The sequence below is a fragment of the Somniosus microcephalus genome, unplaced genomic scaffold (genome assembly GCF_052327205.1).
Source record: "Somniosus microcephalus isolate GS21.2 unplaced genomic scaffold, FLI_Smic_1.0 scaffold509, whole genome shotgun sequence".
Lineage (NCBI taxonomy): Eukaryota > Metazoa > Chordata > Chondrichthyes > Squaliformes > Somniosidae > Somniosus > Somniosus microcephalus.
Window position 1 is genome coordinate 65,924 of NW_028225696.1, and position 142,288 is coordinate 208,211.

General features: G+C 48.3%; 2 protein-coding genes across 2 annotated transcripts; one reads left to right on the forward strand and one right to left on the reverse strand.

Annotated features, from left to right (window-relative positions):
• The first annotated feature begins 55,378 nt into the window (after positions 1-55,378).
• On the forward strand, positions 55,379-56,492 carry LOC147081629 (G protein-coupled receptor 68-like). The gene has a single exon (XM_085980766.1). The coding sequence runs from the start codon at positions 55,482-55,484 to the stop codon at positions 56,445-56,447; it is 966 nt and encodes a 321-aa protein (XP_085836892.1). The 5' UTR covers positions 55,379-55,481; the 3' UTR covers positions 56,448-56,492.
• Positions 56,493-58,778: 2,286 nt separating this feature from the next.
• On the reverse strand, positions 58,779-119,809 carry LOC147081630 (D-glutamate cyclase, mitochondrial-like). The gene is made up of 12 exons (XM_085980767.1): positions 119,625-119,809; positions 114,926-115,039; positions 106,028-106,226; positions 95,594-95,744; positions 89,617-89,739; positions 89,003-89,209; positions 87,398-87,658; positions 85,654-85,753; positions 83,740-83,888; positions 79,398-79,517; positions 70,080-70,231; positions 58,779-59,185 (listed from the first exon to the last, which is right to left on the reverse strand). The coding sequence occupies exons 2-12, from the start codon at positions 115,033-115,035 to the stop codon at positions 59,027-59,029; spliced, it is 1,731 nt and encodes a 576-aa protein (XP_085836893.1). The 5' UTR covers positions 115,036-115,039; positions 119,625-119,809; the 3' UTR covers positions 58,779-59,026.
• Positions 119,810-142,288: the final 22,479 nt, after the last annotated feature.

Sequence of the window (142,288 nt, forward strand, 5' to 3'; positions counted from 1 at the left end):
GGCAAGCCGGGTAATTGGTCCCGTCGCCACTGGAGACGCCGACCCCATTCTGGACAGCGGTGGTAAGGTCATCACCTTTTTGACCTCTCTCCTTCCACTTGTTCCTCACAACACCAGCCTTTGACACTTTCAATCCAAATCACTAAATCGCTGCACTCATGCCTCCCTTGCTGCCACCCTGTCCTCACGCTAAAGCCATTCTTGTACCTCCCTGCTTTCAGATGGTGATTCACCGGGTAAGGAGACGGGCTCTCAAGCTGCCAGTGGTGGTGAAGCTGAAGGCGAGGAGGAAGAGGAAGCCGGAGCATCAGCGCCACCCTCTCCCGAGGAAGCCCATGCCCACACTGGGAACACGCCTTCCCTGGAGGGGAGCAGGGGGGAATGGTTTGATGAGGGTGAAGCTCCAGGACCCAGCGGGCTGCAGCAACGCGATGGGGGTAGGGAAGCTCGGGGGCCTTCTCCCCGGAGGGAGAGTATGCCATCGAGTCCTGCTGCACTGGACTGGATGCAGAGGAGGAGCGAGTCCTCGCTGAAATGAGCACCCAGGCAGAGCACAGGCACACTGAGCTCATGGCTGCAGTGGCAAGGATGCCCGAATCCATTGAATCACTGGCAAGGAGTGTGGAGCACTTCGCACAGGCGGCTACCACGCAAATGCTTAGTGCTGCAATGCAGTCACTGGCTGCTCTCATGCAGACGCAGATTGAGGCCACGCGAGCACTGACTGCTGCCATCCTCGCTGGTTCAGACACATTTCCCCGAGGCTCTCACCGCGCCGCAGCAGGCCAGCAATCTGTGCTCCAGCAGATTGCTCCGGATGCTGAAGTGCTGCCCCGTGGGAGTGTCAGTGTGTCGGTCGAGCAGGGAGGTACTGTCCTCTCTCAAGATGACAGCATTCCTGCTGCCACCACTGTCACTTCTCCACTGCATTTGCCACCGCCTGTAGGACAGACTGCTGCTGCCCATGCAGAGTTGGTGCAGTCTGCAGCCGGGTCCTCCAGGCCCAGAGCTGGTCGAGGCCATCCTTCAAGGGCATCTGCAGTCTCAGGTTGTGACAATCAGCAGCCTTCCACCAGCCTTGCTCCAGCCACTAGGATCCCATTACGGAGGAGCTGCAGGGTGGGAAGGGGGGAATTTCACAAGGGAAGCAGATCACCCTCGAAGGGCAAAAAGTAGGAGGTGTGACAAAATGTTGTTCATTGTTTTATTAAAGGCCGAGGTTCGTGGTCAATTTTTTAAAACTGTTTTGGACATTGTCTCCAGGTTGTGAGAGCCAGTTATGTTAATGACTGTTTCTTTTGGTGTTTCTTTCTATTAGTTTGTCATGCGGAAATGAGACACACGGAGTTTGTAAAATAAATAAGTTTCTGTATTCGAAATGTACATGTTTGGTCTTTGCAATCATTGTTGCCTTGACCGGCTTAGGGGTTGCGGGATGGTTTCATTCAGGTTGTTTGAATGGCAGAAGTCATTTCCTCAGAAGGGGCGTAGAAGCAAGTTGCTATGAGCCTTTGACGGACGGCCCTTCCACTTTGTACATTGTGTGCCTCCCTCCCGCCTTGGTGCTGCTGATGATCATCCTCCTCATCTTCCTCCTCCTCTTCCTCCTCCTCCTCTGGTGGTGCTCCAATGCCTGGTGGCATTGGCTGGGTCCTGAGGATTGCAAGGTTATGCAGCATGCAGCACACAACAACGAAGTGGGAGACTCGCTCAGGCGAGTACTGAAGGGCTCCACCAGAATGGTCCAGACAGCGGAACCATTGCTTGAGCACGCCGATTGTGTGCTCAACGATGTTCCTGGTAGCTTGATGGCTCTCGTTGTATTGCAGCTCAGCAGGGGTGTTGGGCGTACGGAGCGGTGTCATCAGCCAGGTGCACAGAGGATATCCCTTGTCCCCGAGAAGCCAAACACCTGGGTGATGCGGTGCCTGGAAAAGGTCTGCCACAGAAGTCTGGCGCAGGATGAAGGCCACAGATCAACTGAACGTTTAAGGAATGGAAGCCCTTTCGGTTGCGGAAACCCTCGGCATTCTCTTGCGGCGCGCGCAAAGCCACATGCGTGCAGTCAATGGTGCCCTGCACCATGGGGAAGCCCGCTATCATCGCAAAGCCCATTGCACATTCATGCTGCTTGTCCGGGGTCATGGGGAAAGAGATGTACTCTCTTCTCCTTTTAAAGAGGGCATTTGTGACCTGACGGATGCAGCAATGCACCGCGAACTGGGAGATATTGGCGATGTCCCCAGTAGCTGATTGAAATGAGCCGGTGGCATAAAAGTTGAGAGCCACTGTTATCTTCACTGCCACCGACAGAGACGCCCTGCTCCTCAGTTGAGGCTGCAGATCTGGCTGCAGCAGATGGCAGAGCTCAGTGACCACCTCCTTGCTGAAGCGCAGCCTTCGCAAACACTGCTCCTCAGACATGTTAATGTAGGAGAACTGCTGGCAAAAAACCCTGGGAGGGTAACGTCTCCTGTACAGAGGCCTGTTGGCCCTCCTCCATCTGGCCATGATTGCCACACTCTCTCTGCGCCTCTGTGCCCTCCGAATGTGATGGAGAAGGACGACACCTCCATCCATTGCAGCCCCCATAGTATCTAGGCAATCAAAGTTATGAAGGTCAAAAACCAAAGTACCTGCAAAGTTATGGTCAGAAGCCAAAACTACCTCAGACAGCGTTGACTCAATGTAGAAGTCTCTCTTTCTCACTTTGTCTCTCTCAAAATCTCTTTCTCTCTCTCAGAGTGAGTGGTGCAAAAATGGCTACCACACAAAAGCCAGGAAGAGGCCCCCTTTAAATAGCGCCCCCCCCCCCAGCCCCACAGCGACTGGGAAGCATTCCAGTCAACCTGTCCTTGGTAGCGCCAGGCAGAAAGGAGGGGGGCGCCACTGAATTTCCGGTCCGGGGCGCCCCAAGGGCGTTGCACTCTCAAATTATGTCAAGATCTGCGTGTGCAGGAGATCGGGCGGTATTGTTTAGCGCCGCCGCAAAATGTCCGGTCAATTTCGCGAGAGGCGCAGATATCGCCGCGCCCGGGCGCTAGTTGCTTTGCGCACCATTAGCGCCCTCTTAAGGCGCTAATGGGAGGCGAAAACCAGCTGAATTTTTCCCCCAAGGCCTTCAGGCTTGTTTTTTTAACACTCTTACACCTTTTAGAATTATTATTATTAGAATTGAAGGAACAGTCTGTGCTAGGGTAGGAGGCAGGAGAGATTGAATGTTGCAAATGGGGATGGTAGATGTAAAGTCCGCGCCTCAATAATACACGGACTTCGGGAGAACAATTAAACAGGTATTTTACTGAACAGAGGGTACTCTTTTATTTGGACCCCCAAAAAAAAACCCAATTCAACTGTAAATAAACAAAAGTTCAACTAAAGCTTAACAAATCAAATTAAAATTTGGTTTTCTGTGTTGATGATGCATTCCAGTCCCCGCGGCGCCCATCGGTCGCGGAAATACTCAAGCGCACCGGCGGACACTGTGTGCTCCATCTCCAGGGCCACCCGGGCGCGAACATGGCCGCGGAAGAGATGCAGGCAATCCGGCTGGACGACCCCTTCGACCGCCCGCTGCCTGGACCAATTGATGGCTCTTTTAGCCAGGCCCAGGAGCAGGCCCACAAGGAGGTCCTCCAACCTGTCCGCTCCCCTCCGCACCGGGTGACCGTAGATCAAGAGCGTGGGACTGAAGTGCAACCAAAAATCGAGGAGCAGCCCCTTCAAGTAGTGAAAGAGGGGCTGCAACCTCTCACAATCCATATAAACATGAAACACGGACTCCTCCAGGCCGCAAAAAATGCAGGCGGCCTGGGAGTCCGTGAACCTACTTAAAACCTTATTGCACGGGACCGCTCCATGCAACACCCTCCAGGCCAAGTCCCCGATGGAACAAGGGAGGACTCCCGCATAGAGAGCCCTCCATTGGGGACCTCCGCTACCGCCGGTCGGCAAAACGCCACGCCAAGGCGTGTCCGGACGGTAGACGAAGATGGCAAAGTGGAGAGTGTGCAGGAGCAGCCCGTACAGGAAACCCCTCCGCGCGGAATGAAAAGGCACGGAGGGTATTTCCTCGAGACGGCTCAAGTTGTGAGGCGCCGGTTCCCGAGGGGAGTTTCGGGGCCGGGCGCCGATGAGGAATTCCGTCCGAACGGGGGTAAGCTCGGACGGGATCGCCCCACGTGCTTGAGCCGCCTCGATACACCTAGTGGAGTCGGGGCCCAGTGCCGCTTTTACCGATTCGATGGTTTCGACCGCGAGCCGGACGTTGGCCCAGGACAGGCGCCGCGCCAGCTCCTCCGGCGCCATCCAGCCCGCTCCTCCGCCATCGAGCAGGTCCCCAACTCTGGTCACCTTGCCAGCCACAGCCCTACCCTCCGCCAGCCGCCCGAACCCGTGTTCGTGGAGGTGCGGATTCCTGAGCAGCGGCTCCCGAAGGAGAGCCGCCGCTCCTGACGGGGGAGAGCTCCGCCTGGAAGCGACGTAGTTCCAAACCCATAGTAGTTCCTGGTAGAAGACAGGCAGCTCCCGCAGGCCGGCACGCCTGCTGCCCACTTTCGCAAACAGGAGCTGCGTGTCGTAATTGAGGCCATGCAGCTGGCGGAAGAAAAACGTCGCCAGCGCACACCATCTCGGAGGATTCTCGACGCACAGGTATCTCTGCAGCGTCTGAAGGCGGAAAGTCGCAGCCTGGGTGCGAAGGCACACCAGCGCCTGACCGCCCTCCCTAAGCGGGAGACACAGAACCGCGGCAGAGACCCAGTGCTTCCTTTTGTCCCAGAAGAAGTCGATGAGCTTCTTCTGAATCTTGGCGACAAACGCAGGGGGAGGGATCAAAGTGACCAACCGGTACCACAACATGGCGGCCACCAGCTGGTTTATGACCAGCGCTCAACCCCTGTAGGACAACATTCGGAGCAGTCCTGCCCAGCGTCCTAGGCGAGCGGTGACTTTGGCCTCCAGCTCTTGCCAGTTCGCCGGCCAAGCGTCCTCGGCAGGGCTAAGGTAGACTCCCAAATAGAGGAGGTGCGTGGTGCTCCAGGCGAAAGGCCTGAACTCCTCCGGCAGGGAGTCCACCCGCCACTGACCCACCAGGAGTCCGGAACATTTCTCCCAGTTGATCTTGGCGGAGGATGCGTCCGAGTAAATCTGCTGGCATTCCCGCATCCTCCGCAAGTCAGCGGGATCCGTGACCGTGAGGAGCACGTCATCGGCGTAAGCCGAGAGGACCACCTCCACGCCCGGCCCTTGCAGAGCCAGTCCCGTCAACCTCTTCCGCAAGAGGCGCAGGAAAGGCTCCACGCAAATGGCATATAACTGACCGGACATGGGGCATCCCTGACGCACCCCCCTCCCGAAGCGAAGGGGCGCCGTCAAGGACCCGTTAACTTTAATCAGACACTCCGCGGCGGCGTACAGAAGTCGGATCCGGGCGACAAAATGCGTCCCGAACCCGAATGCGCGCAGAGTCCCGAAGAGATACTCGTGATCCACCCTGTCGAACGCCTTCTCCTGATCCAGGGAAAGGAAGGCGACCGACAGACCAGCCCTCTGGGAGTGGTGGACCAGGTCCCGGACCAGATGGATGTTATCGTGGATGGTCCGGCCCGGGACCGTGTAGGACTGGTCGGGGTGGATCATGTGGGCCAGCACGGTGCCAAGGCGAGCAGACATGGCCCTGGCAAAGATTTTATAGTCCGTGCTGAGGAGGGAGACCGGGCGCCAGTTCTTAAGGAGGCGGAGATTGCCCTTCTTAGGCAGCAGGACAATGACCGCCCTGCGCCAAGAGAGGGGCATCTCCCCGGTCGCCAAACTTTCCCCCAGGACCCGCGCGTAGTCGCCCCCCAAGATGTCCCAGAACGCCCTGTGGAACTCCACGGTCAGCCCGTCCAGCCCCGGGGACTTTCCCCTAGAGAGCTGGCGGAGGGCGCCGGTCAGCTCCGCCAGACTTAGCGGAGCGTTCAATTTTTCGGCGCCCTCCGGGCCAACCTTCGTCAGGTCCTCCCACAAAACTCTGCGCGCATCCTCGCTGGACGGATCCGGAGAGAACAGAGCCCTGTAATAGGCGCGGGTCTCCGCGCTGATTCCCTCCGGATCCGAGACCAGAGATCCGTCGTCGGCCAGCAGCCCCAAGAGCTGCTTACGGACCCCCCGTCTTTTTTCCAGCGAGTAGAAGAAGGGGGAGCCGCGGTCCAGGTCCCGCAGGAGCTGGATCCGTGACCTCACGTACACGCCTCGGGACCCGATGAGCTGCAGGTCCTTCAGCGCGCCCTTCTTCTCTTCGTACACCTTCCGTAGGGCCGGGTCCTCGACGACCTGACCGAGACGGGACTCCAGGTCGAGCACCTCCTTCTCCAACCGCCCGACCCGGGCCTCCCGCCTCTTGGTCGACCCCTTCGCGTACTCCTGACAGAAGAGACGGATGTGAGCCTTGCCCACATCCCACCATAGCCTCAAGGAGGGGAAGCCCCCCTGCTTCCTTCTCCAGTCGGCCCAGAATCGACGAAACGAATCCCGGAACCGTGCGTCCTCCAGCAGCAGGTTGTTAAAATGCCAGTACACGGACCCCCCCCGCGCGTGCAGCGGAGCGAGCTCCGCCCACACCAGGTGGTGGTCCGTGCACGGCACCGGCCGCATGGAAGCTGCCGGAACGCAGGAGACGTACGCCCGGGAAATGTAGAGGCGGTCGATTCTGGACCTTCCTCCCCCAGACCTCACGCTAGTGAAGGCGCTGGAGTCGGGGTGGAGATTTCGCCAGACGTCCACCAAGTCAAAGGACCCAACCAGGTCCCTCAACTTCTCCATCGCCGCCGGGCTTCGCGGGGGACCCGAACGGTCCCTCGCCTCGAGGGTGCAGTTAAAATCCCCCCCGGGGATGACGCACTCGCCCACGTCGATGGAGCCCAAGAGAGCGGACACTTCTTCGAAGAAGCGCACTTGCTGCGCACTGGTCTGAGGGGCGTACACGTTCACTAGATGGAGCAGCACGCCCCCCAGGCGAACAGTGACCTGGAGCAAGCGGCCCGGCACGTGCTCCTTGACCCCCAAGATCTCCGGCTGAAAATGCGGGGCCAGCAAGATAGCCACCCCGCTGGAATTGTTGGAGAGGTGACTCATGCTGACCCCTCCTTGCCACTCCAGGAGCCACGTGGCTTCGTCTCCCGGAACGGTGTGGGTTTCTTGCAGGAAGCACACCGCATACTTCCCGTCCCGAAGGACCGAGAAGTTATTGAATCTGCGGCGCGCCTCCCTGCTGCCGTTGATGTTGAGGCTGGCTATGGTTATCTTCATGTCAGAAGCATAGTGCAACCTCTACCTACACCTAACGGGGGGAGGAAGCGCAGCCGCTGGTCAGCCGCCACTTCCTCAGCAGCCCAGTGAGAAACGTTGTGAGCCGACGCAGCTCGAGCGGGTTCACACCCTCGTCCGCGCCCATGATCTTAACGGCGGCGCGGACGGAATCGATGAGCAGCGCCAGCTCCGACCACCTGTCGAGGGCCAGCCGGACCTTATTGCGCTGACCCAGGCACGTGGCCATAAAATCCCGGAGTTCCCTTACGGAAATGAGGGGAGGCTCGGCAAGGGGCACGAGGTCATCCATCGCCACGTCGGCGCTGGAGTCCGAATCGTCCTCCGTGCCCATCACCGAGTCCCCATCCTCCTCCAGGAGGTCGTCACCAGCGGCCGACCCGTCCGCCGCGCAGTGCGAAGCGAACGACTCGGCCGCGCCAGCCAGCCCCGCCTCCGCCCGGATCCCACCCCCAGGATCGGCGGCAGAGGATTTCTCCCTGGGCTCCTCTAGGGGTGCCGGGCCAGAAGACGGCGGCGGTTCAGAGCTCCCCTCCGCCTCAGACGCCGGAACGACTGGAGAAACCGGGGAGAGAACAATTTTCAGCTACTCCAGTACGTCCGGCACCAGAGACGCAGCCAGGGGGCCATCCTCCTCCCCGCCACCAACCTCCGACCCAGCGGACGGGGGGTTTTGAATTAAAAGCTCTACCAGGACGAGCATCCCCTGGGAGACGTCCGGGTCACATTGGGCGAGCTCATTATCCTCGAGCTCGCCCGACCCAGCCCCCAGGCTGCCCGACCCGGCGACGGGTAACGGCACCGATAAAAGGTCAATTTCAATTACTGCCGCGGGTTGTTCCGCAACCCCCCCCACGGGCAGGGTCTCATCCCCATCCCCGGGAGGCACGTGCTGGACAGACACATCTGCCTCAGCCTCCCGAGGGACAGGCGACCCCTGCCGATCGCTGGTGATGACGACAGCGCTGGGGGGGGGGGCGCAGTACCCGCGGCGGGCGACAACTCCCCCTGCTCGGAGGGACCTTCCTCCTCCTGGTCCTCCTCCTCATCCAGGGGGTCGCGCCTTCTTTTTAGCACGGAGGGAGCGAGGGAGACCTCCATGTCTGCAAAGGCCTCCTCCTCGACTCCCTCCGGCGGAGCAGGTTTGTCGGGTTCCTCGGGCCCGAGCCCGGCCGCAGGTATTGGCATTACCGCTGCGGCGGTTGCGGCCACAGGCTCGGGCACGAGGCCCCTCCCGCTCACATCTGCCCTGATCAACTCCGCGAGGAGCGCGGGTGTAAGGGGCTCAAGGGGCAAGGGCTCGCCATCCACGGGGGGACCCGCCCTAAGGTGCTTCTTTTTTCCCCGCGCCTTCTTTCCGGCCGGACATGCTCCCTCCCCCCCGCCGGAGGCCTTGGTGGCATCGGCCCCCGACGTCAACCGCGCATCAGACATACTTGACGCGCGGGCAGATCCGGGGGGAAGGGCGGCGGCGGCGGCGCCAGCCTCGGCCGCACGAGATGATCCGGCGGCCTTGGAGGCAGGGCAGTTCCTCCTGATGTGCCCCACCTCCTTGCAGGCATGGCACCTCACACCGTCCGACGTCCAAAAGGCGCGGTAGGCGGTCCCCTCGTGGAGGACGACGAACGCCCCGTCAGTGTCCTCCTCCCGCACCAGCTGGATAAACAGCTGGCGCCGGAAGGAGAAGACGTGGCGAAGGCTGGCCTCCCGGAAGCCGAGCGGGATGGGTGTGATCCCCGACCTCACCTCCCCAAGTTGTCGCAAATGGGGAAGGAGGAGCTCACCAGGAACATAGGGCGGGACGTTGGAAATAATGATCCTCTGCACGGTGGTTTCGAGAGGATCCACCGGCAGGAAGGTCCCGCCCACGGTAAGCCCCTTGGCGACAGCCAGGGACACCGCCCGCTCCGACCCCAGGAAGAACACAGCCTTCCCATACATTTTCGAGGCCGCGACGATGGCTGAGGGGCCGACAACCCCAGCCATGGCCTTGACGCAGGCCTCGATGGTCATAGTGGGGTGAGTGTAGCTCTTCACCCCAAGCTTTTTTGTTATTAATCGAAAAGGTGACGGGGCAGCAGGAACAGCAGCTGTGGCTGTGGCTACCACACTCGCATAGGTCCCGGCTGGCCCCGCCACCGGCGAAGACGCAGTCGCCATTCTGGGGTGCTTTTTTTAAGGGCTACACTCACCCCAAGTCACAGGCCTGAAGGTGTTAATGGCCTCGGTGTATATATATATTTTTTTGTCCTCTATTGAGCAGAGGGAGCTGATTAAAATGAGGACACACCTCTCTCCTTATTGATTTAAATTGGGAGAGGGGCCCTCTCCCCTCTGCTCAATTGGCAATTAATAAAATAGATGAAACTAAGGTGCCTTAGAAAGACAGGCAGAGAGAGACAAAGAGAGAGAGAGAGAGGTGGGGGGGTGGGAAGGAGGGAGGCCGCAAAGGGCAGTGTTGCCACTCAGGATGGTGGGTGGGTGTTGGCAGGGTTGCACTCTCCGATGGAAAAAGTCTTTGGTGGTGGTGGTCTTCTGGCAGGGGGAGAAGACGTCTTCACCTGGAAAAGCTGGAGAAGCCCAGGCTCAGTCCTGCAACAGGTCTTAACATAAGAACATAAGAACATAAGAAATAGGAGCAGGAGTAGGCCAATCGGCCCCTCGAACCTGCTCCACCATTCAATAAGATCATGGCTGATCTGATCCTAACCTCAAATCTTCTATCACTCTGCATCCACCCGAACCCATGTGATCTCCCGGGAGAGGCGAAAAACCAGATAAAGACCCAATGGCCAATTTGGGAGAAAAAAATCTGGGAAATTCCTCTCCGACCCATCTAGGCGATCGAAATTCTTCCAGGAGATCACTCTGTCCCTATATTTTCTACAGTACTTACCTTCTGTAAAGGCGATCTCCACCCCAGCCAGGAACAGGAATAAAACCATCTCCTGAAATCTAACACAGAATTAGAACACAGTAGGAGCAGAACAAGGCTACACGGCCCCTGGGCCCACTCCACTACCCACAGGGCCATGACCATTCCGAACCTAGACTCATGTCCAATTTCCTGCCCGCTCCCCGTAACCCTTAATTCCCTTTACTTCTAGGAAACTATCTATTTCTGTTTTAAATTTATTTAATGATGTAGCTTCCACAGCTTTCTGGGGCAGCAAATTCCACAAACCTACCACCCTCTGAGTGAAGAAGTTTCTCCTCATCTCAGTTTTGAATGATGTAATTAAATTAAATTAAGGACTTCACCTTGGGCAGCTCCAAGCTCTCCCAGGGCAGGCAATAGAAGGGATGCTAATTAGTGGTGTGTGTGGCCTAGCTTTTAACAAGAGCCACACACACACACACTACACCCCTTGATGATCCGGCCTTGCTTCTTCTTTTCTCCCCCCACCTAAAATACAAAGTCTTGGGAGAGTGCCCCAAATAACACCCACCTGTAGATGTTCCGGATGAAGTTTTCTTCCCTCCTTTCAAGCAGTTGGTTTCTCTCCCCTCTCTCCCTCTCCTGAAGTGGAGGCCAATTTGGGGAGGCAGTGATAGAAAAGGCCTCTCCCCTGGTTGATGTTGATGTAGGCCTCCTTTCTCCTTCTCCTCCTCTGTCCTCTCTCTCCAGGCACCTCAGTTGATGTAATGATGGTGGAGTTGGTGGTGGTGGTGGTCCAACGTTCTCCTCCTCTTCCTGGTCAGGGGACCACCACTTTAATCCACTCTCCAAAGTCTGGCTGCTCCCTCTGCTCGTGCTTGCAGCTGAACAGAGGGTAACGTCAGACTGGAGTACAAAAGCCTGCTAGGGCCTTTTATACAGAGGTGGTCACTGCTGGTACTGCAGTATAAAATCAGTTCTTCTCTTAAAGGTACATACACAACAATTCCTCCCCTTTTAGATAAACAGTACATAACATTCATTTAAGAACTAAATAATAACTAATTACAATTTTCTCTGTACTATATACGTCAACTGAAATAATCATTTATAAGTTCAGTCTTTGAGGATGTAGGGGGTTTCTCTTGCTTGCTCTGGTCTCCTGCCAGGCTTCTTGCAATAATTACCCTTGAGTGGTATGACCCACTCTTCCCTACGGTTCTAGACCTTGGACTTAGGTGCAGGGAACTGTAGTGCAGAGAAAACTCAATCGACCAGGTTGAATAGCATGAAATGGATGCTTTTATTAAATAGTTTGCAGCATTATAAAATACATGTCATAAGCACAGATTAAAGCTACTACAAGCATGCACACATCTATGAACTTAACTCTATGGAAATGGGGAACACACGGCACATCGTAAAAGGGGTAACACATTACAACTACCCTTAACCCCCTCCCCTAGACCTAACTAAGTTTCGACTTGAGGAACTCGGGATCATGCTCACCACTTTCAGAATTGCGAAAAGGGGTTCGCAGCCTTTTTGGCACAGCTTTCCGTCGTCACGTGGATTTGGAAACTTCTGGCGCAGCTTGTTTTCCTCTTGGTTCTCCTGCGATGAGGCTGCCGATACAGCCTTGGTGAGCGCTCGCCACGGATGGATCCATTACCGGCGTGGTGTTGAAGCACTGAATGCACCTGTGTTACCGTTACTGAAGGGCTGTTGAGGCACTGGAGTGCTGGGCCTGGAGTGTCCTTTTTCTCCGGCCTGGATCGTCGTTTTCCCCGAGGGTGTCTTCTCCTTCAGCCTGGGTCATCGATGATCTCCCGACAAAAGTACCCGGGCCACCCTCGTCGTCTTCCCGTCGTGGCCGAGCCTTGCCTGGCCGAACACCGACCACGTTCCGAAAACCGAAGTGCTGCCTTAACCGAAGAGTCGTAGAAGTTCCGAAACTTCCCAAGCGTTGAGCGTACTTCCCCGAAGCGTACCGATGGACCTTTCAATCCACAGTTATACCTTTTTGGAATATTCTTATCTCCCGCCAGATCATAGTCCTGTCTTTGTAGTATTTTGGCGGGCAGAATTCTCTGCAGGGGTGTTTTGTCTTCATAACGGGAGTCGGTGATAGCTGAACTGGCCTTCCTGGGCCGATAATGTCTTTTCTTTGTCACCGTAACTCGGTTTGTATATTGATCGGTCTGGAGATTGCCCTTGATGGCTGTTAAACAGCTTTTCTTTGTACAGTAAATGGGTTTAAGTGTCCGTTCAATTGTCCGCCCATTTCTTGATGGGCCTCATCCTGCTACCCAAAACTGTCCTGTACTTATAAACTGTGGTAAACCACTTTTATCGTTCACTATCGTTACACTATAGTTATCACTGTTATATTGTTATCACTGTTCTCACTGTTGTATCACTATACGAGGTCGCCTCTTGTCATGCTGTTATACCTGGGCTGACCACCACTGACTCCGCCCATGGCTCCACCTACCTGCCCAGGTATAAAGGTAGTCGACTGGCTGGTATTCCTCCTTGTTGGATCCGATCACCCATGAGGGTGGGCTCTGTTATTTAGTCAATAAAAACCTATAGTTACTTTCCTAACTCGTCGCTTTTCATTGGACGAATTGATAGGTATATCATAAACTAATTAATATGTATGCTCAGTTCCCTGAGTTTCGGTTTCCCGAAACTGGTTTTCGCGGGCTTAATGTCCTCAATCCACAAGCCTGTCTGACTTGCAGTAACAGAAATTCAAATGGTCCCAGAAACTGGTCACGAGGTCCGGCGGCCATTTTGTGTGCCCTTTTATCAAAGGTTTCTCTGTACAAGCATCTTTTGGTCAATAAAACTGTCTTATTAACCCTAATTTACTGCGTGGTTATTAATGAAAATTTCGAATCTTACAGTCCCTCCTGTGATACTGATAGCTTGCTTAAAGTATCAATTGACCCTTGGTGAGCAAATTTTCCCTGATTCCCCACATCCAAACATTCCTGGTAATTAGCTATCTATAACCCCACGACACATGCAGTTCCCATTTCAGAAAATTACACTGTGTACAGTTGGACAATCATAGGCAGTATTACCTTAAACTTATAACGCATTCATCTTTCAGATGTGAAGGGGCCGATACCCCTTTCACCACCTATATACATATTTTATTAATCAAAAAAACGAAAACCTTCGGAACGGCTACACCGCAACAGTATTCACACACTTAAATCATACAGTAACTAAAACCAAGAGTGGAGGGACGCTTTATCCTTTAATACTTAGCAGCTTAAACTGGGGTGTCCTCTTCACCCACTCGTACATAGCGTTCTCTCCATTCTCCTGTGTTCTCGTGCCTCTGGAGGCGTTTGCCTCTCTTGCAATGCACGACCAGTAAAAATACTACAATCAAAACCTGACACACTACTAGGATGTGGGACGCTATTCTAATCCAGGGTGGGATCTCTATATTAGTGAACAGGTCCCACCATGGTGGGGTGACTATGTCTAATATGTCGTTCCCTATCTCCAAAGTCTTCTGCTCTAATGTGTAAAAATGCTTCTGTGAGACTATTACGGCTTTTAAAATCTTGGTGAGGTATTCGGGGAGAGGGGGAATGACATAACCAAAATGCGCAACGAATCGCTACAAATCCGTGAAATTCTCTTTCACAGTGAGGTGAACGGTGGAAGGTACAGGAATGGGGACAATTCGCTGTTGTGCCACTTGAACTTCAGCCCTGGGTTTGAAACAGAAACTGCTGTCACTGACCGGACACCACCCGTGCTGTCCGTGTTGGTAGTGAGGCGCTGCAGTGGTGACACAGTATGTCCCACCTCCGATATATGCCGCCTGCGGGGGCACATGGTCCTTTGCCATTGCCTCCATGGTGCAATTTATCGGCTTCACGCTAGCGGCTCTGAACCCGCACTGTGGTTTCAAAAAGGCATTCAAGTGCTGGGGACACAGGATGTTGTGTGCTCCCCGGCTACGACACCCCAAGAGGTCAGTGCCTGTCATCGTACGCTCCCATCTGATGATGTAAGGCGGGACCACTGCGTAACGAATGTGCGCACCCCCCTGTATGACTCCAATGTTCTCCACCCTGTATACTGGGGCGGGTTTTGCTGTGGGACCCAACACCGGCATCCTTACCACTATTCCCATGATAGTGTGATTCGAGCGTCCGCAGTCCACTGGGACTGGGTACGCCTCTGCAGCTAGTCTGAGCTGGCACGGACTTAATGCATTCTCAAAGGGGTGGAGCGCTTGCAAGTGCTTGTTGCTGATCCAGGAGGGGACCAAACCTTGTTGTAAATCCTCCAGATTACTGCGGCCCTCGCCCAGTAACCACGCCCCGTATAGCACACAAGCCTCGTTCTGTGCTGCCTGATCGGATGCATTCCGATCCTCCCGAATGAGTGCATTTACCGTTCTAGCGTGTTTCTCCAGCTCAGCGATTATTTCTTTTAAGTGTAGTGTCATGGCCTGATCCTCATGTAGTTCAGAGCCCACTACCTTATTTTCGTTTGTCAGTATGTTCTTTAACTGGGCCTTTAGACCATTAACCTGTGTTTGCAGCTCCATGTTATCTAGAGCGTTGACAACAGATGTCCCGGTACTAAAAGCAGTGAAAATGTCATTTACAGTACCCCTTCTTTGCCTCCCTACCCGATCCAAAACTTCCTGTGGTGTGGTGTACAATTTGGCCTTGTCGATGTCGGCAAAGTCAAATTCATAAAATTGTCTGAACATTCTGGTTAACAGGACCTGGTACAATTGTTCCGTTTCCTTGGGACACCACTCCGGCAATCGTACCTCAGTGAGGTTTAAAATCACTGAGGCCACCGCGTAGTGTACTCCTTGGTACAGCACCTGACCGGTGGGTACCAATACTAAACCGTTCCCGGGCCCCTTTGTGGTGGTGGGGCACCCTTCCTTCTGGGCTAGTGCTACTGGAATCGTGGGCAGGGGCTTGCGTGGGCGGGTGATGAGTTCAGTGGCGTTTACCAGAATCGGGGAGAATGGGGCTCCGCACGCCCGGGTGCTGACGTCCCACCTCATCCCTTTTCCTTCATCCTGCCACTGCCTCTGGAAAAAGATGGATATGCCCTTGGGGCAAACGCGCCTCAAACCCCACATGCAGACATATATCCCTTCATCTGGTTCCCACCATTTGTCCCAACACACACGTAACTGTCCGTGAGTCCCCGTAATTGTCCGATGGGTATTGTTACCCAGTCGCTCCCACTCGATTGTAGAGTTCTTCATATTCTTTCCCAGCTTTCGCAGCCACCACCATCTACTTAGCGGTACGTTCCCATTACACACCAAACAGATCCTCTTTCCCACGGTAACGCTGACTCTGGGTGCAATGATCCTCACCCGAGGGCACCGTAATGAAGTCTCTTGGTAGGCAAACCCGGATTTGCTGGAGTATTCTGTGGAATTCGACCCCAGCCATCCTGGCCATCTCCCTTCGTGGAAGTAGGTGGCGGTTTCCTCAACCTCTCGCTTCCTCGTCCCATCCGTCGCGATGGGGGCTGTGTCCCCGGAGCATCCGAACACGATGACGTCCTTGGTGCGGCCTCGGTAGGCCAACCCGCACCCGATCGCCGCGAGCACCACGAGAATCCTCTCCATTGTATTCCTGGTTTCTGTAACCGATAAGATGATGTAGCCAGGCTCCCAATAGGTGCTGGCTTAATTAAACGGACGCTGGGGTCCCCTGACCCCGCTTCCAAACAAACACACATACTGGGCAGACTTCGAAACTACCTTTTAAAACATCCCCATCATCTTAAACTTTACATACCTTAAACTAACATTAAAATTACTTAAACTTAACATTATTACCTAAACTTATGTACAGTGCCGCCCTCCTTCGGGCGGCCTACCTAATTCCTGTGAGGGCTGCGGCGTGCCGCTCCCTGTGGCGGGGCTGCACTGACCTTCGGCTTTGATCCCCCGCAGCCTGTCGCTGCTGAATGGGAACCGTGCCTTCCTGGGGCTACCCTGGACCGAGGTTGGGGAAAATACGGAGAATCTGGCCAAGTCTTTCTGGGCTGAGGCGTCCGAAGCGACCTACGAGGGGGTGCCTTGGGCGAGGCTCCCAGGGCTGACGGACCGGGGACCGGGACCTTTACCGTCACAGCCTGTGGTCCCACTACAGCTGCCGGCTCCGGCTCCCTTTCCTCAGGCTCCGCCCCCCCGGGGCCGGGATCTGTGGCATCCGACTCCACCTCACCTGTCCCTACAGGTGAGTCTCCGCCCCCAATCCCTACCTCCCCTAAGCTTGAGTCGAGGGCGGGATCTTCGTCCTCCGACTCTTCCTCCTCCGTGATCGGGTCAAGGGCGGGGTCAAGCTGTTCGGGCTCTTCCTCGTCCAAATCCCAAACTAGAGGGGAGACCTCCCACTCTGATGGGATGACTCCTCCCTTCACGCAGGCTACAGTTCCAGCCTGTGTGGTCTGTGACTCTGTCGCAGGCTGAGGATTTTTGTCCTCAGACCTGGCCCCTGTTGTTGGCCCTTGTGCACCCGGCTTAAACAGTTTACACTGGTTAATGTGAAACCATTTAGTACGTCGGGGTACCTTCACTGCATAAACCATGGGGCTGGCCTTGTCTACAATGCTGTAAGGCCCCATCTACAGTGGTTCAAGACTCCCTACTCGGGCATAGTTCCTAACCATGACCTGGTCTCCGACTTCCCGCTCTTGCTGCTTACGAGGTTCCAGCAACAGTCGATTGCCCTGATGCTGTCTCCCCATGTTCCCAGCCGCTTGCTCATAAATCCGTTTCAGGCGCTCCAAGAGGGTTTGGACGAACTTGTCCCGATTCACCTCTTGGAGCTGGCCCTCGGTGAGCACCGGGGCTAGTACATGGGTGGGTGTTCGCATGATCCTTCCAGTCATTAACTCGTGCGGGGAGTGCCCCGTACTTTTGGACTGGCTGGCCCGGATCCCCATGAGGATTAGAGGCAGGATCTCCGCCCATTTCTGGGGCGAGCCCATCACCTCTTTCCTCAGCTTTTCCTTGAGGGTCCGGTTCATACGTTCAACGATCCCGGATGACTGGGGATTGTACGCTACGTGCCACTTCCCTTCGATGCCCAAGAGCATGAAGGTGTTCTGCATCACTTGACCGGTGAACTGACTCCCTCGGTCGGACTCCACAAAACGGGGGAGCCCCCACCGTGAGAACACTTCCCGGACCAAGATCTTAGCAGTACCCAGCGCCGTAGCTGTTCTACATGGGAAGGCTTCTACCCACTTGGTAAACACATCCACCAGGACAAGGCAGTACTTATAGCCTCCCTGTGCGGTGGGCAGGGGCCCTATGTAGTCAACCTGTATCGACTGCCATGGTCCCGCTACCCTCCTGATGTGCCCCATAGACACCTTCCTTTTCTGGGGGTCTGGGTTGTTCGCGGCGCACACAAGACAACTTGCACAGAACTCGCGGACATCGTCTCGAAGTCCCAGCCACCATCCCGCCTGCTCTACCCGTTGCCAGGTAACCTCAGGCCCGGGGTGTCCTGCCCCTGGACCCTCATGGGCCAGTTGAAGGAATTCCCTCCGGTGCTGCTGCGGCACAACCCACTGTTCCTCTCGGAACAACATGCCTTCCTTGACTGAGAGGGCTGCCGTACTGTACGGACCCTCTACTTGCTTGCCCTCAGTAATGGCCTTGAGGACTGTTTTTAGGGCGGGATCTAGGGTTTGGACGGTCTTTAGGTCTAGGGGCGGTGTCACCCCTGTGTTCCCTGGAGTCCCCTCCCTTCCTTGGATCGCTGCCACGGGTCCGGGTCCGTAGGGGTCCCAGAAAATGCCGTTGCGGGCACCCTCCCTGGCTAGCGCATCTGCCTGCTGGTTGACCTGACTGCAGGGTTCTGTGGTGGAATGAGCCTTCACCTTGTGGATGAACACCTCCCCTTCCTCCCCCACTGCTGCCAGGATCTTTTCCAGCAAGGGCTTAACTGTTAAAGGTCGTCCGTCCGCGGAGGTATATCCGCGGCGGGACCAGATGGCGAGGTACTCTGTGCACGAATTGCATGTGAACATGCTGTCCGAGCAAATCGTGTATGGGGTTGGGAAGATCTCGGGGTGGGTAACCACGTACGCCACCACGGACAGTTCAGCCTGCTGTGCACTCATAGTGCTGGGGAGCCTAATCGCCAGTCTGCCGTAGGGTCATAAACTCCACACCCTGTGAGTCGTTCGCCAGCAGATACCGTGCTGGAACCGTCTACGTAGATCTCGCCGCCTGTGGGGTGTATCCCAGCCCGCAAACCTATGTTGACCTCCCATACCCCTTCTACGGAACACCGATGGGCTGTCCCGGGATATACCAGGTTCGCCGCGAGCTTCGGCTCGCAAAGACCTTTAACTTTGAGATCCATCTGGGAAAGGAGGAGGGTCCAGCGAGCAATCCGAGCGCTGCTTACGGTCCCGTCCTTAATCCTTCCATCCAGAAGCATCTTTGTGGGGGTGTGATGGGTGAGGAGAGTGATGGGAGAGGTTCCTGTGAAGATCACTGATCTGTTCACAGCCCAATGCGTGGCCAGGAGATGCCGTTCGCAATTGGAAAAACTCCTCTCCACATCCGTGAGCACCCTGGAGGAATAGACCACCGGTCTCAGCTTGCCGTGTCGCTCCTGGAGCAGCACGGCGCTCAGGCTGTCCCCACTAGCGGCTACTTCCAGGAAAAACTCCTCCCCCCCATCTATGACCCCTAGGGCTGGTGCGGTCTGCAGATCCCTTTTCAACTTCTCGAATGCTGCCTGACAACCCTCGTCCCAAGACCACTCGACCCCCTTGTGTAAGAGTCGGAGTAGCGGGGCTCCTGTGGCTGCATAGTCCTCGATGAAATCTCTGCAGTACCCGGTCAATCCCAAAAAGGACCTCACACCCGTTACTGTGTTCGGAATCGGCAAGTCCTGCACCGATTCCCGCCTAGCCTTATCTATGGCTCTTTCCCCAGCTCGGATGGCCAGACCCAGGAATTTCACCTCTTGCTGGCCGATCCGTGCTTTCTTTGGGTTTACTTTGAAACCCTTCCTTTCCAATAGCCCCAATAATTCGGCTAATAGTGGGCCGTGCTCCTCTCTTGAGTCCGTGAACAGGAGCAAGTCGTCCACATACTGCACTATCTGATTGGGCTGGCTAAATTCTTTTAAACTTCCTGCCATGCACTGATGGAAAATGCTGGGGCTGTTGTGAAAACCCTGTGGCAGGCAGTTCCAAGTGTACTGTTGCCCTTTAAAAGTAAAAGCAAACTTGTACTGATCCTCCCGCCGCAGCGGAATGGACCAAAAACCGTTCGAGATACCCAGCACCGTGAACGTGGTCGCCGACGCTGGAATACTCCCTATTAGGTCGGCAACTGCTGCTACCGTGGGCGCGCAGGCTGGGATGTTACTGTTGAGGACTCTATAGTCCACCGTAGCCCTCCACGAATTGTCCGGTTTCTTTACCGGCCATAATGGGGAGTTCACGTGAGTGGCTATTGGCCTCAACATGCCCTGCTGCACCAATGAAGATATTGCTATCTCCATGTCGGGTTCTGCCTCCTTGGGGAAGTTATACTGCTTTTGGGGTCGGATCATGGGGTCCCCGTCTACTCTGACCTCAAACCCGGTGACTCTCCCGCAGTCGTGCTTGTGGGTGGCAAACGCGGTCAGGTTTTCCGACACACACGCTTGCAAGTCCGTTGGGATGTCCGCGACCAGAAGCTCGAGGTCATAACCCCCTGACGGCTTCATGGTGCACAGGGTCCCCTTTTCTCCCTTCCCTGGGATCACGACTACCTTACCTAACCCATTCTCGGCTCCCCAGAGACAGTGATTTCTGAGGTCCACGAGGATCCCTTGTTCCACCAAGAAATCAGACCCGAGGATGCCTTTACCACCCTCCTCATTCCACTTCAACAGGATACACGTCCATGTGGTGTGGAGTGCTCCTAAATGAATGGAGAGCGGGATGGAGAACGCGCCAGACTGTTCTTTGCCTGTGAAACCCGCTACTGAGAATGGAGCCTGGGTAGACAGAGGTGAGGCAAAAGGCTTAGCTGTGTGGATCACGGTACATGATGCTCCCGTATCCAACAGGTAACTACCCTTTTCCTTCTCCACCTCCATCTCCACAACGGGTCTTCTCCACGCGTCATAGCGGAGCGGACACAGGTAGACGGGCTGCGCGGGCTTCTGTCATTTGGGCTCTGCGGTTTGGGTTGGGGGAGCAACAGGGCTGTTGACGACTGCCACTTTCCCCTGCGAGGTCATTAGAGACCGCATTGCCTCTAAGACCGACTCGATCGTATCGGGATGGATCGACACATCGGCTCCCTTCTCCCGGACGGGCGTTTGGGCTGGGGCTGAGGGAGTTTTCCCCTTTAAATCCTTCCAGGGATTTTTACAGTCCCGGCGCCAATGACCCTCCTTCCCACACCCGTACCAACTGCTCTTGGCTTGGGGAGGGCAATTCCCCTCCTGATACCATTCCTTTTTAGCAGGAGCTGCAGGCCTCGCCTCATGTACCTTTCCCTTTGAGGAAGGCACACCCCTACTCTTGCTGTTCCTGTAACCTATCGTGAGCTGATCAAGTACTAACTCTTCCGTGGAGCGGGGGTTAGTGGGGTCAAACCATGTTTTGGCCTGCTCCCTCACCTGTGGCAAGCAATTGGCGACCAGGCACCGGAGCCAATGAGCCTTTTGGTCATTGTCCAGCCCGTTCCGGGCCGGCCCGCCCGGGCAGCTGCGCCGATACACTGGCCACAACCTTCCGGCGAAAACCCGTGGGGGTTCTCCCTCTAGCTGTACCGTCCTTTCCAATTGGAGGAACGGACTTCTGTCACTCTCCACTATAATCTCCAGGATCTCGTCCCGTAACTCCTCATACTCCTTGTGCCCTCTCTTGCTCTCGTCAGGGAGACACTGGAGGAGCGAGCTGTCCAGGGAGAACAGCAGCATTTTGGACTGTTCAACCCCGTCGCAGTCATTTACTGCTGCGGTCTGCTCCACGTCCCTAAAATGGACGGAGGGATCTCCTGACTCGGAGAGTTTTGGGATGTGACTTATCATTGCCCTCAGCTGTTGTGCACTGTGGGGCATTATGATCTGATTCACGAGGGGCCCATCCTCGCCATCCACTGCGCCCGGACCGAGCCTCCGGTGTCTGGTTGGACACATCGGCGCCGGCCCCGACTCTGCTACCTGGGATTGCTCTACCTCATGAACCTCTTTCTCTAACTTCACCGTTTCCTTCCCCGGAGTCCAAGACTCAGTATAGGCGGGAGGTGCCGAGGGCTCGGGGGTTGGTACCCCAACTGCCTCTTGCGGAATCGGTCTTTTGGATTCCTTGGCTAACAGTAGCTGGCCCGCTGGTGGGTTTATGAGACACACCAAGCCGTTTGCCTTTGCTAGGGCCGTTCTCAGGTCCTCTAGCTCCCTGTGGCAAGCGCTATGGTCGGTGTTCTCAGACCTATCCTCCAGGGCCATCTTGTATGCTGCCCTAGCTCCCAGAATACTTTCCTCCTGTGTCTCTACCTGCTTAGCTAGGCGGAAACACCTGTCTCTCATCCTACCTTCACTGGCCTTGGCCTCAATGACCTGACACTCCAAGTAATCTATCCTGGTCTCATGGCGGTGAGTTACGGATTGGCGTTCCTGATTCAGCGCGTTAAGCGATTCAATCAGTTTCTGACCTCCCGCAACCTTTTCCTCTACTTCTGCCAGTAACCCTTTTATCTGGGCTGTCTGTGCTACAACGACCTGGTCCAAAAGCTGGACTTGCTTCTTGTAGCACATCAGCCAGACCGCCTTTTCTACCGATCTTTTGTGCTCTTTGCTTTCTGTCCACTTGATGGCTGCGTCTAGCGGGCGCCTATCTCTTAATAGGTCAGATATCCACTGTTTGGTAAGGTTTACCTTCCCAAAAACATAGTCCGCTATTCTCTCATCCATCACATTTCGTTTATTCAGGCCTTGATCTAAAACACTACATTTCTGCTGCCAAGGTCCTGCCGCGGTCGCCATCTCTGTACGGGGTTTCTCTTGCTTGCTCTGGTCTCCTGCCAGGCTTCTTGCAATAATTACCCTTGAGTGGTTCAACCCACTCTTCCCTACGGTTCTAGACCTTGGACTTAGGTGCAGGGAACTGTAGTGCAGAGAAAACTCAATAGACCAGGTTGAATAGCACGAAATGGATGCTTTTATTAAACAGTTTGCAGCATTATAAAATACATGTCATAAGCACAGATTAAAGCTACTACAAGCATGCACACATCTATGAACTTAACTCTATGGAAATGGGGAACACACGGCACATCGTAAAAGGGGTAACACATTACAACTACCCTTAACCCCCTCCCCTAGACCTAACTAAGTTTCGACTTGAGGAACTCGGGATCATGCTCACCACTTTCAGAATTGCGAAAAGGGGTTCGCAGCCTTTTTGGCACAGCTTTCCGTCGTCATGTGGATTTGGAAACTTCTGGCGCAGCTTGTTTTCCTCTTGGTTCTCCTGCGATGAGGCTGCCGATACAGCCTTGGTGAGCGCTCGCCACGGATGGATCCGTTACCGGCGTGGTGTTGAAGCACTGAATGCACCTGTGTTACCGTTACTGAAGGGCTGTTGAGGCACTGAAGTGCTGGGCCCGGAGTGTCCTTTTTCTCCGGCCTGGATCGTCGTTTTCCCCGAGGGTGTCTTCTCCTTCGGCCTGGGTCATCGATGATCTCCCGACAAAAGTACCCGGGCCACCCTCGTCGTCTTCCCGTCGTGGCCGAGCCTTACCTGGCCGAACACCGACCACGTTCCGAAAACCGAAGTGCTGCCTTAACCGAAGAGTCATAGAAGTGCCGAAACTTCCCAAGCGTTGAGCGTACATCCCCGAAGCGTACCGATGGACCTTTCAATCCACAGTTATACCTTTTTGGAATATTCTTATCTCCCGCCAGATCATAGTCCTGTCTTTGTAATATTTTGGCGGGCAGAATTCTCTGCAGGGATGTTTTGTCTTCATAACGGGAGTCGGTGATAGCTGAACTGGCCTTCCTGGGCCGATAATGTCTTTTCTTTGTCACCGTAACTCGGTTTGTATATTGATCGGTCTGGAGATTGCCCTTGATGGCTGTTAAACAGCTTTTCTTTGTACAGTAAATGGGTTTAAGTGTCCGTTCAATTGTCCGCCCACTTCTTGATGGGCCTCATCCTGCTACCTAAAACTGTCCTGTACTTATAAACTAATTAATATGTATGCTCAGTTCCCTGAGTTTCGGTTTCCCGAAACTGGTTTTCGCGGGCTTAATGTCCTCAATCCACAAGCCTGTCTGACTTGCAGTAACAGAAATTCAAATGGTCCCAGAAACTGGTCACGAGGTCCGGCGGCCATTTTGTGTGCCCTTTTATCAAAGGTTTCTCTGTACAAGCATCTTTTGGTCAATAAAACTGTCTTATTAACCCTAATTTACTGCGTGGTTATTAATGAAAATTTCGAATCTTACAAGGAGGCTTCCTAATCCTGACTGGATAGTGCCTTTCTTGAGTATCCTGTTCTTGCGGTGGAGTCGATTCTGGCTCATTGTCATTGGTTGGTTCGTCAGCTTCCAATACCACTGCTTCTGAGGTAGACGCAATCTGTACTTCGGGCTCATTACCAGGTGCACATGCTCGTGGTATAGGTTTGGCTTGTTCCTGTGACTCTAGAATCTGGTCAGCATGGCGTCTCACGATGCTCTCTCCAACGTCCACTGTGTACATTAGTGGTCCCTGCTGTGTGCATATCGTTCCTGGCTGCCATTTTTCTGTTCGGTAGTCACGGGCCAAGACTGGTTGTCCTATCTTGAAGCTCCTGGTTGGCTTCTCGTTGATGTGCTGGAATTGCTTATCCTCAACATCTCGTCTTATGTTTGGTTTGAGCAAATCCAGGCGACATCTTAGCCTTCGGTTGAAGAACATTATGGCTGGAGCTTGGTTGGTGACTGCATGTGTTGCATTCCGGTAAGCAAACAAGAAATTATGGCCTAGAAATTCAGTTGCTTGCACCAGCCGGTAGCGCCTTAGGAGGAGGAGATGTTGGGCGCTAGGTGGCTAGCGGCCGGGCGCAGCGCGATCTGCGCCTCTCCCCAACTTCACTAGAGATTTAGCGTCGGCGCAAAGTCTTTGCGCGCGCTCAGCTGCGCGCGCAGATCCTGACGTCATTTCATCGTGCAACACCCTTTGTGCGCCCCAAACCAGAACTTCAGTGGCGCCGCCCTTCTTTGTGCCTGGCGCCCCCAGCGACTGGTAGAGGGGAACGGTTCCCAGTCGCTGCGGGGTGCGGGGGCCGCTATTTAAAGGGGACTCCTCCTGCATTATAAGAGACAACCATTTTGTGCCAATCCTTCTGTGTGAGAGACAAAGGCAGAGAGCTTTCTGCTTTGACTCAGCGCTCGCACAGGTACTTCTGGCTTCAGGCCAGAGCTTTGCACTTAGATTTCACTTTCAGTGCCATAGCCTTGAGTCGCCACATATACTGTAATGGGGGCTACAATGGGTGGAAACGTTGGCTTTCTGCATTGCATTCAAAGGGATCAGAGACGCCGTGAGAGAGTGCCAGTCATGGCCAGACGGAGAAGGGCCAACAGGTGTCGGCACAGGAGGCCTTACCCACCCAGGGTATACCGCCAGCAGTTCTCATACCTGAACATGTCTGAGGAGCAGTGTATTCGGAGGCTGCGATTCAGAAGGGAGGTGGTCACTGAGATCTGCCACCTGCTTCGCAGAGATCTGCAGCCACAGCTGAGGAGCAGGACGTCTCTGTCGGTGGCAGTGAAGGTGACGGTGGCTCTCAACTTCTATGCCACCGGTTCCTTCCAATCCGCTACTGGGGACATTGCCAACATCTCCCAGTTCGCGGTACATTGCTGCATCCGACAGGTGAACAATGCTCTTTTCAGAAGGAGTCGTCAGTACATCTCCTTCCCCATGACCCTGGACAAGCAGCAAGAGTGTACAATGGGATTTGGAAGAATAGCGGCCTTCCCCATGGTCCAGGGCGTAGAACTGATGAACCAGCATTGGTCAGGCCTTGCTTCAGGGCTGCAGTGCGCAGGGCATGGCAGCCAGACAAGTCCACCCTCCCCCTTTAAGAGCTGACCGGTGCCAGAGTGTCTGCCGTCAATCAGCAACTCGCCGCACATGCGCTGCGCCCGCCCTCGGGGGTATCGCCCCGGACCGCCGGCTTAGCGCCTAATGATAGTCGTGCATCGCCTGTTTTAGCGCAGCAGCAACCTCTTGGGGTGATGCGACTGAATATCGGCGAAGGTGGCGCGAACTTGCGCCAGGCGCAAACTTTAGCGGCCGCCCGACTGTAGCGCCCCGAACGTGGCTATACTGAATTTCTAGGCCTATCTACCTTGTGTTGTAGTGGTATGTCGTCGTTATACATCACCTTTATTGCCTTTTTAAAGGTCTGAAAAACCTTTCAGCCAATCCATTTGTGGCTGGATGATATGGGGCAGATGTGTAATGTTTCACCCCATTATTCCTCAGAAACCTCCGGAAATCCTCGGACACAAACTGTGGCCCATTGTCGGAGCAAATCTGTTCTGGCAAACCATTCCTGGCGAAGATGGTCCGTAGGACTGCAATAGTTTTCTCCGTGGTGGTGGAGGACATTTTGATGACCTCTGGCCATTTCGAATGGGCGTCCACGGCGATTAGAAACATTGGCCTAGAAATTAGGTTTGCCTCCGCCAGGGCTTTTGCGCCCGAAATTTTGCACCCGTGATAATTGCCGCTGCGCCCGCCAAAAATTCAGCTGCCCCGCGCCCAGACGGCTGCGGGCGCTAATGGAGGGTTTCAGCGCCTCGCTATGGGCGCTGAATGCAGGTTTGCGGTGCTAATCCCCCGCTGCGGCACCCGATGCGGTGCGGCAGGCTGGGGTACTGCAGGCCTCCTCCTTCTGTTAAGGAGGAGCTGCCTGCAGCCGACCGCTGACCGGTCGATTCGCCCGACAAATGAGCCCGGCACCTCGGAGAAGTGCCGGGCTCGCGGGCCACACACATCAGTGCCGCGGGGGGGTGGTGGAGGAGTCCGGGTAGGGAGGTGCGGGCAGGCGGCCGCCGGGAAAGCGGCCGGCCGCCGCTCCACCTTAATGCGCCGGCGCTACGTGCTGCAACATCCCGTTGAACAATCGTTGGTTGCGGCTGCCACGGGCGAGGCGGCCGCAACTGAATTTGGGCGTCCGGCCGCATTACCACGGCAACCGGGACGCTGCGCACACCGATGACATCATCAGTGCCGGCGCAGCGCTACCGGCTAACGCCGATGGTAGGGCCCAACGCAATTTCGATCGCGGCTATAATTCCGGCGCAAGGCCCTCTAACGCCTCTAATTGGGCGCTAACCCCACTGAATTTCTAGGCCATTGAGTCCATAAATGGACCAGCAAAATCAATGTGTACCCGTTGCCATGGAGATGAGGGCCACTCCCATGGGTGTAGAGGGGCCTGTGGTGGTGCATTTTGGACTTTCTGGCATCCTGAGCAGCTCTTGGTCATCAGCCTGAAAAATGGGGGCAGGGGTTATAGTCTGAAATTGTTGAACTCGATGTTGAGTCCGGCAGGCTGTAAAGTGCCTAATCGAAAGATGAGGTGCTGTTCCTCGAGCTTATGTTGAGCTTCATTGGAACAATGTAATAGGCCGAGGACAGAAAGGTCAGAGTGGGAGTGGAGCGGAGAATTAAAGTGACAGGCCACCGGAAGCTCGGGGTCACCCTTACGGACTGAACGGAGGTGTTCCTCAAAGCGGTCGCCCAAACTGCGTTTGGTCTCCCCAATGTAGAGGAGACCGCATCGTGAGCAGCGAGTACAGTATATTAAATTGCAAGAAGCACAAGTAAATCGCTGTTTTACCTGGAAGGGGTGTTTGGGGCCCTGGACAGTGGGAAGGGGGGAGGTAAAAGGGCAGCTGTTGCATTTCCTGCGCTTGCACGGGAAGGTGCCGGGCGAAGGGGAAGGGCTGTTGGGGGTGATTGAGGAGTGGACCAGGGTGTCGCGGAGAGAAACAGCAATGTGATAATGACCAGATAATCCATTTTTTGTTGATGATGATTGAGGGATAAATATTGGCCCAGGACACCAGGGAGAACGGCTCTGTTCTTCTTCGAAATAGCGCCATGGGATCTTCTACGTCCACCTGAGAAACCAGACGGGACCTCAGTTTAACGTCTCATCTGAAAGACACCACCTCCGGCAGTGCAGCACTATCTCAGTACTGCACTGGGAGCGTCAACCTAGATTTCTGTGCTCAAGTCTCCTGGAGTGGGACTTAAACCCATGACCTTCTGACTCAGAGGTGAGAGAGTGCGACCCACTGAGCCACAGCACTTAAATTAAGGCACGGCTTAACTAGGTTAGCCAAACTGACACAAGAAAATTTAATACATGCACGCAGACTGGCTGAGAAAGCTTGTCCCGATCATAATGCTCAGCACTGAGATTAACACATGGGCCTGAGCATGTTGGTGCTATTGCCAGTGTGAAGTGCAAGGAGTGACGGACTCACTGAACAGGTCCGAATACGATAGTAGATCAGTTAACAAGAGACATCCAATCTACTCCAATCAATGTACTACAGGGGAGTACTCCCCGGTGTCCTGGCCAATATTTATCCCTCAATTAATATCACTCAAAACAGGTGATCTGGTCATTATCAAACTGGCTGCCGCGTTTCCTACATTACAACAGTGACTCCACTTCAAAAAGTACTTCATTGGCTGTAAAGCGTTTGGGACGTCCAGTGGTCGTGAATGGCGCTATAGAAATGCAAGAATTTCTTTTTTTTACATGAGCATGTCAAGGCCCTTCTCTCTGTGGTTAGCCATGTCCCTGTGGCGGTCCTACTGGTTGTCCTTTACATTGAGATACATAATTCCCTTTAACTTAACTTACTTATGTATGTATAACTTACCTAACTGTATGTACTTAACTTACTTATTTGTATAATAACTTACCAGTTGGGGCTGTTGCCCCTTTAACTTACCTGTTGGGCCGATGCCCCTTTAAGAGGCGACCTAACGCGCTGACGTCACGCATCACGTGACGTATGCGCGCCGGCCGCCGGCCCGACTCGGGTTTCCTAGACGGCCGTTGGCACAGCCCGGCCTACCGCGATTTTGGCCGCATCGGCCAGCAGGCGGGAGCGAAGCGATCTTCTACTCCCGCGGCAAGTACCGGCACAGCCCGGCCTCGCAACCTCGGCCTCAAAGGCCAGCCTCCGTACCGGGGAGATGTACCGATGCAACGGCGCAGGTCACGTGACCACCTAAGCGTACGCGAACGTGCTGACGTTACGACGCGGTCACGTGACGCCCAAAGCGCGGGAATATAGAGCAGAGCGTGATGAGGTCCTGACGCTCCCCACGGGACTGGGAACTCAGTCCTTGTGGAGTCCCCGCTGGGACAAGACCTACAACATGGTGCTCCTGCAGTCAGCCATCTTACCTGCTACTTTACCTGCTGTAATTATCCTGTTCTGGTAAATAAACAACTTATTTATAGTTCGTCGAAGTTAAACTCTTTCATTTAGTGGCGATTTACATGAACCACTACATTGGTACTAACACCGATTCCACCAAAAGCGACCCCGTTTTTGCGAACGTCTTCGCAACGGAAGCGCAGCTTGGAAGTGAGCCCAATTTTCATGAACAATTTCATAGAAGTAGAGCACGACCAACGGCAACCGTCGTCCACCAGCGCTACAATTGGTGGGTTTGTGAACGTTTTTCACAAACGAAGCATGCTATGGAAGCATCAGCCGTTCTGCTGTCGCTACCACAATCCAGGGAGCCATGGACTCCCTCGTGCTTTTTGAAGGAAGAAGCCCTGTTCGCCGAGAACATCGATGCGGCATAGACCGCGGTCTCCGTATTCGATTCTTCTACTGCCACACGGATCGTCCGCCTCTACGTCCAAAGCAACAGCAAGTATACATCTCTCCAAGCGTGGGGTACTGCATGTTCGGGCCCACAAGATTGGAGCGCACCCCGCGGGGATACCACGAGGACTCATCCCCGCAAAATACGAGGACGCACTCCTCGCCCACGAGAACCCCTCCCTCATGAACACCGATGACTCTTTCCCCGCTGATGACGCACCAGCTTTTCAGCTTGCTGGTTGTGTTACTTACTACACGATTCGGCGTGAACAAAAGTGTGCCGCCCTACCGGCTGTTTTTTCCTAAATTTACTACTGTTACAAGTGTTGCCGTCCTCCAGGTAGAGTTAATCTCTCCTGAAAGCAACAACAACCTGGACCGTTGCCGCCCTTTCTCCAGTTTTCCCTTTAAAAAAAACGCAAATGCCTATTGAAGCTGCACACATCGAGGACAGGTCCAACGGGCATCCTGCGGCCGCGATCAGCCACGTGAAAGTTGCTGGCCTCACCGATCACAGATCAACGCAGCAACTCTTCACCCTCCGTTCCGTTCATGTCGTAGCATTATGGCACGCACTGTACTGTGCGTTCCAGCCTCTTGAAGGTTTCGCTCACCAGCCAACGGAGACATCGCCCGCGTCCGCCCAATTTGCCCGTCACTCTGACAAGGCCTGCTGCTTCGCACGTTTCTATGGTCCTTCGCCTGACGGATACGTTTTATTCGCCATGACGCGCGTAAGGATCCGCTTACGAGTAGTATTTTTATACCTCGTCTACCAAGTCGAGACAGCATGACCGCTGTGACTATCAGCTTGTCAGACCATCTCATCCTTGGACTTTCGTTAAAGCGAATTCTGGGGGGGCTTGTGTGGCGGTCCTACTGGTTGTCCTTTACATTGAGATACATAATTCCCTTTAACTTAACTTACTTATGTATGTATAATTTACCTAACTGTATGTACTTAACTTACTTATTTGTATAACTTACCAGTTGGGGCTGTTGCCCCTTTAACTTACCTGTTGGGCCGTTGCCCCTTTAAGAGGCGACCTAACGCGCTGACGTCACGCATCACGTGACGTATGCGCGCCGGCCGCCGGCCTGACTCGGGTTTCCGAGATGGCCGTTGGCACAGCCCGGCCTACCACGATTTCGGCCGCATCGGCCAGCAGGCGGGAGCGAAGCGATCTTCTACTCCCGCGGCAAGTACCGGCACAGCCCGGCCTCGCAACCTCGGCCTCAAAGGCCAGCCTCCGTACCGGGGAGATGTACCGATGCAACGGCGCAGGTCACGTGACCGCCTAAGCGTATGCGAACGTGCTGACGTTACGACGCGGTCACGTGACGCCCAAAGCGCGGGAATATAGAGCAGAGCGTGATGAGGTCCTGACGCTCCCCACGGGACTGGGAACTCAGTCCTTGTGGAGTCCCCGCTGGGACAAGACCTACAACATGGTGCTCCTGCAGTCAGCCGTCTTACCTGCTACCTTACCTGCTGTAATTATCCTGTTCTGGTAAATAAACAACTTATTTATAGTTCGTCGAAGTTAAACTCTTTCATTTAGTGGCGATTTACATGAACCACTACATCCCTGTGTATAGTCCCCGGCCCAGAGTGAGAGAGGAAGGAGATATTATCCATCCCTTATCTGAGAGCAAAACAAGCTCGCTGGTTAACGAGATCACAATCTCAGCTCAGTTATCTCGCACAAAGAAACGGCAAGACAGGAAATTGTTGCTCGGTTTATACTCAGCGTTCTCATGCAACCAGGCTGCCCAAAGAGGTAAGCATGGGCTCTTCAAACCCAGTGCGCCAAAGTGCACACTCTGTGCCAACCAGCGAGAGGGAACGGACAGCTGGGAGGGTTCAGGAGGTGCGGGGCCTGGGAGCAGTACGGACAGCACAGGGCCACGGTCATCACCGGTAGGCTTTGGTCACTAAGGGCGAGACCGCATGGTTTTGTGGAGGTTATCGTGAATGAAATGACTTGGCAGAGAGCGGCACCTATCCGATGCCGTGCACAGACCCTGGAGAAGCTCGGGGGGGTGTGTTAGGAGGGGTGAGGGTGTGAGCCCCAAGTATCTGACAGCTCTCGACCTGATGAAAGGTTATCGGCATTTAATGCAGAGGATCATCCCATTCCTCACGCCTCAAGCGTTGAGGGCTTTCCGCGTTTGCAGTCAGGTCTCTTGCAATGGAAAGCGTCAAGGCCACATTCCAACATCTGGCAGATTCCGTTTACACAGGGGCTCCCAGCACACATTGATGACATCGCCATTTTTAGACTGGTATGGGTGGAACATTACACCCATGTAAATTATGTAAGAAGTCACACAACACCAGGTTATAGTCCAACAGTTTTATTTGAAATCACAAGCTTTCGGAGCGCTGCTCCTTCGTCAGGTGAAGTGGAGAGATGCATAAAGACACAGCTTATATAGTCAGAGAATAATGCCAGATGATTACAGGTAATCTTTCTAACTGCCATTTATCACACCTCGGTGTAATGATCAATAACATGTCATTCTAGAATAGTACACTAGGTGGAGCTATAGAGCTGTAGAGCTGTATACTGCTGTGTGCTTAGTTGAATGTGTTTAAGACTAGGCTACCCAGAAGGCAGTAGTCAAGATGGAAGCCTGCACACAGAAGCACAGATGGCTGCCTCTACAGGATGCTGTACAAGTCCACATGGCATGAATAAATGTCTAGCTCTAAGCTAGCTGTTCATAATGCAAACGACTAGTTATTAATGAACATAACATGGTACCAGGATTGGTGAAGATCTGCTGAAAATTGTGAAACGCGACATGGAGTCTTTGAAGCCACCAGGAGGTTTGAACCTCACGGGAAACGTCGACTACAATTGGCGGGCTATCAAACAACAATTCGAACTCTACATTGCTGCCATCGGGTTCGGTACGAGGCCAGATGCAAGGAAGATAGCGTTGCTGCTCACGGTTGCAGGCCCACAGGCGATAGAGGTATTTAATACATTTGTATTTAATCCAGAGGAGAACAGAGAAAATTTAGACGATGTGCTAAAGAAATTTGATACACATTGTTCTCCCAAAAAGAATGAAACCTATGAAAGATACGTGTTCCGTTCGAGGACATAGCAGCAAAATGAGACTTTTGATAGCTTTGTGACCGATCTGAAACTGAAAGTACAGACATGTAATTTCTCTGAGCTGAAAGCATCCATGATTCGTGGCCAGATTGTGTTTGGTATTCATGATAAAAAAGCCAGGGAACGTCTGTTGAGAGAAACCGAACTAACATTGGAAAATGCTGTGAATATATGCCAAGCCACTGAGCTAGCTCGACAGCACGCGAAGACTTTCAGTGAAATCAATAATGATGCGATTGTAGTAAGTGCTGCTGTCGGTGCTGTGTCCTACAAAGGGAAGAAACATGGGCAGAACAGAAATGAAAAGCAATCGGAGGAAGGAATTTTTAATTGTAAACGCTGTGGTTACAAACACCAGTTAAAACAATGCCCAGCATTTGGAAAAATATGCACAAAATGTCATGGAAAGAATCACTTTGCCAAACAATGCTTTTCAAAAGTAAAAACAAAGAAAGGGCAAAAAGTCAATATGATTGAGGACACTGATTTAAGTTAGACATTTTTTGTAGGAATGGTGTCATATGACAATATCAAAAATGATACAGAAAATGTGCAGCCCTCAGATATGGACAATGCTGAACATAACATCAATGCAGTAAAAGAGGACAAATGGATGATCCCACTGCAGATAAATGGAGCATTAGTTACATTGAAACTGGACACTGGGGCAAAAGCAAACTTAATCAGTATGAGTGACATTAAAAATATGAAAGAAAAGCCCAAAATACAGAAAAAGTCAGTACTACTGAAGAGCTATAATGGACAGAAAATAGATAGCTTAGGTGTATGCAGACTTAAAGTGACAGTCAAAGACAAAGTGCATCATCTCATGTTTTCTGTTGTGGCTGAAGGACTTGATTCACTACTGGGTGACAAAGCTTGTGAAGACTTAGAACTGGTCAAGAGAGTCTACCGTATAAACTGTGCCATAAGCAGACCAGATGACTCAGTGGATTCTGTAGTGAGTAATTTCCAGGATGTGTTCAAAGGATTTGGAGTTCTACCATTCACTTACAAGATCCAGCTAAAGGAGGATGCTCAGCCAGTGGTACATGCTCCACGAAGAGTTCCAGCACCCCTGCATGACCGGCTCAAGAAAGAACTGGACAGAATGACCACACTAGGAGTCATCAGGAAAGTCGAAGAGCCAACAGACTGGGTTAACTCCATGGTATGTGTAAAGAAAAAGAACAATGATCTAAGAATATGCATGGATCCAAAGGACTTAAATGCAAACATAAAACGGGAACGCTACCAGATTCCCAAGCGAGAAGAAATCACCAGTGAAATGTCAGGTGCCAGATACTTTACAAAGCTCGATGCCTCACAAGGATTTTGGCAACTAAAACTGGATGAAGAGAGCACCAAATACTGTACCTTCAACACACCATTTGGCAGGTATTGTTTCCTCAGAATGCCTTTCGGGATAATATCTGCATCTGAAATCTTTCATAGAGCGATGGAACACATAATTGAAGGTCTGGAAGGAGTTCGGGTCTATGTTGATGATATCATCATCTGGGGCTCCACACTGAAAGAACACAATGAGCGACTGACTACAGTGCTACAGAGCATACGCCAGAATGGACTGAAGCTCAACAAAGCCAAGTGTCAGTTTGGCGTCCAGGAAGTCACTTTCCTAGGAGATATTCTATCTGGTAAAGGAATAGAGCCAGATATGGAAAAAGTAAACGCCATACTCAACATGCCCCGACCCACTGATAAAAAAGGAATGCTACGCATCATGGGGATGATAAACTTCATTGGAAAGTTCATTCCTAACTTGTCAGCCAAGACAGCCTGTCTGCGAGACCTGCTACATAAAACAAATGAGTTCGTATGGACAGAAAGACATGAACAAGAGTGGATGAACCTCAAAACAGTGCTGACAACCATACCTGTACTCATTTTCTTTGACCCAACAAAGAGAATCAAAGTGTCAACGGATGCATCAAAGGATGGCCTAGGTGCGGTCTTGCTACAAGCAGAGGGTGAAGATTGGAAGCCTGTTGCCTATGCCTCCAGGTCTATGACTGATACTGAGTGTCGATATGCCCAGATTGAAAAGGAATGTCTAGGCTTGGTAGTTGGATTAGAAAAGTTCCATGGCTACATATATGGACTTCCCATCTTCACAGTTGAGACAGACCACAGCCCACTGGTTGCCATCATAAAAAAAAATCTGAATGAGATGTCTCCAAGGATTCAACGACTCATGATGAAGCTGCAAAGATATGACTTTGAACTGATCTACACACCAGGCAAATACATAGTGTTAGCAGATGCACTATCCCGGGCACCCACAATGAGTCATGTGAGCTCTACTGAGGAAGAGGTGGATGTTCATGTGAGTATGGTCACTGCTGCGCTGCCCGTGTCAGACACAAAATCAAAGCAAATAGCAGAAGAACAGTAAAAGATACAGTGTTACAAACAGTAATAGAGAACATTCATCATGGTTGGCCAAAAGGTTCCTGTCCAAAATACTTTCACATAAGGTCAGAATTGAGTGTCGCAAGTGGACTATTACTAAAACAGAACAGAATACTAATTCCACAGGCTCTACGTCAAGACATGCTCAAAATGATTCATGAGGGACACCTCGGAATTGAAAAATGCAAAAGGAGAGCATGTGACACTGTTTATTGGCCTGGCATAAATAAGGACATTGAGAACATGATAGGCAAATGTGAGACATGTCAGAAACACCAAAACAAACAAACAAAGGAACCAATGATAGTAGCTGACTTACCAACAGCACCATGGCAAAAGGTTGGTATGGACCTCTTTCATTTAAATGGTAAAGAATATCTAATAGTGATTGACTACTATTCTAACTATCCTGAGATGGCGCTGCTCTCAAGCACATCAGCAAGCAGTGTCATAATGCATGTGAAATCCATCTTCGCCAGACATGGAATTCACAGGATTGCCGTTAGCGACAATGGTCCGTGCTTCAACTGTAAGGAGTGGCAACAGTTTGCAGCACAGTATGACTTTCAGCACATCACATCCAGTCCTTTGTATGCTCAGTCAAATGGTAAGGCAGAGAAAGGTGTTCAAGTTCTCAAGCAGCTACTGAAGAAAGCGACAGAAAGCAAGTCTGATCCTTATCTCGCCCTGCTGAGCTACCGAGCCTCACCTTTAGACTGTGGTTCTTCACCTGCTGAACTACTAATGGGTCGCAAGTTGCGTACCACGCTACCCTGCTGTACAAAAGAAAAGCAGAGTAAGGAACTGAGACAGAGACTTCAACTGTTAAAGCTGAAACAGAAATCATACTATGACAAGTCATCCAAAACTCTAAAACCATTGACAAGGGATGATGTTGTCAGGATTGAGGATCCAGATGCATGGAACAGGAAAGCTACAGTTCTTGAGGAAGTACGACCAAGGTCATACACTGTTAGAACTGAGGAAGGACAGATTCTCAGGAGGAACCGCCGTTCCCTCCTAAAAACACAAGAAACTATCCAACAGCAAATCGATGACAATGCCGCAACTGAATCTTGTCATTCACCACCAGAACAATCTCATGAAAACACATCAGACTTACCTGTGTTAAGAAGATCCACACGTGAAGTAAAAAAGCCTGATAGACTTATTCTTTGAGTATAAAGTAAAGCTTTGAAAATGTTTATGTTTATAGAGCACTAGCAAAAGTGTTACTGATATCATCTTTATCGTTTTCCTTGAAAGTTAATTGAAGTTGATTGATATGATTTTGTTTAACCTCAAAGAAAGGGGGATGTAATGATCAATAACATGTCATTCTAGAATAGTACACTAGGTGGAGCTATAGAGCTGTAGAGATGTATACTGCTGTGTGTTTAGTTGAATGTGTTTAAGATTAGGCTACCCAGAAGGCAGTAGTCAAGATGGAACCCTGCACACGGAAGCACAGATGGCTGCCTCTACAGGATGCTGTACAAGTCCACATGGTATGAATAAATGTCTAGCTCTAAGCTAGCTGTTCATAATGCAAACGTCTAGTTATTAATGAACATAACACTCGGCAGAGAGATAATCACAGCAATCAAAGGTATGAATGGTGTCCGAACAGGTTAGTCAGGAAAACATTACATCAAAGAACAATGAGGTGGGGTCACAAGGGGTCAAATGTTGCAGATGCTGGGGTCTGTATGAAAAACAAAAAACAGACAAAAAAACATTTTTTTTTTTGGCTGGAAATCACAGCAGGTCCGGCCGCATCTGTGTAGAGAGAACAAGGATTATAACCTGGTGTTGTGTGACTTCTTACATTTGTCCACCCCAGTCCAACACCGGCATCTCCACACCATGTAAATTATGAGCATTAATTACATAAACTAGACTTTTAATCCTGGAATATTGAAGTTTAAGGGTTTATTTGATTGAGGTTTTTAGGATTTTGAAAGGAATTGATTGGGTGGATAGAGAATTTTTTCCCGCTGTCGGAAGGGTCTAGGACAAGGGGACATTATCTTAAAGTCAGAGCCAGGCCATTCATGAGAGAAGTTAGGAAACACTTCTTCACGCAACTGTAGTCCCAGTGCCAGTGGAGAAGAGGGTTAAGAGCCCCAGCATTAATTGACGGGGCGGGAGGCGGGGAAGTGCCAGTCTGATAGGGAATGTGAGATGGCGGGGGGGTTTTGGAAGAGTATCAGGTTGAACTTGGTTGGAAGGGGAGAAGAACGACAGGTTGAATTGAGGAGGAAAAGAAAGAGGAATAGCAGCATGAAGAGGGAGTGTTGGAGGAGGGGAGAGTCTCTGTGAAGAGGAGTTGGACATGCGACAGTGCACTGGATCCAGCCAGTGTAGGTTGTCCATGAACTGGGGCAGCGGGGGCTGGTTTTAGGAGCTACGTGTTGAGGTAATTTTTGGGGACGTGATGGCCTGTCTCGGTATTCTGTCTCTTTGACTGTGTCTCTGGGACTCTGTCTCTGTTGAAAATCCAAACACTACTTTAAAAAAAAAACAAAGTCTATTAATTGTGAAATATGAAAGTGCTTCAACTAAACTAATAGTGGGCTGTTGGTGGGGGGGAAGGAGTGGCGGGGGGTGGTGGTGTGTGGGGGTGACAGTGCTGGTAGCGAGGGAGGGGAAGAGTCAGGTTTTCCTTGAAGATGGATGGCCCCAGCTGGAGTATTGTGTCCAATATTCTGGGAACTACACTTTAGGAAAGACGTGAAGGCTTTGGAGAGGGTGCAGAAGAGATTTACAAGAATGGTTCCAGGGATGAGGGAAATACAGTTACGTGGATAGACTGGAGATGCTGGGGTTGTTCTCCTTGGAGCAGAGGTGGTGAAGAGGAGAGGTGTTTAAAATCATGAAGGGTTTAGATAGAGTAGATAGAGAGAAACTGTTCCCAATGACTGAAGGGTCGATAACCAGAGGGCACAGATTTAAGGTGATTGGCAAAAGAACCTGAGGCGAAATGAGGAAAAACTTTTTTACGAGTGGTTAGGATTTGCCTGATAGGATGGTGGAGACAGATTCAATAGCAGCCTTCAAATGGGAATTGGATAAATACTTGAAGGAGAAAACATTTGACATGATGGGCCAAGTGGCCTCCTTCTGTGCTGTAACATATGACCTATGAGTCTGGGGGTCACCCTGGTCTAAAGGGCTGAATGCTTAAGTGTTAAGAGGAACTTCCATGTACTGGCACCACAAATGGAACTTCGGATCATGAAGATTGCAGAACACACACAGGATGCCTGTGTGGGTTTAGACGCAAATCTCTTTTAGCTTCTCTGATAAGATACAGATATCGATTGCTTTGAGTTTCATGTGGGTTTTCTAGTGATGCTGCTTATTTTCCATTAGCACTTTGAAATGCTTGTGATAACGATGCATTGCCAACCAGAGTGGATAGACCACACCCATGTAAAGCCAACTGCAACCTATAGAAAGCAGTTGGCAATCTTCAAGATGCACAATTCAATCGAGACGGACATTGTCCTGCGACTGTTCCAGCTGCCTGTAGGAAACAGACATACATTGGTGGGTATCTGTTTTCTACATATTTATTTATATATTTTGAGAATCCAGGGTAAGAAATCAAGTGTAGGGCACAAAAGGACAGAGTGAAGACAAAGAAAGTGGATCATTAATGGCTGAGTGACTTTAAAAATGTTTTTCTGTAGAAGTTTGTAAACTATAAGGTGGCAATTTTAACCTAATGCCTCCCATCAGGAAACTGGCGTGATGGAGTGAAGCTCTGGTTTTACACTGTGCCCGAATTTACTTTTGATTGAAGTCAATAAAACTGGCAGGCACAGGGTTTTAGGGAAGGAATTCAAGAGTGTGGGGCTTAACAAATGAAGGCATGGCTACCAATGGTGTTGTGAGTGCTTAAGAGGTCAGAGTCGGAGGAACGGAGAGTTCTTGTGGGAGTTGGGGGGGGGGGGGCTGAGTTGTAGGGTTGGAGGAAGATACTGAGATAGAGAGGGGTGAGACCAGGAAGAGATTTAAATACATTGTTCAGGAAAGGTTGTAAGGACAATCCTAGTAACTACAGGCCGGTCAGTTTAACATCAGTGGTGGGTAAAGTTTTAGAAACAATAATCAAGGAAAAAATTAGCAGGCACTTGGAGAGGTTTAAGCTAATTAAGGAGAGCCAACAGAGATTTGTAAAAGGCAGACCGTGTTTAAATAATCTAATTGAATTTTTTGATGAAGTAACAGAGAGGATTGATGAAGGGAATGCAATGGATGTTGTCTACATGGATTTTCGGAAGGCGTTTGACAAAGTACCACATAGAAGGTTGGTTAACAAAACTGAGGTTCATGGAATAGGTGGGTCAGTGGCTGATTGGGTAAGGAATTGGCTTAAGGACAGAAAACAGCGAGTTGTGGTAAATGGCTGTTTTTCGGACTGGAGGATGGTAGACAGTGGTGTTCCTCAAGGGTCAGTGCTGGAGCCACTGCTTTTTTTGATATATATAAATGACCTGGATATTGGAATACAGAGTAGAATTTCTAAATTTGCCGATGACACCAAACTTGGGGGTGTGGAAAACAGTGAGGATGATACCAATCAACTGCAACAGGATATAGAAAGGCTAGCAGAATGGGCAGACAAGTGGCAGATGGAATTTAATACAGAGAAGTGTGAGGTGATGCAATTTGGCAGAAGGAATAAAGAGAGGCAATATACACTTAATGGCACAGTTTTAAAGAGTGTGCAGGGACAGAGGGACCTGGGAGTTAATGTGCATAGGTCCCTGAAGGTGGCAGGACATATTGAGAGAGTGGTTAGCAAAGCATATGGGATCTTGGGCTTCATAAATAGAGGTACTGAGTACAAAAGTAGAGAAGTTAAGCTGAACCCTTATAAAGCGCTGGTTAGGCCACAACTGGAGTATTGTGTCCAGTTCTGGTCACCACACTTTAGGAAGGATGCGAAGGCCCTTGAGAGGGTGCAGAGGAGATTTACCAGAATGGTTCCGGGGATGGAGGATCTTAGCTACAAGGACAGGTTGGAGAAGCTGGATTTGTTTTCATTAGAGCAAAGGAGGTTGAGGGGTGATTTGATAGAGGCGTACAAGATTATGACGGGTTTGGATAGGCTGGATGGGGAAAGGCTACTCCCACTAGTTGATGGTACAAGGACTAGGGGACACAGATTTAAGGTTTTGGGCAAGAGATACGGGGGGAAAAGCTTTTTTACGCCGCGAGTGGTGAGGACCTGGAACTCGCTGACGACGGAAGTGGTGGAAGCGGAGACACTCAATGTTTTCAAGGGGAGACTGGATAGGCACTTGAGAGAAATAAACTTGCAGGGCTACGGGGATAGAGCGGGGGAATGGGACTGACTGGATTGCTCTACAGAGAGCCGGCACGGACTCGATGGGCCGAATGGCCTCCTTCTGTGCCGATATGACTCTATGGCCTAGAAATTCAGTATCGCCACGTTTGGGGCGTTACAGTCGAGCGTGCGCTAAATTTAGCACCCGGCACAGCTTAACGCCACCTTCACCGAAATTGAGTTGCATCGCCCCAAGAGGTTGCTGCTGCGCTAAAGCAGACGGTGCACAACTATCCTAAGGCGCTAAGCCGGCGAGCCGAGGCACTACCACCGAGGGCGGGCGCAGCGCAGGTGCGGCGAGTTAGCGATTGCAGGCAGACACGCTGGCGCCGGTCACCTCTTAAAGGGGGAGGGTCGATTTGGCTTGCAGCCACGCCCTGCACATTGGAGCCCTGATTCTAGGCCTGGACAGACCTGCTGCGACATCATAACGCCCACGACCATGGAGAAGGCCAGGGAGCGAGCACAGCGCTTCAGTGAGGGGACCCTGAAGGTTCTGGTTGGCGCAGTGGAGTGCCGGCGACCTATCCTCTTTCCTGACAGTGGCAGGAGGCCGCTGCCCAGCGAATATAGAAAAGCTTGGAGGGAAGGTGGCACACAGAGTGACCTCCAGCAGCATGGTCCCTAGGACACCAACGCAATGCAGGAAGAAGTTCAACGACCTCACTCGGGTTGTCAGGGTGAGTACCCTTTCCAGTATCCTCTTCATCCCTGCATGTGCACCTCACTTTATGGCCAAAGGGTCCTGAAAGCCCCAATGCCCAGCCCTCATCCAACACCTGTGGGACTCTCATGAAAATCACATGCACATTCACCACTTTACACACTGTCAGGGCTATTCGACCATGGGAGGCAGTGCAGGCAAGATCAAGGCTTGACACTGTCAGGGCTATTCCACCATGGGAGGCAGTGCAGGCAAGATCAGGGCTTGACACTGCCAGGGCTATTCCACCATGGGAGGCAGTGCAGGCAAGATCAGGGCTTGACACTGTCAGGGCTATTCGACCATGGGAGGCAGTGCAGGCACGATCAGGGCTTGACACTGTACTCAGAGCCCGTCCTTTCTCTTGCAGGGCAAGCTGGCCCACAATAGGAGACAGCAGCAACGGACCGGGGGAGGCCGTCCTGAACTTAAAGACCTCAGCGATATGGAGCAGCGAGTGGAGCGGATTATGGCAGGCCGGCTGATTGGCCCCATCGCCACTGGAGATGCTGACCCCGTTCTGGACAGCAATGGTAAGGTCATCACCTTTTCGACCTCTCTCTTTCCACTTGTGCCTCACACCAGCATCCTTTGCCACTATCGAACCAATGCAGTGCATTGCAGCACTCATGCCTCCCTCGCTGCCGCCCTGTCCTCACACTAAAGCAACTCTTGTACCTGCCTGCTTTCAGATGCTGATTCGCCAGGTGAGGAGGCGGGCCCTCAAGCTGGCACTGTGAGTGAATCGGAAGGCGAGGAGAAGGAAGAGGAAGCCGGAACATCAGTGCCACCCTCAGCCGAGGCAACCCATGGCCATGATGGGGACACGTCTTCCCTGGAGGGGAGCAGGGGGGAAGGGTCTGAGGAGGGTGAAGCTCTGGGGCCCAGCGGGCTGCAGCAACGCGGGGTGGGTAGGGAAGCTCGGCGGCCTTCTCCCCGGAGGGTGAGTGTGGCCTCCAGTCCTGCTACAGTGAGCGCAGAGGAGGTGCGGCTCCTTGGTGAAATGGGTGCCCAGGTGGAGCGCAGGCACACTGAGCTCATGGCTGCAGTGGCAAGGATGCCTGACTCCATAGAGTCACTGGCAAGGAGTGTACAGGATTTCAGGGCAGCAGAGGCCAGGAGTCTGCTGGACTTTGGTGCAGCACAGGCAAGGAGTCTGCAGGACTTCGGTGCAGCACAGGCGGCTTCCAGCCAAGTGCTTAGTCGTGCCATGCAGCCACTGGCTGGTCTGATGCAGACACAGATCAGGGCCACACGAGCACTAACTGCTGCCACCCTCGCTGGATCGGCCAGGGTTCGCCCGGGCCCTCGCCGCGCCGCAGCAGGCCAGCAGTCTGTGCTTCAGTAGATTGCTGCGCATGCTTCAGGGCTGGCCCGTGCGAGTGCCAGTGTGTCATCCGACCAGGGAGTGCCTGTGCTCTGTTAGATTGGCAGCATTCCTGCTGCCAACACTGTCACTCCTCCACTGCAGCTGCCACCACCCATAGGACAGACTCCTGCCGCCCAAGCAGAGCTGGAGCAGTCAGTAGCCGGGCCCTCCAGGCCCAGAGCTGGCCCAGGCTGTCCCCCAAGGGCATCTGCCGACTCACTATCTGACCCTCAGCAGCCTTCCCCCAGCCTTGCTGCAGCCACTGGGGTCCCATTGTGGAGGAGCTGCAGGGCGGGAAGGGGCCAATCTCGCAAGCGAGGCAGATCACCCTCGCAGGCCAAAAAGTAGGAGGTATGGCAAAATGTTTTTTTTTGTGAAGGCCGAGGATCATGGTCATTTTTGTTTAACTCTTTTGTTCATTGTCTCCAGGTTGTGAGAGCCAGTTATGTGTCTGACTGTTTTTTTGGGAGTTTCTCTGTATTTGTTTGTCACGTGGGAAGGGCACAGAGTTTGTTAAACAAATAATTGTCTTTATTCAGATTGTGCATGTCTGCACTTTGAACTATTTTTGTTGCCTTGATCGGCTCAGGGTTTGCAGAGCGGCTCCATTCATGTTCTTTCAATGGCACAAGCCATTCCCTGAGAGGGGGCCTAGAACCGACTTGCAATAAGCCGCTGACGGACGGCCCTTGCACTTTGTGCCTCCCTCCCATCGTGGTGCTCCTCCTCCTCCTCCTCCTCTGGTGGTCCTCCAATGTCTGCTGGCAGTGGCTGAGTCCTGAGGATAGCCAGGTTGTGCAGCATGCAACACACTACAACGAAATGGGAGACTCGCTCAGACGAGTACTGTAGGGCTCCCCCGGAATGGTCCAGACAGCGGAACCGTTGCTTTAGCACACCGATCGTGTGCTCAATGATGTTCCTGGTCACTTGATGGCTGTCATTGTATCGCTCTTCAGCTGGGGTGGTGGGCGCACGGAGCGGGGTCATCAGCCAGGTGCACAAAGGATAGCCCTTGTCCCCGAGAAGCCAGCCTCCTGGGTGAGTCGGGGCTTCGAAAATGTCTGCCACAGAAGTCTGGCGCAGGATGAAGGTATCGTGGCTGCTGCCTGGAAAGCGGGCATTGACAGCTAGTATGAGCTGCCTGTGGTCACACACCTGCAATGATCAATAACATGTCATTCTATAGTGGACACTAGGTGGAGCCATAGAGCTGTGTAGCGCTGTATATAAGACTACACTACCCAGCTGTATATATATTAAGACTACATTACCCATGAGGCACTAGGCTAACCACAAGGCAGCAGTCAAGATGGAAGCCTCTACAGGTACTGTACCTAGTCCACATGTGCTCAATAAAGTAACTAGCAAAAGCTAGCTGTGTTCATAATAAGAATGTCTATTTATTAATGAACATAAGATGGTACCAGGATGGTGAAGATCTGCAGAAAATTGTGAAAAGCGACATGGAGAATTTGAAGCCACCAGAGCGTTTGAAACTCACAGGAAACATCGAATACAATTGGCAGACTCTAAAACAACAATTCGAACTCTACATTGCAGCCATCGGATTCGGTACGAAGCCAAACGCAAGGAAGAAAGCGTTGCTGCTTACGGTTGCAGGTCCACAGGCGATAGAGGTATTTAATACATTTGTATTTAATCCAGAGGAGAACAGAGAAAAATTAGAAGACGTGCTAAAAAAATTTGATGCACATTGCTCTCCCAAAAAGAATGAGACCTATGAAAGATACATGTTCTGTTCAAGGACACAGCAGCAAAATGAGACATTTGATAGCTTTATAACGGATCTGAAACTGAAAGCACAGACATGTAATTTCTCTGAGCTGAAATCATCCATGATTCGTGTCCAGATTGTGTTTGGTATTCATGATAAAAAAGTCAGGGAACGTCTGTTGAGAGAAACTGAACTAAATTTGGAAAATGCGGTGAAAATATGCCAAGCCAGCGAGCTAGCTCGAAAGCACGTGAAGACTTTCAGTGAAATCAATAATGATGCGATTGTAATGAGTGATAATGCTGCTGTCGGTGCTGTGTCCTGCAAGGGGAAGAAACGTGGGCAGAACAGAAATGAAAAGCAATCGGAGGATGAAATTTTTAATTGTAAACGCTGTGGTTACAAACACCAGTTAAGACAATGCCCAGCGTTTGGAAAAATGTGCACAAAGTGTAATGGAAAGAATCACTTTGCCAAACAATGCTTTTCAAAAGTAAAAACTAAGAAAGGGCAACGAGTTAATGTAATTGGGGACACTGATTTAAGTGAGACATTCTTTGTAGGAATGGTGTCATGTGACAATATCAAAAAGGATACAGAAAATGTGCAGCCATCAGAAATGGACAATGCTGAACATAAAGTTAATGCAGTAAAAGAGGACAAATGGATGATCCCACTGCAGGTAAATGGAGCATGAGTTACCTTGAAACTAGACACTGGGGCAAAAGCAAACTTAATCAGTATGAGTGACATTAACAATATGAAAGAAAAGCCCAAAATACAGAAAAAGTCAGTACTACTGAAGGACTATAATGGACAGAAAATAGATAGCTTAGGTGTATGCAGACTTAAAGTGACAGTCAAAGACAAAGTGCATCATCTCATGTTTTCTGTTGTGGCTGAAAGACTTGATTCACTACTGGGTGACAAAGCTTGTGAAGACTTCGAACTGGTCAAGAGAGTCTACCGTATAAACTGTGCCATAAGCAGACCAGATGGCTCAGTGGATTCTGTAGTGAATAATTTCCAGGATGTGTTCAAAGGATTTGGAGTTCTACCATTCACTTACAAGATCCAGCTAAAGGAGGATGCTCAGCCAGTGGTACATGCTCCACAAAGAGTTCCAGCACCCCTGCGTGACCGGCTCAAGAATGAACTGGACAGAATGACCACACTAGGAGTCATCAGGAAAGTCGAAGAGCCAACAGACTGGGTTAACTCCATGGTATGTGTAAAGAAAAAGAACAATGATCTAAGAATATGCATGGATCCAAAGGACTTAAATGCAAACATAAAACGGGAACACTACCAGATTCCCAAGCGAGAAGAAATCACCAGTGAAATGTCAGGTGCCAGATACTTTACAAAGCTCGATGCCTCACAAGGATTTTGGCAACTAAAACTGGATGAAGAGAGCACCAAATACTGTACCTTCAACACACCATTTGGCAGGTATTGTTTCCTCAGAATGCCTTTCGGGATAATATCTGCATCTGAAATCTTTCATAGAGCGATGGAACACATAATTGAAGGTCTGGAAGGAGTTCGGGTCTATGTTGAAGACATCATCATCTGGGGCTCCACACTGAAAGAACACAATGAGAGACTGACTAAAGTGCTACAGAGCATACGCCGGAATGGACTGAAGCTCAACAAAGCCAAGTGTCAGTTTGGCGTCCAGGAAGTCACTTTCCTAGGAGATAATCTATCTGGTAAAGGAATAGAGCCAGATATGGAAAAAGTAAACGCCATACTCAAAATGCCCCGACCCACTGACAAAAAAGGTGTGCTACGCATCATGGGGATGATAAACTTCATTGGAAAGTTCATTCCTAACTTGTCAGCCAAGACAGCCTGTCTGCGAGACCTGCTACATAAAACAAATGAGTTCGCATGGACAGAAAGACATGAACAAGAGTGGCATTTGATAAGGTGCCACACAAAAGATTATTGCTTAAGATAAAAAATCACGGGATTGGGGGTAATATTCTGGCAAGGATAGAGGATTGGCTATCTAACAGACGGCAGAGAGTTGGGATAAATGGTTCATTCTCAGACTGGCAATCAGTAACTAGTGGTGTTCCGCAGGGGTCAGTGCTGGGTCCCCAACTCTTTACAATCTATATTAACGATTTGGAGGAGGGGACCGAGTGTAACATATCAAAGTTTGCAGATGATACTAAGATGGGAGGGAAAGTAGTGAGTGAGGAGGACATAAAAAACCTGCAAGGGGACATAGACAGGCTAAGTAAGTGGGCAGAGATTTGGCAGATGGAATACAATACTGGAAAGTGTGAGGTTATGCACTTTGGCAGGAAAAATCGTAGAGCAAGTTATTATCTTAATGGCAAGAAACTGGAAAGTACTGAAGTACAAAGGGATCTGGGGGTCCTGGTGCACGAAACTCAAAAGGTTAGTATGCAGGTGCAGCAAGTGATTAAGAAGGCCAATGGAATGTTGGCTTTCATTGCTAGGGGGATAGAATAAAAAATAGGGAGGTATTGCTTCAGTTGTACAAGGTATTGGTGAGACCGCACCTGGAATACTGCGTACAGTTTTGGTGTCCATACTTAAGAAAGGGCATACTTGCTCTCGAGTCAGTACAAAGAAGGTTCACTCGGTTAATCCCGGGGATGAGGGGATGGACATATGAGGAGAGGTTGAGTAGATTGGGACTCTACTCATTGGAGTTCAGAAGAATGAGAGGCGATCTTATTGAAACATATAAGATTGTGAAGGGGTTGGATCGGGTGGATGCGGGGAAGATGTTCCCGATGATGGGTGAAACTAGAACTAGGGGGCATAGTCTTAGAATAAGGGGCTGCTCTTTCAAAACTGAGATGAGGAGGAGCTACTTCACTCAGAGGGTGGTAGGTCCATGGAATATGCTGCCCCAAAAAGCTGTAGAAGCTACATCATTACATACTTTTAAAACAGAAATAGACAGTTTCCTAGAAGTAAAGGGAATTAAGGGTTACGGGGAGCGGGCAGGAATTTGGACATGAGTCTAGGTTCGGATCGGTCATGGCCCTGTGGGCAGCGGAGCGGGCCCAGGGGCCGTGTAGCCTGATCCTGCTCCTATTTCATGTGTCTAATTCTGTTAGATTCAGGAGATGGTTCTGTGATAGTGGATTGGCGGTTAGGATCAGATCAGCCATGATCTTATTGAATGGCGGAGCAGGCTCGAGGGGCCGATTGGCCTACTCCTGCTCCTATTTCTTATGTTCTTATGTAAACATCAAAACAGTGCTGATAACCACACCTGTACTCACCTTCTTTGACCCAACAAAAAGAATCAAAGTGTCAACGGATGCATCAAAAGATGGCCTAGGTGTGGTCTTGCTACAAGCAGAGGGTGAAGATTGGAAGCCTGTTGCCTATGCCTCCAGGTCTATGACTGATACTGAGTGTCGATACGCCCAGATTGAAAAGGAATGTCTAGGCTTGGTAGTTGGACTAGAAAAGTTTCATGGCTACATATATGGACTTCCCACCTTCACAGTTGAGACAGACCACAGCCCTCTGGTTGCCACCATAAAAAAAAACCTGAATGAGATATCTCCAAGGATTCAAAGACTCATGATGAAGCTGCAAAGATATGACTTTGAACTGATCTACACACCAGGCAAATACATAGTGTTAGCAGATGCACTATCCCGAGCACCCACAATGAGTCATGTGAGCTCTACTGAGGAAGACGTGGATGTTCATGTGAGTATGGTCACTGCTGCGCTGCCTGTGTCAGACACAAAATCAAAGCAAATAACAGAAGAAACAGTAAAAGATACAGTATTACAAACAGTAATAGAGAACATTCATCATGGTTGGCCAAAAGGTTCCTGTCCAAAATACTTTCACATAAGGTCAGAATTGAGTGTCGCAAGTGGACTATTACTAAAACAGAACAGAATAGTCATTCCACAGGCTCTACGTCAAGACATGCTCAAAAGGATTCATGAGGGACACCTCGGAATTGAAAAATGCAAAAGGAGAGCAAGAGACACTGTTTATTGGCCTGGCATAAATAAGGACATTGAGAACATGATAGGCAAATGTGAGACATGTCAGAAACACCAAAACAAACAAGCAAAGGAACCAATGATAGTAGCTGACATACCAACAGCACCATGGCAAAAGGTTGGTATGGACCCTTTTCATTTAAATAGTAAAGATTATCTAATAGTGATTGACTACTATTCTAACTATCCTGAGATGGCGCTGCTCTCAAGCACCACAGCAAGCAGTATCATAATGCATGTGAAACCATCTTCGCCAGACATGGAATTCACAGGATTGCCGTTAGCGACAATGGTCCGTGCTTCAACTGTAAGGAGTGGCAACAGTTTGCAGCACAGTATGACTTTCAGCACATCACATCCAGTCCTTTGTATGCTCAGTCAAATGGTAAGGCAGAGAAAGGTGTTCAAGTTCTCAAGCAGCTACTGAAGAAAGCGACAGAAAGCAAGTCTGATCCTTATCTCGCCCTGCTGAGCTATCGAGCCTCACCTTTAGACTGTGGTTCTTCACCTGCTGAACTACTAATGGGTCGCAAGTTGCGCACCATGCTACCCTGCTGTGCAAAAGAACAGCAAAGTGAGGAACTGAGACAGAGACTTCAACTGTTAAAGCTGAAACAGAAATCATACTATGACAAGTCATCCAAAACTCTAAAACCATTGACAAGGGATGATGTTGTCAGGATTGAGGATCCAGATGCATGGAACAGGAAAGCTACAGTTCTTGAGGAAGTAGGACCAAGGTCATACACTGTTAGAACTGAGGAAGGACAGATTCTCAGGAGGAACCACCGTTCCCTCCTAAAAACACAGGAGACTATTCAAGGCCAGGTTGATGACAATGCCGCAACTGCATCTTGTCATTCACCGCCAGAACAATCTCATGAAGACACATCAGACTTACCCGTGTTGAGAAGATCCACACGTGAAGTAAAAAAGCCGGATAGACTTAATCTTTGAGTACAATGTAAAGCTTTGAAAATGTGTTGACTGTTTTGAAAATGTTTATGTTTATAGAGCACTAACAAAAGTGTTACTGATATTATCTTTATTGTTTTCTTGAAAGTTGATTGATATTGATTTTGTTAAACCTCAAAGAAAGGGGGATGTAATGATCAATAACATGTCATTCTATAGTGGACACTAGGTGGAGCCGTAGAGCTGTGTAGAGCTGTATATAAGACTACACTACCCAGCTGTATATATATTAAGACTACATTACCCATGAGGCACTAGGCTACCCACAAGGCAGCAGTCAAGATGGAAGCCTCTACAGATACTGTACCTAGTCCACATGTGCTCAATAAAGTAACTGGCAAAAGCTAGCTGTGTTCATAATAAGAATGTCTATTAATTAATGAACATAAGAACACCAACTGCACGTTCAACGAATGGTACCCCTTCCAGTTGCGGTAATCATCGGCATTCTCTAGAGGCGCCTGCAAAGCCACATGCGTGCAGTCAATGGCGCCCTGGACCATGGGGAAGCCCGCTATTCTTGCAAATCCCATTGCATGCTCTTGCTGCTTCTCCAGGGTCATGGGGAAGGAAATGTACTGACGTCTCCTTTTGAAGAGGGCATTCGTGACCTGGCAGATGCAGCAATGCACCGCGAACTGGGAGACATTGGCAATGTCCCCAGTAGTGGATTGGAAGGAGCCGGTGTCATATAAGTTCAGAGCCACTGTCACCTTCACTGCCACCGACAGAGACGTCCTGCTCCTCAGCTGAGGCTGCAGATCTCTCTGAAGCAGGTGGCAGATCTCAGTGACCACCTCCCTTCTGAATCGAAGCCTCCGAATGCACTGCTCCTCAGACATGTTGAGGTAGGAGAAGTGCTGGCGGTATAACCTGGGAGGGTAAGGCCTCCTTTGCTGACGCCTGTTGGCCCTCCTCCGCCTGGCCATGATTGGCACTCTCTCTCAGCGTCTCTGAGCCCTTTCAATGCAATGGAGAAACCCAACGTTTCCACCCATTGCAGCCTCATTATAAGTGGCCACTCAAGGCTATGGCACTGAAAAATCAATCCAACTGCAAAGCTCTGGGCTGAAGCCAGAAGTACCTGTGCGAGCGCTGAGTCAAAGCAGAAAGCTCTCTCCCATTGTCTCTCTGCAAATCTCTCTCTCTCACACACACAGGAGTGGTCCAAAATGGCTACCACAAAGAATGCAGGAAGAGTCCCCTTTAAATAGCGCCCCCCCAGCCCCACAGCGACTGGGAACCGTTCCACTCAACCAGTCGCTGTGAGCGCCAGGCAGAAAGAAGGGGGGCGCCACTGAAGTTCCGGTTCGGGGCGCACCAAGGGCGTTGCACCATGAAATGACATCAGGATCTCGTGCGCAGCTGAGCGGGCGTTGCGGTTTTGCGCCGCCGTTAATTCTTCACTCAAGTTCCCGAGAGGCGCAGATCGCGCCGCGCCCGGGCGCTAGCCGTTTCGCGCCCCACTTATCGCCCTCTTAAGGCGCTAGCGGCTGGCGCTACCAACTGAATTTCTAGGCCTATGACTATAAGGATGAGAATTTTAAATTGGAGATATTGGGGAACCGGCTGGGGAGGGCAACGTAGCTTGGCAAGGACAGGGGTGATGGGTGGATGGGGCGCGGTGCGGGAGAGGGTACAGGCAGCAGGGCTTTGGATGAGCTGAAGCTGTAACAACACACCAGAAGTACGGCACTATGCAGAACAAAGCAGTTCGCTTCATCTGGCACCTCCTCCACTAGCCTATACATCCACAACTGGCGAACCGTGGCTGCAGTATGTACTATCTACAAGATGCACTGCAGCAACTCACCAAGGCTTCTTCGACAGCACCTCCCAAACCCGTGATCTCTACCACCTAGAAGGAAAAGGGCAGCAGGTGCATGGGAACACCACCACCTCCAAGTTCCCCTCCAAGTCACACACCATCCTGACTTGGAAGTATATCACCGTTCCTTCATCATCGCTGGGTCAAAATCCTGGATCTCCCTCCCTAACAGCACTGTGGGAGTACCTTCACCACACGGACTGCAGCGGTTCAAGGCGGCGACTCACCACCACCTTCTCAAGGGCAATTAGTGATGGGCAATAAATGTTGGCCCTGCCAGCGACGCCCACATCCCGCGAATGAATATAAAAAAAGAAACCAAGACTCGTCGCTCCATCACCTGAACCTCAAATCTGGATCTCCTCATAGAAATATAGAAGATACATAGAAACATAGAAGATAGGAGCAGGAGTAGGCCATTCGGCCCCTCGAGCCTGCTCCGCCATTCAATGAGATCATGGCTGATCATCCAAATTGAGTACCCTGTCCCTGCTTTCTCGCCATATCCCTTGATCCCTTTAGCCTTAAGAAATATATCTAACTCCTTCTTGAATATATTTAATGAATTGGCCTCAACTGACTTGTGTGGTAGAGAATTCCACAGGTTCACCACTCTCTGGGTGAAGAAATTCCTCCTCATCTCAGTCCTAAATGGCTTACCCCTTATCCTTAGACTGTGACCCCTGGTTCTGGACTCCCCCGCCATCGGGAACATCCTTCCTGCATCTAGTCTGTCTAGTCCTGTTAGAATTTTATAAGTTTCAATGAGATCCCCTCTCATTCTTCTAAACTCCAGCGAATATAAGCCCAATCGACCCAATCTCTCCTCATACGTCATTCCTGCCATCCCAGGTATCAGCCTGGTGAATCTTCGCTGCACTCTCTCCATGGCAAGAACATCCTTCCTCAGATAAGGTGATCAGAACTGCACACAATACTCAAGGTGTGGTCTCAGCAAAGCCCTGTACAACTGCAGCAAGACATCCTTGCTCCTGTACGCGAATCCTCTCGCTATTAAGGCTAACATACCATTTGCCTTCTTAATCGCCTGCTGCACCTGCATGCTTACCTTCAGCGACTGGTGCACAAGGACACCCAGGTCTTGTTGCACTTCCCCTTTTCCCAATCTATTGCCGTTCAGATAATAATCTGTCTTCCTGTTTTTGCCACCGAAGTGGATAACCTCGCATTTATCCACATTATACTGCATTTGCCATGCATCTGCCCAATCACCCAACCTGTCCAAATCATACTGGAGTTTCTCTGCATCCTCCTCACAGCACACATGCCCACCCAGCTTTGTGTTGTCTGCAATCTTGGAGATATTACATCTAGTTCCCTCGTCTAGATCATTTATGTTTCTGCTTCCCTCAGCCATCCCCTCTCCTATAGTTTACAAACTTCTTAAAAAAACATGTCCTGAATTCACTCAACCATTAATTTTTCACTTACATTGTCTTCTCTCTGCCCAGTTGTGGCCTAAACTACGGACTTCGATTGTTTACCCTGGCTGGTGAGACCACACCTGGACTGCAGCGGTTCAAGAAGGCGGCTCACCGCTGTTATGTTCATTTTATAAATAGACATTCTTATTATGAACACAGCTAGCTTTTGCTAGACACTTTTATTGAGCACATGTGGACTTGTACAGCATCTTGTAGAGACTTCCATCTTGACTGCTGCCTTGTGGGTAGCCTAGCCTCATGGGTAATGTAGTCTTAATATATATACAGCTGGGTAGTGTAGTCTAATACATACAGCTATATACAGCTCTACGGCTCCACCTAGTGTCCACTATAGAATGACATGCTATTGATCACTACATCCCCCTTTCTTTGAGGTTTAACAAAATCAATATCAATCAACTTTCAAGAAAACAATAAAGATAATATCAGTAACACTTTTGTTAGTGCTCTATAAACATAAACATTTTCAAAACAGTCAACACATTTTCAAAGCTTTACATTGTACTCAAAGATTAAGTCTATCAGGCTTTTTTACTTCACGTGTGGATCTTCTCAACACGGGTAAGTCTGATGTGTCTTCATGAGATTGTTCTGGCGGTGAATGACAAGATGCAGTTGCGGCATTGTCATCAATCTGCTCTTGTATAGATCGAGGTCTCCTTGCGATCTTTGCTTGGAGAGGGTTTCAGTGTTTCCTTCACTCTTCATGCCATAACTCTCAATGTAGTCAATGCACTCTCGAAAAACCGCTGGCAGCTGGATCCCATCATACAGCATAGTCCTCTCAGCAGCCTCGGCTAATGGGACACCAAAGATTGGCCTGAGGGAAGAAGGAGTATCCACCGGAACTGCTTTCTGCTCTGGTGCAGGCTTCTTCTTTTTCTTTTTCTCTTTCCACTGCTTAACAATATCTGCTGCGGTTATATCTTTGGACTTTTTCTCCTTGTGTTTTTTCTCTTTGTGCTTTTCTTCCTTTGGCTTCTCTTTGACCTTAAAGTCTTTTACTTTCTTCTTGGAGAAACTAGGCTTTTTGAAGACATGGATACCCTTTGGCCTTTTCATCCTTGATGGGCTCTCTGCTTCATCACCTGAGTCATCTGGTCTGCCTATGGCACAGTTTATACGGTAGACTCTCTTGACCAGTTCTAAGTCTTCACAAGCTTTGTCACCTAGTATCGAATCAAGTCTTTCAGCCACAACAGAAAACATGAGATGATGCACTTTGTCTTTGACTGTCACTTTAAGTCTGCATACACCTAAGCTATCTATTTTCTGTCCATTATAGCTCTTCAGTAGTACTGACTTATTCTGTATTTTGGGCTTTTCTTTCATATTTTTTATGTCACTCATACTGATTAAGTTTGCTTTTGCCCCAGTGTCCAGTTTCAATGTAACTAATGCTCCATTTATCTGCAGTGGGATCATCCATTTGTCCACTTTTACTGCATTGACTTTATGTTCAGCATTGTCCATTTCTGAGGGCTGCACATTTTCTGTATCTTTTTTGATATCGTCACATGACACCATTCCTACAAAAAATGTCTCACTTAAATCAGTGTCCTCAATCACATTAACTTGTTGCCCTTTCGTTGTTTTTACTTTTGAAAAGCATTGTTTGGCAAAGTGATTCTTTCCATTACACTTTGTGCACATTTTTCCAAACGCTGGGCATTGTCTTAACTGGTGTTTGTAACCACAGAGTTTACAATTAAAAATTTCATCCTCCGATTGCTTTTCATTTCTGTTCTGCCCATGTTTCTTCCCCTTATAGGACACAGCACCGACAGCAGCATTATCACTCGTTACAATCACATCATTATTGATTTCACTGAAAGTCTTTGCGTGCTTTCGAGCTAGCTCGCTGGCTTGGCATATTTTCACCGCATTTTCCAAATTTAGTTCGGTTTCTCTCAACAGACGTTCCCTGACTTTTTTATCATGAATACCAAATACAATCTGGTCACGAATCATGGATGCTTTGAGCTCAGAGAAATTACATGTCTGTGCTTTCAGTTTCAGATCAGTTATAAAGCTATCAAAAGTCTCATTTTGCTGCTGTGTCCGAGAACAGAAGATGTATCTTTCATAGGTCTCATTCTTTTTGGGAGAGCAATGTGCATCAAATTTTTTTAGCACATCTTCTAATTTTTCTCTGTTCTCCACTGGATTAAATACAAATGTATTAAATACCTCTATCGCCTGTGGGCCTGCAACCGTAAGCAGCAATGCTATCTTCCTTGCGTCTGGCTTCATACCGAATCCGGTGGCTGCAATGTAGAGTTCGAATTGTTGTTTAAAAATCCGCCAATTGTATCACAGATTCACAGAAGCCCCACAGTGCAGATAGAGGCCATTTCGGCCCATCGAGCCTGCACCGACACATATCCCACCCGATCCCCGTAACCCCTACACATATCCCACCCTATCCCTGTAACCCCACGTATTTAATCCCCCTAACACTAAGGGTCAATTTATCATAGCCAATCAACCTAACCTGCACATCTTTGGACTGTGGGAGGAAACCGGAGCACCCGGAGAAAACCCACGCAAACACGGGGAGAATGTGCAAACTCCACACAGACAGTCGTAGTCGATATTTCCCTCGAGATTCAAACGCTCTGGTGGCTTCAAATTCTCCATGTTGCTTTTCACAATTTTCAGCAGATCTTCACCACCCTGGTACCGTGTTATGTTCATTTATAAATAGATATTCTTATTATGAACACAGCTAGCTTTTGCTAGACACTTTTATTGAGCACATGTGGACTTGTACAGCATCTTGTAGAGGCTTCCATCTTGACTGCTGCCTTGTGGGTAGCCTAGCCTCATGGGTAATGTAGTCCTAATATAATATATAGCTGGGTAGTGTAGTCTTATACATACAGCTATATACAGCTCTACGGCTCCACCTAGTGTCCACTATAGAATGACATGCTATTGATCACTACAACCGCCACCTTCTCGAGGGCAATTAGGGATGGGCAATAAATGCTGGCCTTGCCAGCGACGCCCACATTTGAGAATGAATATTGAAAAAAATCACCATAGCTGGAGAGGTTAGGAGAATTTTTAGCACAGAAGGTTGTTTTTAAATGCCTTAGCAGAAACATAAATATTTGAAAAAGAAATATTGAAATGGTATGAGGAAAGGGCAGGCGAATAGGACAGATTGGATGGATCATTCAGTGGGCTTTCAGTGGCACGATGGGCCAAATGGCCTCCTTCTGTGCTGTAATGTTCGATAATTATATTGTTTCATAACTTCTCTGTTTTTCCTCTAGAGAGACATGTTTCAGTGAAGAAGAATTAAACAGAAAAGTATCATAAAATTTATTAGACGAGAAAGTCCCAGTATTGTGTTGAATGATGACCAACTGTTCTATCGACCACGGTATCCACCAGACCCTGTTTCCCACGGTCTACATCTTGGTCTTCATCGTCGGCCTCCCGACTAATCTCCTGTCCCTGTATCACAGCTACCTGCAGATCAGGCAGGGGAACGAGCTGGGAGTCTACCTCTGCAACCTGACCATCTCAGACCTATTGTACCTCATCTCCTTGCCCTTGTGGGTTCAGTATATGCTGCAACACGATGACTGGATCTTATCCCGGGGACTCTGCAAGTTCAGCGGCCTGCTCCTCTACCAGAATATCTACATCAGCATCGGCTTCCTCTGCTTTATCTCCATCAATCGCTTCCTCGCCGTGGCCTACCCTGTGAACTTTAAATCCCTGCACACCATGAAGACTGCAGTGCTCATCAGTGTTATCATCTGGCTCAAGGAGGCAGTCATCTGCACTTTCTTCATAGGCTCCAAGGTTCTCAGTAAAGACAAGGAGAATGACACCTTGTGTTTCGAACATTATCCTCTGCGCCCATTAGACAGGGATTTAAATATTTACAGGCTCTCTGTTGGGTTCTTCCTCCCGTTTATATTATTAGTCTTCTCTTACTACAAAGTGTTGACGGTTGTCCACAAGGTCCGTGGGCTTAACGAAAATCAGAAATTAAGAGTAAAAAAATTGGTGTCTGGGACAATCATCATTTTGCTGGTTTGCTTCGCACCCTATCACATTTTCCTGATGATTCGGACCATATTCGAGCACAGCTGTGAGTTCGCTCAAGATATTTTTGACGTTTACCATTTTGGGCTTCTGCTAACGAGTTTAAACTGCGTGGCCGACCCCATCTTGTACTGCTTTATATCTCAGAGTTCACAGAGCTGGCTAGCCAGATTCCTGGATCCTGTTAGAAATCTCTTTCACTGCCAGAAGAGACGAGAAATTGAGACCGTGGAGATGAAGACCAAATCACCAGTTATGATTTAAAGTAACCTTACATGTTGAGGACACCGCAAAAGCTTTGAAAACAATGATGGCCTCATCTTACAGTGTGTTGTAAACAAGCAAGTGCTCCTTTTATTTTTAGGTATAGAATAGAGCTCTGAATTAGAGCTTTGGGTAAGAGCTAGCATTTTCAGTAAGATTTATAATTGGATTTCGGGTAAGAAGTAAAATTGCTGTAGTTTTCTGGTAAATATTGTGATTGGATTACAACTATCAGTAAGAAATGGACTTAGATTAGGGATTCTGGTGAAGACTGGGATTGGATTAGACCTCCAAAGAAAGACTTGCATTTATATAGCACCTTTCACGACCACGGGACATCCCAAAGCACTTTACAGCCAATGAAGTACTTTCTGAAGTGTAGTCAGTGTTGTAATGTAGAAAACATGGCAGTCAATTTGCACACAACAAGCTCCCACAAACAGCAATGTGATAATCTGTTTTAGTGATTTTGGGATAAATATTGGCCACAACACCAGGGTTAACGCCCTTCCTCTTCTTCGAAATAGCAGCCATGGGATCTTTTACGTCCACCCGAGAGAACAGACGGGACCTCGGTTTTAACATCTCATCCGAAAGACGGCGCCTCCGACAGTGCAGCGCTCCCTCAGTACTGCACTGGGAGTGCCAGCCTAGATTATGGGCTCAAGTCTCTGGTGTGGGGCTTGAACCCACAACCTTCTGATTCAGAGACGAGAGTGCTGCCACCAACTGAGCCACAGCTGACACGCAAGGAAGAATTGAGGTTGGATTATAATTTTTGGTATAGATTTGGGTTGGATTTGAGTTTCAGGATGAGAACTGGGATTGGATTAGAGCTTTTGGTAAAGTTTTGGGATTGGATTAGAGTTTTTGGTAAAGATTGATTGATACAGATTAGAATTTTTGATGAGAACTTGAATTGGATTACAGCTTCAGATAAGAATTGAGGCTAGATAAGAATATGGTTGTATTAGAGCATCTGGTTTCTAATTGTAACACTTTTACATTATAGATCTTTTAATTTAAATTGGCTAGGTCATTGAATCATAGAATGGTTACAGCACAGAAGGAAGCCATTCGGCCTGTCGAGCCCATGCCGGCTCTCTACAAGAGCACTTCATCTAGTCCCACTCCCCCGCCCTTTCCCCGTAGCCCTGCAAATTTTTTTCCTTCAGGTACTTATCCAATTCCCTTTTGAAAGCCACGATTGAATCTGCCTCCACCACCCTCTCAGGCAGTGCATTCCAGATCCTAACCACTCACTGCGTAAAAAGGTATTCCTCATGTCGCCTTTGGTTCTTCTGCCAATCACCTTAAATCTGTGTTCTCGGCCCTTCCGCCAGAGTTTTTTTTACATGTAAATCACAGCTGGTGTCTCTTAGATGTTCTTTGTCTTTTTTCTTTGTGTGTGTGTGTGTAGGTGGGAAGTAGAGTCAACCCATACTTCTCTCCGAATTCTCTACGTAGTTAAATGCAAAAGAAATTCTTTCCTCGCTATGAACTTTGGATACTCCAGCAGCTTCTGATCTAAAGTCAACCAAATTACAAATGCTCTGAAGGTCATTTCTTATTTTTTTTATTCATTCTCAGGATTTGGGTGTCACTGGCAAGGTCCAGCATTTATTGCCCATCCCTAGTTGCCCCTTGAGAAGGTGGTGGTGAGCCGCCTTCTTGAACCGCTGCAGTCCGTGTGGTGAAGGTACTCCTACAGTGCTGTTAGGGAGGGAGTTCCAGGATTTTGACCCAGTGACGATGAAGGAACGGCCGATATATTTCCAAGTCGGGATGGTGTGTGACTTGGAGGGGAACTTGGAGGTGATGGTGTTCCCATGGACTTGTGGGTTCCCATCAGACAAGTATCAAACAATGCAAGCTTGTAGATGTAGTTGTTAAACCTAACAGTGGAGCCATCAAGAAAACAACTTTGGCCGAGAATTTCCTCGGAGGTGCTCCTGTTCCACTTTGTAACTTCACAGGAAGAGTGGAGGAAACCTCACTTTCGTGTGTAAACGGGATTTCCACCACATGTCCATGGAAGTTATGGCAGTAGAACGGGAGCAGTGCCAAGGAAATTCACAGCCTTTGTTTGATAAAACTTGCCTAGGTGCATATGGTTTCAGCACTAGGAGCTCCCTAAATCAACATCTCCCACTATTGTATCCAAGTCCTAAAATATTCTAGTCACAACAATATTTCCTAGGCTTTTCCTTTATCTATCCAATCTTCTTCTTTAAATTTGTCAGACTTCTGAGGCAAAATGAAACCCTGAACAGTACTGGGCACAATTATCTAAAGAACAGTTTCGAAATGACTGACACAAACACTGGAATAAACTGTTTTGTGGGGAAGAAAAAAACATTTGTTGTATTAATTCTTGAAGTGAAACAGAAGCACAACACAGCCATAAAAAATTACATAAATCAAAAATAAATGCAACACTGCATTATAACATACCTGTCGTGCAAATATCATTACATTGATTAGTTAGTGTAAACCTAACGAGAACTTTCTCAGTTAAAAGGTTGGCAAGAATGATTGTAATTCTATATTAAAGGTTCCCTTATTGCTCACATTGTGACCTAGTTCGATAGGGCCTGTCCTAGGGTGATCTCCAACAGCTGTTTGATCATAGTTGAGTGCGTGTCATGAAACAGCAAGCCGTCCACTTCCATTCCCAGATTCCCGGTTTTTCCGCTTCGTATTCCATGTTCCACCAGCAACTCCAGCAGCTTTTCTTCCTAAGGACAGATGAAAAGATTGACTACAGAACTGAGAGGTTATAAGCATCAGGAAAGATTGAACAGGCTGGGGCTCTTTTATCTGGAAAAGAGAAGACTGAGAGGTGAGCTGATAGAAGTCTTTAAGATTATGAAGGGATTTGATAGGGTAGAGGCAGAGAAGGTGTTTCCACTTGTGGGGGAGACCAGAACTAGAGGCCATAAATATATGCCAGACACTAATAAATCCAATAGGGAATTCAGGAGAAACTTCTTTACCCAGAGAGTGGTGAGAACGTGAAACTCGCTCCCACAAGGAGGAGTTGAGCCAAATAGTATAGATGCATTTAAGGAAATGGTAGATAAGCACATGAGAGAGAAAGGAATAGAAAGTTATGCTGATGAAGAGGGGTGGGAGGAGGGTCGTGTGGCGCACAAACGCCAGCATAGACCAGTTGGGCTGAATGGACGGTTTCTGTGCTGTAAACTCGATTTAACTCGGTGTAACATTCAGTGTAACAAAAGGATGGAGCATTGAGTTAGCAAGAATGTATTCCTATGTCACGTGTGCTGCTGGGTCTGTGCAACACGGTGGTAGGACGTGGCTTCACCCCTACAATTAAACAAAAGATGTCTTCCTGATATTACCCAGAGCAACTGAGGAGAAACTACTTCATTGAGGGAAGAGATGAATAAAAGAAATCAAAAGGGTCAGTTAACCTATACTGTTCCTCCTAACACCAAAAGCTAGTGGACAGGTACAAAAAATACCAAGGGGGCTGGAATACAAAAAGTAAAAGTTACGTTACAGTTATACAAAGCTCTGGTTAGCCCCCATCTGGAGTAACTGCGTTCAGTTCCGGGCACCGCTCCTCAGGAAGGATATATTGGCCTTGGGGGAGGTGCAGCTCAGATTCACCAGAATGATACCTGGGCTACAAGGGTCAAATTATGAGGGCAGCTTGCACAGACTGGGCTTGTATTCCCTCGAGTATAGAAGGCTAAGGGGTGATCTAACTGAGGTGGTTAAAATGATTAAAGGTGCTGATAGGTTAGATGGAGAGAAATTATTTCCTCTGGTGGGGGGAGTCCAGAACAAGGGGGCATAAACCTTAAAATTAGAGCCAGGCCGTTCAGGGGTGATGTCAGGAAACACTTCTTCACACAAAGGGGTAGTAGTAATCTGGAGCTCTCTACCCTAAAAAGCTGTTGAGGCTAGGGGGTCAATTGAAAATTTCAAAACTAAGATTGATAGATTTTTGTTAGGCAAGGGTATTAAGGGATACGGAACCAAGGCGGGGAAATGGAGTTAAGATACAGATCAGCCGTGATCTAATTGAATGGCGGTGCAGGCTCGAGGGGCTGAATGGCCTCCTCCTGTTCCTATGTTCTATGTGTTCTTTGAGCCAGTTGCCTACCCAACAACAGCTACTGCACTTCAAACTAATTTATTGGACGTAAAGCACTTTGGGACACTTCTGAGAGACAGGATAAGGCGCTAAGTAAATGCAAGTCTTTCCTTCTTGACGAGAGATAGTGAAACAGGCCAATTACAGCGACAACTTGCATTTATATAGCGCCTTTAATGTAGGAAAACGTCCCAAGGTGCGTTGCGGAAACGCAATCAGACAAAAAAATTGACACCAAGTCAAAGGAGGAGATATTAGGGCAGGTGACCAAAAGATGGGTCAAAGGAGTAAGCTTTACCCACCTTGCTGGAGAGCAGGGCGTGATGTAGGAAACCTAATGTCGAGGAGGAAACAAAATGCACAGGAAACGACTGACACGATTCGTCCATTTCCAAAACAAAGTGAGTTTTTTTTAGGGGCTAAAAGGCTAGCACTGCAGCCTAGGACATCATCGAGGTGGTAATAGATTAGAAAACACAACCAATCAAGAAGTATTGGTTTGAAAGAAAAAGAAAAAGAGACTGTGGCGACATGCCACCATTGGACATAATCCGCTCACGGCGGCACGGACAGTTTACGCAGGCGCACTGCCGGCAGCAGCCGCCCCCAGCCGTGTGCCCTTTCCTCCGGCAGCTTGTTTCCCATAGGGACAGGCTGCCGGGAGCACTTCCTGTCTGGGGAGTATTTAAGTGGTTGCGCGGGCTTTTTAAGCACTTGTTTTTGCCATGATGTAAATTAAAGCAGTTGTGTTCCATCAACTCTGGTCTCGACTCCCATGTTTGCCGCGGTATCTCAACACTGGTGACCCCGACGCTCAGGACGAATCCTAAGCTAGCATGGCGGATACAAACGCAGTCACGGTTAAACTACCGGACTTTTGGGAGAACCTGGCCGAGGCCTGGTTCATTCAAGCCGAGTCCAGATTCCGGCTGAGAAGCATTACAGTCGATGCCACGAAGTACGACTACCTCGTCGCCTCTCTCACCTGCGCCACAGTCCCTAAGGTTCGGGCAGCGCTGCAGGATCCACCAGAGGAAGGCAAGTACGAACATCTGAAGGCTGCGCTCCTTAAAAAATTTCAGGCGTCCTCCTACCAGCGCAACTGCCAACTCCTCGACCTTCCAGGCCTTGGTGACGCTTCACCATCAGACCTGCTTTCCCACATGCTGTCCCTCTCGGACGACAAAAAACCCGGCGCCCTCTTTCGCACGCTTTTCATTTGGCAGCTCCCCGCCAGCATCCACCCGCTCATTGTGGAGTCTGGCTCCATGGACCTGAATGAGATAGCTGAAAAGGCCGACCGGCTGCTCTCCGCGCAGACCGCCCGCGACGTCGCGCCCGACCTCACGGCAACGACCACGCGGTCCCCCCGGCTCACTAGGCCCGACCGCCCTTCCACTCCGGGTCACTGCTACTACCACACCCGTTTTGGCACTAGGGCCCAACGCTGCACGCCACCGTGCACTTTCAAACCCCTCCCCGCACCGGCCCCCACGATGGCCGCGGGGCAAAAGGGGCCCCTACTGTACGTCATCGACGACAGCACCAACCGCCGATTCCTGTGCGACACAGGAGCCCAGCACAGCATCACCCCCGCCTCCGCCCTCGAAATCCAACGCGGTGCACGGGGTGTTACGCTGGCTGCAGCCAATGGCTCTGACATCCGCACATACGGCACCCGCATGGTCACGCTCGACCTCGCAGGCCGCCGCTACCACTGGGAGTTCCTCACAGCCAAGGTCCTCTGTCCACTCATCGGTGCCGACTTCCTACGCGCCCACGGCCTCCTTGTCGACATTCCGAGGCACCGCCTCGTCGACATCAACACTATGGCCCCCATACCTGGCGCAGTCACCCCGGCCCGTTCGGCCGGCCTGACGACCTACTGCCTCGCCAGAGCCACGGACGACTACTCGGCACTACTAGTCGAGTTTCCCGCCCTCACTAACCCGACCTTTTCGGCCAAAGCCGCCAAACACGGTGTGGAGCACTATATCCCCACCACCGGCCCCCCCGGTCGCTGCCCACGCCCGCAGACTCGACCCGGCCAAGCTGGAAATCGCGCGGGCCGAGTTCACCACCATGGAGCAACTCGGCATCATCCGCCGCTCCAGCAGCCCTTGGGCCTTGCCCCTCCACATCGCCCCCAATCCCGGCGGAGGCTGGCGCCCCTGCGGGGACTACCGCCGCCTCAACGATGCCACCACCCCCAACCGATACCCGGTGCCGCACATCCAGGACTTCTCGGCCCGATTGGCCGGACGAACCGTCTTCTCCAAGGTCGACCTGGTGCGCGGTTACCACCAAGTCCCCGTACACCCCGCGGACATCCCCAAAACGGCCGTCATCACCCCATTCGGCCTGTTCGAGTACCTGAGGAAGCCCTTCGGCCTCAAGAATGCAGCCCAGGCTTTTCAGCACCTTATGGACTCAGTCCTCCGGGACCTGAACTTTCTATTCGTCTATCTAGACGACATTCTCGTGGCCAGCTCCTCCAAACAGGAACACCTCGAACACCTTTGCATCCTGTTCGGGCGCTTAGCCCAACACGGGCTTATCCTCAGCCCGGCGAAGTGCCAATTCGGCCTAGCCGAGATCGATTTTCTCGGCCACCACATCACTCCTGTTGGGGCCGTCCCCCTGCCCAACAAGGTGCAGGCCGTCCAGCAATTCCCCCGCCCTAAAACCATCAAGGGCCTCCAGGAGTTCCTCGGGATGGTGAACTTTTACAACAGGTTCATCCCCAGAGCTGCAGCCCTCATGAAGCCCCTATACGATTCCCTCCAAGGTAAATCCGGCAAGATGGCCGTAGCCTGGACCGCTGACACGTCAGGCGCCTCCGACGCCACCAAAAACGCGCTCGCCGACGCCACCTTGCTCGCGCACCCGAGGGCTGATGCCCGGGTCGCGCTCACCACCGACGCCTCCGACCATGCGGTCGGAGCCGTGTTCGAGCAGTGGGTCAATGGCGTGTGGCAGCCACTTGCCTTCTACAGCCGCCAACTGCGCCCCCCGGAGGTCAAATACTCTACTTTCGACCGCAAGCTCCTCGCGCTCCACCTGTCGGTCCGCCATTTCAGGTTCCTGCTGGAGGGCCGCCCCTTTACCGCGTACGTGGACCACAAGCCGCTCACATACGCGATGGCTAAGAACACCGACCCCTGGTCCGCTAGGCAGCAACGCCAGCTCGCGGCCGTGTCCGAGTTTACCACGGACATCCAGCACGTCTCCGGTAGAGACAACGTTGTCGCCGACTGCCTTTCCCGTCCTGCCGTCTGCACGAATCACCTAGCGGCCGACTGCGCGCAACTAGCAGCGGCCCAGCTCACGGACCCAGACCTCCTCTCGGCGGCTACCAGCCTGCCAGGGCTACGCCTAGCCAAGGTCGTGCACGGGCCCGAAGCCACGGCAGTCACTTGCGACGTCTCACTCGGCCAACCCAGGCCGGTCGTCCCTGCAACCTGGCGCCGCCGCATCTTCGACGCGCTCCATAGGCTCTCCCATCCGGGTTCCCGCGCATCCGTTAAACTCCTCTCCCAGCGCTTCGTCTGGCGCGGCCTTAGCAAAGATGTTCGGACTTGGGCCAACTCCTGCCTCGCCTGCCAACGGGCTAAGGTGCAGCTGCACACAAAAGCACCCCTGGGAGACTTCGAGGTACCCAGCCGCCGCTTCGACCACGTACACGTCGACATCGTCGGTCCTCTGCCGCCATCGCAAGGCCAAACTTATCTTCTCACGATGGTCGACCGCTACACACGCTGGCCTGAGGCAGTGCCGCTGACCTCCACCACCACAGCCGACATCGCCAGGGCGTTCATTAACACCTGGGTCGCGAGATTCGGTGTACCGGCCGACATAACCTCCGACAGAGGCACCCAGTTCACCTCCGAACTCTGGACGGCCACAGCACGCAACCTCGGGGTGACGCTCCACCGAACCACGGCGTACCACCCACAGGCCAATGGGCTGTGTGAACGCTTCCACAGGTCACTCAAGGCCTCACTTCGCACCAGCCTGCAGGACAGTACCTGGACTGACCGCCTACCGTGGGTGCTGCTAGGCCTACGTACCGCGGTCAAGGAAGACCTCCAGTCCTCAGCAGCGGAGTTAGTCTATGGACAACCGCTGCGTGTACCAGGCGAATTCCTTCCGGAGGCTACCACGCCTTGGTCGGCCGAACAGCAGCAGCTCAACTCTTTCTCTTCCGCTCAACAGTTCGCCCCACTTCCAGTCAACCGACACGGCGAACTCGCACCTTACGTCCCGCCAAACTTACAGCAGGCACGTTTCGTCTTCGTGCGACACGACGCACACCACAGACCCCTGCGACCCCTGTACGACGGACCGTACGAGGTACTACAAACCGGGGACAAGGTCTTCAAGCTGCGACTCGGCGACAGGGTTGAAACGGTCTCCATCGACCGACTCAAACCAGCACACACAGAACCAGGGGAACAGGTCCCCGTGGCCCGACCTCCAACTAGAGGCCGTCCCGCCAGCAAGCTAGCACAGCCGGCGGCGAACCGCCCGGCCTCACCAACTAGACCGGCGGCCACTCAGAGCCGCTCCGGCAGAACCATTAGACCACCGTCACGACTCGTCTACTCCTCCTAAGCGGATTCTGGGGGGAGCTCTGTGGCGACATGCCACCATTGGACATAATCCGCTCACGGCGGCACAGACAGTTTACGCAGGCGCACTGCCGGCAGCAGCCGCCCCCAGCCGTGGGCCCTTTCCTCCGGCAGCTTGTTTCCCGTAGGGATAGGCTGCCGGGAGCACTTCTTGTCTGGGGAGTATTTAAGTGGTTGCGCGGGCTTTTTAAGCACTTGTTTTTGCCATGATGTAAATTAAAGCAGTTGTGTTCCATCAACTCTGGTCTCGACTCCCACGTTTGCCGTGGTATCTCAACAGACTTGTATTTCTACAGTGCCATTCACAACCTCAGAAAGTCCCAAAGCACTTTACAGCCACTGAAGTACTTTTTGAAGTGTAGTCACTGTTGTAATGTAGGAAACACGTCAGCCAATTTAGAATCATAGAACGGTTACAGCACAGGAGGCCATTTGGCCCCTCGAGCCCGTGCTGCCTCTCTGTAAGAGCACTTCAGCTAGTCCCACTCCCCGGCCCATTCCCCGTAGCCCCACAAATTTTTTCCTTCAGGTACTTATCCAATTCCCTTTTGAAAGCCACGATTGAATCTGCCTCCACCACCCTTTCAGGCAGTGAATTCCAGATCCTAACCACTCGCTGCGTAAAAAAGACTTTCCTCACACCGTCTTTGGTTCTTCTGCCAATCACCTTGAATCTGTGCCCTCTGCTTCTCGACCCTTCCGCCAATAGGAACAGTTTCTCTCTATCTACTCTGTCCAGACCCCTCATGATTTTGAACACGTCTATCAAATCTCCTCTCAACCCTCTGCTCTAAGGAGAACAGCCCCAGCTTCTCCAGTCTGTCCACGTAACTGATGTGCCTCAACCCTGGAACCATTCTTGTAAATCTTTTCTGTACCCTCTCTAAGACCTTCACATCGTTCCTAAAGTGTGGTGCCCAGAATTGGACACAATACTCCAGTTGAGGCCGAACCAGTGTTTTATAAAGGTTCATCATAACTTCCTTGCTTTTGTACTCTATGCCTCTATTTATGAAGTCCAGAATACCGTATGCTTTTTTAACAGCTTTCTCAACCTGCCCTGCCACCTTTAATGATTATTGCACATGTACCCCCAGGTCTCTCTGTTCATGCACCTGCTTTAGAATTGTACCATTTAGTTTATATTGCCTCTCCTCATTCTTCCTACCAAAATGTATCACTTCACACTTTTCTGCGCTAAATTTCATCTGCCATGTGTCCGCCCATTTCACCAGCCTGTCTATGTCTTCTTGAAGTCTATCACTATCCTTCTCACTGTTCACTACACTTCCAAGTTTTGTGTCATCTGCAAATTTTGAAATTGTGCCCTGTACTCGCAAGTCATAAATATAAATCAAGAAAAGCAGTGGTCCTAGTACTGACCCCTGGGGAACACCACTGTATACCTTCCTCCATTCCGAAAAACAACCGTTCACCACTGCTCTCTGTTTCCTGTCACTTAGCCAATTTCGTATCCATGTTGCCACTGTCCCTTTTATTCCATGGGCTTCAACTTTGCCGGCAAGCCTATTATGTTCACCACATCAACTGCATTGCCCTCATCAACCCTCTCTGTTACCTCATCAAGAAACTCGATCAAGTTAGTTGAACACGATTTTCCTTTAATAAATCCGTGCTGGCTTTAATCCACACTTTATCCCTGATTATCATTTCCAAATGCTTTCCCACTACCGAGGTTAAACTGACTGGCCTGTAGTTGCTGGGTTTATCTTTACACCCTTTTTTGAACAAGGGTGTAACATTTGCAATTCTCTAGTCCTCTGGCACCACCCCCGTATCTAAGGAGGATTGGAAGATTATGGCGAGTACCTCCACGATTTCCTCCTTAACCTCCCTCAGCATCCTAGGATGCATCCCATCCGGTCCTGGTGACTTATCAACTTTAAGTTCAGACAGCCTTTCTAGTAGCTCCTCTTTATCAATTCTTATCTCATCCAGTATCTCCACTACCTCCTCTTTTACTATGACTTTGACAGCATCTTCTTCCTTGGTGAAGACAGATGCAAAGTACTCATTTAGTACCTCAGCCATGCCCTCTGCCTCCATGCGTACGTCTCCTTTTTGGTCCCTAATCGGCCCCACCCCTCCTCTTACTATCCGTTTATTATTTAATATGCCTATAGAAGACTTTTGAATTCCCTTTTATGTTAGCTGCCAATCTATTCTCATGCTCTCTCTCTGCCCCTCTTATTTTCTTTTTCAGTTCTTCTCTAAACTTTCTATATTTAGCCTGATTCTCAGATGTATTCTCAACCTGACATCTGTCATATGCCCCCTTTTTCTGCTTCATCTTATGCTTTATCTCTTCCATCATCCAGGGAGCTCTGGCTTTAGTTGCCCTACCTTTCCCCCTCGTGGGAATGTACCTCGACTGTACCCGAACCATCTCCTCTTGAAAGGCAGCCCATTGTTCGATTACAGTTTTGTCTGCCAATCTTTGATTCCAATTTACCCGGGCCAGATCCGTTCTCAACCCACAAAAATTTGCCTTCCTCCAATTAAGTATTTTTACTCTAGATTGCTCCCTGTCCTTTTCCATAGCTAATCCAAACCTTATGATACTGTGATTACTGTTCCCTAGATGTTCCCCTACTGACATTTGCTCCACTTGACCCACCTCATTCCCCAGAACCAGATCCAGCAATGCCTCCTCCCTCGTTGGGCCGGAAACATACTGATCAAGAAAGTTCTCCTGAACACACTTCAGAAATTCGTCCCCATCTCTGCCTTTTACACTATTACTATCCCAGTCTATATTAGGACAGTTGAAGTCGCCCATTATCACAACTCTATAGTTCTTGCACCTCTCTGTAATTTCCCTGCAAATTTGCTCCTCTATATCTTTCCCACTAGTTGGTGGCCTATAGAATACACCTAGTAGTGTAATGGCACTTCTATTATTTCTTAACTATAACCAAATAGATTCTGTCCTTGACCCCTCCAGGACATCCTCTCTCTCCAGCACTGTAGCATTCTCCTTAACCAATACTACCACCCCACCTCCTTTCTTTCCTTCCCTATCTTTCCTGAACACCTTCGGCTGAAAATTCAGTAGCCTTAACGCCTCATTTGAGGCGCTAGAGGGCCTTGCGCCGGAGTTATGGCCAGTAGTGAAATTCCCTGGGGCCCTAAATCGGCGTTGCTCCAGTAACGCTGCGCCGGCACCGATGACGTCATCGGTGTGCGCAGCGTCCCGGTTGCCGTGGTAACCCGCCCGAACTCCGAAATTGAGTTGCGGCCGCCTCGCCCGTGGCAGCCGCAACCAGCGTTTTGTCAGAGGTGCCTTACTGCAGTTAGCGCCGGCGCATTAAAGGCCCCGCGGCGGCCGGCCGCTTTCCCGCCGGCCGCCTGCCCGCAGCTCCCTCCCCGGACTTCTCTCCACCCACCCCCCCCGGAACAGATGCAAGCCCGGCACTTGTCCGAGGTGCCGGGCTCATTTTTAAGCAGATTTGCGCGGGCCGCGGCCGGGTGCAGGCAGCTCCTTCTTAACGGAAGGAGGAGGCCTGCACTTCCCCAGCCTGCCGCACCGCATCGGGTGCCGCAGCGCTGGAATTGTGGCGCGAAACGGCAGTTAGCGCCCTTTTCCAGGCGCTAAGACCCTTCAGTGGCGCCGGCAGCCGTTTGGGCGCGGCGCCACTGAATTTTTGGCACGCGCAGGGGACTTAGCACCGGCACTAATTTCCGGCGCTAAAGCCCTGGCTAAGCCAAAACCCAATTTCTAGGCCCTTATATCCAGGAATATTTAAAACCCAATCCTGCCCTTTTTTGAGCTAGGTCTCCATTATCGCCACAACATCATATTCCCATGTGGCTAATTGTGCCTACAGCTCATCAACCTTATTTACCACACTTCGTGCATTCACACACGCGCACTGTAAACCTAAACAAAGGGCAATGTGATAATGACCAGATAATCTTTTTTTTAGTGATGCTGGTTGAGAAATATTGGTCCAGGATTGAACTCCCCATCTCTTCTTTGAAAGCTTTTGGGTCTGGGAGGAGGGTGATATATAAGGAAGGATATACTCCTTAGAGGCGGTGCAACGAAGGTTCACTAGATTGGTTCCTTGGATGAGAGGGTTGTCCTATGTGTAGAGATTGAGTAGATTGGGCCTGTACTCTCTGGAGTTTAGAAGAATGAGAGATGATCTCATTGAAACATATAAGATTCTGAGGGAGATTGACAGGGTAGATGCCAAAAGGCTGTTTCCCCTGGATGGGGAGTCCAGAACTAGGGGTCACAGTCTCAGTATAAGGGGTCAGCCATTTAGGACTGAGATGAGGAGAAATTTCTTCGCTCAGAGGGTTGTGAGTCTTTGGAATTCTCTACCCCAGAGGGCTGTGGATGCTGAGTCGTTGAGTATATTCAAGGCTGAGATCGATAGATTTTTGGACTCTAGGGGAATCAAGGGATGTGGGGATGGGGCGGGAAAGTGGAGTTGAGGTCGAAGATCAGCCATGATCTTATTGAATGGTGGAGCAGGCTCAAAATGCTGTATGGCCTACTCCTGCTCCTAATTCTAATGTTCTTAAAATGAACAGAGGGTAGGAGTTCCATAATTTTGAGATCATGAGAAGGAACAAGCCAGAAGAGATGGTGTGATGAGTCTTGATTTCAAAACAGTGAAAATGCAGGGAAGAGGAAGGTGGAGAGCTGAAGGAACAAGAGAGTAAAACTCAGGAGCATTGAGCTTAGTAGTATTGATAAAATAAGAGACAAGAAAAGGCTGCGATGGGAAGAGAGAGAGAGGCGATAGGAGCAAGAGGCTAGAAAAGGATCACATGCAACTCCACTGGAGGAAGGAGATAGAGAGAAATGGTCCTCTATCCTGGTGAGAAAATACTGTTACCTACCTTACGGACACTAGGTAGTGCCGAGATACATCCATCCATTTCAGACGTCTTAGGAAACCCAACCGCTTTGCGTAGGTAGCGTTCGTGGATTGTACAGGTGTTGAGAATGTACAGAGCACAGGCTACAGCATAGCCTCCCCAGTTTGACACACCTAATAAAACACATTGCCATTTAAGATTGCTTCTTCTACTGTTTACAGACTGGAAGAGCTCTGTTTTGATTTAGCCAAATCTCAAGGTGTCATCAATCGGCCCATCAATCCCACTAATTCCAGAGCCTGCAACTGTTCTATGACAGACATCTATTCCACACCACCTGTTGGTCTCCTACATGGAACACTCATTTCTTTCCCTCAGAAAAATAACTTGCCTAGAATTTATTGAGAGGAACTAATTACGGGTACCCCAAGCCCGCCCCCACCCCAACCCGCCTCCGTGCCATCTTCCCAGGAGGCGGGTAGCCGACCCGTGCCGGGTCCCGTCTCCTGGAGGCGGGAAGGGGATTACAGCCACTTAACTGCCTGTTAACAGGTAGTTAACAGACGGTTAAGAGGATTATCCCCATTTTTCCAGCAGAGGCTGTAGAGAGGGCTTTAAACTAACTAGTCGGGGGGAGCTTCCTAGAGAACAAATAATAAAAATGACAACAGAGAAGGTCATAGACTTAGGTAGCAGTGGGGAAATTAAAAACCAGAGCGTGTCAGGAAGGGGCAGAAGGTATGGAGTAAAAGGTAAAGTAATAAAAAGGGCAAAAGCAGGAAATAAGTGTCACAAAACACATTTGAAAGTTCTCTATCTGAATGCACGTAGCATTCGTAACAAAATAGACGAGTTAAAGGCACAAATAGCTACATATGGGTATGATCTTGTGGCCATTACAGAAACATGGCTGCAGGGTGACAATGCCTGGGAATTAAACATACCAGGTTATTTAACAATCAGGAAGGACAGGCAGGAAGGAAGGGGAGGTGGGGTGGCTATGTTAATAAAGGAAGGAATCACTGTAATACAGAGAAATGATATTGGGTCAAAAGATCAGGACAATGAAACAGTTTGGGTGGAGATAAGGAATAATAAGGGGAAAAAAACACTAGTGGGCGTAGTCTATAGGCCTCCGAACAGTCGCAACTCGGTTGGACGGAGTATCAATCAGGAAATAGTTGAGGCTTGTAATAAGGGAACATCTATAATTATGGGGGATTTTAACTATCATATTAATTGGACAAATCAAATTGGGCAGGGCTGCCTTGAGGATGAGTTCATTGAGTGTATTAGGGATGGGTTTCTTGAGCAGTATGTAACTGAACCGACCAGGGGGCAAGCAACCTTAGATCTGGTCCTGTGTAACGAGACAGGATTAATTAAAAATGTCCTAGTAAAGGATCCCCTTGGAATGAGTGACCATAACATGGTTGAATTCCATATTCAATTAGAGGGTGAGGAGGTTGTATCTCAAACAAGCGTGCTAAGCTTGAATAAAGGAGACTATGAAGGTATGAGAGCGGAATTGAGTAAAGTGGATTGAGAAAATAGATTAAAGGGTAAGACGATACATGATCAGTGGTGCACATTTAAGGAGTTATTTTACAACTTCCAAAAAAAGTATATTCCACTGAGAAAAAAAGGGTGTAAAAGAAAAGACAGCCATCCGTGGCTAAGTAAAGAAATTAAGGATAGTATTCGACTAAAAACAAGGGCATATAAGGTAGCCAAATCTAGTGGGAGGATAGAGGATTGGGAAAACTTTAAAAGACAGCAAAAAATAACAAAAAGATTGATTAAGAAAGGGAAGATAGATTATGAAAGTAAATTAGCAAAAAATATAAAGACAGATAGTAAGAGTTTTTATAGTTATATAAAAAGAAAAAGGGTGGCTAAAGTAAATGTTGGTCCCTTAGAGGATGAGACCGGGAAATTAATGGTGGGAAATATGGAGATGGCAAAAACACTGAATGAATATTTTGTATCAGTCTTTACAGTAGAGGACACCAAGAATATCCCAACACTGGACAAGCAGGGGGCTATAGGGGGGGAGGAGATAAACACGATCAAAATCACTAAGGAAGTGGTACTCGGTAAAATAATGGGACTCAAGGCGGATAAATCACCTGGACCTGATGGCTTACATCCTAGGGTCTTGAGGGAAGTGGCGGTAGGGATTGTGGATGCATTGGTAATAATTTTCCAAAACTCCCTGGACTCAGCAAAGGTCCCAGCAGACTGGAAAACTGCTAATGTAACACCCTTATTTAAAAAGGGCAGTAGACAGAAGGCTGGAAACTATAGACCGGTTAGCCTAACATCTGTGGTAGGTAAAATTTTGGAGTCCATTATTAAGGAGACAGTAACAGGACATTTGGATAATCATAATTTAATAAGACAAAGTCAGCATGGTTTTATGAAGGGGAAGTCATGTTTGACAAATTTGCTGGAGTTCTTTGAGGAAGTAACATATAGGGTGGATAAAGGTGAACCAGTGGACGTAGTGTATTTAGACTTCCAAAAGGCATTTGACAAGGTGCCACACAAAAGATTATTGCTTAAGATAAAAAATCACGGGATTGGAGGTAATATTCTGGCATGGATAGAGGATTGGCTATCTAACAGAAGGCAGAGAGTTGGAATAAATGGTTCATTCTCAGACTGGCAATCAGTAACCAGTGGTGTTCCGTAGGGGTCAGTGCTGGGTCCCCAACTCTTTACAATCTATATTAACGATTTGGAGGAGGGGACCGAGTGTAACACATCAAAGTTTGCAGATGATACTAAGATGGGAGGGAAAGTAGTGAGTGAGGAGGACATAAAAAATCTGCAAGGGGACATAGACAGGCTAAGTAAGTGGGCAGAGATTTGGCAGATGGAATACAATACAGGAAAGTGTGAGGTTATGCACTTTGGCAGGAAAAATCGTAGAGCAAGTTATTATCTTAATGGCAAGAAACTGGAAAGTACTGAAGTACAAAGGGATCTGGGGGTCCTGGTGCACGAAACTCAAAAGGTTAGTATGCAGGTGCAGCAAGTGATTAAGAAGGCCAATGGAATGTTGGCTTTCATTGCTAGGGGGATAGAATATAAAAATAGGGAGGTATTGCTTCAGTTGTACAAGGTATTGGTGAGACCGCACCTGGAATACTGCATACAGTTTTGGTGTCCATACTTAAGAAAGGACATACTTGCTCTCGAGTCAGTACAAAGAAGGTTCACTCGGTTAATCCCGGGGATGAGGGGATGGACATATGAGGAGAGGTTGAGTAGATTGGGACTCTACTCATTGGAGTTCAGAAGAATGAGAGGCGATCTTATTGAAACATATAAGATTATGAAGGGGTTGGATCAGGTGGATGCAGGGAGGATGTTCCAGATGATGGGTGAAACTAGAACTAGGGGGCATAGTCTTAGAATAAGGGGCTGCTCTTTCAAAACTGAGATGAGGAGGAACTACTTCACTCAGAGGGTGGTAGGTCCATGGAATATGCTGCCCCAAAAAGCTGTCGAAGCTACATCATTACATAAATTTAAAACAGAAATAGACAGTTTCCTAGAAGAAAAGGGAATTAAGGGTTACGGGTGTTAAGTCTGTGAATTATTTAGTTAATTAAGACACAGACTAATGAGTAACAATAAAAACAGGTCTTTACTGGTTGGAGGTAGGGACTATACTGAATACAAGATTACTGCACAGTGCTTATATACCGGTGTGTTCACCCCCGGTATTACGTCTACAGCAGCCTGAGAAAGTAGTACATCTCTTAAGGTGGAACAGGCTTAAGCTCTCTTAAGGTGGAACAGGTTACATACACAACACTCCTCCCTTCTTAGCTTTATAGTCATCCCCCCATTTAACATAACGTAATAACATATATACATATATAACTTCATGTTTAACGTAACATATCACAGATTCAGTCTCTGCGGAAAACAGTTCACTGATTCAATCTCTGTGGTGTAGTCGGTTCACGTTACTCATTCAATAGTCCTTTCATGGATTTAACAGCTTGAACTTCCGAACTGATTTGGCTCCGTTCGGAGGGACCACGTGTGTGATCTGGTAGAGGTGATAATGGTTCAGATGGGTCATCTTCTGTTTTTACTTTTCCTTTTCTGCTTCTTGGAGACTCTCTGGGCTCCATTGTCAGCTGCCACAGCTGCCAGCTGCATGCGCAGTTCCTCCTTCTCTTCCTCCTGTTTCCGTCGTAGAGCCAGCTTCTCCCGATGTTCCGTAGACTTTTGGTGCTCCTCCATGATTTCTGCACTTTGGGAGTCGAAGTTACAAGCTGGGCAGGACAGGACATCGTAATATTCGGTGTCGTCCACCAGGTCATGGTAATATTCGGTGTCGTCCTGAGCTAGACCAGTGAGAGGGTCGTCTATTTCCTTCATACCCAGCTGGACGTTAGCCAGCTCTTGTTCCAAATCCAGATATCTTTCCTGAAGAGACTTCTTCATGTGTACCTCTGCATCCAGCTTTTTCTGGGCTTTCAGCAAGTCGTTTACTAGTGACCTCATTTGTGATTTTAATACTTCAACTTCCTTTGGAGATTGATTGATCGGACTATGCAATCCCTCTACCGGAGCAGCTGTTTCAGCGGTCTGTTGTTCTACATTGACGTGAGTCAGCGTACTTTTGGCATCCAATGGCTGCTCTGTTGCAGTCGTTTCAGTCTGTGTCGTCACATCAGCCATCTCAATGACTTTTGAGAGCTCCGAACCCTTTTCCTTTGAAGATCGCAGCTCGTGTTCAAGTTTTTCCCATTTCAGAGTCTTGTCCCTCAGCATATGAAGGAGTTGGCTGACCGTTAACTCTTCTGACACCAGATTATGGCACGCACCTTCAGAACCTGAATCAGCTTTGATTCGTTCGGCCTCCTCGCGCAGATGGTTGGTGTGCTCCTGCTCCATTTTCTCCATCAGTTGCTTCTGTTGCCTTTCCAGATTCTCCCACTCTGTAACAAAGAACTTTTTTATTTCATTCATCTCTTGCTCAAAACGGCGAATCATTTGTTCTAATTGCTGTTGTAGTTTGAAATGGAGTTGAGTTCGAGCCCAGTGTCCCTCAAAAATGTGCATATCGGTAGACTTGACAGACTCAGAATTCTCTGTTAAACTATGTTGTTGTTGCTCAGTGGAATTCTGTGCTGAAACTTTGTCTTTTGCACATGGGTTGGTCTTACCATCATCAGTTCTAGAGTCTGGGCTGATTATCTGCACCGAGTTCTCACTCTTTATGGCTTTTAGCGAATGCCAGTCCATATTTATGTTTCTAAACCACTCCCGGCCTAGTAGTGGTGGACCTCCCTCCGGTAGCACATATAAGTCCATTATTTGACTTCCTTCGCCCCTGTTGGCCACTGCAACCTTTATTGTCCCGATGGGGTACACTCTCTGCCCCGTGTAGGTTGTCAATATAATCTCCGTATCCTGTAGGGGAATATGTTGGAATAACCTTCTGTAATCTTTCTTATTCATGACCGACAATGCCGATCCAGTGTCCAATTCCATTTTTACTTGGACTCCTTCTATCTGAAGAGTAACCCAAATTGTCTGGAGGTCTGCACCCTTACCAACGTTGAGTACCCTTAAGCTAGCCAGTTCAATACTGCTTAAGCCAGCCAGTTCATTACTGCTAGCGTCTGAATCGGACTCCTGTTCGGCCACCTTGTGTACCTTTGCGTATTTCCCTTGCGGTGACTTCTTGTTGCTGGTCTTCTTCCCTGACCTGCATACTCTAGCTATATGTCGAAGCCTACCACATGTTCTGCATTCTTGGTTTTTAAACCAACACTGGTTCTGATCATGCGTTGTCTTTCCACAATGATAACATTTAACAGAACTCACACCCAATTTGTGTGCACTGAGCTCCGGTGACCGTAGCTGCATTACTGCCGTGCCTCTCGCTGCGGCTTCGTGTGCTGCTGCCATAGTGACCGCCTTCTCAAGCGTCAGCTCATTCTCCTCGAGCAGTCGCTTTTGTGTATCTTGTTTAAATAAACCACACACAAATTTGTCTCGTAGTGCATCTGTCAGTCCCGTTCCAAATTGACAATATTTCGCTAATTTACGCAATTCCAGCAAATATTCAGCATTGCTTTCATTCTGTAGTTGCCTTCTGTCATAAAATTTAAATCGTTCCGCTAGCATCAGCGGCGTGGGGTTTAGATGATCTTTCAGGACAGTAACAATCTCATCGAACGTCTTATCCGCCGGTTCATCTGGTGATAACAGGTGTTTCAATTGCCCGTATGTCTTCGCACCCATTAAATTTAATAATGTTAGTGCTTTATCTTGCTCACGAATTTTATTGGCCTTACAATAATTTTTTACTCGTTCTACATATATGGCCCAATCCTCGATGTCACTATCAAAGGTGCCAATATTCCCGTGTTTAGGCATTGTTACAATTTTGTTGGAATTTTATGTTACACAAGATGGCGGCTTCCCGCTCTTTGTCGTCGTCCTCCACTCCCAAGATGGCGGTTTTCCCGCGTTTGGCGGTCTTCACCCGTCCCCCGACGCTGTCTGTAAGCCCGAGTGTGGCCCTTATCTTTTATGCGATCGCTGATCGCGAAGCGGCTCCCGACCGAAGCGGCTCTCGGCCCTTATCTGGAGTGCGATCGCTGGCTTGAAACGCCTCCCGCTCGAAGCGGCTCTCGCGCCCTTATCGCAGATGCGATCGATTTGAAAGCGGCCCGGCCCTTATCTGCCGATCGCTATCGCCCTGTACCTCTGTCTTCCCCAGCCCTGTCTTCTACTCCGGTTCACAAGCTGATGGAGGCTTCAGGGTCCTAATGCCTGTCGCTTCCAGTGGGGTGGTGAGGTTTGAAACCTCTCTTCAACCGCCGTGGAATAACTGCCGCAGGGTAAGAACCTGACTCGTTGCCAGTGTTAAGTCTGTGAATTATTTAGTTAATTAAGACACAGACTAATGAGTAACAATAAAAACAGGTCTTTACTGGTTGGAGGTAGGGACTATACTGAATACAAGATTACTGCACAGTGCTTATATACCGGTGTGTTCACCCCCGGTATTACGTCTACAGCAGCCTGAGAAAGTAGTACATCTCTTAAGGTGGAACAGGCTTAAGCTCTCTTAAGGTGGAACAGGTTACATACACAACAACGGGGAGCGGGCAGGAATTTGGACATGAGTCTAGGTTCGGATCGGTCATGGCCCTGTGGGTAGCGGAGTGGGCCCAGGGGCCGTGTAGCCTGATCCTGCTCCTGTTTCGTGTGTCTAATTCTGTTAGATTCAGGAGATAGTCCTGTCATAGTGGATTGGCGGGTAGGATCAGATCAGCCATGATCTTATTGAATGGCGGAGCAGGCTCGCGGGGCCAATTGGCCTACTCCTGCTCCTATTTCTTATGTTCTTATGTTCTTATGTTCCCGATATCGGGAAACCCCACCAGGGTCACCGAGGCGAGCAGTGGGTCTGCGGGGTCGGAGGGGTGCAAAAGTGCACTGTGGAGGTGAGTGATGGGTGCAAGTGTGGAGGGGTAAGTATGTGAGGTGAGTGAAAAGTGATAGAACATGTTTACTTACCTTTGTTTCTTCCTGCAGGCTTCAACAGTTGGTAAACCAGAGAGTCTCGCATCTCACCGGCAGAGATGACAGAATGGCTGCTGCATTCTCCGATGCAACAACCATCTAATTTCTGCTCAGGAAAGAGGTTTGATGAGTCTTGAACACAAGGACTCACCAAACACAGAGCTGTCAAACGGTGACAATTCATCTGTCAATGAAACGTCATACGCTGACGTTCTCTGTAACCGGCTTCCCCTTAATTAGCCTGCTGAGCCCGCTGGACGGGCTTAACAAGGTCAATCAAGGGAAAATAGCGTGGGGTGGCCACAAGTCGATGGAGGCGGGACTAAAACCTGACAAGCAGCAGTCCCGCCTCCAACGCGCCCCCATTGGCAAAATCACCCCCATAGTTGGATTTAAAAACTTGTAAGTTAAAGAAATCTGTAAAAGTTTTAAAAATGCAGTACCCAACATTTTCTTTGCTCTGAAACTCACCACGTACAACATTGGATTCTTCACACCACTTCTGCAGCTGTCATCATTCCACAAACAGCAGACTCACAACACGCCGCACTGACCTGGTGCGGTGTCTGGACGTCGGGAAACCCGAGCCAGAAGCGGCAAAATCCAAAAACAGGCTGAAAACTACTGGCAAGTACCTGTTAATAGGCAGGCCTTTAATCCGCTTCCCACCGCTAGGTGTCGGGTCCATTCGCAAATCGGGGACCCGACACGTGGGAAAGCTGTTTGGAAGCGGGTTGGCAGTGGGATTGGAACCCGCCGTCAATCAAATCGAATTTAACCTCTGACCTGCCTCCAAACCCGCACTCTAAGCGCCGGCAAAATCGCGGCCATAGTGTCCTTGAGTACTGTGTGCAGTTTTGGTCGCCTTACCTGAGGAAGGACGTTCTTGCCATGGAAGGAGTGCAGCGAAGATTCACCAGGCTGATACCTGGGATGGCAGGAATGACGTATGAGGAGAGATTGTGTCGATTGGGCTTATACTCACTGGAGTTTAGAAGATTGAGAGGGGATCTCATCGAAACTTATAAAATTCTGTCAGGCCTGGACAGACTAGATGCAGGAAGGATGTTTATGATGGCCGGGGAGTCCAGAACCAGGGGTCATAGTCTAAGGATAAGGGGTAAGCCATTTAGGACTGAAATGAGGAGGAATTTCTTCACCCAGAGAGTGGTGAACCTGTGGAATTCTCTGCCACAGAGGGCGGTGGAGGCCAGTTCATTAAATATATTCAAAAAAGAGTTGGATATATTTCTTAAGGCTAAAGGGATCAAGGGATATGGGGAGAAGGCAGGGACAGGGTACTGAATTTGGATGATCAGCCATGATCTCATTGAATGGCGGAGCAGGCTCGAAGGGCCGAATGGCCTACTCCTGCTCCTATCTTCTATGTTTCTATGTTTCTATGTCTAAACATATGAAGCCTTGGTACTCTCCAGAAACTGAACGATTTGATCACCTCCACCTAGCACAGCCAGGAGATACCACAGCCTAGACTTAGCATGGCTCAGATCAGTAAATCCAACAGTGTGCGAATTAAAACTTGCATCCTCCCTCTCCCCGGGACTTAACAACAGTTTCCTAATGATCAGCACCACCACTTTGTTTCCAGAATATCACAGATTAAATAACTGTCCAAAGTTGACCCTGAATTTATTTAATTATTTAAAAACTTTGAATTCCACCAATTAGCGATCCTATGCTCAGTACCTACTACATATTCAGGACCAACCTTTGGACTGTCCAATGTATTGGTACAAAGTCCAGTAAACCCACCTGCGATGACCGTAAAATCTGCTTCGACGTCACAAGCTATCAGGTCCCCATTGTGCACATGTTTTTTGACGGCCTCTTTCACCTTTCCCATTCCCAGTTCGTTCCCTCCATCACCAATACCTGGAGAACAAAGAGACACAACTTTGTTTTAAATTTGTTCCTGGGATGCGGGCGTCGCTGGCAAGGCCGGCATTTAGTGCCCATCCCTAGTTGCCCTTCAGAAGGTGGTAGTGAGCCGCCTTCTTGAACCGCTGCAGTCCGTGTGGTGAAGGTGCTCCCAAAGTGCTGTTAGGGAGGGAGTTCCAGCATTTTGACCCGGCGACGATGAAGGAACGGCCGATATATTTACCAGTTAGGATGGTGTGTGACTTGGAGGGGAACTTGGAGGTGGTGGTGTTCTCATACGCCTGCTGCCCTTGCCCTTCTAGGTGGTAGAGGTCGCGGGTTTGGGAGGTGCTGCCGAAGAAGCCTTGGCGAGTTGCTGCAGTGCATCTTGTAGATGGTACACACTGCAGCCACGGTGCACCGGTGGTGGAGGGAGTGAATGTTTAAGGTGGTGGATGGGGTGCCAATCAAGCGGGCTGCTTTGTCTTGGATGATGTCGAGCTCCTTGAGTGTTGTTGGAACTGCACTCACCCAGGCAAGTGGAGAGTATTCCATCACACTCCTTACTTGTGCCTTGTAGATGGTGGAAAGGCTTTGGGGAGTCAGGAGGTGAGACACTCGCCGCAGAATATCCAACCTCTGACCTGCTCTTGTAGCCACAGTATTTATGTGGCTGGTACAGTTAAGTTTCTGGTCAATGGTGACCCCTAGGATGTTGATGGTGGGGGATTTGGCGATGGTAATGCCGTTGAATGTCAAGGGGCGGTGATTAGATTCTCACTTGTTGGAGATGGTCATTACCTGGCACTTATCTGGCATGAATGTTACTTGCCATTTATCAGCCCAAGCGTGAATGTCATCCAGGACTTGCTGCATTCGGGCATGGACTGCTTCATTATCTGAGGAGTTGCGAATGGAACTGAACATGGTGCAATCATCAGCGAACATTCCCATTTTTGAGCCTGATGGAGGGAAGGTCATTGATGAAGCAGCTGAAGATGGTTGACCTTGGGGCAAGCTAGGTTGCATCCATGATCAGAATGCAATACCTGGCCGACTTGGTTCAGGTGCACACATCAGGGCAAGGACTCAAGCTCAGAAGAGGGAAGGTGAAGGCAGAGTTTGACTTTAATTACTTTACACAAAGGATGATGAATGTACGGAACAGACCAATGGGCAGGTAGTGAAGGTGGACAGTCTTGGCCAATTCAGGAGGGAACTGGGCAGGTATTTGGCAGAGAAAGGGATTGAGGGGTAAGAGAGCGAGAGTAGTATATGGTAAACCAAATACAGTAGTCACTTCTAATCCTGTATATTTCTCTGCTCCTATCTTTGTTCACTTGCTTCCCCACAATCTTACAGATGCATATTTGGGATGTAGTCCTAAGAAGGTTGACATAGAAAGAATTTACAGTACAAAAAGTAACATTTGCTGAAATTTTAGGCTGAACACTTATGATCACCATCGTCAAGGAGACCTTCTACAAAACAAATCACCTCCAGGAATTATCATTAACTTTTGAAATAAAGGCAGGAAATGATCAGCATCTGAAGAGAATGATAGGGTAATGTTATACATAGATACATAGATACATAGAAGATAGGAGCAGGAGTAGGCCATTCGGCCCTTCGTGCCTGCTCCGCCATTCGATGAGATCATGGCTGATCCTTTAATTCAGTATCCCGTCCCCGCCTTCTCTCCGTAACCCTTAACCCCTTTTGCCCGTAGAAATATATCTAATTCCCTCTTAAATATATTTAATGAGCTGGCGTACACTGCCCTCTGTGGCAATGAGTTCCACAGGTTCACCACTCTCTGAGTGAAGAAATTCCCCCTCATCTCTGTCCTAAATGGTTTAGCCCTTATCCTTAAATTATGTCCTCTAGTTCTGTTCTCACCCGCCAAGGGAAACATTCCTTCTGCATCCAGTCTGTCTAGACCTGTCAGAATTTTATACACTTCTATGAGGTCCCCTCTCAATCTTCTAAACTCCAGTGTGTACATCCCTAAACTACATAGTCTCTCCTCATAGGTCATTCCCGCCATTCCTGGTATCAGCCTGGTGAATCGCCGCTGCACCCCCTCCATGGCAAGAACATCCTTCCTCAGATGAGGCGACCAAAACTGTACACAGTACTCGAGGTGTGGTCTCACCAGTGCCCTGTACAGCTGCAGCAAGGTATCCCTGTTCCTGTATTCTAACCCTTTTGCTATGAAGGCCAGCATACCGTTTGCCTTCTTGACCGCCTGTTGCACCTGCATGCTCGCCTTCAGTGACTGGTGTACAAGAACACCCAGGTCTCTCTGTACTTCCCCCTCTCCCAATCTATTGCCATTTAAATAATAATTTGCCCTCCCGTTCCTGCACCCAAGGTGGATAACTTCGCACTTGTCCACATTATAGTGCATCTGCCATTTATCCGCCCAATCGCCCAGTCTGTCCAAATCGCTCTGGAGCTTCCTGGTCTCTTCCTCTGAGCCCACCCCCCCTCCTAGTTTAGTGTCGTCTGCAAATTTGGAAATGCTGCATCCGACTCCCTGGGTGGATTGTTTTGCCAAAACTCGCACAGACCCTTTTATGGGACTAACCCAGACATATTTAAGAAGGGGGAGAGGAGAGGAACAGATGGAGATCAAGATTTTAAATCCACTAACAGCTTTCATAGAGGCCATTTGTGATGGGTGAGCCTGAAGAGTGAGTGGCATCTCAGGGGTGGAATCTCAGCCAAATCCTCACCAATCATTTACAACAACTTGCATTTATATAGCACCGCTAACATAGTAAAACATCCCAAGCCGCTTCACAGGAGCGTAATCAGAACAATAGCGTCTGACACCGAACCACATAAAGAGATATTAGGACAGGTGACCAAAGGCTTGGTCAAAGAAGTAGGTTTTAAGCAGAGTCTTAAAGCAGGAGAGAAAGGTAGAGAGGTTTAGGGAGGGAATTCCAGAGCTTAGGGCTTCGGCAGCTGAAGGCACGGCCCCCAGTGATGGAGCGATTAAAATGAATACACAAGAGGTTAGATTTGGAGGAGAGCAGAGCTCTAGGAGGGTTGTGGGGCTGGAGGAGGTTACAGAGATAGGGAGGGCGAGGCCATGGAGGGATTTGAACACAAGGATGAGAATTTTAAAATTAAGACGTTGCCAGATCGGGAGTCAATGAAGGTCAGCGAGCACAGGGGTGCTGGGTGAACGGGACTTGGTGCGGGTTAGGAAACGGGCTGCCGGCGCACAACGCTTCCTGTGGGGATTGCTGGATAGCAATCCGGAGAGAGAACCCTGGCTAATTTCTTCCCCCATTCCTAGTTCTGGAGACCAACCGTTGAACTTGGGCTGGATGTCAGGATTTGGGCCGAGAGCCGATGAAGGAACGGCGATAAATATCCAAGTCAGGAGATTGTGTGACTTGCAGGTGATGGTGTTCCCAAGACACTGCCGCTCTTCTCCCTCTGGGAGAAACAGGTCTCAGGGGAGGGAGGAGCTGTTGAAATAACCTCGGTGAGCTGCCGCACTGCATCCTGTAGCTTTTTAAAAAATTTGTTTATGGGATGTGGGCGTCGCTGGCAAGGCCAGCATTTATTGCCCAACCCTAATTGCCCTTGAGAAGGTGGTGGTGAGCCGCCTTCTTGAACCGCTGCAGTCCGTGTGGTGAAGGTGCTCCCACAGTGCTGTTAGGGAGGGAATTCCAGGATTTTGACCCAGCGACGATGAAGGAACGGCCGATATATTTCTAAGTCAGGATGGTGTGTGACTTGGAGGGGAACTTGGAGGTGGTGGTGTTCCCATGCGCCTGCTGCCCTTGGCCTTCTAGGTGGATGATCACGGGTTTGGGAGGTGCTGCCGAAGAAGCCTTGGCGAGTTGCTGCAATGCATCTTATAGATGGTACACACTGCAGCCACGGTACGCCGGTGGTGGAGGGAGTGAATGTTTAAGGTGGTGGATGGGGTGCCAATCAAGCGGGCTGCTTTGTCCTGGATGGTGTCGAGCTTCTTGAGTGTTGTACTTATTACAGCCATAGTGGACCGATGGGGGAAGGTGTGGATAGCGAGTCCAGTGGCAGCAACACCGATCAAGCAAACTGCTCTGTCCTGGATGGTGTCGAGCTCCTTGAGTGTAGTTCTGGCTTCAACCATCCAGGCAAGTGGCGAGTGTTCCATCACACTCGTGACGTACAATCCTTTTTCTCAAAGTACGTGGGACAGTTTCCAACCCAACGTTAAGTTTGTACTTACCAGTTGTGACGATTCCGGGGATGTCCTCTGCTGTTAGGAACAGTTTGTCAATGGGATCCACCAAATGTTTAATGTTCACTCTCCATGCATTGTAGTAATTGCCATCTGCAGCCATTCCAGCACGTTCTATCGCTACGAGATGGTCGAACCTGTCCATATTCAAAAGTCATGCAAAATTACTCAATAACTTGTTAATGGCTGAACCCACACGTAAGTTACTGGTTACTGCAAGATGTCCATAAGAACATAAGAACATAAGAAATAGGAGCAGGAGTAGGCCATTCGGCCCCTCGAGCCTGCTCCGCCATTCAATAAGATCGTGGCTGATCCAATCTTGGCCTCAACTCCACTTTCCTGCCCGCTCCCCATAACCCTCGATTCCCCTGTTTTTCAAAAATCTGTCTATCTCCGCCTTGAATATATTCACTGACTCCGCTTCCACAGCTCTCTGGGGTAGAGAATTCCAAAGATTCACGACCCTCTGAGAGAAGAAATTCCTCCTCATCATTTTAAATGGGCGACCCTTTATTCTGAAACTATGCCCCCAGTTCTAGATACCCCCACGAGTTGAAACATCCTCCCTGCATCTACCCTGTTAAGCCCCCTCAGAATCTTATATGTTTCAATAAGATCACCTCTCATTCTTCTAAACTCCAATGAGTATAGGCCCAACCTGCTCAACCTTTCCTCATAAGACAACCCCTTCAATTCAGGAATCAACCTCGTGAACCTTTTCTGAACTGCCTCCAATGCAAGTATATCCTTCCTTAAATAAGGAGACCAAAACTGTACGCAGTGCTCCAGGTGTGGTCTCACCAACGCCCAGTACAATTGTAGCAAGACTTCCTTACTTTTATACTCCATCCCCCTGGCAATAAAGGCCAATATTCCATTTGCCTTTCTAATTACTTGCTGTACCTGCATGCTAACTTTTTGTGTTTCATGTACAAGGACACCCAGATCCCTCTGTACCGCAGCATTATGTAGTCTCTCTCCATTTAAATAATATTTTGCTTTTTTATTCTTCCTACCAAAGTGGATAACCTCACATTTCCCTACATTATACTCCACCTGCCACCTTATTGCCCACTCACTTAGTCTATCTATATCCCTTTGCAGATTCTGTGTACTCCTCACAACTTGCTTTCCCACCTATCTTTGTATCGTCAGCAATTTTTGCCAAGTCATTAATATAGATTGTAAATAGTTGAGGCTCCAGCACTGATCCCTGTGACACCCCACTAGTTACAGTTTGCCAACCTGAAAATTACCCATTTATTCCGACTCTCTGTTTTCTGTTAGTTAGCCAATCCTCTATCCATGCTAATATATTACCCCTAACCCCATGAGTTCTTACCTTGTGCAGTAACCTTTTATGTGGCACCTTATCGAATGCCTTCTGGAAATCCAAATACACCACATCCACTGGTTCCCCTTTATCCACCCTGCTCGTTACATCCTCAAAGAACTCTAGTAAATTTGTCAAACACGATTTCCCTTTCCACAACTTATGATCCACAGAACTACCATTTTTATTTATTTCTGCCCTTAATTCAAGCCCAGTGACTTCAGCGCACAATCCAGGCTGGCACCTCAGTGCAGTACTGAGGGAGTGACCCCTAGTTTTACTGATGGACGATGTCCCAATGTAGAATGACCCTTAGTTTTACTGATGACCCATTGTAGAATGACCCCTCATTTTACTGATGATGTCCCAATGTAGAGTGACCCTTAGTTTTTCTGATGATGTCCCATTGTAGAGTGACCCCTCATTTTACTGGTGGCGAATGTTCCATTGTAGAATGACCCCTAGTTTTAGTGGTGGACAATGAACCATTGTAGAGTGACTCCTAGTTTTACTGATGGACAATGTCCCACTGTCTCTCCAACCCACGCTTTACAGTTAAGGTTTACCTTGGAAACTGGGGCTTCCCATCATGACACAGGAACATCAGGGATGAAGCCTCACCATCATCCTGGAAGCTAACAACAGGGACAGGGGTTTTCATCACTCCTATGGACAAATAAAGGAGAGAGTCTTGAAGTAAAGAGAAGTTGCAAATATTGAAAATGCGCAGGTGGCCAATCAGGATCTGCAAGAGAAAGAGATACATTAATCATAACTGATGAACTGTTCCATTCCAGATATTCTAGATGTTGCCACTGTCCCCTGTGCATTTCTAGCATGTTCTGTCTTGGCATGCTTCCAATGTTCAGTGCCATCAATGATAAAAGGATTTTATCATGATGGTGACAATTCTGTTGGAGTTGGACCTATCTTTCTCTTGCGGATGCTAACTGGCTGTGCATTTCTAGGAATTGAGGCGAATTAATTAAGCATGACCTGTTAATCCTGGATGAGTGCAGCTCCAAAACACTCAAGAAGCTCGACACCATCCAGGACAAAGCAGCCCGCTTGATCGGCACCCCATCCACCACCTTAAACATTCACTCCCTCCACCACCGGTGCACCGTGGCTGCAGTGTGTACCATCTACAAGATGCACTGCAGCAACTCGCCAAGGCTTCTTCGGCAGCACCTCCCAAACCCATGACCTCTACCACCTAGAAGGACAAGGGCAGCAGGCGCATGGGAACACCACCACCTCCAAGTTCCTCTCCAAGTCACACACCATTCTGGCTTGGAAATATATCGCCATTCCTTCATCGTCGCTGGGTCAAAATCCTGGAACTCCCTCCCTAACAGCACTGTGGGAGTACCTTCACCACACGGGCTGCAGCGGTTCAAGAAGGCAGGGCACCACCACCTTCTCAGGAGCAACTAAGGGTTGGGCAATAAATGCTGGCCTTGCCAGCGACACCCACATCCCATGAACGAATAAAAAAAATCAGTTCTTCCGGTTAACAGTAATGGAAAATCATCTCATTTTCTGGAGGGGTGGGTTGGGGGGGGGGGAGAATGGATGGGGAAATTGGGAATCAAACAGTTCAAGGAGGTCATGATTTCAAGCCTCAAGGCTGTCTACCACTCAAACCTCACATCCATTGGGCAACTTTGGTCGGTTATTACCCATTGGGCTTGATAAGGGCGCCTGTGTACATAGCCACAAAAGCCAAGAAAGTCCCGGGCTTCTTCCCTGCACCCCCCAACTCCAACTATGCTGAGTTGAGTTAGACTATCTCAGCTGCACGGTGAGTGCTACATCAGTCCCCAGTACTCAGGCTGGGATCCTTCCCTCACCTTATTACTGTCCAGTCAGCTCTGCTACTAAGTGTGTGGACGTCCCGTGATGGGGACGGTCTACAACGTCCCTCATAGATTGACTGGCCTGCCACTATTCTCAGTCACAGGCTTGTGCATGAAGAACGGGTAAAGCATCGGAGGTTCCGCATGCTCTCTGTGGAACTGTACCCTGCCATAACTCAGTGTCTTTAGGAGAGATGGTGGGAGAAAGCTGGTCGGTGGGGTGTGGGGGGGGGGGGCGGGGTGTGGAGCACAGTCACTAGCTGAGACCATTCGGTGCGTTTGCCAGTATGGCTTCTTTACAGTTAGATGAGCTGGGCCCAATGGAGGGATTAATAAAGAAAAGGAAACTTTCATTCAAAAGGAATTGGTTGTGGTAAAACCCACGGCGAACCATTAATCTTCACTTGCTGCCAGATCAAGCCGCATTTTTTAAATGAAAAAAACCCCCCACCTTGCTCAACAGCTTCTTCAATAATCTTCTTGTACATCTCTAAGGCTCTTTGATCTGTTACTATGACGACCCTTTTCTTCAGGGCCTGCAACATAGCTGCCATGGCAATAGCTCCTGGAGGACCATCCGTCTCCTCTGGGGGCTGGTGATTGAAGTGGGTTGGAAATCCAGTGGTTATGAGCACAGATTTTGCGTGTGACAGCGAGAGGGAGGCTTTCAGCAGCTGCTCTTCGGTCAACAAATGCTTGATACCTCGGTCGCCTGTCCGGGACAGAAACACGTTTCATTAAGACTTAATTCCAACCGGTTCAATTGCGTTCTAAGACGTTCAGTCCAATTGTACAAGTTCTGAATAAAATAGCAATCGGAACAAGACCCAATTGCTATTGCAGGTTGATAATGGGCGAGCACCATACAGGTTGTTCACAGTAATGGGGTTTATTTTGGGTCCCGGTTTGGGGGACAATGGAAACCACACACAAACCATTCAGCGTTACTAACAGTAGGATAAGGAGTCATCTTGGTCTCACTTATGGTAAATTAGTTGCAGACAAGAATCTTGTGTCACAGGCACTTCTTGTGGCGATAGGCTTTCTATTAAAGACTCTCTGCCAAGCCCCCCTGTTGACCCAGCGGGGAAAGCCACAGCCTACCTCTGCAACCTCCTCCGGCCCTACAACGCTCCGAGAGCTCTGCGCTCCTCCAATTCTGGCCTCTTCAGCATCCCCGATTTTCATCGCTCCACCATTGGTGGCCGTGCTTTCAGCTGCCTGGGCCCCAAGCTCTGGAATTCCCTCCCTAAACCTCTCCGCCTCTCTACCCTCCTCCTTTAAGGCGCTCTTTAAAACCTACCTCTTTGACCAAACTTTTGGTCACCTGTCCTAATATCTCTTAATGTGGCTCGGTATTAAATTTAGTTTGATAATGCTCCTTCGAACGTTTTATTATGTTAAAGGTGCTATATAAGTGCAAGTTGTTGTTGTTGTATGGATTAGGAAGGTCCTGGTTTCAGCCCGATTGCGTTAGCCCATCTCAGCCAGGACTGTTGTGAAGTGCAAATGTCCTCAGCAAGTCTAGGGAAGGGGGGCAGATGCGGAATCATAAGAACACAAGAGCATAAGAAATAGGAGCAGGAGTAGGCCATTCGATCCTTTGAGTCGAACTCGAGATTGCGCCATCTTGGCAGGCAGGGGACCGAGCTGGGAACTGGGGAATTACTTGGTCCAAAGGCCAAGCCGGGAAACTGCACAGACTCACCAGGCCAAACCTGGGGACCGAAGGCGGGTGACAGAGGTTCCTGGGACTGCAGTAAAGGTGGTCCTCCAACGGCAAGTTGGCCAATCTAAAAATGATTGAGGAGAGGGGGAAGGGGTCATGACCTCTCTGACCCACACTGCCATTAAAATAATGGGGAGTGGGGGGGGTTGGAATCTATCAATGAAGCCAGATAGCTACAGAAATCGGAAGGCGGAAATTCCTGCCCCCCTCATCGCCCAGCCCCCACGCTAATTCCACACCATTTCCTGTTACTTAAGTGTTGCTTAAGTGCATTTTAACTCTGAACCCCACTATCGTTTAGTGTTGTGATTCGCATTCTTTTCTTACCTGGATCTTGCTGAATCAGAGTATCCAGCGCCTTGATTTTCTCAACTGCGGTGACCGAGGCAACGCTATAGTGGGGCGGGTTCTGAGAAATGCAGAAAACGCGTGGGGTTTCTGCATCCGCAGTGCAGTCACTGGTCACCCCCCGCTCACTCCTCAGGTCAGTAATGAACATGCAGCCAGGAGCGTGGGTGAAAGCCAGAGGGGATTCTGAAAGTAAGAGGAATTGGACCAGTTAAGAGCTATTTAATTTAATAATTTAAAAGGGAAGGGTGGAATCAATTTCATATTGATATTTACAAAATATGTGTATGTTACTGCCCCATCGATGAGGGTCCCTGATGTATTACGTACGATCTCTTGCATGTAAGCACGTAATCTATCAAGCCCTCCACTGAGGGACATTAAAATCATCTGCGTCAGGCTCCCCCATTCTCTTTATAAATTTGGCGAAAAAAGGGTAAAAATTTAAATTAAAATGAACAGAGAAAATAGAAGAAAGAAAAGTCCAATAAGTGAGCATCGATCAAGTGTTACATTTTTTAAGTAAAATTGGAACTTTAGTAGTTTAGGATTACTTTACACAACTGCTCGAGTCTGCTATCACTGTATCTTACTGCAACTGCGAACAGCCTCTGCTCCAGTGACTCCGCATGCCCAGAAGACTGGGGTGTCACCAGGATGTGCTTCAACTGCGTCCCCGAAATCTGGGTTGGACAAGTCTTCAATTCCGATTGATCCTGAGGGTGGCAAAAGTGAACTTGTTTTAATTCCTACGCTGGTGGCTTATTGGAAAAACATTTAAAATCCGCCAAAACAACAATGCCCAGGAGGAATACAAATATTGGTTCTTCCCCCTTCATGGACCTTGCTTAGCTTTTACCTTCTCACTCTGCGACTGGTAGGACAACCTCAAAATGTGATCTATTGCGGGGACTCTGCAAACCCTTTCCTCAGGAGATACTGTAAAGTCTGTGTGTTGTATAGCGAATTAATACACAGACTACAAGAGTAAACTTTAACAGGACTTTACTATTCGAAGGTCAGGGCGAATCTGCCCAATCACTCATTACACAGCACTTATATACCGGTGTGGTCACCACCGGTATTACAGTATACAGCAGCCAAAATAAAGTAGTGCAACACCTAAAATAGTTCTCTTAAAGGTGGACGGTTACATACAATAGTTCTCTTAAAGGTAGAACGGTTACATACACAACAATCCTCCCTTTTTAGCTTACAACATACTTATTCCCCATTAAACATAACATATATCCAACTTCATGTAAAACAGTTCACAGATGTAGTCTCTGCGGAAAACAGTTCACAGATTCAGTCTCTGCGGGAAAACAGTTCACAGATTCAGTCTCTGCGGAAACAGTTCACAGATTCAGTCTCTGTGGAGGCGTCTCCTGTGCTTCCTGACTCGGTCCGGACAACGCCTCGGTGTTGTAACAGTTCCCTGTGGTGTAGTCGGTTCACGTTGCTGGAGTGACTCATCCAATAGTCCTTCAATGGACTTAACAGCTTGAACTTCCGTCACTTCTGAACCAGCATTGCTGACTTCTAAAAGCTTGAGTACCTTGGAAAGTTTTTCTACTTCCGAACTGATTTGGCTCCGTTCGGAGGGACCACGTGTGTGATCTGGCAGGTGATAATGGTTCAGATGGTCATCTTCTGCTTCGACTTTTCCTTTTCTGCTTCTTGAAGACTCTCTGGGCTCCACTGTCAGCTGCCAGCTGCATGCACATTTCCTCCTTCTCTTCCTCCTTTTTCCGTAGTAGCGCCACCATCTCCCGGTGTTCCTTAGACTTTTTGTGATTCTTCATGGTTTCTGCACTTTGGGAGTTTTCATCACAAGCTGGGCAGAACAGGTCATCGTAATATTCGGTGTCGTCCAACAGGTCATGGTAATATTCGGTGTCGTCCTGAGCTAGGCCAGCGAGAGGGTCTTCTATTTCCTCCATACCCAGCTGGACGTTAGCCAGCTTTTGTTCCAAATCCAGACATTTTTCCTGAAGAGACTTCTTCATGTGTTCAGCTTCATCCAGCTTTTTCTGGGCTTTCTGCAAGTCTTTTACTAATGACCTCATTTGTGATTTCAATACTTCAACTTCATTCGGAGATTGATTGATCGGACTATTCAATCCCTCTACTGGAGCAGCTGTTTCAGCCTTCTGTTGTTCTACATTGACGTGAGTCAGCGTACTTTTGGCATCCACGGGCTGCTCTGCTGCAGTCTTCTCAGTCTGTGTTGTCACCTCAGCTATTTCAATAACTTTTGAGAGCTCCGAAACCCTTTCCTTTGAAGATTGAAGCTCGTGTTCAAGTTTTTCCCATTTCAGAGTCTTGTCCCTCAGCATATGAAGGAGTTGACTGACCGTTAACCCTTCTGACATCAGACGTTTCCCAGTATCGTCATCCTGTGTTTTTGACGGATAGGCTACAGGGCTGTTGGTAACCTTGCACTGGGGTCCCTTTGCTGCTTCTAATTCTCCATCATCTGCAGCCTCCACCATTCGAATTTCAACAAATGAATCGTTCGGTGGTGCTGCACCCAACTTCAGTAGGAGCTCGGAATTCATGGCAACCAAATCAGCCTTTTCTGCCTGCAACCTGCTAACAAGCGCCTTCGGTTGCTGAACACCTTGCTCCACCAGATTAGGGCACGCCCCTTCAGAACCCGAATCAGCTTTGATTCGTTTGGCCTCCTCGCGCAGACGGTTTGTGTGCTCCTGCTCCATTTTCTCCATCAGCTGCTTCTGTTGTCTTTCCAGATTCTCCCACTCTGTATCAAAGAACTTTTTCGTTGCATTCATCTCTTGCTCAAGACGGTGAATCATTTGTTCTAATTGTTGTTGTAGTTTGAATTGGAGTTGAGTTCGAGCCCGGTGTCCCTCAGAAGTGTGCATGTCTGTAGGCTGGACAGACTCAGAATTCTCTGTCAAACTATGTTGTTGTTGCTCAGTGGAATTCTGTTCTGAAACTTTGTTCTCCTCTAAAGCATAAGCATTTATGCACTCCTTCGTTTTTCCAACATTAGTCTGCAAGTCCATTTTAGCCTTGTCTTTTGCACATGGGTTGGTCTTACCATCATCAGTTCCAGAGTCTGGGCTGATTATCTTCACCGAGTTCTCACTCTTTATGGTTTTTAGGAAGTGCCAGTCCATATTTATTTTCCTGATCCACTCCCGTCCCAGAAGTGGTGGACCCCCCTCAGGCAGTACATATAAGTCCATTCCTTGGTGTTCTTTGCCCTTGTCTCTCACCTTGACTTTTATCTTTCCGATGGGGTATACTCTTTGCCCCGTGTATGTCTGCAATACAATCTTGGTATCTCGCAAGGGAATATGTGAGAATAGCCTCTTGTAGTCCTTTCGGTTTATGACTGTTAGGGCTGATCCTGTGTCCAATTCCATTTTCACTTGGACTCCGGCTATTTTGAGTGTGACCCAGATAATTTGTAGGTCAACTTCCTTACTCGCATTGTGAATTCTCAGACTATCCAGTTCTTGGCTGTTGGAGTCTGAATCCGAATTCTGTTCATCTGAACTCTTCTCAGTCACCTTGTGTACCTTGCTGTGCTTTTCCTGCGGTGACTTTTTTTTGTTGCTGGTTTTCTTTCCTGACCGGCATACTTTAGCTATGTGACCAATCTTGCCACATTTTCTACATTCCTGGTTTTTAAACCAGCATTGGTTCTGGTCGTGTGTTGTCTTCCCACAACGATAACATTTCGTTGTACCCGAAGTCATTTGATCCACGCTGAGTACCGCTGCCTTCAGCTGCATTTCCGCTGTGCCTCTCGCTGCGGCTTCGTGCGATGCTGCAATAAGGACAGCCTTATCAAGTGTAAGATCGTTCTCTTCAAGCAGTCGCTTTTGTGTTCCTTCCTTCGACAACCCGCACATGAACTTGTCTCTCAATGCCTCTGTCAGATTTTCCCCAAACTGACAGTATTTCGCTAGTCTACGTAGTTCAACCAAATATTCCGCGTTGCTTTCCTCTTTCCGTTGCGTTCTCGCATAAAATTTGAATCGTTCCGCCAACATCAGTGGTGTGGGGTTCAAATGATCCTTCAGGACAGCAACAATATTAGCGAACGTCTGATCCGCCGGTTTAGCCGGTGATAGAAGATGCTTCAATAGCCCGTATGTCTTCGCCCCCATTGAGTTTAGTAAGGTTATAGCTTTATCATCATCTTCTATTTTATTGGCCTCACAATATATCTCGATGCGTTCTACATACGTGGCCCAATCTTCTACCTCGGAATCGAAATCGTTGATGTTACCACGCTTAGGCATCTTCACAATCTTTCTAAGAAACAACAACGAAGTTTTCCTTTAACTTTTTTTTTTTCTAAAATGGCGGTTTCCCGCGCTGATCTTCTTCCCCGCCCACTTTCAAGATGGCGGTTTCGCGCTTGTCTTCTTCCCCGCCTAACTGGCGGCTTCCCGCGTTTCTTCCTCTGGTGGGAGGGGTAAGCTTTGCCCTCGGACGACGACCGCTGGTTTACGGGGTTTGCAGCCTGCGCGCCGGCTTCAGTTTATTCTGAAGCGCGCACGAGAACAGCCGATCGCGTTCCCTTTTTCGGCAGGGGCAACCGGCGCTGGGGACAACCAGTTGGCGTCGGACAGCACCAGCTCCCGGTCCTTCACGGCAGCTGGTGTAAGCCGCTGGCCGGAACCTCGTTCGGCCCCGCTCCCCCCTCGCTCGGGCTCTGTCTCTCCCGCTCGCCGGCACGGTCTCGCTCGCTCTCTCTCTCGGGCTCCGTCTCTCCCGCTCGCTCGGCTCTCCCAGACCTCCCGCAGTCCGGTCCTTTCCTCCCCCGGCTGCGGCCGAGTCCCTCGCGGTTTATTTATTTATTTATTGCCTCCGCGCCTTATGATCCCGGTCACAGCGCCTCGCGGCCTCGGTAGATGCCCGGCCTTTTACCCGCTGCGTTCCCGCTTGTAGTCCGGTCTCTCACACCGGCTGCGTTCCCTGCACCGCGGCTGCCGTGCCCTACGCTGCCCCAGTCTCAGCGCCTCTGGCCCCGACTTCTGTCCGGCTCCTTTCCCCTGGCCGTGGTCGAGTTCACCGCCCTTATCCTCCGTTTATTTTTTATTTTTCCCCCTACTCACAGTCAACGTGGCTGACTTGCTTCTCGTGGCTGATCGGCTCACTCACTACCGTGACAGAAGGGACGATCACTGCCTGTTGCTGATGGAAGGCCTCGTGTCAGAATTCTTCCTTCTTCCTTGCTCTGCAGACTCGAGTCTTCTCGCAGCAGAACGGCGAGGGCGGATGCCTCTTCTCGACGCTTGTTAACTGCTTCGGATGTATCGCTGCTGCAGGGTAAGATCGAACTCGTCGCCACTGTAAAGTCTGTGTGTTGTATAGCGAATTAATACACAGACTACAAGAGTAAACTTTAACAGGACTTTACTATTCGAAGGTCAGGGCGAATCTGCCCAATCACTCATTACACAGCACTTATATACCGGTGTGGTCACCACCGGTATTACAGTATACAGCAGCCAAAATAAAGTAGTGCAACACCTAAAATAGTTCTCTTAAAGGTGGACGGTTACATACAATAGTTCTCTTAAAGGTAGAACGGTTACATACACAACAGATACCGTGGGCGAGGTAGAATTCATGATCAAACAGAGGTCCCACAGAGGGGGGGAGGGCTCCTTTATGGGCGTGCCATTATCTCCACGCGATTTTACTCTATGGTTAGATCGCATCTGGAGTACCAAAGAGATTTAGGGATTTCATGTGCACAGATCACTAAAATGTGATGGTCAGGTACAAAAATGAACCTGTTTCTCTCTCTACAGATGCTGCCTGACCAGCTGAGTATGTCCAGCATTTTCTGTTTTTATGACAAAAATTAATCCAAAAGGCGAATGGAATGTTAGCCGTTACAACTAGAGGGCTAGAATATAAAGGGGAGGACGTTTCGCTACAGCTATACAAAGCCCTGGTTAGACCACATCTGGAGCACTGTGTACAGTTCTGGGCACCGCACCTTAGAAAGGGTATATTGGCCTTGGAGGGAGGGCAGCGTAGGTTCACCAGAATGTTACCAGGGCTCAAGGGGTTAGATTATGAGGAGCGATTACATAAACTAGGCTTGTATTCCCTGGAATATAGAAGGTGAAGGGGTGATTCGATTGCGGTTTTTAGGATTTTGAAAGGAATTGATAAGGTAGTTAGAGAGAAACTTTTTCTGCTGGTTGGGGACTCTAGGACAAGATGACATAATCTTAAAATCAGTGCCAGGCCATTCAGGAGAGAAGTTAGGAAACACTTCTTAACGCAAAGGGTGGTAGAAATGTGGAACTCTCTCCCACAAAAAGCAGCAGATGCTCGCTCAATTAATAATTTTAAATCTGAGATCTTTGATAGCCAAGAGTCTAAAGGAATATGGAGTCAAGTCAGGCAGATGGAGTTAAGATACAGAGCAGCCAGGATCTAACTGAATGGCGGAACAGGCTCAAGGGGCTGAATGGCCTCCTCCTGTTCCTATGTGCTGGTCCCAGAAGCAAGAACAGGAAAATCAACCCCCCTTGTGCATTCTTTATAAGAGCCTTAAGGTAAAGTTACCTGGATGACCAATGTGTACAGGTGCACCATGGGCATCCTCCATGCGATGGGTTATTTGAACAGTTGCATCAAGCTTGTCTATGGGGATGGGTCGCATAGTGACCACCATGTTACACTGGAAACTGCCAACCTCGATACATGGAATAGACGTCTGGGAGGAGGGGAAAGAAATGGAAAGAAGATAAGAAGATTTTGCCACAAAGCTGTCGATAAAAAAAAAAATCAGCATATGGTTTGCAGGCATTGTGCACACATTTAGACATAAAATTGGCTGGTCCACGTGGGTTTGCTCATGATGCCAGATAACAGGGGTACGGTAGCGTAGTGGTTTATGTTACTGGACCAATACTGGACTATAATTGAACCCAGGTGAGCAACGCCAAACTGACCTAGGTGCAACCGCTCTCCCGCATTCACACAGCCACCCAGCCCGGTCTCAGCGGCAGCCGAAATCAGAGGTCTACTATTCCTCTTGCCCGACTGGCCGAAGCCCAGTAATTTAATGCTGAGCCGGTCCGACGCATCGTGACGGGAAATGCGCTGGCGCACTGAGCAGAACACAGACAGCGGTTGCCGTGCCGATGGCCAAGCTCCAGGTCAACAAAAAAGTTGCAGTCGGCTACATGGAGGTGGGGGTGGTTCACACCCACGAGCGGAGTCATAAGAACATAAGAAATAGGAGCAGGAATAGGCCATATGGCCCCTCGAGCCTGCTTCGCCATTCAATAAGATCATGGCTGATCATTGACCTCAACTCCACTTTCCCGCCCGATCTCCATATCCCTTGATTCCCCTATAGTCCAAAAATCTACCTATCTCAGCTTTGAATATACTCAAAGACTCAGCATTCACAGCCCTCTGGGGCAGAGAATTCCAAAGATTCACAACCCTCTGAGTGAAGAAATTCCTCCTCATCTCAGTCTTAAATGGCCGACCCCTTATCCTGAGACTATGCCCCCAAGTTCTAGACACTCCAGCCAGGGGAAACAATCTCATCATCTACCCTGTCAATCCCCCTCAGAATCTTGTATGTTTCAATGAGATCAGCTCTCATCCTTCGAAGCTCCAGAGAGTATAGGCCTATTCTACACGATCTCTCATCATAGGACAGCTCTCTCATCCCAGGAATCAATCTAGTGAACCTTTGTAGCACTGCCTCCTTAGATAAGGAGACCAAAACTGTGCCCAGTACTCCAGGTGTGGTCTCACCAAGGCCCTGTATAATTGTAGCAAGACTTCCTCACTCTTATACTCCAACCCCCTTGCAATAAAGGCCAACATGCCAATTGCTTTCCTTATTGCTTGATGTACCTGCATGCTAGCTTTCTGTGTTTCTTGCACAAGGACACCCAAATCTCTCTGAACACCAACATTTAAAAGTTTCTCACCATTTAAAAAATATTTTGCTTTTCTATTCTTCCTACCAAAGTGAATAACCTCACATTTCCCTACATTATACTCCATCTGCCACCTTACTGCCCACTCACTCAGTCTATCTATATCACTTTGCAGACTCTGTGTTCTCCTCATAGCTTACTGTCCCACCTAGCTTTGTATCATCAGCAAACATGGATACATTACACTCGGTAAAATTTTCAAACACGATTTCCTTTTCATGAAACCATGTTGACTCTGCCTAGTCATGTTATAGAAACATAGAAGATAGGAGCAGGAGTAGGCCATTTGGCCCCTCGAGCCTGCTCCGCCATTCAATGCGATCATGGCTGATCATCCAAATTCAGTACCCTGTCCCTGCTTTCTCCCCATATCCCTTGATCCCTTTTGCCTTATGAAATATATCCAACTCCTTCTTGAATATATTTAATGAATTGGCCTCTACTGCCTTCTGTGGTAGAGAATTCCACAGGTTCACCACTCTCTGGGTGAAGAAATTCCTCCTCATCTCTGTCCTAAATGGCTTACCCCTTATCCTTAGACTGTGACCCCTGGTTCTGGACTCCCCGACCATCGGGAACATCCTTCCTGCATCTAGTCTGTCTAGTCCTGTTAGAATTTTATAAGTTTCAATGAGATCCCTTCTCATTCTTCTAAACTCCAGCGAGTACAAACCCAATCGACCCAATCTCTCCTCATACGTCATTCCTGCCATCCCAGGTATTAGCCTGGTGAATCTTCGCTGCACTCCCTCCATGTCAAGAACATCCTTCCGCAGATAAGGTGACCAAAACTGCACACAATACTCAAGGTGTGGTCTCACCAAGGCCCTGTACAACTGCAGCAAGACATCCTTGTTCCTGTACCCGAAACCTCTCACTACGAAGGCCAACATACCATTTGCCTTCTTAACCGCCTGCTGCACCCGCATGCTTACCTTCAGCGACTGGTGCACAAGGACGCCCAGGTGTCGTTGCACTTCTCCTTCTCCCAACCTATTGCCATTCAGATAATAATCTGCCTTCTTGTTTTTGACACCAAAGTGGATAACCTCGCATTTATCCACGTTATATTGCATCTGCCATGCTTCTGCCCAATCACCCAACCTGTCCAAATCATACTGGAGTTTCTCGGCATCCTCCTCACAGCACACACGCCCACCCAGCTTTGTGTCGTCTGCAAACTTGGAGATATTACATCTAGTTCCCTCGTCCAGATCATATATATATATTGTGAATAGCTGGGGTCCAAGGACCGATCCCTGCGGTACCCCACTAGTCACTGCCTGCCACTTGGAAAAAGAGTCGTTTATTCCAACTCTTTGCTTTCTGCCTGCCAACCAGTTTTCTATCCAAGTCAATACCTTGCCCCCAATCCCATGTGCCTTAACTTTACACGCTAATCTCTTATGCGGGACCTTATCGAAAGCCTTTTGAAAGTCCAAATACACCACATCCACTGGTTCTCCCTTATCTATTTTACCAGTTACATCCTCAAAAAATTCCAGTAGATTAGTCAACCACGATTTACCTTTTGTAAATCCATGTTGACTTTGTCCGATCCGGTCACTGTTTTCCAAGTGCTCTGCTATTACATCTTTTATAATGGACTGTAGCATTTTCCCCACTATCGATGTCAGGCTTACCGGTCTGTAATTCCCCATTTTCTCTCTACCACCTTTTTTGAACAGTGGGGTAACATTAGCTACCCTCCAATCCATGGGTACTGTTCCAGAGTCTATCGAATTTTGGAAGATGACCAGTAATGCATCTATTATTTCTAGGGCCACTTCCTTAAGTATCCTAGGATATAGATTATCAGGCCCTGGGGATTTATCGGCCTTCAATCCCGTCAATTTCTCTAACACCATTTCTCTACAAATACTGATTTCTATCAGTTCCTCCCTTTCATTAGACCCTATGTTTCCCGACATCACTGGGAGGTTATTTGTGTCCTCCTTTGTGAAGACAGAACCAAAGTATGTATTTAATTGGTCTGCCATTTCTTTGTTCCCCATTATAAATTCCCTGATTCTGACTGCAAGGGACCTACACTTGACTTCACCAATCTTTTTCTCTTCACATATCTATCAAAGCTTTTACAGTCAGTTTTTATGTTCCCTGAAATCTTACTCTCATACTCTATTTTCCCCCTCTTAATTATGATTTTCTAAGTGCCCTGATACTGTACCACTTCCTTAACAATGGATTCCAGCATTTTCCCGATGACTGATGTCAGGCTAACTGGCCTGTAATTCCCTGATTTCTCTCTCCCTTCTTTCTTGAATCGCGGTGTTACATTTGCTACCTTCCAATCTGCTGGGACCGTTCCAGAATCTAGGGAATTTTGGAAGATCAAAACCAATGCCTCCACTATCTCTGCAGCCACCTCTTTTAGAACCCTAGGATGTAGGCTGTCAGGTCCAGGGGATTTGTCGGCTTTTAGTCCCATTAGTTTCTCTAGTACAGTTTCTCTACTTATATTAATTACGTTAAGTTCCTCACCCTCATTAGACCCTTAGTTCCCCACCATTTTTGGTATGCTTTTTGTGTCTTCTACTGTGAAGACAGATACAATAGGGGGATAGAATATAAAAATAGGGAGGTATTGCTTCAGTTGTACAAGGTATTGGTGAGACCGCACCTGGAATACTGCGTACAGTTTTGGTGTCCATACTTAAGAAAAGACATACTTGCTCTCGAGTCAGTACAAAGAAGGTTCACTCGGTTAATCCCGGGGATGAGGGGATGGACATATGAGGAGAGGTTGAGTAGATTGGGACTCTACTCGTTGGAGTTCAGAAGAATGAGAGGCGATCTTATTGAAACATATAAGATTGTGAAGGGGTTGGATCGGGTGGATGCAGGGAAGATGTTCCCGATGATGGGTGAAACTAGAACTAGGGGGCATAGTCTTAGAATAAGGGGCTGCTCTTTCAAAACTGAGATGAGGAGGAACTACTTCACTCAGAGGGTGGTAGGTCCATGGAATATGCTGCCCCAAAAAACTGTAGAAGCTACATCATTACATAAATTTAAAACAGAAATAGACAGTTTCCTAGAAGTAAAGGGAATTAAGGGTTACGGGGAGCGGGCAGGAATTTGGACATGAGTCTAGGTTCAGATCGGTCATGGCCCTGTGGGTAGCGGAGCGGGCCCAGGGGCCGTGTAGCCTGATCCTGCTCCTATTTCGTGTGTCTAATTCTGTTAGATGCAGGAGATGGTTCTGTGATAGTGGATTGGCAGTTAGGATCAGATCAGCCATGATCTTATTGAATGGTGGAGCAGGCTCGAGGGGCCGATTGGCCTACTCCTGCTCCTATTTCTTATGTTCTTATGTTCTTATGTTCTTATGTAAAATATTTGTTTAACGCTTCTGCCATTTCCTTATTCCCCATAATAATTTCTCCTGTCTCAGCCTCTAAGGGACCAACATTTACTTTTGCTACCCTTTTCCTTTTGACATATTTGTAGAAACTCTTACAATCTGTTTTTATATGTCTTGCTAGTATCCTCTCATATTCTATTTTTTCCCTTTTTATCAATTTTTTGGTCATCCTTTGCTGTTTTCTGAAACTCTCCCAATCCTCAGGCTTACTACTATTCTTTGCAACATTATAAACTTCTTCTTTCAATTTAATGCTATCCTTAACTTCTTTAGTTAGCCATGGCTGGATCACGTTTCCCGTAGAGGATCCTTCCCCTCCTACTCCAAGTTCTTCTCCAGCCTCAAGGAGATATCCTTAACCTTGGCAGGCAACTCAACCTTCGGAACTCGCTTTCGAGGCTGCAGAGAACAGTATCTATCCCCCTGACTATACTGTCCCCTACCACTATCACATTCCTTCCTCCCCCCCCATTTGGATGGCCCCCTGTACCATGGTGCCGTGGTCAGTTTGCCCATTCTCCCTGCAGTCCTTTTCTTCATCCATACAGGTAGCAAGTGCCTCGTACCTGTTAGACAAGGTCAGGGGCTGAGGCTCCTCCATCACTACATCCTGGGTCCCCTGAGTCGATGGAGCGAGACCTGCTTGCCTCCAGTCGGCATCGCTTCAGCATGTGTCTTTATTTAGTGGTGGACACTGTGCGGCCGTTTGATACAACCCACTTCAGAGGACAGTTAAGAGACAAGTGTGGACATCAGTTGAGGAGATTGGCTGTGACTGCTTTCTTTTCTTCATTCTCGAGATAGACAGAGCTTTAAACTAATGAAAGTGGGGTGGGAGGAATCAGGAAAGAGTAAATTTAAAAGCAGCGAGAAAAATATCAAGGCTCAAGAGCAGAGTAGAGATTTGGGTAAAAATAAGCAGAGTGGGTCAGGAAGGGACAGAGAGAGTAACAAAGGTAATAAGGCATCAGGGAAAAATAGAAATAAGTCAAAGCTAAAGACACTATATCTGAATGCGCAAAGCATTCGCAACAAAATAGATGAATTAATAGCGCGGATAGAAATTAACAGGTTTGATCTAATAGCCATAACGGAGACGTGGTTGCAAAGTGGCCAAAGTTGGAACTAAATATTCCAGGATACTTAACTTTTAGAAGAGATAGGCAAAATGGCAAAGGAGGGGGGGGGTAGCCCTGATAATAAAGGATGGGATAAAGACAGTAGAGAGAAAGGATCTTAGCTCTGAAAATCAAGAAGTAGAATCAGTTTGGATGGAGCTAAGAAACAGCAAGGGGCAGAAATCATTGGTGGGAGTTGTTTATAGGCCCCCAAACAGTAGTTGTAATGTAGAGCAGAGTATAAATCAGGAAATTAGAGGTGCATGTAACAAGGGTAATACAGTAATCATAGGGGACTTTAATCTACATATAGACTGGGCAAACCAAATTTGCAGTAATAGTGTGGAGGACGAATTCATGGAATGTATGCAAGATAGTTTTCTAGATCAGTATGTTGAGGAACCAACTAGGGAATAGGCTATTTTAGATCTAGTATTGTGCAATGAGAAAGGATTAATTCATAACCTTGTAGTAAAGGGACCTTTAGGGAAGAGTGATCATAATATGATAGAATTTTATATTGAGTTTGAAAGTGATTTAGTTAAATCCGAAACTATGGTCTTAAATCTAAACAAATCAAACTATGTAGATATGAGGGGTGAGTTGGCTAAGGTAGATTGGGAAACTACATTAAAAGGTATGATGGTAGACAAGCAATGGCTAGCATTTAAAGAATTAATACATAATTTACAACAAATATACATTCCTTTAAGGCACAAAGCCTCCACAGTAAAAGTGGTCCAACCGTGGCTAACAAGAGAAGTTAAAGATAGTATCAGATCAAAGGAAGAGGCTTATAATGTTGTCAAAAAGAATAGTAAGCCTGAGGTAACAACAGAAAGTGCTGGAAACACTCAGCAAGTCAGGCAGCATCGAGGAGAGAGAAACAGAGTCAATGTTTCGGGTCGAACCCTTTGTCAGAACTGGAAAAGGTTAGGGAGGAGAGGAGCAAAGATCAAAAGGAAGATCTGTGATAGGATGGAAGGCAGGAGAGATGGAATGACGAAAGGGATGATGGTGCAAGGCAAAAGGAGAGGTAATGGGACAAGTTAAGAAACAAAAGATGGTTCTAGATGATGTGTGAATGACGATGGCAGCAACATTAACAGCTACCATGTGAGGAAACAAGAGAGAGAAAAATAAATAAAGAAATACAGGGGCCAATTTATCGTCTGAAATTGTTGAACTCGATGTTAAGTCCAGAAGACTGTAAAGTGCCTAATTGAAAGATGAGGTGCTGTTCCTCGAGCTTACGTTGAGCTTCATTGGAACAGTGTAAGAGGCCGAGGATGGAGAGATCAGAGTGGGAGTGGAGTGGTGAATTAAAGTGACAGGTGACCGGAAGCTCGGGGTCACGCTTGTGGACTGAACGGAGGCGTTCCACAAAGCGGTCACCCAATCTGTGTTTGGTCTCCCCAATGTAGAGGAGACCGTATCGTGAGCAGCAAATACAGTGTATTAAATTGTAAGAAGTACAAGTAAATCGCTGTTTCACCCGGAAGGAGTGTTTGGGGCCCTGGATGGTGGGAAGGGAGGAGGTAAAAGGGCAGGTGTTGCACCTCCTGCACTTGCATGGGAAGGTGCCGGGCAAAGGGGAAGGGGTGTTAGGGGTGATAGAGGAGTGGACCAGGGTGTTGCGGTGGTAGCGGTCCCTCGGAATGCTGAAAGGGGGGGGTGGGATCACACTGGAGGTGGCGGAAAAGGCACAGTAAGCCTGAGGATTGGGAGGATTTTAGAATTCAGCAAAGGAGGGACAAGAAATTGATAAAGCAAAGGAAAATAGAATATGAGAGTAAACTAGCTAAAGACGTAAAACAGACTGTAAAAGCTTCGATAGGTATGTAAAAAGGAAAAGATTGCAAAAGTAAATGTGGGTACCTTACAGGCTGAGACAGGAGAAATTATAATGGGGAATAAGGAAATGGCAGAGAAATTAAACAAATACTTTGTATCTGTCTTCACGGAAGAAGATGCAAAAAACTTCTCGGAAATAGCGGAGAACAAGGGTCTCAAGCGAGAATGAGGAACTGAAAGAAATTAGTATTAGTAAAAAAATAGTACTGGAGAAATTAATGGGACTGAACGCCGATAAATCCCCTGGACCTGATGGCCTACAACCTAGGGTTTTAAAAGAGGTGGCTATAGAGATAGTGGATGCATTGGTTGTCATTTTCCAAAATGCCACAGATTCTTGAATGGTTCCCACGGATTGGAAGGTAGCAAATGTAACCCCGCTAATTAAGAAAGGAGGGAAAAGAGAAAATGGGGAACTACAGACCAGTTAGCCTGACATCAGTAGTAGGGATTATTAAGGACATGGTAACAGGGCACTTAGAAAATAATAATAGGATTGGGCAGTGTCAACACGGATTTATGAAAGGGAAATTGTGTTTTACGAATCTGTTAGAGATTTTTGAGGTTGTAACTAGCAGAATCGATAAGGGGGAACCAGTGGACGTGGTGTATTTGGATTTTCAGAAGGCATTCGATAAGGTGCCACACAAGAGGTTATTAAACAAAATTAGGGCTCATGGGATTGGGGGTAATATACTAGCATGGATTGAGGATTGGTTAACGGACAGAAAACAGAGCATAGGAATAAACGGGTAATTTTTGAGTTGGCAAGCTGTAACTAGTAGGGTACCACAAGGATCAGTGCTTGGGCCTCAGCTATTCACAATCTACATCAATGATTTGGATGAGGGGACCAAATGTAATATATCCAAGTTTGCTGATGATACAAAGCTGGGTGGGAATGTAAAGAGGCTTCAAGGGGATATAGATAGGCTAAGTAAGTGGGCAAGAACATGACAAATGGATTATAATGTGGAGAAATGTGAAGTTATCCACTTTGGTAGGAAAAATAGAAAAGCAGAGTATTTTTTAAATGGTGAGAGATTGGGAAATGTTGGTGTTCAGGGGGACCTGGGTGTCCTTGTACACGAATCATTGAAAGTTAACATGCAGGTACAGCAAGCAATTAGGAAAGCAAATGGTATGTTGGCCTTTATTACAAGAGGATTTGAGTATAAGAGTAAAGACGTCTTACTGCAATTATATAGGGATATTATATATTATGAGACCACACCTGGAGTATTGTGTATAGTTTTGGTCTCCTTACCTAAGGAAGCATATACTTGCCATAGAGGGAGTGCAACGAAGGTTCACCAGACTGATTCCTGGGATGGGGGGATTGTCCTATGAGGAGAGATTGAGTAGTCTAGGCCTATATTCTCCAGAGTTTAGAAGAATGAGAGGTGATCTCATTGAAACATACAAAATTCTTACAGGGCTTAACAGGGTAGATGCAGGGAGGATGTTTCCCCTGGCTGGAGAGTCTAGAACCAGGGGTCACAGTCTCAGAATAAGGGGTTGGCCATTTGGGACTGAGATGAGGAGAAATTTCTTCACTCAGAGGGCGGTGAATCTTTGGAATTCTCTACCCCAGAGGGCTGTGGAGGCTCAGTCGTTGAGTATATTCAAGACAGAGATTGATAGATTTTTTTTAATATTAAGGGAATCAAGGGAAATGGGGATAGTGCAAGAAAGTGGAGTTGAGGTAGAAGATCAGCCATGATCTTATTGAATGGCGGAGCAGGCTCGAAGGGCCAAATGGCCGACTCCTGCTCCTATTTCTTATGTTCTTATGGGCGTCGCTGGCAAGGCCGGCTTTTATTGCCCTCTAACTACCTACTTGCCGAGAAGGTGGTGGTGGGCCTGCTTCTTCACCCACTGCAGTGTGTGGTGGTTTTATACAATTGAGTGTATTGCTAGGTCACTTCAGTGGGGAGTTAAGAATCAACAATGTTGATGTGGGAACTGGAGTCACATATAGGCCAGACCGGGTAAGGACGGCAGGTTTCCTTCCCTAAAGGACATTAGTGAACCAGCTGGGTTTTTAACGACAATCCAACAGATTCAAGGTCACATTTACTGATACTGTGGCGGAGCCACCAAAGGACTCAGATCGTTTGTATATAATTCCTTTAACAACATGTTAGCTACAGCCTGAGTCTGTATCTTTATTTATGCTGTTTAACTGTACAGAGTGTGGTTACTTTAACAGCGCGGCTAAAACGTGATGACGTCACGCCGTTCATCACGTGATTCCCCACTGGCGGGAGAACGTGATGACGTGATGACGTCAGCCACGGGACTGCAAGGGCAGTCCTCGTGGAGCCGAGAGAGAGAGAGAGAGAGAGAGAGAGAGAGAGTAGACCTACATTCGATGTTATCCTGCAGTTTCTTGTTAAAGCCTGTTTGTTTCATTAAAGTTCGGTTTGTTTGATCGCCTGAGTAGAACTCAGTCTTTTAGTTAGGAACCCACGTTCCTACAATACCAGGTTTTGATTTGAAAGTGAATTCAAAGTCTCAAACTGTCATGGTGGGATCTCAACTCACGATCGACTGGAATATTAGACCAGTAACATAAACCACTACATACCCCTGTTACCTGGCATCATGAGCAATGGCACAAGGACCAGCTAATTTTATGTCTAAATGCATGAAAGTGTACGTGCAACCTTTAACCTACCTTGTACATGCTGACATTACACCCTTGTTCAACATTTCTTATCGGAACACCAGCCTCGAGGACTGCACTCTCAAAGGAAAAGCTGCATCCCAGGTAAAACGTAACCATCTCCTTTAACTGCTCGGTGTATTCCTTGAGGTTGCTCAAATTGCTGGTGAAGTTTCCTCCCTCATACTTCCTGTACTGTGGGCAATCGGTCCTAAAGCCAAATTGCAGTGTTAGATTTTGTGTTAAGGAGTTATTGTTAAAAAAATCCAGAACAATTAGTCCCGTTAAACTAGTTAAATTAGTCATAAATAAAAACAGAAAATGCTGGAAATACTCAGCAGGCCAGGCAGCATCTGTGGAGAGAGAAACAGAGTTAACGTTTCAGGTCGAGGACCTTTCGTCAGAACTGGAAAAAGTTAGAGATGTAACAGATTTTAAGGAAGTACAGAGGAAGGGACAGGGGGGAGGGGAGGAAAGAACAAAGGAGAAGGTCTGTGATAGGGTGGAAGGTAGGAGAGATTAAATTACAAAAGGTATGATTGTACAAAGCAAAAGGTAAGATTGTAAAAGGCATCCCTAAGTTAAGGGATCTTTTACGTGCGTTAGTCAAAGAAGAGCAGGGGAGTTATCCCCAGTGTCCTGGCCAATATTAATGTCTCAACCAACATCACTAAAACAGATTATCACATTGCTGTTTGTGGGAGCTTGCTGTGTGAAAATTCATCGTCGCTGGGTCAAAATCCTAGAACTCCCTCCCTACTAACACTGTGAGAGTACCATCACCACACAGACTGCAGTGGTTCAAGAAGGCGGCTCACCACCACCTTCTCAAGGGCAATTAGGGCTGGGCAATAAATACTGGCCTTGCCAGCGACGCCCACATCCCATGAAAGAATTTTTTAAAAATTGGCTGCTGCGTTTCCTACATTACAACTGTGACTACACTTCAAAAAATGCACTTCACACATTGTCTGGATGAGTGCAGCTCCAACAACACTCACAGCTCGACATCATCCAGGACAAAGCAGCCTGCTTGATTGGCACCCAATCCACCACCTTAAACATTCACTCCCTGCACCACCGGCGTACCATGGCTTCAGTGTGTACCATCTACAAGATGCACTGCAGCAACTCGCCAAGGCTTCTTCGGCAGCACCTCCCAAACCCACAACCTCTACCACCCAGAAGGACAAGGGCAGCAGGCGCATGGGAACACAACCACCTCCAAGTTCCCCTCCAAGTCACACACCATCCTGATTTGGAAGTATATCGCCGATCCGTCATCATCACTGGGTCAAAATCCTGGAACTCCCTACCTGAGACGAGAGTTGGGTAGGATTGATTGGGGAATGTCACTCAAAGGGTTGACGGTGGATAGGCAATGGCAAACATTCAAAGACCGCATGGATGAATGACAGAATTTGTTCATCCCAGTTTGGCATAAAAATAAAACAAAAAAGGTTAATCAACCGTGGCTAACAAGGGAAATTAGGGATAGCATAAGATCCAAGGAGAGGACATATAAATTGGCCAGAAAAAGCAGTAAACCTGAGGATTGGGAGCAGTTTAGGATTCAACAAAGGAGGACAAAGGGATTATTTAAGAAGGGGAAAATAGAATATGAGAGTAAGCTTGCTGGGAAGATAAAAACTGACTGGAAAAGCTTTTATAGATATGTGAAGAGAAAAAGATTGGTGAAGTCAAACGTAGGTCCCTTGCAGTCAGAATCAGGGGAATTTATAATGGGAAACAAAGAAATGGCTGACCAAATAAATACATATTTTGGTTCTGTCTTCACAAAGGAGGAGACAAATAACCTCCCAGAGATGTCGGGGAACATAGGGTCTGATGAAAGGGAGGAACTGAAAGAAATCAGTATTTGTAGGGAAATGGTGTTAAGGAAATTGATGGGATTGAAGGCCGATAAATCCCCAGGGCCTGATAATCTACATCCTAGGGTACTTAAGGAAGTGGCCCTAGAAATAGTAGATGCATTGCTGATCATCTTCCAACATTCGATGGAATCTGGAACAGTACCCATGGATTGGAGGGTAGCTAATGTTACCCCACTATTCAAAAAAGGTTAATCAACCGTGGTAAATGGCAGTTGGAAAGGTTACCTGTAAACATCTGACATGATTCTCTGACTATATAAGCTGTGTCTTTATGCATTTCTCCACTTCACCTGAAGAAGGAGCAGCGCTCCGAAAGCTTGTGATTTCAAATAAAGCTGTTGGACTATAACCTGGTGTTGTGTGATTTCTTACATTTGTCCACCCCAGTCCAACTCCGGCATCTCCACACCATGGCTTCAAAAAAGGTGGTAGAGAGAAAACGGGGAATTACAGACCGGTAAGCCTGACATCGGTAGTGGGGAAAATGCTAGCGTCCATCATAAAAGATGTAATAGCAGAGCACTTGGAAAACAGTGACAGGATCGGACAAAGTCAACATGGATTTACAAAGGATAAATCGTGGTTGACTAATCTACTGGAATTTTTTGAGGATGTAACTGGTAAAATAGATAAGGGAGAACCAGTGGATGTGGTGTATTTGGACTTTCAGAAGGCTTTCGATCAGGTCCCGCATAAGAGATTAGCGTGTAAAGTTAAGGCACATGGGATTGGGGGCAAGGTATTGACTTGGATAGAGAACTGGTTGGCAGACAGAAAGCAAAGAGTTGGAATAAACGGGTCTTTTTCCGAGTGGCAGGCAGTGACTAGTGGGGTACCGCAGGGATCGGTCCTTGGACCCCAGCTATTCACAATATATATTAATGATCTAGACAAGGGAACTAGATGTAATATCTCCAAATTTGCAGATGATACAAAGCTGGGTGGGCGTGTGTGCTGTGAGGAGGATGCCGAGAAACTCCAGGATGATTTGGATAGGTTGGGTGATTGGGCAGAAGCATGGCAGATGCAATATAATGTGGATAAATGTGAGGTTATCCACTTTGGTAGCAAAAACAGGAAGGCAGATTATTATCTGAATGGCAATAGATTGGGAGAAGGGGAAGTGCAACGAGACCTGGGTGTCCTTGTGCACCAGTCGCTGAAGGTAAGCATGCAGGTGCAGCAAGCGGTTAAGAAGGCAAATGGTATGTTGGCCTTCGTAGCGAGAGGGTTTGAGTACAGGAACAAGGATGTCTTGCTGCAGTTGTACAGGGCCTTGGTGAGGCCACACCTTGAGTACTGTGTGCAGTTTTGGTCACCTTATCTGAGGAAGGATGTTCTTGCCATGGAAGGAGTTCAGCGAAGATTCACCAGGCTGATACCTGGGATGGCAGGAATGACGTATGAGGAGAGATTGGGTCGATTGGGCTTGTACTCGCTGGAGTTTAGAAGAATGAGAGGGAAACTTATAAAATTCTGACAGGCCTGGACAGACTAGATGCAGGAAGAATGTTCCCGATCGCCGGGGAGTCCAGTATCAGGGGTCACAGTCTAAGGATAAGGGATAGGCCATTTAGGACAGAAATGAGGAGGAATTTCTTCACCCAGAGAGTGGTGAACCTGTGGAATTCTCTACCACAGAAGGCAGTAGAGGCCAATTCATTAAATATATTCAAGAAGGAGTTGGATATATTTCTCAAGGCTAAAGGGATCAAGGGGTGTGGGGAGAAAGCAGGGACCGGGTACTGAGTTTGGGTGATCAGCCATGATCTCATTGAATGGCGGAGCAGGCTCGAGGGGCCGAATGGCCTACTCCTGCACCTATCTTCTATGTTTCTATGTTTCTAATTGGAAATACTCAACATGTCAGGCAGCATCTGTGGAAAGAGAAACAGAGTCAACGTTTCAAGTCGATGACCTTTCATCAGATTCTTAACACTATCCTTCTAAGTTCCTGGGAAAGCACTGTGGGAGTTGTTGTGTATGTACCTTTAAGAGAATAACTGGTCTCAGACTGCAGTACCGGCAGTGACCACCCCTGTATAAAAGGCACTAGTGAGTCTCTGTGTTTTCAGTTTCCCTATTGACTTCAATCAGTAAAGACTTGTTTTGTTCAACTCCTGCTGTCCGTGTCTCAATCATTCACGGACATAATACTGGCGACGAGCAGATACGAACTTACCTGCAGTCTGCACCACCTCCTGGGATCCATTCCTGCAGCGAAGTGAGCAGAGGTCGAGGCCAGAAGGAAGAAAGAAGCAGTAGAAACGGGCGTCGACCGTGGGCATCCGCCCCTGTGTTAGCGGAGTTGAAGATTGCTGGAGAAGCTGTCGAAAGCGGGGCCTGATTCCTGTCGACGGTGCTTCAGCTAATCGGGCTGGTGGCAGGTAGTACACTGATCCTTCCTGGGCTGCGGCGTTCGCGAACTCGAGCGGGTGGCTTGCAATGGGGCCGAGCAGCGTTGTCGGGAAGAGGCAAGAGAGAGGGTGGAGCACACAGGGCGCGGCCGGTGCTACGAAGCCGGGCTGCGTATAGACCCGAGAAGAGGGAGGCAAGAGTCCCACAGGGTTGTTCCACGACGGGAAAATAATAAAGAAAAGAAATATTAAACGCGCAAGAAACCGCGAGGAGCTGCAGGTTGCAACGGGAACCGCGGAAAGCAGCGCTAGCAACAGCGGGGAAGAAGGCAAAGCGCAGGAGGCGCCATCTTAATCAGCGGGGAAGAAGGCAAAGCGCGGGAGGCGCCATTTTGTTAAATCGGGGAAGAAGGCAAAGCGCGGGAGGCGCCATTTTAGATTTTCAAGATGCCGAAGACTGGCTGTATCACTGCCTTTGATAATACAATAGAGGACTGGACCACGTATCTGGAAAGAGTCGCGGTATATTGCAAGGCAAACGAAATAGCCAATGAGAAAAAGGCATCGGTATTGCTAAACTTAATGGGCGCTAGAACGTACAGCCTATTGCGGGACCTGATTACTCCAGCCAAACCGAAGGCGAAGAGTTTTAACGAAATTGTTGCTGTCCTACAGGAACATCTAAACCCTGCACCGCTGTTGATAGCAGCAAGATTTAAATTCCACAGGAGAACTCAGCATAAAGATGAGAGCAATGCTGAGTACCTTACGGAACTACGCAAGCTATCAAAGTACTTCCAGTTCGGAGCAGGACTGGCAGATACCCTACGGGACAAATTTGTCTGTGGACTCCTGAGTGAAGGAACACAGAAGAAGTTACTCTCAGAGAAAGAGCTGACGCTAGATAAGGCGAATAATAAACATTCAAGAAGGCTATCAAGGCAATGTGTAATGAAGACATACCCCTACAACACAAGGTGGATAACTTCTTGTTTGCCTACCGGAATGCGACACATGCGGTTACCAACCAAACTCCAGCCATGATGTTCTTCAATCGAAGACTACGATGCCGCTTGGATTTGGTTAAGCCAAACATCAGAAGAGATGTGGAGAACAGGCAGTTTCAGAATATGAATGAAAGGCCGACCAGGAGTTTTAAGATAGGTCAACCAGTTTTGGCCCGGGACTACCACACAGAGAAATGGCAGCCAGGAACGATCTGTACACGGCAAGGACCTCTAATGTATACCGTGGACGTTGGAGAGAGCATTGTAAGACACCATGCTGACCAGATTCTAGAGTCACTGGAAAACGTCAATTCCACACCATGATCCGATACACCTGGTGATGAAACCGAAGTACCAATTGCATCTACCTCAGAATCGGTGACATTGGAAGCAGACGAACCAAACAACGACGTTGATCCCGAATCAACTTTGCCAGAAGAACCTGATACCCCAAAGAGGCGTTATCCAGACAGAATCAGGAAGCCTCCTCAAAGACTGAACTTATAATTGCTTAACTTCAACTAATGTATCTAGCAACTGTAATTGTAAATATGTTATTTAATTATTAATCGAATGTTATGTACTGTTTAGCTAAAAGGGGAGGAATTGTAGTGTATGTACTTTGCAGAAGGAACTATATTCTGCAGCCCCTGTATACTGCAGTACCAGTAGTGACCACCCCTGTATATAAGGCTGTGTAGTAACTTTTGCACAGTAGTTCCAGGTTGTCTCCACTCAGTAAAGACCTGTTGTAACCAACTCCTGCAGTCCGTGTCTCAATTACACATGGACATAATAAATGGCATTTTAATTCATCTTAAATATGCAATTTTAAAAAATTTATTTGAAGTGTAATGTATTTTTTGGGGTATTCCCATTCATGCTTATGGGGTTTCTATACATACAGAATCATCTTAAGCATGAATGGGGAACCTCTTCTTTCATTCGTAGGGCCGGCCCACGTTATCCCAGGGGCACTTGTGAACCGCCTGTGCCCCTGAGATACGTGGGCCTCTACCCGCGCGTACCCGGAGAGGCCCAGGACCGTGAGTCTCCGTACCTCCCAGACCACCAGGTACACAGGCATTTTATTTGCGGATTGGAGGCATTTCCCTGCAGGAAGCCTCTGGCTGTAAGTTCAGGGCATAGATGGCACAACGAGGCTTGATTACAACACAATGGGAACACAGTAAGTAGATAGAACGTACCAACATACACAAAGACTGGCTTGTCCAACAAGCCTGTCCCAAACAGTCATGATGCAACTAAGCATCATGACTCCAAGTGTACCCTCCCACTTATAGTCACGTAGGGCAGGATTTTCATTGGGCCGTGGAGGCAGGATTGGAGGCGTGTGGGGGGTTAAAATCTCGAAATCGGGGGGCACGAACCCATCCCGCCCCCAACCCGCCTCCATGCCAGTTTCAAAGAAGGCGGGTACCCGACCTGTGCTGGGAGCCGCCTCCCCGAGGCGGGAAGGGGATTAGTGCCAATTAACTGCCTGTTAACAGGTAGTTAACAGGCAGTTTTTAGCCTAATCCCTATTTTTATTGCTGAAGTGTGGGACTCCCGACAGCTCCAAACCACGCCAAGTTAGCGAAGTGGGCCGTCGGGCTGAAGGACTTGGTGGGTTCGAGATGTCCGGTGTTCAGGTGCGTGATGGGTGCATGAGTGCAGAGGTAAGTGTGTTTGGTGTGTGTAAAGTGTTTAAAGAAGTTTTACTTACATTTACTTACATTTACAGCCTTCCTTCCTTCAGGTCTCTGGAGTCCCTCATCTCACCGGCACAGAAAGCAGAATGGCCGCGATCTGTCAAAAATTGCAGCATTCAGCTTTCTGTTCCGGAGAGATCTCTAAATCAGCCTGAGAGGAAGGAATTAACTTGGAGTACAGATTGTCAGTGTTTGACAGCTTCAAACAGCTGTGAAACGCTGATATTTCATCTGTCAAAAGCTCTTGACAGATGAAATGTCAATCTGTGATGTCACCTGTTGCCGGGTGGCCCTTAATTGGCTTGCTGAGCCCGCTGGGCGGGCTCAACAAGGTCAATCAAGTGAAAATCGCGTGGGTTGGCCAGAACTCGATGGAGGCGGGACTACAACCCCGAAAGTTGTAGTCCCGCCTTCTACACGCCTCCTCAATGAAATTCCAGCCCGTAATCTCCATGAAGAAGCAAAAAGACAGATTTAAGAGAACCCTAGACCAATTCAGTAATAACCTATTTTTAATATTTATTGTCTTTTATAATATATTTTAATATATTTATAACCTAGGTCATGGATAAAAGATATTCACTAATAAATACAATAAAGAATTTCGGAGAAACTTCTTTACCCAGAGAGTGGTGAGAATGTGGAACTCGCTACCTCAGGGAGTGGTTGAGACGAATAGCATAGCTGCATTAAACAGGAAGCTAGATAAGAATATGAGGGAGAAAGGAATAGAAAGTTATGCTGATAGAGTTAGATAAAGTAGGGTGGGAGAAGGCTCGTGTGGGGCATAAGCACAGGCATAGTCCTGTTGGGCGGAATGGGCGGTTTCTGTGCTGTATATTCTATGTAATTCAGGGAAAATGAAAAGGTCTGGAAAATTTCTCTCCAACTCCCGAAGGCGATCAAAATGAGTTCCAAGAGGTTACAGTGACCATGAGGTACATCACCCAACGTCTCTGGACCCAGTGATATCAACCACAGCAAGCACGTATAGGAAAACATAATTGGAAGTTTAGCAGGAAGAAGAGAGACAAGTTCACAAGAGCAATGGCTACGTCGAGTTACATTGAGTCTACAGCACAGAAACAGCCCATTCCGCCCAACTGGTCTATGCCAGTGTTTATGCTCCACACGGGCCTTCTCCCACCCTACTTTATCTAACCCTATCAGCACAGCCACCAATGGTTGAGTGATTAAAATCAGGGATGTTCAAGAGGGCAGAATTAGAGGAGCGCAGATATCTCTGGGGGGGGGGTTGTGGGGCTGGAGGAGATTACAGAGATAGGGAGGGGTCGTGGCCATGGAGGGATTTGAAAACAAGGATGAGAATTTTAAAATCGAGGCATTGCTTAATCTGGAGCCAATGTAGGTCAGCGAGAACAGGGGTGATGGGTGAACGGGACTTGGTGCGGGACACAGGCAGCCGAATTCTGGATGACCTCAGGTTTACGTAGGGTAGAATGTGGGAGGCCAGCCAGGAGTGCATTGGAGTAGTCAAGTCTAGAGGTAACTAAGGCATGGATGAGGGTTTCAGCAGCAGATGAGCTGAGGCAGAGGCGGAGACGGACGATGTTACAGAGGTGGAAATAGGCGGTCTTTGTTATGCTGCGGATATGTGGTCGGAAGCTCATTTCAGGGTCAAATATAACACCAAGGTTTCGAACAGTGTGGTTCAGCCTCAGACAGATGTTAGGGAGAGGGATGGAGTTGGTGACTAAGGAACGGAGTTTGTGGCGGCGACCGAAGGCAATGGCTTCAGTCTTCCCAATATTTAATCGGAGGAAATTTCTGTTCACCCAGTACTGGATGTCGGATAAGCAGTCTGACAATTTAGAGCTAGCGGAAGGGTCGCGAGAAGTGGTGGTGAGGTAGAGCTGGGTGTAGTTAGCGTATATGTGACGGTGGGCTAAAAATTCTGGGGTTTTACGCCACCCGCTACCGGCAAAAAATAGCGAAACGAGGGCGGCCTCCACTGTTTTGCCAGCTGGTGGCGGGTCCCGTGGCGTCCTCCATTTTCCCAGGCCTGGCAGCACTGTCGGTAAGACGCATTGCCCTGCAAATTAAAATGAGGGTGAGGTGATATCAGACACCGTGCAACGCCGACTTAACATCACTACAGCAAACTTGGACGTTTGCACTGAGTTCAGCGCTGGGTCCTAAGCTCGCTATGTAAGCCTAGCGTGCAACAGACTGACAGAGGCACTGTCAGCGCATCTAAAAGAGACACACACATCTTTTAGGTAAGTTTGCATTTAAACTTCTGGACTGGGTTTTTTTTTAATTGAAGTAGCGGCTTGCTGCAATAGATGTTAAAAGTTTTTTAAGTGTGCAGGGAGTGCTGTTGGATGCTTGCAAGGCCTTGGAATGTAAAGGAAGACCTCTGAAAAGACAGAAAATGCTGCAAATACTCAGCAGGTCAGGCAACATCCGTGGAGAGAGAAACAGAGTTCACATCTCAGGTCGAGATGCTGCCTGACCTGCTGAGTATTTCCAGCATTTTATGCTGTCATTTCAGATTTACAGCATCCACTCGCAGAGGAAGAAGCTGAAGAGGAGGAAGCAGGAGAGAGGGAATCAGGCGGAAGGATGCATCCCAGACAGCCCCTTTTGGCCTGGATGTCCGGGATGGAATCATCCACCTGCAGTACCAGAGACCACAACCCCAATTCCCCTTTCAACATTAGTCCCACACCTTCCCTTCCCTCTGCTACTGACCATCACAGCATCCTCTTGGCCACGATGCTGAAATGAAAGCCACCACAAAGCAAACTTTCCAAACCACCTATATACGTCTATCCATCCAATATGACATCAAGAAATCAACTCATTACCCTTATACATTCCCTTAGTGACTGTCTTGTGTGTGCCTTTGCCTATTCTACTGATGTCATGCAGTGCCACCCCAGTGGCTGCAGCATGGCTGGTGGAAGGCTGCTGACTTTCAGTGGGGGACACTGCAAATGGCTTTGCTGGTCGACTTTGAGGAGTTGGTGTGCGAAATCGAGTGACAGTGTTTCTTCTTCTTCTTCACTCTCCTTTCCCTCTTATTGGCCACCTCCTGGCTGGGCAGGCTGCATTTCTTGGGTGTGTGAAATGAGGAAGGCATAAGGGTGGAGTTGTGGTGAGAGGAGGGTGGAAAAGCAAAAGGTGCATCCCAGAAGGAGGATAACATATGAGGATGCCCACCGCTGGCCAAGGGCTCAGCCATGCCCCTGCCAAGAATGGCCAGCACCGTCTCCTCCAAGAGGGTGAGGTGAGGCTAGGAATGGGAGATGTGCCTCGTGATTGGTACAGATTGTTGGTAGGTGAGTGATTGGGGGGGAAGTCGTGCATTGAGCAGTGTGTGAGGCTAGTGGTGCAGTTAGTAGGAGATGGCTTTTAGAAGATGCATTCGATGACCTTGACCAGTGGTCTGAGGTCATGAAGCTTCTTTGGGCACTGGAGCCAGGTGGTGGGGGCGACACTGCTTTGATGTGGTCCCACATCCTTCTTTCTGGAGGGCCTCCTGGCCCCTGTGGGTAGAGGACATCTCTTGAAGTGATGATCGCCTGCACAAAGCTGGAGTGCTGCGTGCGAGACCGTGGAAGCTGCTTCTCCGGCTTGCTGAGTCATTTGTGTCACTTTTCCCATTTTTTGAGGTTCAGAATTGAATTCAGCTTTAAGAGCTGAAGACTCCCATTTGGGACTTCTTTTTAATGCTTCTTTTTTTTAAGAGGCAGTAAAGGCTGAAAGCTGCATTTCTTTCACTTCATTTTGATTTTTATTAGTCCCTAGCAAACTCCATGACCTCGCTTCCAGAGGCTGTTGGAAGCTGGAACGAGGACTTCGACTCCCATGCCGGCACTAACAGCAGCAGGAGGTCGTTACATGGTAAGTTAGCGCTGGGCTACAAATCGTTAGCCCCCAGCATGAATTTTTCTCTGGTAGCGCTTCGACCATTTTCAGCGGCCGTTAACCCGAGTTGCCAGTCACGAATTTTTAGCCCACTGTGTTTTCAGATAATATCGCCGAAGGGCAGAATGTAAATGAGAAATAGGAGGGGGGCCAAGGATAGATCCTTGGTACAGACAGAAAGTGATAATAGAGAAAGAGAGCGAGAGAGAGAGAGAGAGAGAGAAAAGCTGGCAGTTACTGATTAGAGAAGGATCACCTATCAGACAACAGCCTGCTGTCAGTACGGGCCCCGAGGTTATGACAGGTTTAGTAACTGTGGGTCCACAACACAAAAATGCACATAATGTGACACAAGTTAGCAACGGACCAGCAATTTCACTCCAAGGGGTTACCCATTAGCTTAGTAGCTAAGGTCATCACCCAGTGCAGCACTGAACCGTGCAGACCAGAAGAGCCTGATCTCAGACCTTGACTGGGGCTGAGTTAGCTGATTGCAGCCAGGGGCTGAAATTGGAGTGTTTCAAATGACAGTGTGTCCCAGGTTGGGACAAGAAAGTCGGCCAGAATTCCTGCTCCTCATCCTCTTCTGGTGATTCCTACCACAAAGTCTGCATGGGTGCGTAGCGTGCGGATGGTTGCGATGCCTCCCAATGTCCAATAGCTGACCAACACTCACTGGGCTCACAAAAGGGCTACTTGGGTGAGGTGCTGGTGTGTGCCCAGCACCTGTGGAATCATAACCCAACCACAGGTAATCACCTACAGGAGGGTAATGAGGAAACTTGGGGAGGGGGGAGGTAGAGAACTACTGAAATCATCTTCTAGTGTTTGACACTCACAAGCTAAACTCAAATGAGTCAGTTAATGTATTAACCTCTTCTATAAAGCTCTCAGACTTTGTCCTGCAATCCAATATATATTAACTTAGGTGTGTAATATATAGTGACTTGTAAACTGAAAGCGGCTTTTGCATGTTAGTGCAAGTGACAGATTCCAAAAAAACAAGATTAAACGTTAAACTAGGGATGAAAGGTCAGTGCTTCAATGGGTTTCTTTTTAATGCTCGATGTCTTCTCATGTTTTTACACTCAGCCACGAAGAATGGTCACTTGGCTACGGTACCTGACAGCACCATTGGAGTTTCACCCCAGCGCCAGTCAGGACGGTCAGGAGACAGGGAATTTTGTTTCTAAAGAAAGAGCTGAAAATGTCAAGGGTTGAGGCCAATGTTCCCTGTGAGCTGCGCTTTTTCTGCCTGGCCAGTTTCTTTTAATGCGCGGTCCCTTTAAATTTCTGCGCATTGCCTGCATTTACAACGTAAAAGCCAGTGAGTGGCCTGCGCGTGTACGCACCTTAGCGGGAACGTTGGTTGAGGCCACCATATGGCTAACAAGCAATCAAGAGCTCGACCACTCACATGCCAGGATCCTCACCAATTGTTTTGCACTCACAGTATTTCTTGTGAGTTACTAGTGTCAGATACCCTATTCTTATAAACATATATATGTAGGATTAGGATTTGGTTTAATTTTGTATGCTTAAGGTTTTTATTTTGTTTTCACCTATTAATAGCTTGTAGACCTGTACTGTATAATAATAAAATGGTCAAGATGCTCATTCCCACAATTCTTCTAGGTATGGATGACATTTAGCAAGAAAAAGCTTTTAGTAACGAGTGCTAAATAAGGGGTCAATGATCTCCCAGACAAGTGGGTAGCCTATATCACAAACAAACAAAACAATGGGCAGCAGACCAGTTGGGAAACTGAAAAATAACTCCTTTTAGGGGATGGTTGTGTGTGACTAGAGCCCTATAAAGATTTTAAGCTTTCCTTCACAATTCGTAGGGAGCGACAAGAACGAAAGAATCGACAAAGGTTACATTATCTATCCAGAGTGAAATCGGGTAATATCGTTTATTTCTTTGTATGACTATTGCTTAAGACATTTTTCTAATCGTTCATAGCATGTGGGCATCGCTGGCATGGCCAGCATTTATTGCCCATCCCTAATTGCCCTTGAAAAGGTGATGGTGAGCTGCCTTCTTGAACTGCTGCAGTCCATATGGTGAAGGTACTCCCACAGTGCTGTTAGGAAGGGTGTTCCCAGGACTTTGACCCAGCGATGATGAAGGAACAGCGATATATTTCCAAGTCAGGATGTTGTGTGACTTGGAGGGGAATTTGCAGGTGATGGTGTTCCCATGTGCCGCCTGCCCTTGTCCTTCTAGGTGATAGAGGTCGCGGGTTTGGGAGGTGCTGCCGAAGAAGCCTTGGCGAGTTGCTGCAGTGCATCTTGTAGATGGTACACATTGCAGCCACGATGCGCCGGTGGTGGAGGGAACGAATGTTTAAGGTGCCAATCAAGCAGGCTGCTTTGTCCTGGATGAGTGTTGTTGGAGCTGCACTCATCCAGGCAAGTGGAGAGTATTCCATTACACTCCTGACTTGTGCTTTGTAGATGGTGGAAAGGCTCTGGGGAGTCAGGAGGTGAGACACTCACCGCAGAATACCCAGTCTCTGACCTGCTCTTGTAGCCACAGTATTTATGTGGCTGGTCCAGTTAAGTTTCTGGTCAATGGTGACCCCCAGGATGTTGATGGTGGGGGACTGCGTGATAGTAATGCCTTTGAATGAGTATGTCAGGACTCGTTTAAACTCAATAAAGATTATTTGCAACCAAATTGGTGTTAAGTTCAAGAACCTTACACTAGGAAACAACATATAAGGAGTGCTTGAACCTACCTTATATCAGAAGTGGTGCTGAGTGGTGGGGAGCTCCACTCGCCAAGTTTACTCCTGTACAGCAATGGCAGTGGTCCATTGTTCGCCAAGCAAAATTTCTCAAAGTCATCGGCAAGCTGCTTGTTCACTATCACAATGTTGGCTTGCTTGAAACCTTTTGAGATAAATCCATAAGACTCGAGTAATTATCTACACTGGATCAAAGACAAACTTCCTAAAATACCAGGTAAAAAGGAAACTTACTGGGCCGGACGAACAGCGCCAGCCATTTGTTGCACTTCTCATTTTAAACTAGTAAATGGGAGGGGGGGGAGGGCTCAGGGCGAAATTGCAGTACAAATAGTAGTTCAAAAACAAACGAAAGGGAAGAGAGTAAAGTAGCAGTCAGAAATTGTGCTTCAGGTAAAGAGAAAACTAAAAGATGTAAAGCGATTAAACCAGGAGAGAGAAATAAGAAACATGTGAGTAAAACATCAGAGCTGAAGGACAGGCTAGGGTGCGTGGCCCAAATAAGTGTTCTTTATACAAACGCACGGAGTATAAGGAATAAATTGAATGAACTACAGGCACAAATTCAAATTGGAGGGTATGACATGGTAACCATTACTGAGACATGGCTGCAAGACAGTTATGACTGGGAACTAAATATACCAGGTTATGAGGTCTACAGGACAGATATGAAAAATGGCAGAGGGGGAGGAGTAGCCTTAGTGATCAAGGATGAAATCACTTCAATGATAAGAGAGGATTTAAAGAGAGGTAAACAGCTTATGGGTTGAATTAAGAAATAGGAAGGGGATCTAAGACTGTAGTGGGAGTTGTGTATAGGCCCCCTGGTAGCAGCTGTGAAGTGCTAGATTGTATAAATGCAGAGATTAGACAAGTGTGTAGCAAAGGCAGAGTGGTTTTAATGGGGGATTTTAACTTTCATATAGATTGGGATAAGCAGACTAGCACCTGTCAGAAAGGTAGTGAATTTCTTGAGTGTGTCCGGGATAGTTTTCTACAACAATATGTCCTAGAGGCAACAAGGGGGCAAGTCATATTAGATTTAGTAATGAGTAATGAGCCAGATTTAGTTAACAGCCTAACTGTGCGTGAACATTTATCCAATAGCGATCATAACATGATTGAGTTCAGCATAACGTTTGAAAGGGAGAAACGCGAAACAGATTTGGGTAAGGCCAACTTCAATGGGATGAGGCAGAGACTGTCCACAGTAAACTGGGCAAATCTGTTAATGGGTAAAATGACAGAAGATCAGTGGGAGATGTTTAAAAAAGAATTTACAGGTAATGTGATACAGAACCAGTTTATACCCCTGAGGGGCAAGAGCTCTATTTGCCAGAAAAAACAGCCATGGACAACTAAAGAGGTAAGGGACAGCATAAAACTAAAAGAAAAAGCATAAAAAATACAAAAATTAGCACAGATCCGGGCGAATGGGAAAGATACAAAGAACAGCAGAGGGTCACAAAACAGATAGTAAGAGCTACAAAAAGGGAGTATGAAAAGAAACTTGCAAGGGATATCAAAATCAATACAAAGAATTTTTACAGTTACATTAGGAAAAAGAGGGTGGTCAGAAGCAATGTTGGCCTCTTAAAAACTGAAAGTGGTGATATTGTCAATGACAATGGGGAAATGGCGGACATGTTGAATAATTACTTTGTGTCAGTATTTACAGTAGAAGAAGAGGATAGCATGCCGGAAATCCCAAAGAAACTAATACTGAATCGGGGACAGGGACTCAATAAAATTAACATAAGTAAATTAACAGCAATGAAGAAAATAATGGCACTAAAGAATGACAAATCCCCAGGGCCAGGTGGTTTCCATCCCAGGGTTTTAAAGGAAGTAGGTGAGCACATTGCAGATGCCCTAACTATAATCTTCCAAAGTTCGCTTGATTCAGGAACCGTCCCTTTAGATTAGAAAATTGCACATGTCACTCTGCCTTTTAAGAATGGTGAGAGAAGGAAACCAGGGAATTATAGACCAGTTAGCCTAACATCTGATGTCAGGAAATTGCTAGAGTCTATAATTATGGATAGGGGGACTGAACACCTCGAAAATTTTCAGTTGATCAGAGAGAGCCAGCATGGATTTGTGAAAGATAGTTCATACCTGACAAACCTGATTGAATTTTTTGAATAGGTGACTAAAGTAGTGGACAGGGTAATGTCTGTAAGGGTGACCCCGAGCTTCCGGTCGCCTGTCATTTTAATTCACCGCTCCATTCCCACTCGGACCTCACCGTCCTCGGCCTCTTGCATTGTTCCACGGAAGCTCAACGTAAACTCGAGGAACAGCACCTCATCTTCCGATTAGGCACTTTACAACCTTCCGGACTCAATATCGAGTTCAACAATTTCAGATCATAACCTCGGCCCCTATTACATTTTTACTTATATTTTTTATCCACACCTTTGTTTTGGTTTCCCCCCACCCCCCTTTCCTTTTTTTTTCTCTCTCCCACATGGCAGCTGTCTCCCATTCTGCCAGCGCATTTCACACCTAATCTAGAGCTGTCTTTTGTCTCCACTAGTCCTATCACCATCTCGTCTCATTTTGAATACCTCTTAATGTCTCTTCACTTCTTTTGTTCTCTCCCAGCCCGGCCTCTTAATCTATTTCATTCCCTGTGCCTCTTTAGTCTTGATAAAGGGTTTTGACCCAAAACGTTGACTCTAATTTCTCTCCACGGATGTTGCCTGGCCTGCTGAGTTTTTCCAGCATTTTCTGTTGTTATTTCGGATTTCCAGCATCTGCAGTATTTTGCTATCGTACAGGGTAATGTCTATGGATGTTATTTATATGGACTTCCAGAAGGCATTTGATAAAGTCTCATATAAGAGACTGTTATCTACGGAATTGAGGGCAAATTATTGACCTGGTTAGGAAATTGGCTGAGTGGCAGTCGACAGAGAGTAGGGATATTGGGCAGGTACTCTAATTGGCAGGATGTGACTAGTGGTGTCCCATAGGGATTTGTGTTGGGGCCTCAACTATTCATAATATTTATTAATGACTTAGATGATGGCATAGAAAGTCATATATCCAAATTTGCCGATGATACAAAGATAGGTGGAATTGTAGGCAGTGTAGATGAAAGCATAAAATTATAAAGTGAATGGGCAAAACTGTGGGAAATGGATTTCAATGTAAGCAAATGTGAGGTCATCCACTTTGGACCTAAAAAGGATAGAACCGGGTACTTTCTAAATGGTGAAAAGCTAAAAACAGTGGATGTCCAAAGAGACTTGGGGGGGTTCAGGTACATAGATCATTAAAATGTCATAGAATCATAGAAAGTTACAGCACGGAAGGAGGCCATTTCGGCCCATCATCGCCTCGCCGGCCAACAAAGAGCTATCCAGCCTAATCCCACTTCCCAGCTCTTGGTCCGTAGCCCTGCAGGTTACAGCATCCCAAGTGCACATCCAAGTACTTTTTAAATGTGGTTAGGGTTCCTGCCTCTACCACCCTTTCAGGCAGTGAGTTCCAGACCCCCACAACCCTCTGGGTGAAGAACTTTCCCCTCACATCCCCTCTAAACCTTCCTTCAGTTACTTTAAATCTGTGCCCCCTGGTTTTTGACCCCTCTGCTAAGGGAAATAGGTCCTTTCTATCCACTTTATCTATGCCCCTCATAATTTTATACACCTCAATAAGGTCTCCCCTCAGCCTCCTCTGTTCCAAGGAAAACAAACCCAGCCTATCCAGTCTTTCCTCATAGCTAAGATTCTCTACTCCCGGCAACATCCTTGTAAATCTCCTCTGTACCCTCTCCAGTGCAATCACATCCTTCCTGTAATGTGGTGACCAGAACTGCACGCAGTACTCTAGCTGAGGCCTAACTAGTGTTTTATACAGTTGAAGCTTAACCCCCCTGCTCTTGCATTCGATCCCACGGCTAATAAAGGCAAGCATTCCGTATGCCTTCTTAACCACCTTATCTACCTGGCCTGCTACCTTCAGGGATCTGTGGACATGCACTCCAAGGTCCCTTTGTTCCTCTACATTACTCAGTGTCCTACCATTTAATGTGTATTCCCTTTCCTTGTTAGCCCTCCCCAGATGCATTACCTCACACTTCTCCGGATTGAATCCACTGTTCTGCCCACCTGATTAATTTATTGATATCTTCCTGCAGTCTACAGCTTCCTTCTTCAGTATCAACCACACAGCCGATTTTAGTATCATCTGCAAACTTCTTAATCACACCCTCTATATTCAAGTCAAGATCGTTGATATATACCACAAAAAGCAAGGGACCTAGTACTGAGCCCTGCGGAACCCCGCTGGAAACAGCCTTCCAGTCACAAAAACACCCATCAACCATCACCCTCTGCTTCCTGTCTCTGAGCCAGTTTTGAATCCAACTTGACACTTTGCCCTGGATCCCATGTGCTTTTAACTACGTGACCAGTCGGCCATGTGGGACCTTATCAAAAGCCTTGCTAAAGTCCAAATACACTACATCAAATGTACTACCCTCATCTACCCTCCTGGTTCCCTCCTCAAAAATTTCAATCAAGTTTGTCAGACACGACCTTCCCTTAACAAATCCGTGCTGGCTATCCTTGATTAATCCATGTCTTTTAAATGAAGATTTATCCAGTCCTTCAGAATTCTTTCCAATAATTTTCCCACCACCGAAGTTAGGCTGACTGGCCTGTAATTACTCGGTCTATCCTTATCTCCCTTTTTAAACAAGGACACCACAGTAGCAGTCCTCCAGTCCTCTGGCACCACACCTGAAACCAGAGAGGATTGAAAAATGATGGTCAGGGCCTCTGCTACTTCCTCTTCTTGCTTCGCTTAACAGCCTGAGATACATTTCATCCAGGCCTGGGGATTTATCCACTTTTAAAGCTGCTGAACCCCTTAATACTTCCTCTCTCACTATGTTTATTTACATAGAAACATAGAAACATAGAAGATAGGAGCAGGAGTAGGCCATTCGGCCCCTCGAGCTTGTTCCACCATTTAATGAGATCATGGCTGATCATCCAAATTCAGTACCCTGTCCCTACTTTCTCCCCATATCCCTTGATCCCTTTAGCCTTAAGAAATATATCTAACTCCTTCTTGAATATATTTAATAAGTTGGCCTCAACTGCCTTCTGTGGTAGAGAATTCCACAGGTTCACCACTCTCTGGGTGAAGAAATTCCTCCTCATCTCAGTCCTAAATGGCTTACCCCTTATCCTTAGACTGTGATCCCTGGTTCTGGACTCCCCTGCCACCGGGAACATCCTTCCTGCATCTAGTCTGTCTAGTCCTGTTAGAATTTTATAAGCTTCAATGAGATCCCCTCTCATTCTTCTAAACTCTAGCGAACATAAGCCTAATCGGCCCAATCTCTCTTCATATGTCATTCCTGCCATCCCAGGTATCAGTCTGGTGAATCTTCGCTGCACTCCCTCCATGGCAAGAACATCCTTCCTCAGATAAGGCAACCAAAACTGCACACAATACTCAAGGTGTTTATTTCATCTAACATTTCACACTCCTCCTCCCCCGATAGCAATGTCTGCTTCGCCCCTCTTCTTTGTGAAAACAGACGCAAATTATTCATTAAGAACCCTACCGACATCTCCCGTCTCCACACACAGATTACCCTCATGATCTCTAATAGGCTCTACCCTTTCTTTAGTTATCCTCTTACTCTTAATATATTTATAAAACATCTTTGGGTTTTCCTTGATTTTACTTGCCAAGAATTTTTCATGCTCTCTCTTTACTTTCCTATTATCATTTTTAATTGCACCCCTGCACTTTCTGTACTCCTCTAAAGATTCTGCAGTATTTTGCCCTCAGTATCTGTCATACGCCTCCCTTTTTCTCTTTATCCTTCCCTGTATTAGCGTGAGATTAGCGTGCAAAATTAAGTCACATGGGATTGGGGGCAAGGTATTGACTTGGATAGAGAACTGGTTGGCGGACAGAAGGCAGAGAGTTGGAATAAACGGGTCGTTTTCCGAGTGGCAGGCAGTGACTAGTGGGGTACCGCAAGGATCGGTCCTAGGACCCCAGCTGTTCACAATATATATTAATGATCTGGACGAGGGAATTGGATGTAATATCTCCAAATTTGCAGACGACACAAAGCTGGGTGGGAGGGTAAGCTGTGAGGAGGATGTCGAGAAACTCCAGTACGATTTGGACAGATTGGGTGATTGGGCAGAAACATGGCAAATGCACTATAATGTGGATAAATGTGAGGTTATCCACTTTGGTGGCAAAAACAGGAAGGCAGATTATTATTTGAATGGCAATAGATTGGGAGAAGGGGAAGTGCAAAGAGACCTGGGTGTTCTTGTGCACCAGTCGCTGAAGGTAAGCATGCAGGTGCAGCAGGCGGTTAAGAAGGCAAATGGTGTGTTGGCCTTCATAGCAAGAGGGTTCGAGTACAGGAACAAGGATGTCTTGCTACAGTTGTACAGGGCCTTGGTGAGACCGCACCTTGAGTATTGTGTGCAGTTTTGGTCGCCTTACCTGAGGAAGGACGTTCTTGCCATGGAAGGAGTGCAGCGAAGATTCACCAGGCTGATACCTGAGATGGCAGGAATGACGTATGAGGAGAGATTGTGTCGATTGGGCTTATACTCACTGGAGTTTAGAAGATTGAGAGGGGATCTCATCGAAACCTATAAAATTCTGTCAGGCCTGGACAGACTAGATGCAGGAAGGATGTTTATGATGGCCGGGGAGTCCAGAACCAGGGGTCATAGTCTAAGGATAAGGGGTAAGCCATTTAGGACTGAAATGAGGAGGAATTTCTTCACCCAGATAGTGGTGAACCTGTGGAATTCTCTGCCACAGAGGGCGGTGGAGGCCAGTTCATTAAATATATTCAAAAAGGAGTTGGATATATTTCTTACGGCTAAAGGGATCAAGGGATATGGGGAGAAGGCAGGGACAGGGTACTGAATTTGGATGATCAGCCATGATCTCATTGAATGGCGGAGCAGGCTCGAAGGGCCGAATGGCCTACTCCTGCTCCTATCTTCTATGTTTCTATGTTTCTATGTATGTCTCTAGACATCCAGGGGGCTCTAGATTTGTTAGTCCCACCTTTTTTCTTTAAGGGCACATGTTTGGTCTGAACCCTCCGGATCTCCTCCTTGAATGCCTCCCACTGCTCTGACAATGATTTACCTCCAAGTAGCTGTTTCCAGTCCACTATTGCTAAATCCCCTCTGAGCTTAGCAAAATTTGCTTTTCCCCAATTTAGAATTTTTATTCCTGGTCTATCCTTGTCCTTTTCCATAACTACCTTAAATCTAACAGAATTATGGTCACTAGCTCCAAAATGCTCCCCCACTGATACGTCTTCTACCTGTCCAGCTTCATTCCCTAAAACTAAGTCCAGAACCGCCCCCTCCCTTGTTGGGCTTGCTACATACTGGCTAAAAAAGTTCTCCTGGATGCATTTTAGGAATTCCGCACCTTCTATACCCTTCACACTAATTTTATCCCAGTTAATATTGGGGTAGTTGAAATCCCCTACTATTACTGCCCTATAGTTTTTGCACTTTTCAGAAATTTGTCTACATATTTGTTCTTCTATCTCCCTCTCACTGTTTGGGGGTCTGTAGTACACTCCCAGCAGTGTGATTGCCCCTTTTTTGTTTTTCAATTCGACCCATATGGCCTCGTTTGATGATCCCTCCGACATATCATCCCTCCTTACAGCTGTAATAGTTTCTTTAATCAATACCCCCCTCCCTTTTTACCTCCCTCTCTATCCTGTCTGAAAATCCTGTAACCAGGAATGTTGATCTGCCATACCTGTCCCTCTTTCAGCCACGTCTCTGTAATGGCTATAATATCATAGTCCCAAGTATCTACACCTGTGCCCTCAGCTCATCTGCCTTGTTCGCTATACTCCTTGCATTGAAGTATATACCATTGAGTACAGGCAAACCTCCTTGTTGACTACTATCTAGCCCTTGATTCCTCTGTCCTTCCAATTTACTTTCTATGTTTTTGTTTTCCAATTCCAGTTTTTCTTCCCTCCCTATTGACTCTATATTTAGGTTCCCATCCCCCTGCCAAGCTAGTTTAAACCCTCCCCAACAGCACTAGCGAACCCTCCCATGAGGATATTGGTCCCGTTCCCGTTGAGGTGCAACCCGTCTGGCTTGTAGAGGTCCCACCTCCCCCAGAAACGGTTCCACTTCCTCAGGAATCTAAAGCCCTCCCTCCTACACCATCTCTCCAGCCACACATTCATCTGCTCTATCTTTCTATTTCTGAACTCACTAGCACATGGCACTGGTAGTAATCCGGAGATTACTACCTTTGAGCAGGTACAGAAAATAATCAAAAACAGGTACAGAAAATAATCAAAAAGGCTAATGGAATGCTGGCCTTTATATCTAGAGGACTAGAATACAAGGGGGTAGAAGTTATGCTGCAGCTGTACAAAGCCCTGGTTAGACCACACCTGGAGCACTGTGAGCAGTTCTGGGCACCACACCTTAGGAAGGATATATTGGCCTTGGAGGGAGTGCAGCGTAGGTTTACCAGAATGATACTCTGACTTCAAGGGTTAAGTTACGAGGAGAGATTACACAAATTAGGGTTGTATTCCCGAGAATTTAGGAGGTTAAGGGGTGATCTGACTGAAGTTTTCAAGATATTAAAGGGAACAGATAGGGTAGATAGAGAGAAACTATTTCCGCTGGTTGGGAATTCTAGGACTAGGGGGCATAGTCTAAAAATTAGAGCCACACCTTTCAGGAGTGAAATTAGGGAACACTTCTACACACAAAGGGTGGTAGAAATTTGGAACTCTCCTCCACAAACAGCAATTGATACTGACTCAATTGTTAATTTTAAATCGGAGATTGATAGCTTTTTTATTAACCAAAGGTATTAAGGGATATGGGCTGTAAAGCTCTTTGGGACGCCATGAGGACCTGAAAGGCTCTATATAAATGCAAATCTTTCTTTCTTTAAGCTGTTGGGGGAGCTCCAGCTGTTCTGTTCAATGCACATCAAAGCTTTAATCCACACACGTAAAAATGATTTTGAAAATAACTTTGTAAATTCCAAAGGAGAACTGGTTTTCACAGCCTAAGCTGACGTGACTGTCATTTCCGCAGGATTTGATGGCTTGTCACTCTCTCTGTCGTCTTTCTAACAGCTTGGCCTAGAAATTGAGTTTGCGCTGCGCCGGGGCTTAACGCCGGAAATTTAGCGCCGGTGCTAAGTCGCGCTGTGCGCGCCAAAAATTCAGTAGCGCCGCGCCCAAACGGCTGCCGGCGCTACTGAAGGCTGTTTGTGCCTGAAAACTGGCGCTACGCGCCGCATTGCGGCGCTATTCCGGCGCTGCGGCGCCCGATGCGGTGCGGCAGGCTCGGGAAGTGCAGGCCTCCTCCTTCAGTTAAGGAGGAGCTGCCTGCACCCGCCCGCTGGCCGGTTAAATCGCCACATAAATGAGCCCGGCACCTCGGGGAAGTGCCGGGCTCGCAGCCGAGAAGCATCTGTTCCGCGGGGGGGGGGGGTGGGGGAGTCCGGGGAGGGAGGTGCGGGCAGGCGGCCGGCGGGAAAGCGGCCGGCCGCCGCTCCACCTTTATGCGCCGGCGCAAAGTCGTGTAAGACTCTGTTGCCAGAGTCTTAGTTGCGGCTGCCACGGGCGAGGCGGCCGCAACTGAATTTCGGCGCTGGGGCCCGTCACCACGGCAACCGGGACGCTGCGCACACCGATGACGTCATCGGTGCCGGCGCAGCGCTACCGGTGTAACGCCGATGTTGGGCCCTAGTCAATTTCAAAACCGGCTGTAAGTCCAGCGCAATGCCCTCTAGCGCCGCAAAATGGGCGCTAAGCCCACTCAATTTCTAGGCCAAGGTGTTTCCCATTTCCTATATCCAGAGTCTCGACTCACAAAATTTAAGAGCAATCCAAAGCTTGAGTGCATCAAGTGGACAGAATGTCAGCTTGGAAGGGTCATAGGTCATTGGCAGGGAGGGGGTCACCCTCAAAAAATTCCAGTTCACCCATTCTTTAATTTTCATTTGTTTTCAAGGAGGTGTATGTCGCTGGCAAGGTCACATTTACTGCCCATCTCGAGTTGCCCTGAATCGGTGATGGTGGGCTCCTTCTGCTTCAAGCCCCACTGAGTGACCACTTCAGAGAGCATGAAGAGCCAGCCACATACAGTCAGATTGGAGTCATACGTTAGCCAGGCTTGATAGGGGTGGCAGGTTCCCTTTATTGAAGGACATTAGTGAAGGTTGGCTTTGTACAGCCATCTGACAGCTTTTACAACAACAACAACAACTTGTAATTATATAGTGTGGCAGAGCCACTAAGGGACTCTGAACAACTGTACATAATTCCCTTTAACAATCTGTTAGCTACAGCCTGAACCTGTATCTTTGTATATACTGTTTGCATGTACAGAGCGCAGTCCCTTTAAGAGCGCGGGCAAACGCGATGATGTCATGCCGTTAATCACGTGATCCTCCAACGGCGGGAAAAACGTGATGACGTCATGAAGCCGTCCACGGGACCGCCCTGGCAGTCCTTGTGGAGCCTTCGAACTGTAAAGACCTGTATCCGTAGTTCTCTTGCATTTGTCTGTTAAGCTCAGTTAGTTTTACATTAAACTTCTTTTGATTGATCGCCTGAGTCGACCTCAGTCTCTTGATAGGAATGAGACCATTCCTACAATAGCGCCTTTAATGTAGTAAAACGTCCCAAGGCACTTCACAAGATTGTGGATAAGTATTACCCATATTGCTTCCCCTGGTGCTAACCCACAAATTACCAGATTTATTGAATTCAGTTTCACAACTTAAAAAGAAAGACTTGCATTGATATAGAGCCTTTCAGGACCTCAGGACGTCCCAAAATGCATTACAGCCAATGAAGTACTTTTGAAGTGTAGTCACTGTTGTAATGTAGGAAACGCAGCAGCCAGTTTACACACAGCAAGCTCCCACAAACAGCAATGTGATAATGACCAGATAATCTGTTTCTTAAAAAATATTTACTAATTCACAGGATGTGGGCGTCACTGGCAAGGCCAGCATTTATTGCCCATCCCTAGTTGCCCTCGAGAAGGTGGTGGTGAGCCGCCTTCTTGAACCGCTGCAGTCCATGTGGTGAAGGTACTCCCAAAGTGCTGTTAGGGAGGGGGTTCCAGGATCTTGACCCAGCGACGATGAAGGAACGGCAATATACATCTAAGTCAGGATGGTGTGTGACTTGGAGGGGAACTTGGAGGTGGTGGTGTTCCCATGCGTCTGCTGCCCTTGTCCTTCTAGGTGGAAGAGGCTGTGGGTTTTGGAGGTGCTGCCGAAGAAGCATTGGCGAGTTGCTGCAGTGCATCTTGTAGACAGTACACACTGCAGCCACGGTACGCCGGTGGTGGAGGGAGTGAATGTTTAAGATGGTGGATGGGGTGCCAATCAAGCGGGCTGCTTTGTCCTGGATGGTGTCGAGCTTCTTGAGTGTTGTTGGAGCTGCACTCATCCATGCAAGTGGAGAGTATTCCATCACACTCCTGACTTATAGAAACATAGAAACATAGAAGATAGGAGCAGGAGTAGGCCATTCGGCCCCTCGAGCCTGCTCCGCCATTCAATGAGATCATGGCTGATCATCCAAATTCAGTACCCTGTCCCTGCCTTCTCCCCATATCCCTTGATCCCTTTAGCCTTAAGAAATATATCCAACTCTTTCTTGAATATATTTAATGAATTGGCCTCCACCGCCCTCTGTGGCAGAGAATTCCACAGGTTCACCACTCTCTGGGTGAAGAAATTCCTCCTCATCTCAGTCCTAAATGGCTTACCCCTTATCCTTAGACTATGACCCCTGGTTCTGGACTCCCCGGCCATCAGAAACATCCTTCCTGCATCTAGTCTGTCCAGGCCTGACAGAATTTTATAGGTTTCGATGAGATCCCCTCTCAATCTTCTAAACTCCAGTGAGTATAAGCCCAATCGACACAATCTCTCCTCATACGTCATTCCTGCCATCCCAGGTATCAGCCTGGTGAATCTTCGCTGCACTCCTTCCATGGCAAGAACGTCCTTCCTCAGGTAAGGTGACCAAAACTGCACACAATACTCAAGGTGCGGTCTCACCAAGGCCCTGTACAACTGTAGCAAGACATCCTTGTTCCTGTACTCGAACCCTCTTGCTACGAAGGCCAACATAGCATTTGCCTTCTTAACCGCCTGCTGCACCTGCATGCTTACCTTCAGCGACTGGTGCACAAGAACACCCAGGTCTCTTTGCACTTCCCCTTCTCCCAATCTATTGCCATTCAAATAATAATCTGCCTTCCTGTTTTTGCCACCAAAGTGGATAATTTCACATTTATCCACATTATAGTGCATTTGCCATTTTTCTGCCCAATCACCCAATCTGTCCAAATCGTACTGGAGTTTCACAACATCCTCCTCACAGCTTACCCTCCCACCCAGCTTTGTGTCATCTGCAAATTTGGAGATATTACATCCAATTCCCTCATCCAGATCATTAATATATATTGTGAACAGCTGGGGTCCTAGGACCGATCCTTGCGGTACCCCACTAGTCACTGCCTGCCACTCGGAAAACGACCCATTTATTCCAACTCTTTGCTTTCTGTCCGCCAACCAGTTCTCTATCCAAGTCAATACCTTGCCCCCAATCCCATGTGCCTTAATTTTGCACGCTAATCTCTTATGTGGGACCTTATCGAAAGCCTTCTGAAAGTCCAAATGCACCACATCCACTGGTTCTCCCTTATCTATTTTACCAGTTACATCCTCAAAAAATTCCAGTAGATTAGTCAAGCATGATTTACCTTTTGTAAATCCATGTTGACTTTGTCCGATCCTGTCACTGCTTTCCAAGTGCTCTGCTATTACATCTTTTATAATAGACTCTAGCATTTTCCCCACTACCGATGTCAGGCTTACCGGTCTATAATTCCCTGCTTTTTCTCTACCACCTTTTTTGAATAGTGGGGTAACATTAGCTACCCTCCAATCCATGGGTACTGTTCCAGAGTCTATCGAGTTCTGGAAGATGACCAGCAATGCATCTACTATTTCTAGGGCCACTTCCTTAAGTACCCTGGGATGTAGATTATCAGGCCCTGGGGATTTATCGGCCTTCAGTCCCATCAATTTTCCTAACACCATTTCCCTACAAATACTGATTTCTTTCAGTTCCACCCTTTCATCAGACCCTATGTTCCCCGGCATCTCTGGGAGGTTATTTGTGTCCTCCTTTGTGAAGACAGAACCAAAGTATGAATTTAGTTGGTCTGCCATTTCTTTGTTTCCCATTATAAATTCCCCTGATTCTGACTGCAACAGACCTACGCTTGACTTCACCAATCTTTTTCTCTTCACATATCTATAAAAGCTTTTACAGTCAGTTTTTATGTTTCCTGCAAGCTTACACTCATATTCTATTTTCCCTTGTGCCTTGTAGATGATGGAAAGGCTTTAGGGAGTCAGGAGGTGAGACACTTGCCGCAGAATACCCAGCCTCTGACCTGCTCTTGTTGCCACAGTATTTATGTGGCTGGTCCAGTTAAGTTTCTGGTCAATGGTGACCCCCAGGATGTTGATGGTGGGGGATTCGGTGATGATAATGCCGTTGAATGTCAAGGGGTGGTGGTTAGACTCTCGCTTGTTGGAGATAGTCATTGCCTGGCACTTCTGTGGCACGAATGTTACCTGCCACTTATCAGCCCAAGTCTGAATGTTGTCCAGGTCTTGTTGCATGCGGGCATGGACTGCTTCATTATCTGAGGAGTTGTGAATGGCACTAAACACTGTGCAGTCATCAGCGAACATCCCCATTTCTGACCTATGTTGGAGGGGAGGTCATTGACGAAGCAGCTGAAGATGGTTGGGCCTAGGACACTGCCCTGAGGAACTCCTGCAGCGATGTCCTGGGGCTGTGATGATTGGCCTCCAACAACCACAAGCATCTTCCTTTGTGCTAGGTATGACTCCAGCCAGTGGATCATTTTCCCCGATTCCCATTGACTTCAATTTTACTAGGGCTTCTTGATGCCACACTCGGTCAAATGCTGCCTTGATGTCAAGGGCAGTCACTCTCACCTCACCTCTGAAATTCAGCTCTTTTATCCATGTTTGGACCAAGGCTGTAATCAGCTCTGGAGCCGAGTAGTCTTGGCGGAACCCAAACTGGGCATCAGTGAGTAGTTATTGGTGAGTAAGTGCCGCTTGATAGCACTGTTAATGACATCTTCCATCACTTTGCTGATGATTGAGAGTAGACCAATGGGGCGGTAATTGGATTGGATTTGTCCTGCTTTTTGTGGACAGGACATACCTGGGCAGTTTTCCACATTGTCAATTAGATGCCAGTATTGTAGCTGTACTAGAACAGCTTGGCTAGAGGCGCGGCTAGTTCTGGAACACAAAGTCTTCAGCACGATAGCCGGGATGTTGTCAGGGCCCATAGATGTAAGACAGCTACTAGAACAGCGGTATCCAAAGGTGTTCCAGGGAATAGGAAGGCTGAACACAAAACAGATCAGTTTGCATATCGACCCACAAGTGAAGCCTGTGGCCCAGCCACTCAGGCGTATACCATTCAACTTAAAGGGGGCAGTAGAGGCCAAAATAAAACAACTGAGGGACATGGACATTATCGAACCTGTAACTGGTCCCACCCCATGGGTAAATCCTGAGGTTATTGTACCAAAAGCGGATAAGGATGTAAGGTTATGCCTAGACATGAGACGAGCAAACCAGGCAATAGTGAGGGAACGATATCCAATCCCAACCGTTGATGAGATACTCCAAGGTATGAACGGCTCGACGGTGTTTAGTAAGCTAGACCTGAAATGGGGTTATCACCAGCTAGAACTGACCCGAGTCACGAGAAATCACAACGTTTGCAGTACATAACGGAGTATACAGGTACAAGAGGCTGATATTCGGTGTATCTTCAGCTAGTGAGCAATATCAGCACGAGATAGCTAATGCCTTAGCTGGAATAGAGGGTGTTGAAAACATCTCAGACGACATTATCGTGCATGCACACGACCAGGAAACGCACGACAGACGCCTGCATGCTGTCATGACCAGACTAATGGAAAGTGGACTGACACTAAACGCAGAGAAGTGCCAATTCAACATGGACCGATTGATTTTCATGGGAATCCTGTTGTCTGAAAAGGGCATCGGACCAACAGCAGAGAGAGTGCGAGCGATGGCAGAAGCTCGGGAACCAGAGAATGCTACAGAGGTGAGGAGTTTCTTGGAACTCGTTGGGTAAAGTAGCAGATTCATCCCTCAGTTTGCAACGCTATCAGAGCCACTGCGACGCCTGACGAGAAAAGACACACCATTTAAATTTGGATCACAACAGAGACAGTCATTCAGTGCACTCAAGGAAGAGTTGGCCAGAGCCGGCACTTTAGCATATTTTGATAAGGACACACCAACCAAGGTGATAGCAGATGCCAGTCCTGTAGGTTTAGGCACAGTACTAGTTCAGGACCAATAGGGACAAGAGGTGCCAATATGCTATGTAAGTCGTAGTTTAACAGACTGTGAGAGGAAATACTCTCAAACAGAGAGAGAGGCCTTAGCTCTTGTATGGGCTTGTGAGATGTTGCATCCATATGTGTATGGCCGAAAATTTAACTTGGTAACTGACCATAAGCCATTACAAGTGATATACAGCCCACACTCTAAACCCTGTGCCCGTATAGAGAGATGGGTACTTAGATTACAGCCGTACGATTTTAAGGTGATACACATTCCAGGCAAGCAAAACATTGCAGACCCACTGTCACGATTGCTGGGGGAGACAGCATAACAGGAGAGACATGCTCATGGCTCAGATGAATACGTGAGATTTGTAGCTGTGAGTGCGACACCAAAAGCACTCACTACTAGAGAGGTGGAGGAAGCCTCTGCTACCGACCCAGAGCTGATTGAGGTACGGAAGGCAATCACAAACGGACATTTTGAGAACTGTAAAGCTTATGCAGCAATTGCAAATGAGCTGTGCGTAGTGGGGTACCTAGTTCTTCGGGGAACACGCATCGTGCTACCCACAATGTTACACGCACGAGCCCTGGTGTTAGCACATGAAGGACACTTGGGAATAGTTGGAACAAAGCAACATCTCAGAACCAAGGTTTGGTGGCCTGGCATGGACAAGGCAGCTGAAAAACACTGTAAAGCGTGCCACGGCTGTCAGATAGTAGCCAGACCCGACCCACCTGAACCGTTGAGACCAACACCATTACCGGAGGGCCCCTGGCAGGATGTAGCTATAGACTTACTGCGACCCTTGCCATCCAACCACTCCATTCTTGTGGTAGTTGATTATTATAGTCGCTACTATGAATACGACATCATGACCTCCACCACAACAGAGAAGGTTATTGATAGTTTAGAGTCAATCTTCAGCCATCATGGTTTGCCAATCACCTGCAAATTTGATAATGGTCCCCAATTCAGATCTGAATTATTCAAAGAATACTGTGAAAACAACGGGATCAAACACCTGAAAACGACAGCAAAATGGGCTCAGGCTAACGGAGAAGTCGAACGCCAGAATGCATCGCTGATGAAGAGAATCAGAATTGCTCAGTCAGAAGGACTAGATTGGAAACGTGTACTTAGAAAATATGTGACTGTGTACAGGAGCATTGACCATGCCACGACAGGAAAGAGCCCGGCAGAGCTGCTCTTTAAACGGAAAGTGAGAGGAAAGCTGCCAGATATCACAGAGTCGCGCGCAGACATGGAAGTACGTGACCGGGATGCAGAACAAAAAGGCAAGTCCAAACTGTACGCAGATGAACAGCGGAGAACACAATACTCAGAGGTGGAAGTTGGCGACACGGTGCTGGTACGGCAGGACAAAGTGGACAAGTTCACCACTCCTTTTAATGCCACACCCCACAAAGTTTTGAGTAAAACAGGGAGTCAAGTAGTAGTAGAATCTCCAGACGGAGCACGCTACTCGAGAAACACTACGTTTGTGAAGAAATACAGAACCAATGGACCAAAGGAGACACTCCATGAGTAGGAGGAAACACAAGGGACTGAGGACAGTATAGTAGACCCTGACACACATACCACTGTGGCACAGGCAATACCCACTGACACCAATATGTCAGACATACCCAATACAGCCAGGCCTCAAAGGGTTAAAAGAAAACCCCAAAGACTGTCTGATTATGTCACAACATAAACTGTGCGAGAACTGCATGGGTGATGTTAAATGTTTAAACCTGGGAATTATTTAATTGTGTGGTAAGACACAAGTTTGTAAAAAGTTTATAAACCAAATAAGTTATGCAGTGTTATTGTAAGCAACTGTTTGTAAACTGCAAGTTTGTTTCCAAGGAAAAGGGGGATGTCATGTATTGATTGCGAGTTTGACACCAGTCAATACGATAATGTAATGTGCATGGCATTATGGGAATTACCCGGGAAAATGGCAGTCGGCCATTTTACGCAATAAAGTGAACATCGCAGTTATAAGCCTGTCTGCCTGAATTTGATGTATCTACATGCTTGATTGAACGCATTAAAGCATAGATACAACAGTGAGGAAGACTTTACAGGGTCGACTGGGCTGGGTGTGCCGGTGCCAGGTGGTCTGTCCAGTTTTATTCTTATGTTTCGTCGCAGTTTGTTACAAATGAGCGGCTTGTTAAAGCACTTCAGAGAGAACCACATTGTTGTAGGTCTGGAGTCACATATAGGCCAGACCAGGTAAGGACAGCAGGGTTCCTTCCCTAAAGATGGGTTTTTACAACAATCCAGTAATTGCATAGTCACCATTTCACCAACTGATACTAGTTTATTTTTTTAAATCCAGATCTGAGATTTGAACTTACACCTCTGAATCTACTGGACTACTAGCCCAATGACAATACCACTATGCTACCTTGATGCTGGTTGAGGGATAAATATTGTCCAGGACCAATGTTACCTTTAAGCTGCACGGCCGTGCAACTCTCTGGACCTGCCGCGCAGCCGGCTCACCGTTTTTCAATGCGAAAATCTGCGCATGCACGGTATTTTGAATGGGCTACGCAGCCCCTTAAAGGTGCCGCGCACCTAAAAAAAAAATTAACAGGAACATTGGCCAGGACACCGGGAGAACTCCCCTAACCTTCTTCAAAATAATGGGCAGAGATCTTTTATGCCCTGAGGTTGTAAAAGGCACTATATAAATGCAAGTCTTTTTCTTCAAAGTACCAAAAGTGATGAAGGTATTAATGTGCACCCGAGCACAATCAGTTGCTTCAAATCCTGAATCACCCAAGTGTCAATCCTGCAGTTCTTTCATTGGGCACCATCCTTCTCGGGCTAGGTCTGTCCACACTCTGCTATCAATATGAAACCAGGAGGTTTATTGGCCTAGAAATTCATTAAGGCGCTGCCAGCTTTGCGCCCAGTTAACGCCTAAAGAGTGATTTTGCGCCAGAAATGAGTTTGTGCAGATATTCAGCGCAGCGGTATTGGCGGCGGTAGCCGTTAGCGCTGCGCCGGCACCAATGACGTCATCGGTGTGCGCAGTGCCCCGGTTCCGCCCCGAAACCGGCCCGATCCCCATATTTAGTTGCGGCCGCCTCCTCCGAAGCGGCCGCAAACAGCGACCAGAAAACGGGGCCGTCCTGCTGCCTTAGTGGGGCGCTTTAAAGCGGAAGGTGCGGCCGGCCGCTTTTTCGGCGGCCGCCTGCCCGCACCTCCTTCCCTGGCCTCCTCCACCACCCCCCCCCCGCGGCATTGCCGGCTGCTTTCCGCGAGCCCGGCACTTCTCCGTGGTGCCGGGCTCATTTGCCGGCACTATCCAGCGGCGATCTCCCCATTGCAGGCAGCTCCCCCTTAAGAGAAGGAGGAGGCCTGCAGTACCGCAGCCTGCCGCTCCGCAGCGGCTGGCACAGCGGCGCCAAGAGCGCTGATATTCAGTGTCAGCGCCCCAAGCGGAGGCGGGCACACCCTGGTATAGCGCCCGGTTGCGAATTGGGGCGCTAACAATGAATATCTGACGATTGCTATAGGCTTCCCGCCCAGCGCTAACTTTTGGGCGCTAGCCAGCTGGCGGGGCCATAGTGAATTTCTAGGCCACTGCGTCTTAAAAAAATAGCAATTTGAATAACTGCATGGTACTGGTTTGTAACAGGTTAGTAGGAAGACTTCCTTAGCCTGTGAGTCTATGTCGGTGGGACATTTGTTTTTGATTCCTGGCAAATTGTGTGGGCCCTGGCGCTATAAACTGAGATCAAAGAGCTTCTGGCATTGCCAGGTCCACTGGCAGCACAGTGAGTTCTTGCTGCACTGTGCTGTGTCCCCGGGCACTACTGCTGAAATCAGCTCCCTGGCTACAGTGGGAGGTAAGAGAGCAACCATATTATCCAAATTATGCTACTGCTGTTTCTACCCGTCTCTCTTTTTCTCCTCGCTGCCGCTTCTTCCCCCTTAACTATTCATGTTGATTCTCTCTCCGGCCTTTCCTTTTGATGAAAATGTGATGAGGGAAGGGGCCACCAACACCTGCAGGCTGCATTTTGGGTTGGGGGGGCGGGAAAGACGGCCCTCAGTAGCTCCCTGGGCCCCTCACCCAATCACTTCCGCATCCCTTACCTCATGACCTGCCCACTACACGTTGTCTTCACGCCACCTACTCACTTAAATTATTACACCCACCTCTTCCCCTTTGAACTAACCCACTCAACCCCCTGTATTCTCCCCTACCTCTTGCTCCATCACTCACATTACCCTTAACCCACCATCCACATATCCACCCCAACACCCCCATACACCCACTTGCTGCCCAAAGGCCAGAAATCACCTCTGCCCTACCTGTCAAACTCTCCATGCCTATCTGTTTCCTTCATAGATGTTTTGCTACTTTCAAAATTCAACATCCTATTTTCTTTAAAAAAGCATACCAACTTAGAATGAGGAAAGGAACTGCCTGCTTTTCTCTCTATGGCCGCGATTTTGTAAATGGATGCGGCTTGGGAGCGGGTCAGCTGGTTTCCGGCTTCCAGTCCCGCCCCCAACTGCATCTGGCCCACGGACGTGATTTTCCATTGATTCACCTTGTTAAGCCCACCTTGTGGTCTTGCCAGCCAATTAAGAGGAAGCCAGTCAGATGACATCATTTGATGACGTGTCATCTGCCAGTTTTCTTAAAGGGACCACACACAATTTTTTTTGACAGCTCATTTATCAGTGTTTGACAGCATTGAGGTACTGCAAACACTGACAATCACTGTACAAAGGTGAGCTCTTGCACCCAGGCTCTCCAATGACTCCCTCCATAGGCTAGAACAGATGGCAGCTGCAGGTGAGGTTACAGAAGCAATCTGTCACTGATGAGAGAGGTTCTCCCAATGAGGTGGGACTAGACATCCAATTCAAAACTTGTTACCTACAGAAAAGTGTAAATGCATTAAAAATGATTTCCCCAACATTTTCTTACCTCTGAAACTCACCAGTGCACCATTGGATCCTTCACACCACTTCTGCAGTAGTCATCAATGCAGAAACACTACAGCAGACTCACAACATGCCACTCTTACCTGGCGAGGTGTCCAGACACCGGGAAGCCCAAGGCAGAAGCGGCAAAATTGAAAAAGAGCCTGTTAACAACTATCAAGTACTTATTAACAGGTAGGTAAGTGGCTTTAATCCTCTTCCCGCTGCTAGGTGTCGGGTCCATGCGCAAATCGGGGACCCAACACTTGGGAAGATTGATTGGAGGCGGGTTGACAGCGGGTTTCCTACCCGCTGTCAATCTTTGCGATTTTGACAGCGGTCCCGCCTCCAAACCCGCACTCTGAGCGCCTCTGTCTCTCATAGCTGTTAGGCAGCCAATGGGGAGAACCCACAAGCAAATTCCCAATGACAATATGGATGTGAAGAGTTTGGAGATGTTTCTCTGAGACGGGATGAAGTTGTGTATAAATGTAAGTCTTGTTGCGCTGGAGTCCGAGGTGCAGACATTGCAGGGCATCAGGGAGGGGGAGTGTTACCTGGACACTTTGATCCAGGAGGCAGTCACACCCATTAGGTTAGGTAGTGGTACAGGTCTGGTTAGTGGTCAGGGACAGGAGGGTGTGACTGCGAGTCAGGCAGCTAAGGGGACCCCAGGTGCAGTGCTGGAGGTTCTTGCTGCCTGTGTGGATGAGGGCAACGTCTGCAGGATGGACGAGCAAACTGATCATGGCACCATGGTACAGGAGGCCATTCAGGTGGGGGGAGGGAAAAGGAATGTAGTAGTGGTAGGGGACAGTATAGTCAGGGGGATAGCTACTGTTCTCTGCAGCCGCGACCGGGAGTTCCGAAGGTTGTGTTGCCTGCCTGGTACCAGGGTTAAGGACATCTCCTCGTGGCTAATTAAAGCCAATTACATAGATATGAGGGGTGAGTTGGCTAAGGTAGATTGGTAATAAAAGATATGATGGTAGATAAGGAATAGCAAACATTTAAAGAAATATTTCATAATTCTCAACGAATATACGATCCATTGAGAAATAAAAACTCCACGGGACAAGTTATCCATCTGTGGCTAACTAAAGAGGTTAAGGATCGTATTAGATTAAAAGAAGAGACTTATAACGTTGCTAAGAAAAGTAGTAAGCCTGAGGATTGGGAGAGTTCTAGAAACCAGCAAAGGATGACCAAAAGATTGATAAAGAGGGAGAAAATAGAATATGAGAGTAAACTAGCAAGAAATACAAAAACAGATTATAAGAGCTTCTACAAGTATGTAAAAATGAAGAGAGAAGTGAAAGTAAACGTGGGTCCCTTAGAGGTTGAGACAGGAAAAATTATAAATGGGGAATAACAAAATGGCAGAGACGTTAAACAAATATTTTGTATCTGTCTTCACAGTGGAAGACACAAAAAACATACCACAAATAGTGGGGAACCAAGGGTCTAATGAGAATGAGGAATGTAAAGTAATTAATATTAGTAAAGAAAAAGTACTAGAGGAATTAATGGGACTAAAAGCTGACAAATCCCCTGAACCTGATGGCCTGCATCCTTGGGTTCTAAAAGAGGTGGCTGCAGAGATAGCGGATGCATTGTTTGTGATCTTCCAAAATTCCCTAGATTCTGGAACAGTCCCAGTGGATTGGAAGGTAGAAAATGCAACCCCGCTACTCAAGAAAGGAAGGCGGGAGAAAACAGGGAACCACAGGCCAGTTAGCCTGACATCAGTCATCGGGGAAATGCTGGAATCTATTATTAAGGGAGTGGTAACAGGGCACTTGGCAAATCATAATATGAATAGGCCGAGTAAACATGTTTTTATGAAAGGGAAATTGCACTTGACAAATCTATTGGAGTTTTTTGAGATTGTAATTAGCAGGGTAGAAAAAAGGGAACCAGTGGATGTAGTATATTTGGATTTTCAAAATGCATTCAATAAGGTGCCACACGAAAGGTTGTTACACAAAATAAAGGCTCATGGTTGGGGGTAATATATGAGCATGGCTAGAGGATTGGTTAAAGGACAGAAAACAAAGAGTAGGAATAAATGTAACTAGTGGAGTGCCGCAAGGATCAGTGCTTGGGTCTCAGCTATTTACAATCTATATTAATGACTCAGATGAAGGGACCGAGTGTAATGTATCCAAGTTTACTGATGACACGAAGCTAGGTGGGTAAGTAAGGAG

Bases quoted from the DNA above. Each gene is read 5' to 3' on its own strand.
- LOC147081630 (XM_085980767.1), bottom strand. From the start codon at position 115,035: ATGCGTCTTACCGACAGTGCTGCCAGGCCTGGGAAAATGGAGGACGCC. The intron at 89,740-95,593 runs GTAACTTTACCT...TGCCACCCTCAG, and splicing joins TGTACACATTGGTCATCCAG to GATCAATCGGAATTGAAGAC. The intron at 89,210-89,616 runs GTAAGATACAGT...TCTTACTTTCAG, and splicing joins AGAGGCTGTTCGCAGTTGCA to AATCCCCTCTGGCTTTCACC.
- LOC147081629 (XM_085980766.1), top strand. From the start codon at position 55,482: ATGATGACCAACTGTTCTATCGACCACGGTATCCACCAGACCCTGTTT.